Source organism: Pseudophryne corroboree, assembly GCF_028390025.1.
Source record: "Pseudophryne corroboree isolate aPseCor3 chromosome 7 unlocalized genomic scaffold, aPseCor3.hap2 SUPER_7_unloc_3, whole genome shotgun sequence".
NCBI lineage: Eukaryota > Metazoa > Chordata > Amphibia > Anura > Myobatrachidae > Pseudophryne > Pseudophryne corroboree.
In genome coordinates this window covers 1,199,734-1,319,246 of record NW_026967612.1, presented here as the reverse complement: position 1 = coordinate 1,319,246, position 119,513 = coordinate 1,199,734, and the positions used below count along the sequence as shown (strand labels likewise).

At 44.6% G+C, this 119,513-nt stretch overlaps 53 non-coding genes and 4 pseudogenes across 53 annotated transcripts; 36 read left to right on the top strand and 21 right to left on the bottom strand.

Moving 5' to 3' along the window:
- The first annotated feature begins 18,164 nt into the window (after positions 1–18,164).
- Positions 18,165–18,328, top strand: LOC134986511 (U1 spliceosomal RNA). The gene has a single exon (XR_010192379.1). It is a non-coding gene; the product is annotated as a U1 spliceosomal RNA (small nuclear RNA).
- Positions 18,329–18,480: 152 nt separating this feature from the next.
- Positions 18,481–18,643, top strand: LOC134986416 (U1 spliceosomal RNA). Its single transcript, XR_010192301.1, has one exon. It is a non-coding gene; the product is annotated as a U1 spliceosomal RNA (small nuclear RNA).
- A 674-nt stretch (positions 18,644–19,317) lies between these two features.
- On the top strand, positions 19,318–19,481 carry LOC134986420 (U1 spliceosomal RNA). The gene has a single exon (XR_010192305.1). It is a non-coding gene; the product is annotated as a U1 spliceosomal RNA (small nuclear RNA).
- A 152-nt stretch (positions 19,482–19,633) lies between these two features.
- Positions 19,634–19,796, top strand: LOC134986419 (U1 spliceosomal RNA). Its single transcript, XR_010192304.1, has one exon. It is a non-coding gene; the product is annotated as a U1 spliceosomal RNA (small nuclear RNA).
- Positions 19,797–20,470: 674 nt separating this feature from the next.
- Positions 20,471–20,634, top strand: LOC134986396 (U1 spliceosomal RNA). The gene has a single exon (XR_010192287.1). It is a non-coding gene; the product is annotated as a U1 spliceosomal RNA (small nuclear RNA).
- Positions 20,635–20,786: 152 nt separating this feature from the next.
- Positions 20,787–20,949, top strand: LOC134986418 (U1 spliceosomal RNA). Its single transcript, XR_010192303.1, has one exon. It is a non-coding gene; the product is annotated as a U1 spliceosomal RNA (small nuclear RNA).
- Positions 20,950–21,619: 670 nt separating this feature from the next.
- On the top strand, positions 21,620–21,783 carry LOC134986364 (U1 spliceosomal RNA). The gene has a single exon (XR_010192257.1). It is a non-coding gene; the product is annotated as a U1 spliceosomal RNA (small nuclear RNA).
- Positions 21,784–21,935: 152 nt separating this feature from the next.
- On the top strand, positions 21,936–22,098 carry LOC134986415 (U1 spliceosomal RNA). The gene has a single exon (XR_010192300.1). It is a non-coding gene; the product is annotated as a U1 spliceosomal RNA (small nuclear RNA).
- A 671-nt stretch (positions 22,099–22,769) lies between these two features.
- On the top strand, positions 22,770–22,933 carry LOC134986426 (U1 spliceosomal RNA). Its single transcript, XR_010192309.1, has one exon. It is a non-coding gene; the product is annotated as a U1 spliceosomal RNA (small nuclear RNA).
- A 152-nt stretch (positions 22,934–23,085) lies between these two features.
- Positions 23,086–23,248, top strand: LOC134986441 (U1 spliceosomal RNA). Its single transcript, XR_010192321.1, has one exon. It is a non-coding gene; the product is annotated as a U1 spliceosomal RNA (small nuclear RNA).
- Positions 23,249–23,918: 670 nt separating this feature from the next.
- Positions 23,919–24,082, top strand: LOC134986357 (U1 spliceosomal RNA). The gene has a single exon (XR_010192251.1). It is a non-coding gene; the product is annotated as a U1 spliceosomal RNA (small nuclear RNA).
- A 152-nt stretch (positions 24,083–24,234) lies between these two features.
- Positions 24,235–24,397, top strand: LOC134986478 (U1 spliceosomal RNA). The gene has a single exon (XR_010192349.1). It is a non-coding gene; the product is annotated as a U1 spliceosomal RNA (small nuclear RNA).
- A 671-nt stretch (positions 24,398–25,068) lies between these two features.
- On the top strand, positions 25,069–25,232 carry LOC134986383 (U1 spliceosomal RNA). Its single transcript, XR_010192275.1, has one exon. It is a non-coding gene; the product is annotated as a U1 spliceosomal RNA (small nuclear RNA).
- Positions 25,233–25,384: 152 nt separating this feature from the next.
- LOC134986461 (U1 spliceosomal RNA) lies at positions 25,385–25,547 on the top strand. The gene has a single exon (XR_010192334.1). It is a non-coding gene; the product is annotated as a U1 spliceosomal RNA (small nuclear RNA).
- A 671-nt stretch (positions 25,548–26,218) lies between these two features.
- Positions 26,219–26,382, top strand: LOC134986372 (U1 spliceosomal RNA). Its single transcript, XR_010192264.1, has one exon. It is a non-coding gene; the product is annotated as a U1 spliceosomal RNA (small nuclear RNA).
- A 152-nt stretch (positions 26,383–26,534) lies between these two features.
- Positions 26,535–26,697, top strand: LOC134986467 (U1 spliceosomal RNA). Its single transcript, XR_010192339.1, has one exon. It is a non-coding gene; the product is annotated as a U1 spliceosomal RNA (small nuclear RNA).
- An 8,223-nt stretch (positions 26,698–34,920) lies between these two features.
- On the top strand, positions 34,921–35,084 carry LOC134986501 (U1 spliceosomal RNA). Its single transcript, XR_010192369.1, has one exon. It is a non-coding gene; the product is annotated as a U1 spliceosomal RNA (small nuclear RNA).
- A 152-nt stretch (positions 35,085–35,236) lies between these two features.
- LOC134986456 (U1 spliceosomal RNA) lies at positions 35,237–35,399 on the top strand. Its single transcript, XR_010192331.1, has one exon. It is a non-coding gene; the product is annotated as a U1 spliceosomal RNA (small nuclear RNA).
- Positions 35,400–36,060: 661 nt separating this feature from the next.
- Positions 36,061–36,224, top strand: LOC134986499 (U1 spliceosomal RNA). Its single transcript, XR_010192367.1, has one exon. It is a non-coding gene; the product is annotated as a U1 spliceosomal RNA (small nuclear RNA).
- A 152-nt stretch (positions 36,225–36,376) lies between these two features.
- On the top strand, positions 36,377–36,539 carry LOC134986430 (U1 spliceosomal RNA). Its single transcript, XR_010192312.1, has one exon. It is a non-coding gene; the product is annotated as a U1 spliceosomal RNA (small nuclear RNA).
- Positions 36,540–37,209: 670 nt separating this feature from the next.
- Positions 37,210–37,373, top strand: LOC134986500 (U1 spliceosomal RNA). Its single transcript, XR_010192368.1, has one exon. It is a non-coding gene; the product is annotated as a U1 spliceosomal RNA (small nuclear RNA).
- A 152-nt stretch (positions 37,374–37,525) lies between these two features.
- Positions 37,526–37,667, top strand: LOC134986474 (U1 spliceosomal RNA; annotated as a pseudogene).
- Positions 37,668–38,359: 692 nt separating this feature from the next.
- Positions 38,360–38,523, top strand: LOC134986349 (U1 spliceosomal RNA). The gene has a single exon (XR_010192243.1). It is a non-coding gene; the product is annotated as a U1 spliceosomal RNA (small nuclear RNA).
- Positions 38,524–38,675: 152 nt separating this feature from the next.
- On the top strand, positions 38,676–38,817 carry LOC134986464 (U1 spliceosomal RNA; annotated as a pseudogene).
- A 695-nt stretch (positions 38,818–39,512) lies between these two features.
- On the top strand, positions 39,513–39,676 carry LOC134986371 (U1 spliceosomal RNA). The gene has a single exon (XR_010192263.1). It is a non-coding gene; the product is annotated as a U1 spliceosomal RNA (small nuclear RNA).
- Positions 39,677–39,828: 152 nt separating this feature from the next.
- Positions 39,829–39,991, top strand: LOC134986442 (U1 spliceosomal RNA). Its single transcript, XR_010192322.1, has one exon. It is a non-coding gene; the product is annotated as a U1 spliceosomal RNA (small nuclear RNA).
- A 2,075-nt stretch (positions 39,992–42,066) lies between these two features.
- LOC134986394 (U1 spliceosomal RNA) lies at positions 42,067–42,230 on the bottom strand. The gene has a single exon (XR_010192285.1). It is a non-coding gene; the product is annotated as a U1 spliceosomal RNA (small nuclear RNA).
- A 688-nt stretch (positions 42,231–42,918) lies between these two features.
- Positions 42,919–43,060, bottom strand: LOC134986486 (U1 spliceosomal RNA; annotated as a pseudogene).
- A 152-nt stretch (positions 43,061–43,212) lies between these two features.
- LOC134986384 (U1 spliceosomal RNA) lies at positions 43,213–43,376 on the bottom strand. Its single transcript, XR_010192276.1, has one exon. It is a non-coding gene; the product is annotated as a U1 spliceosomal RNA (small nuclear RNA).
- A 671-nt stretch (positions 43,377–44,047) lies between these two features.
- LOC134986471 (U1 spliceosomal RNA) lies at positions 44,048–44,210 on the bottom strand. The gene has a single exon (XR_010192342.1). It is a non-coding gene; the product is annotated as a U1 spliceosomal RNA (small nuclear RNA).
- A 152-nt stretch (positions 44,211–44,362) lies between these two features.
- Positions 44,363–44,526, bottom strand: LOC134986385 (U1 spliceosomal RNA). Its single transcript, XR_010192277.1, has one exon. It is a non-coding gene; the product is annotated as a U1 spliceosomal RNA (small nuclear RNA).
- Positions 44,527–45,197: 671 nt separating this feature from the next.
- On the bottom strand, positions 45,198–45,360 carry LOC134986397 (U1 spliceosomal RNA). Its single transcript, XR_010192288.1, has one exon. It is a non-coding gene; the product is annotated as a U1 spliceosomal RNA (small nuclear RNA).
- Positions 45,361–45,512: 152 nt separating this feature from the next.
- LOC134986354 (U1 spliceosomal RNA) lies at positions 45,513–45,676 on the bottom strand. The gene has a single exon (XR_010192248.1). It is a non-coding gene; the product is annotated as a U1 spliceosomal RNA (small nuclear RNA).
- Positions 45,677–46,347: 671 nt separating this feature from the next.
- On the bottom strand, positions 46,348–46,510 carry LOC134986449 (U1 spliceosomal RNA). The gene has a single exon (XR_010192325.1). It is a non-coding gene; the product is annotated as a U1 spliceosomal RNA (small nuclear RNA).
- Positions 46,511–46,662: 152 nt separating this feature from the next.
- On the bottom strand, positions 46,663–46,826 carry LOC134986339 (U1 spliceosomal RNA). Its single transcript, XR_010192234.1, has one exon. It is a non-coding gene; the product is annotated as a U1 spliceosomal RNA (small nuclear RNA).
- A 671-nt stretch (positions 46,827–47,497) lies between these two features.
- On the bottom strand, positions 47,498–47,660 carry LOC134986455 (U1 spliceosomal RNA). The gene has a single exon (XR_010192330.1). It is a non-coding gene; the product is annotated as a U1 spliceosomal RNA (small nuclear RNA).
- Positions 47,661–47,812: 152 nt separating this feature from the next.
- Positions 47,813–47,976, bottom strand: LOC134986380 (U1 spliceosomal RNA). The gene has a single exon (XR_010192273.1). It is a non-coding gene; the product is annotated as a U1 spliceosomal RNA (small nuclear RNA).
- A 1,079-nt stretch (positions 47,977–49,055) lies between these two features.
- On the top strand, positions 49,056–49,219 carry LOC134986514 (U1 spliceosomal RNA). Its single transcript, XR_010192383.1, has one exon. It is a non-coding gene; the product is annotated as a U1 spliceosomal RNA (small nuclear RNA).
- A 152-nt stretch (positions 49,220–49,371) lies between these two features.
- Positions 49,372–49,534, top strand: LOC134986445 (U1 spliceosomal RNA). Its single transcript, XR_010192324.1, has one exon. It is a non-coding gene; the product is annotated as a U1 spliceosomal RNA (small nuclear RNA).
- Positions 49,535–50,205: 671 nt separating this feature from the next.
- On the top strand, positions 50,206–50,369 carry LOC134986491 (U1 spliceosomal RNA). The gene has a single exon (XR_010192360.1). It is a non-coding gene; the product is annotated as a U1 spliceosomal RNA (small nuclear RNA).
- A 152-nt stretch (positions 50,370–50,521) lies between these two features.
- LOC134986413 (U1 spliceosomal RNA) lies at positions 50,522–50,684 on the top strand. The gene has a single exon (XR_010192299.1). It is a non-coding gene; the product is annotated as a U1 spliceosomal RNA (small nuclear RNA).
- A 443-nt stretch (positions 50,685–51,127) lies between these two features.
- Positions 51,128–51,291, top strand: LOC134986351 (U1 spliceosomal RNA). The gene has a single exon (XR_010192245.1). It is a non-coding gene; the product is annotated as a U1 spliceosomal RNA (small nuclear RNA).
- An 18,009-nt stretch (positions 51,292–69,300) lies between these two features.
- LOC134986473 (U1 spliceosomal RNA) lies at positions 69,301–69,463 on the bottom strand. Its single transcript, XR_010192344.1, has one exon. It is a non-coding gene; the product is annotated as a U1 spliceosomal RNA (small nuclear RNA).
- Positions 69,464–69,615: 152 nt separating this feature from the next.
- On the bottom strand, positions 69,616–69,779 carry LOC134986367 (U1 spliceosomal RNA). Its single transcript, XR_010192260.1, has one exon. It is a non-coding gene; the product is annotated as a U1 spliceosomal RNA (small nuclear RNA).
- Positions 69,780–70,471: 692 nt separating this feature from the next.
- Positions 70,472–70,613, bottom strand: LOC134986462 (U1 spliceosomal RNA; annotated as a pseudogene).
- A 152-nt stretch (positions 70,614–70,765) lies between these two features.
- LOC134986353 (U1 spliceosomal RNA) lies at positions 70,766–70,929 on the bottom strand. Its single transcript, XR_010192247.1, has one exon. It is a non-coding gene; the product is annotated as a U1 spliceosomal RNA (small nuclear RNA).
- A 670-nt stretch (positions 70,930–71,599) lies between these two features.
- Positions 71,600–71,762, bottom strand: LOC134986454 (U1 spliceosomal RNA). The gene has a single exon (XR_010192329.1). It is a non-coding gene; the product is annotated as a U1 spliceosomal RNA (small nuclear RNA).
- Positions 71,763–71,914: 152 nt separating this feature from the next.
- On the bottom strand, positions 71,915–72,078 carry LOC134986382 (U1 spliceosomal RNA). Its single transcript, XR_010192274.1, has one exon. It is a non-coding gene; the product is annotated as a U1 spliceosomal RNA (small nuclear RNA).
- Positions 72,079–72,748: 670 nt separating this feature from the next.
- LOC134986417 (U1 spliceosomal RNA) lies at positions 72,749–72,911 on the bottom strand. Its single transcript, XR_010192302.1, has one exon. It is a non-coding gene; the product is annotated as a U1 spliceosomal RNA (small nuclear RNA).
- A 152-nt stretch (positions 72,912–73,063) lies between these two features.
- LOC134986402 (U1 spliceosomal RNA) lies at positions 73,064–73,227 on the bottom strand. Its single transcript, XR_010192289.1, has one exon. It is a non-coding gene; the product is annotated as a U1 spliceosomal RNA (small nuclear RNA).
- A 675-nt stretch (positions 73,228–73,902) lies between these two features.
- Positions 73,903–74,065, bottom strand: LOC134986412 (U1 spliceosomal RNA). Its single transcript, XR_010192298.1, has one exon. It is a non-coding gene; the product is annotated as a U1 spliceosomal RNA (small nuclear RNA).
- A 152-nt stretch (positions 74,066–74,217) lies between these two features.
- Positions 74,218–74,381, bottom strand: LOC134986352 (U1 spliceosomal RNA). Its single transcript, XR_010192246.1, has one exon. It is a non-coding gene; the product is annotated as a U1 spliceosomal RNA (small nuclear RNA).
- A 16,815-nt stretch (positions 74,382–91,196) lies between these two features.
- On the top strand, positions 91,197–91,270 carry TRNAS-ACU (transfer RNA serine (anticodon ACU)). The gene has a single exon. It is a non-coding gene; the product is annotated as a tRNA-Ser (tRNA).
- Positions 91,271–93,535: 2,265 nt separating this feature from the next.
- On the top strand, positions 93,536–93,609 carry TRNAS-ACU (transfer RNA serine (anticodon ACU)). Its single transcript has one exon. It is a non-coding gene; the product is annotated as a tRNA-Ser (tRNA).
- Positions 93,610–99,365: 5,756 nt separating this feature from the next.
- On the top strand, positions 99,366–99,439 carry TRNAS-ACU (transfer RNA serine (anticodon ACU)). The gene has a single exon. It is a non-coding gene; the product is annotated as a tRNA-Ser (tRNA).
- Positions 99,440–105,195: 5,756 nt separating this feature from the next.
- Positions 105,196–105,269, top strand: TRNAS-ACU (transfer RNA serine (anticodon ACU)). The gene has a single exon. It is a non-coding gene; the product is annotated as a tRNA-Ser (tRNA).
- Positions 105,270–115,698: 10,429 nt separating this feature from the next.
- Positions 115,699–115,772, top strand: TRNAS-ACU (transfer RNA serine (anticodon ACU)). Its single transcript has one exon. It is a non-coding gene; the product is annotated as a tRNA-Ser (tRNA).
- Positions 115,773–119,513: the final 3,741 nt, after the last annotated feature.

Below are 119,513 nucleotides of genomic sequence, written 5' to 3'. Positions count from 1 at the left end.
ATGGGCGTGTGGCTGAAAACGCTACCGTTTCCGGAAAAAACGCAGGAGTGGCTGGAGAAACGGTGGGAGTGCCTGGGCGAACGCTGGGTGTGTTTGTGACGTCAACCAGGAACGACAAGCACTGAACTGATCGCACAGGCAGAGTAAGTCTGGAGCTACTCTGAAACTGCTAAGTAGTTAGTAATCGCAATATTGCGAATACATCGGTCGCAATTTTAAGAAGCTAAGATTCACTCCCAGTAGGCGGCGGCTTAGCGTGTGTAACTCTGCTAAATTCGCCTTGCGACCGATCAACTCGGAATGAGGGCCAGTGTGCCATCTGCAATGCACTTTACCTCTCAGTAATTCCTTTGTTATTTATTGAATTGAGTTACTATTTAATATTTATATATGCATTTATTATTTTGAATTGTCTTAATAATCTTTTGTTTTGTTACCTTGATTTGGCCTCTTAATTTATTTAATAGAAGTACAAAGTTGGATGTTGTAAGATTATTTGTTTTATCTTTCCATAGAATAAATATTTCACAGTGAATACAAATGACCACAGATACAGTATATACAGTTGGCAATTTTCACTTGAGATTTTTCTTTAGAGGAAACATGAAAGCATAGTATCTTAAATTCACAACTCTAACTATAATATTTATAAAAATTCCAGTATTCTTTAAAAGCCAGTTTTGTGCTGATAAATATCATTGTAAAGACCTTAAAGGCAGATTATATAAATAATTATATGTATTTTAATAAGACAAACAATAATGTCTGTTTATATATATATATATATTATAAGGGCACGGTCGTGCCCTTATATTAAGGCTGAATCGAACAAACGGAATTCTCCCATAGGGAACTTCTGAGATGGGGGCATGGTGTTTGAGGGGCTACACCTCAAAAGTGATTAGACGTACTGAGCTGAAATTTGGCATGGACGCGTAGAATCGTCACCCGGTGCTGCATGCCAAATTTCAGGGTAAAATAATAAAAAATGAGGAATTGGGAGTAACCTAAAGTTTCAACTGTCAGTTTTTTTCTGCGACTTCCTGTATGGCTTTTAGACATGGTTGTCCCATAGAGTGAATGAGATTTTTTTTGGGAAGGCATAACTCAGGATAGAGGACGAATTAAGACTTGGGGTTTGTTTTATTAGATAGAGTATGTCCCAGTGTAGTGCCTTTTGGGGTTGTGGTTTTTGAGAAAGTTATAGTTTTTTTTTAATTAAGTAAAATATGCCCCATTTTAAAGATAGGGCTTTTCAATTTGTTGCGCCTGCGCAGTGGCCGCCAGCAGGGGGTGAACATAGATGAGCTTGTCATTGGTGGCATAATGGCTCTAGTAGCCTCACGCGCTGTGTACTGGCAGTTGTGCACGAGGAGAGCGCTGGAAGCAGTGTCTCGTGCATGACGAGGACAGCTGCAGGCGGCGGGAGGACGAGAAGGAGGGAGCGTCTACAAGATCCGGAGGAGATCGCGGGACGTGAGCGACGGAGGGAGCCTTACTGGGGGAGGAGAACGACGGAGCAGTCACACGGAGAGAACCGGAGGAAGACGGGTCCCCTTCAGGAGTGTCAGCGGGAGGAGATAGCCGCAGCTCGGAGGAAGCCGGGTCCACTTACCTCAGCGGGAGCGTCGGCAGGATGTATACTATCATTTCTTATTTTTCTTCTACTTCTCCCGCCCTCCCTGCTGTGTCCGTCCATCCCCCCCCGCCCTCCCTGCTGTGTCCGTCCATCCCCCCCCCGCCCTCCCTGCTGTGTCCGTCCATCCCCCCCCCCGCCCTCCCTGCTGTGTCCGTCCATCCCCCCCCCCGCCCTCCCCCCCGCCCTCCCTGCTGTGTCCGTCCATCCCCCCCCACCCTCCCTGCTGTGTCCGTCCATCCCCCCCCGCCCTCCCTGCTGTGTCCGTCCATCCCCCCCCGCCCTCCCTGCTGTGTCCGTCCATCCCCCCCCCGCCCTCCCTGCTGTGTCCGTCCATCCCCCCCCCGCCCTCCCTGCTGTGTCCGTCCACCCCCCCCCGCCCTCCCTGCTGTGTCCGTCCATCCATCCCCCCCGCCCTCCCTGCTGTGTCCGTCCATCCCCCCCCGCCCTCCCTGCTGTGTCCGTCCATCCCCCCGCCGCCCTCCCTGCTGTGTCCGTCCATCCCCCCCCCGCCCTCCCTGCTGTGTCCGTCCATCCCCCCCCGCCCTCCCTGCTGTGTCAGTCCATCCCCCCCGCCCTCCCTGCTGTGTCCGTCCATCCCCCCCCCGCCCTCCCTGCTGTGTCCGTCCATCCCCCCCCGCCCTCCCTGCTGTGTCCGTCCATCCCCCCCCGCCCTCCCTGCTGTGTCCGTCCATCCCCCCCCGCCCTCCCTGCTGTGTCCGTCCATCCCCCCCGCCCTCCCTGCTGTGTCCGTCCATCCCCCCCCGCCCTCCCTGCTGTGTCCGTCCATCCCCCCCCGCCCTCCCTGCTGTGTCCGTCCATCCCCCCCCCGCCCTCCCTGCTGTGTCCGTCCATCCCCCCCCGCCCTCCCTGCTGTGTCAGTCCATCCCCCCCCCCGCCCTCCCTGCTGTGTCCGTCCATCCCCCCCCCGCCCTCCCTGCTGTGTCCGTCCATCCCCCCCCGCCCTCCCTGCTGTGTCCGTCCATCCCCCCCCGCCCTCCCTGCTGTGTCTGTCCATTCCCCCTCGCCCTCCCTGCTGTGTCTGTCCATTCCCCCCCGCCCTCCCTGCTGTGTCTGTCCATTCCCCCCCGCCCTCCCTGCTGTGTCTGTCCATTCCCCCCCGCCCTCCCTGCTGTGTCTGTCCATTCCCCCCCGCCCTCCCTGCTGTGTCTGTCCATTCCCCCCCGCCCTCCCTGCTGTGTCTGTCCATTCCCCCCCGCCCTCCCTGCTGTGTCTGTCCATTCCCCCCCGCCCTCCCTGCTGTGTCCGTCCATCCCCCACCCTCCCTGCTGTGTCCGTCCACCCCCCCCCCGCCCTCCCTGCTGTGTCCGTCCATCCCCCCCGCCCTCCCTGCTGTGTCCGTCCACCCCCCCGCCCTCCCTGCTGTGTCCGTCCACCCCCCCGCCCTCCCTGCTGTGTCCGTCCAACCCCCCGCCCTCCCTGCTGTGTCCGTCCATCCCCCCCGCCCTCCCTGCTGTTTCTGTCCATCTCCCCCCTGCCCTCCCTGCTGTGTCCGTCCATCCCCCCCCCGCCCTCCCTCCCTCCCTGCTGTGTCCGTCCACCCCCCCGCCCTCCCTGCTGTGTCCGTCCATCCCCCCCCGCACTCCCTGCTGTGTCTGTCCATCCCCCCCCGCACTCCCTGCTGTGTCCGTCCATCCCCCCCCGCCCTCCCTGCTGTGTCCGTCCATCCCCCCCCCCGCCGTCCCTTCTGTGTCCGTCCATCCCCCCCGCCCTCCCTGCTGTGTCCGTCCATCCCCCCCCGCCCTCCCTGCTGTGTCCGTCCATCCCCCCCCGCCCTCCCTGCTGTGTCCGTCCATCCCCCCCGCCCTCCCTGCTGTGTCCGTCCACCCCCCCCGCCCTCCCTGCTGTGTCCGTCCATCCCCCCGCCCTCCCTGCTGTGTCCGTCCACCCCCCCCCCCCGCCCTCCCTGCTGTGTCCGTCCATCCCCCCCGCCCTCCCTGCTGTGTCCGTCCATCCCCCCCCGCCCTCCCTGCTGTGTCCGTCCATCCCCCCCACCGCCCTCCCTGCTGTGTCCGTGCAACCCCCCCGCCCTCCCTGCTGTGTCCGTCCATCCCCCCCCCGCCCTCCCTGCTGTGTCCGTCCATCCCCCCCCCGCCCTCCCTGCTGTGTCCGTCCATCCCCCCCCCGCCCTCCCTGCTGTGTCCGTCCATCCCCCCCCCGCCCTCCCTGCTGTGTCCGTCCATCCCCCCCGCCCTCCCTGCTGTGTCCGTCCATCCCCCCCCGCTCTCCCTGCTGTGTCCGTCCATCCCCTCCCCCGCCCTCCCTGCTGTGTCCGTCCATTCCCCCCGCCTGCCCTGCTGTGTCAGTCCATCCCCCCCGCCCTCCCTGCCGTGTGTCCGTCCATCCCCCCCGCCCTCCCTGCCGTGTGTCCGTCCACCCCCCCTCCCCCCGCCCTCCCTGCCGTGTGTCCGTCCATCCCCCCCCGCCTTCCCCGCCGTGTGTCCGTCCATCCCCCCCCCGCCGTGTGTCCGTCCATCCCTCCCCGCCGTGTGTCCGTCCATCCCCCCCCCGCCCTCCCCGCCGTGTGTCCGTCCATCGTCCACCCCCCCCCCCCCGCCGTCCCCAGACGCAGCACCTGACACTCACACGGACCTGACACACATGCACACACTCTCACGCAGCACCTGACACACACAGACGCGCAGCGCCTGACACACACAGACACGCAGCGCCTGACACATACGCAGCGCCTGACACACACGCGGCGCCTGTCGCACTCGCAGCGCCTGTCGCACACGCAGCGCCTGTCGCACACGCAGCACCTGACGCACACGCAGCACCTGACACACACGCAGCACCTGACACACACACTCACACGTACCTGACACACACTCACACGCACCTGACACACACACGCAGCACCTGACACACACACGCAGCACCTGACACATGCACTCACACGCAGCACCTGACATACTCACACGCAGCACCTGACACACACACGCAGACACGCAGCACCTGACACACACACGCAGACACGCAGCACCTGACACACACACACGCAGCACCTGACACACACACACGCAGCACCTGACACACACACACGCAGCACCTGACACACACACACGCAGCACCTGACACACGCAGACACGCAGCACCTGACACACGCACACACGCAGCACCTGACACACGCACACACGCAGCACCTGACACACGCAGCACCTGACACATGCAGCACCTGACACACGCAGACACGCAGCACCTGACACACACACGCAGCTCCTGACACACACACGCAGCACCTGACACACACACGCAGCACCTGACACACACACACACACGCAGCACCTGACACACACACACGCAGCACCTGACACACACACACATGCAGCACCTGACACGCAGACATGCAGCGCCTGACACACACACGCAGACATGCAGCACCTGACACACACACGCAGACATGCAGCGCCTGACACACACGCAGACATGCAGCACCTGACAGACACACACACACAGACATGCAGCACCTGACACACCCACACACACAGATATGCAGCACCTGACAAACCCACACACATACAGACATGCAGCACCTGACACACACACACACACAGGCAGCACCTGACACACACACACACACACACAGACGCAGCACCTGACACTCACACGGACCTGACACACACGCAGCACCTGACACACAGACACGCAGCACCTGACACACACACACAGACGCGCAGCGCCTGACACACACAGACACGCAGCGCCTGACACACACAGACACGCAGCGCCTGACACACACAGACACGCAGCACCTGACACACACGCAGCGCCTGACAGACACGCTCACACGCACTCACACGCAGCGCCTGACACGCACACGCACTCACACGCAGCGCCTGACACGCACACGCACTCACACGCAGCGCCTGACATGCATACGCACTCACACGCAGCGCCTGACACTCACACGCAGCGCCTGACACTCACACGCAGCGCCTGACACGCACACGCACTGACACGCAGCGCCTGACACGCACACGCACTGACACGCAGCGCCTGACACGCACTCACACGCAGCGCCTGACACGCACACGCACTCACACGCAGCGCCTGACACGCAGACACGCAGCGCCTGACACAGACACGCAGCGCCTGACACACACACGCACATACTAGTGATGAGTGGGTTCGGTTAGTCGGAATCCGGACCCCCCGAACTTCACCCATTTTACACGAGGCAGGTTCGAACCTTCCCGCCTTGCTCGGCTAACCCGAGCGCGCCCGAACGTCATCATCCCGCTGTCGGATTCTCACGAGATTCGGATGTCTGCATTCGTGGAAAGGGGTCCCATGTGTAAACATGGGACGCCTTTCAGTCCGTATGGTCCCGGTGTACGGTTTGTTGTTTTGCCAAGTACGTGGATTTAATCTGGAACCTGGATCAGGTGAGTATAATTATCTTTTATTTTCAGGTACCCGTGGATTCTACTTGGAGAAGAGGACCGACTGCTTCGTGTCAACATAGGTAAGTATGTGTGTGTTGGCAGGTGTGAAATAAAGTTATACTTTCACGGTGTCTGTGTCCTGTTTTTATTTGGGTATTTTTTTTCCAGTAGAACTACAGGTACCAGCGGGCCCGTTTTTCTCCCGCATGCTGGTACTTGTGGTTCTCCAAGTACCAGCTTGCGGGGGAGGCTTGCTGGGACTTGTAGTACTACTGGAAAAAACAATATTCTTTCAATTTTCTCAAGGCTATCAGCCTCCCATCCGCAGCCCTTGGATGGGGGGGGACAGCCTCGAGCTTCACCCCTGGCCCTTGGGTGGCTGGGGGGGGGGACCCCTTGATTGAAGGGGTCCCCACTCCCCCAGTGTACCCCGGCCAGGGGTGACTAGTTGGATATTTAATGCCACGGCCGCAGGGCACTGTATAAAAGTGACCCCCGGCTGTGGCATTATCTGTCCAGCTAGTGGAGCCCGATGCTGGTGTAAAAAATACGGAGGACCCCTACTCTTTTTGTCCCCCGTATTTTTTGCACCAGCACCAGGCGCAGAGCCCGGTGCTGGTTTTAAAAATACGGGGGATCCCCTGACCGTTTTTCCCCCGGATTTTTAGAACCAGGACCGGCTCGAAGAGCCCGAGGCTGGTTATGCTTGGAGGGGGGACCCCACGCAATTTTTTTTTTCGGGTTTTTTACTTTCCATTTAAAAAATAATAATCTTTTAAAAAATATATAAATAATACTTGTGCCTCCAAAAAAGACAAACCAAGTACCTAATCCCTTCTAATTTAGATATGCTATTACCAAAAAAACAAAACTTTTATTTATTAGATTCCGCCTGCAAAGTGTGGCGGATTGAAAATGACGAATTTACTGTTTAAAAGCACTGTTGTCGAATTTACAAACTTCAATTGAATATACTTTTGTCGAATTGCTGCATTTGTACCATTGCAGAAAAGTCGAATTTGTCAAATGTCGAATTTTAAAAAGTCGAATTTTGAAAGCCTGTAAGAATAGGCCCCGCCCCCTTCTTCACATCAGCCGTCCCCTTCTACCCCTGTACCTTGCTCTCTCCTGTCTGTGCTCTCTCCCGTCTGTAGGACTAGGCCCCGCCCCCTTCTTACCCTCCAGTGACTGCTCTCTCCTGACAAGTGGACCAGGCCTGCCCCCTACACGCTGCTGGTGTCTTCATTGTTACTTGGTCTGGAGCTCCTTTGGGGAGAGAACTCACGTGAGCTCATTAAGAATGAGGAACTGGGATGTTTTAATTTTATTGTGAGTAGTGTAGTGTGGTGATGTAGTATGTTGTATGGGGGGTATAGTGTAATTATGAAGTGCAGCATATGGGAGGGCTATAGCATAGTGATGTAGTGTGGCATATCGGGGGTGGTAGCGCATAGGCGTGCGTACAGGGGGTGCCTGGTGCGCACAGGCACTCCCTAATGTCCAGCACCGCTGCACGCCACGCTTGCTGTAGCACAGTGATCGGTGTGTGATCGGTGGAGCCTAGCCTGCAGCTCATTTCCGTACCTCTCACCACCGCTACGCCCGCCCCCCCTCTGCCTGCTGCTAATACTATGCTGAGTGCATTCGTCGGCGGCCTCACTGGGGGGACTGGCGTCACCTTGCAATGTGACGTGGTGATGTCCGCCCATGCTCTCCTCCCGCCCACCTGTGCTTTCCTCCGGCTGCGGTCTCTCAGTCCTAGTGTGCCGCGGCCGCCACACCACTGGGGACTGGGAGCCGCCGGCAGACACATTCTGCTGAGACTTAATTGTCAGTGCGGGTTCCGGACGACAGGCGGCGGGTGGGAGGGCAGACGGGGAACAGGTGTCACAAGGAGTGTGTGGGTAACTAATTCACAATACTTCCGCTCAACGTGGCACTGCTGGTCCTTCATCTCCCATGTCTCTTCACCAGGTGGCGGGCGGCCCGGAAATTAAATGATGTGTTGTGCAGCAGTCAGTGTGAAGTGACTGTGAGTAACACTGGTGGTGCTGATGATGCTGCTGCAGAATCGGGAAGCAATTAATTCATAAATATAATGTACTTTATCAGTGTATTATACATACATAAACATGTACATACGTGTATTTGTGTATACATGTATATACATGAGTGTGTGTGTGTGTGTGTGTGTGTGTGTGTGTGTGTGTATATATATATATATATATATATATATATGTATATATGACTTGGGGTTTGTTTTATTAGATAGAGCATGTCCCAGTGAAGTGCCTTTTGGGGTTGTGGTTTTTCAGAAAGTTACAGGTTTTTTTTAATTAAGAGAAATATGCCCCATTATAGAGATCGGGCATTTCAATTTGTTGCGCCTGCACAGTGGCCGCCAGCAGGGGGTGTACTAGAGTGCCTTCACTTGAGAGCCGCAATATGGCCGCCTTCTCCCCGGTTATTCTGTAAATAGGAAAATAACCTCACAGGTTCACATAGGGCAGAGTTGCCACTACTAGTGCAGGGCTGTAACGTACAGTACTAAGGAAAAGCCATATACTAAAGCGGCACGGTGACCTCACCCTTCTCAGAGACACCAGGGCGCAGCACACTGTACGGGGTACACTTGGTACACACACCTGTTAGCTCAGGGCAGCACTATAGGACCCTCCTGTAATGCTGTGCTGGCGGCGTGTAGTGATCAGGGCACTGGGAGACTGGCTGGCTGGTCTCCGTCTCTGCTGCCTATAGAACTTCCACCTCTGTTATATATCAGGGCTGCTCTCCTGTGTGTTCTCTTCCTCTCCTACCTCACACTGGAACTGGCCGCCCAGAGAACGAGAGGGCAGCGGCTGACATCAGAGAGGGTGCAGCAATCTGTGTGGGCAGAGCCCCTCACAGCAAGGTGTCCTTATGCTGTGCCCCGTGTAATCACTGTGATCCATACAGACTCTCACCCTGGTATGCTCTCTATTTATTATTTTTTTTTTTACACTGCGGCATGCTCGAGGGAAGGGAACAGGCACCCCCCCACCCCACCGCCACTACTCCTCCGCCAGCATCACTGCCGAGCCGGTCAGTGTTCCGGCGGCAATGAGCAGTAGGCAGCCACCAGCAACAACAGCCAGGAAGCTGTTACTCCCGGCAGCAGTAGCGTCAAGCTGCAATTCAGCCAGCGGCACGATGATCCGGGAGACAGTGGCAGCACAGGGAAGCAGTACCCCCTCCAATCGCAGCACCAACCAGGAGACTGAGGCAGCAACCCACCCCCAGCAGCAGCACCACCCTGATGATAGGTGAGATGCATTTTGGTGTCACAAGAAGGTGGCCGGAGTAGTGGCTGGCTGTGGTCACACCCCGGGCAAAAGTGATAGTGATTTCAGTGTTCCCTTGCGCGGGGATTGGATGTGTAGATGTATGGAGGCTATGTTTGTATAGATGTGAGCGGCAGTGTGCGGATGTATGAGAGCGGCAGTGTGCGGATGTATGAGAGCGGCAATGTACGGCTGTATAACTGCGTCGGTGTGCGGCTGTAAGAGTGCGATGGTGTGCGGCTGTAAGAGTGCGATGGTGTGCGGCTGTAAGAGTGCGGCAGTGTGCGGATGTATGAGAGCGGGGTTGTACGGATGTATGAGAGCGGCAGTGTATGGATGTATGAGAGCAGCAGTGTACAGTAGTGTGAGAGCGGCAGTGTGCGGATGTATGAGAGTGGCGGTGTACGGATGTATGAGAGCGGCAGTGTATGGATGGCAGCGTCATAGGGAGGGATGTCGGAATGCTGTTATAGGGTTCCTAATACAAAATGGAATCCGTATAGTGGGCGGGGCTGGCACCATGGCACCACGTTGGGCTTGATGGGCAGGTAGTGCGGCAAGTACCCCCAAATTGGCGTCTGACGTCGCCCGCAGTCCACACTGTTGTGAGGAGTCAGAGTTAATTTTGACTGTGTAGTGTACTCACAGAGGACCTACCGCCCGTCCCCTCCTCGCATCTGAGCAGCAGCTCAAGCTCTTATTTTCTTTTTAATCAGGAGAGGCCGAGTGAACTGTGAGCAGGGGGGCAGAGCTACATGGGACCCAGAGGGGCTGCTGTGCTGTCAGAGAGGGAGAGGAAGAGAGAGATGAAGCTACTGCAGATCCCCAGCTGATTGTGAGGTGCCGGGTTGAAGGGTGATGTGATCACCCTTCTCCCTCGCTGCCGCTGGGGACCGCATCTAGGCTTCCTCCATCGAGGGCATGCGGCGCAGCAGTGGGCAGCGTGAATGAGTTTGTCTGACTCATTATACTGCTGCCTGTTGTGGACACCTCCGTCCGTACGGACTGGTGTACATGCCCAGCACAGAGGTGACAGTGTTGGTGGAAGTGCTGCCCAGCTCTGACCCTGCAGGCCTCCCTGATCTGGCTGCGGCCGCTGCTGCTGCGGCCTGAAACCCCTGCCGGTCCCCTCCATAGACTTCCGCCTGGCCAGCGCTGAGGTACTAGGGGTAGCCCAGCTGCGGGAAGGGTATGTCTCTGGCTTTCTCTCCGGCAGGGGAAGGTGACAGCGGCGGAGGAAGTGCTGCCCACCTCAGACACTACAGGCCTCCCCGATCCAGCTGCGGCCACAGCTGATGCTGCCAGAACCCCCTGCTGGTCTCCTTTGTTGACTGCCGCATGACCAGTGCTGAAGTACTGGGGGTAAGCCAGCTACGGGAAGAGTGTCTCTGCCTCGGGCTCTCTCTCTCTGGCAGGGGAAGGAAGGGCTGATTCTCTGGATCAACAGGGAGGGCTGGGCTGCAGGAACACAGCACTGGAAGAAACAGGAGGCCGAACTCATGACCAAAAAGTGAGCAGTGCAGTGATCAGCCCCCTGGTCTTTCCCTCTCTCTGGGTGCAGAGCTGTATTCTACAGAGAGAGCTGGGATGGGAAGAAGGGGAACGGCACTTGACATACACATACACGCGCAACACCTGACACACACACACACATACACGTGCGGCACCTGACACACACACACGTAGCATCAGACACAATAAAATAAACATGCAGCACCTGACCCACACATACACGCGCAACACCTGACACACACACATATACACGTGCGGCACCTGACACACGTAGCATCAGACACAATAAAATAAACATGCAGCACCTGACACATGCATATACACGCAGCACCTGACACATACATATACACGCACACCATCAGACACACACATACACATGCAGCACCTTACTCACACACATAGACACGTGTAGCACCTGACGCACACACATGTACACGTGCAGCACCTGACGCACACTCATGTACACACGCAGCAACTGACGCACACTCGTGTACACGCGCAGCACCTAATGCACACTCATGTACACATGCAGCACCCGACGCACACTCATGTACACGCGCAGCACCTAATGCACACTCATGTACACGTGCAGCACCTGACGCACACTCATGTACACGCGCAGCACCTGACACAGACATACGTATTCATGCACAGCACCAGACATACACTTGTACACACGCGGAGCACCTGATACTCACACACATATGCACCCGCAACACCTGACACACACACGTGCGGCAGCTGACGCATACACACGCACCATCAGACAAACACACACACACACACAGGAGCTGATACACAGGCAGCACCTGACACACACACACATACACGCGCAGCACCTGACACCACACACTCACACGTACAAGCAATGCATTTCACGCTTACCTCCAGCCTCAGTCACAGGCTGCTGCCGCCTACCCCCCTCCCTGCATCAGCTGCAAAGGCAGCAAAATATTTTGACTAAAGTCTCAAGGCCAATACACATTAAACGATGTCGCTCTGTGAGCGACATCGTCTAATGTTTCCCCCTCCCGGGCCGGCCGGCGGCCGACTGTACACACTGAGCGATATGACCGCTCATTTTGCTCAGTGACGTCACGCCCCCGCCAGCCCTGCATGAAGGTCGTGGACGACAGTCCACATCCTTCATGCATGACCTACCGACAGCGACGATTGTTGCCGACCCGCGGGGCCGCGCATCGTTCGTCGCTGGCGGCATACACACTTAACGATAAAACGAGCGACGTCGCTCAAGGAGGGGGAAAATGAGCGACGTTGCTCATTAAATCGTTAAGTGTGTATGGACCTTAAACAATTCGGTTTGGTTAATAAAATAATTTTGCACAGAACAGTGATGTTATACGAACATTTTCATTAAACATTTAAATAATCAAATGTTTATTCTTACAGTGAAATTTTACATTTCTGAATAAAAAAAATAAATTTAAAAAAAGCGATGAAATTCCATAGACAAAAAACCTTACGGTTTCACATGTCCCATTAAGGCTTCTTAGACATGATCGAAATTTCAGAAACCTGTTGTAACTCTTCCACTCAAACTCCAAAAAGCAATGAAATTCCGATCATTAAGGCTGACGCCTTAATGGACGTGTTCCTTGCGCAATACAGATATGGTATGCCATCACAGCCTGTGGGTAAGTGCAGATTCAGCACTCTCACAGAGTGAGATTGCTGTCACTCACACAATGGTGGAGCTGCTAATTCACAGATTTGTGTGCTCATTGGAATACACACATGCAGTCTATGCAACTGAAAGTCTGAGCGGAAGACAAAGCTGCTCAGATGAGGTAAGAGTGTTGTTGATTGGAGGGAGGAGAGCGGTGTGGATGGGGGAACAGAAGTGTGTGGATAGAGGGAACACTAAGCAGCACTGATGGGGGGGACAAAGAAACACAGGGGGTAATTCAGACCGCAGCAGCAGCAATCGCAGTCTGAATTAGTTTGTGAGGTGCGCACGTGCAATGGCCGCACTGCGCGTGCGTACCCCAGGAGCCCAGTGAGGTGCTATCAGCATTTCAATGGCTGCGATCACCCTGCCTGATTGATAGGCAGAGATGGTTGCGGGGAAGGAGGGGGGCGTGCAAACAGCGTTAGAATGCCATTGGCAGGGCATGGTCTGCACAACGGAGGCGTTTCCGGACCACTGGGGGGTGGGCTGTAGCGGTTATCCCCTGCCAAGAGCGCAGGATCCACGAAATTTACCTTCAGGATGTCAGCTACATGAATGGGGTAAGAGTGGTGTGGATAGGGGGTAGATTAAGCAGCAAGTATGGGAAGGGAGACAGAGCGGTGCAGATGGGTTGAAAACACTGGCATGGATGGGTAGAAAACTGATGCAGATGGGAGAGAAGATAGTGTGCCATGTACTGAAGGAGGCAGAGTGACGTTGAAGAAGGAAACACTGAGCAGCACAGAGAGAAGGAAACGGTGGTACAGACAAGGCACAGGTGGGGAAAGACAGATGGTACAGATAAGTTAGTACAGACTAGCACAGATGGGAGAACACAGCAGTAGGGATTGGGGAAGACAGGGCAGCATGGGGGTGTATAGGGGAAGTAAGTGTAGATGCATAGACCGTAGATAGGGTATTATAGTTTTAGCAATTAACCAAGATGTTTGAGGGAGCTAAATGTGTATACTAAGTGAGATGGATGTATGGAGTTAGAAGGATGTTGTAACAAGGTGGGATTGTTGTGGTGACCGAATGGGATGGTTGTGGGCACTGTGTGGGATGGGAGCACCACAAAACTGCTCAGACCTTCAGTTGCATAGACTGCATGTGTGTATTCCAATGAGCACACAAATCTGTGAATTAGCAGCTCCACCATTGTGTGAGTGACAGCAATCTCACTCTGTGAGAGTGCTGAATCTGCACTTACCCACAGGCTGTGATGGCATACCATATCTGTATTGCGCAAGGAACACGTCCATTAAGGCGTCAGCCTTAATGATCGGAATTTCATTGCTTTTTGGAGTTTGAGTGGAAGAGTTACAACAGGTTTCTGAAATTTCGATCATGTCTAAGAAGCCTTAATGGGACATGTGAAACCGTAAGGTTTTTTGTCTATGGAATATATATATATATATATATATATATATATATATAAAAAAACAACAACCTTGAGTTGGGCTTTTTTTGGGGCTTTTTAGGATTGGTTTGGGCTTGTTTTGGGCTTATTTTTCAGTCATCGGTTGCTTGTTTTCCATTTCAGAGTTGGCAACACTGGTGTAGGCTGGCCTGTGCTGTAGTTCTTGAACTGTACTATACCGACAGCATTTGTATTGTGTTTTGGCTGTGCTGCAACACAGTACTTATGTGTGTAATGTTTATGTATGTTTTTTTGCTTCTTTATGTCAATAAAGACTGCTTTTTCAATCCAATATCTGAAAACAATCAATGTTTATCTTTGATGGCAATAGAAGTGGTATGATATTTGCTGCTTTTGAAAGGCAATATCTGATATGTCCCCTATCTGGGAACCATATATTAAATGGCTTTTCAGAAAAGGAAGATGGTAGAAGAGCTTTCAGTACTTGTTGGACCGATGCACATTTCCTATTCTAGCCTCCAAAAACAGATTCAGTTGCATTTTCCAGTGTGTTTTAAATGCGCCTTTGCAAATGTCTTACATCGACAAACTTATTTAGTACTATTTTGCAAATAGGGTTACATTGTTGCAACATTGTGTTCCCTAATTGCTTGATTTTTTAAATGCAACAATTGATAAAGACACCTGATAACTGCTCTGTGGAGTCTTATTTTGCGTCTACTTCTTATCTTCATTTAATTCCCTACCTCTAATCAAGGCATTTTTAAATGCTGGGGGCTGCCAGGACGTGAGGCCTACCTAGACTTTAGATCTGAATTTGAATGTACTTGTGAACTAACTTAATTTCCTACTTCTAAATTCATTCCTAAATTCACTACTTACATGAATCCTGTAGTTGGGCATTTTGGGACTTCGATTGTGGGCATTGTTTTGTGTCCAGACCAGCAGCAGGTGGTGTGCATTTGCTGGAAAGGCATCGAAGACCTCCGATATGCTGCATCTCCTGATGTGTGTCTACTTCAAGTGGCTGTCAGCAAATGCCTGCTAGATACCCCATTCCAAGCTGATTGTGACTTCACGGAACATGCATCATAGAACAGGCATGCTAGAACATGGGTCTTCAACCTGCGACCCTCCAGCTGCTGTGGAACTACACATCCCAGCATGCCCTGCCTCAGTTTTAGCATACCTTAATAGCAAAACTGTGGCAGGGCATGCTGGGATGTGTAGTTTCACAGCAGCTGGAGGGCCACAGGATGAAGACCCATGTGCTAGAGCCAAGCCGCAGGTACATTGAATGCTAGCAAGCTGAATGTTTAAATCCTTTTTGTTCCGCAGCATTCCAATGCGGAAGATTCCATGGAACCAGAGATTATTCCATTGAGAAGGACATGCTGCCTGGATGACTGCACTGTGCAAATTAAGTCACGGAGCCAGTTGGCTTGTGGGTGGCTCTGGTGACTGGGTGGTTGGGTGGGCGGTGTGTCGGAGGTGGAGCACATGCAAATGAATGTGTATCATCCAGCTAGTGAGAGTGAAAACTCATGCAGGAGTGTGCCTGCTTGTCAGTGGGTTATGCACCTTGCCAGACGTCAAATCTACATGGAGCAGCTGGAGGGGACAAGAGCAGGTTTGCAAAATATAGATAGAAGAGCATATATGCTGGCGCATTCTCCATGATTGTGTCAGCTTATGTTTTGGTGCACTGCACTTTCCTCCACTAAGTTTTAGCTATTTTGGTTAAACGCAAGTGTAGTTGCTTCTCGCCCTTTTGGCTGTGATCTTGTATCGTGGTTGAAGAGTCTGCTGGAGGGATTGTTTTCTTCATTGGCGAGAGACTGAAGATATTCCAGGATGGAAGGCTTGGGAACACTATCCGTTTTTAAGTTGTGGAAGAGTTGAAAGACCGGATTGGACTACATTCTATAGTAAAGGATATCTTTGTATTTATTAATCCTCCCTTTATATGTGTCGGTCTTTCAATAAAGCTTCGGGCTTGTGATTCCCTCACCCTCTTACACTCCACACCCATAGCCTTATTAACTGTTGTATTATTGTATTGTTTAAATGTATAGTGCAGTTCATGATTTATAGTGTAGGCTGGCCTGTGCTGTAGTTCTTGAACTGTACTATACCGACAGCATTTGTATTGTGTTTTATCTGTGCTGCAACACAGTACTTATGTGTGTAATGTTTATGTATGTTTTTTTTCTTCTTTATGTCAATAAAGACTGCTTTTTCAATCCAATATCTGAAAACAATCAATGTTTATCTTTGATGGCAATAGAAGTGGTATGATATTTGCTGCTTTTGAAAGGCAATATCTGATATGTCCCCTATCTGGGAACCATATATTAAATGGCTTTTCAGAAAAGGGAGATGGTAGAAGAGCTTTCAGTACTTGTAGGACCGATGCACATTTCCTATTCTAGCCTCCAAAAACAGATTCAGTTGCATTTTCCAGCGTGTTTTGGATGCGCCTTTGCAAATGTCTTACATCGACAAACTTATTTAGTACTATTTTGCAAATAGGGTTACATTGTTGCAACATTGTGTTCCCTAATTGCTTGATTTTTTAAATGCAACAATTGATAAAGACACCTGATAACTGCTCTGTGGAGTCTTATTTTGTGTCTACTTTTTATCTACATTTAATTCTCTACCTCTTATCAAGGCATTTTTAAGTGCTGGGGGCTGCCAGGACGTGAGGCCTACCTAGACTTTAGATCTGAATTTGAATGTACTTGTGAACTAACTTCATTTCCTACTTCTAAATTCATTCCTAAATTCACTACTTACATGAATCCTGTAGTTGGGCATTTTGGGACTTCGATTGTGGGCATTGTTTTGTGTCCAGACCAGCAGCAGGTGGTGTGCATTTGCTGGAAAGGCATCGAAGACCTCCGATCTCCTGATGTGTGTCTCCCTCAAGTGGCTGTCAGCAAATGCCTGCTAGACACCCCATTCCAAGCTGATTGTGACATCACGGTACATGCATCATAGAACAGGCATGCTAGAACATGGGTCTTCAACCTGCGACCCTCCAGCTGCTGTGGAACTACACATCCCAGCATGCCCTGCCTCAGTTTTAGCATACCTTAATAGCAAAACTGTGGCAGGGCATGCTGGGATGTGTAGTTTCACAGCAGCTGGAGGGCCACAGGATGAAGACCCATGTGCTAAAGCCAAGCCGCAGGTACATTGAATGCTAGCAAGCTGAATATTTAAATCCTTTTTATTCCGCAGCATTCCAATGTGGAAGATTCCATGGAACCAGAGATCCTTCCATTGAGAAGGACATGCTGCCTGGATGACTACACTGTGCAAATTAAATCACGGAGCCAGTTGGCTTGTGGGTGGCTCTGGTCACTGGGTGGTTGGGTGGGTGGTGTGTCGGAGGTGGAGCACATGCAAATGATTGTGTATCATCCAGCTAGTGAGAGAGAAAACTCATGCAGGAGTGTGCCTGCTTGTCAGTGGGTTATGCACCTTTCCAGACGTCAAATCTACATGGAGCAGCTGGAGAGGACAAGAGCAGGTTTGCAAAATATAGACAGAAGAGCTCTCCAGCCTAGTTTGCTGTCTGTTTCCACTTCTCTTTTCTTGAGCCGCTCCCTTCTATGCCCTTGCGCACTATCCTGACTTCTCCCATCTGCTTACTTTGTGCCTTCCAACGCACAATGCGAACTACAGGTAGTGCTGCAGGGCCCACACCCTTTTACTTGCCATACAGAGCAGCTCTGGAGCTGTTACAGTGCCCAGCTTCTGCAAGAAATCAGCTTGAATGCTTCAGGGGCTGGGGCATAGCCAACATGAGCCCCACACCGAAGGAGGGTGGAGGTGTTTAATGCGAACTAGGGGTCATCCAAGCGCCGCAAAAGGCCGCCATGCCCTGCACGCCCCTTTTCTCTTTTCATATGCAGACGAGGGTTGAAGCCAAATTTGACCCACTGCTTGGATGACATCACCATATGCAAATCCATCTGCTGCAGGCCTTCCCCCAGGAATGCTTGCACTAGTTGTTGCATTTGGTTTGTTGTTTGGGGGTGCTTCAGTATTAGGCAGCCTTCTGCCCTCCCATGTTCATCTGAAAATATGTGTTCTCCCTGCAGTTGTTGTCCCCAGATGAGAGTTCCCTTGTGCTGCCTCAGTTGAATCTTCTTTACTTGACAGAGATGTGCCTGAGCAGCGGCCCTCCCCAGCCCTATCCCAAATCATACTTATTTTGCATAGGAGATACCATGGTCATGAAGATTGTTCTCCCAGGGTGAGGTTCATTCATTGCATTCTGGGTATGCTGACCCCTGTGATTTCCCCAAATGTGGGAAACTTGACTGCATTATTTGTGGTAGTGGGGGACTGTGTTTGTGCTTTCCTCTGGTCAGCTCTGGTAAAAGTCAGATTTCTTTATCTCAGATCTTCCTCTAGCCTTGTTCTTCTTTCGAGAGTTCCCTTGTGCTGCTTCAGTTGGATCTCCTTTACTTGACAGGGGGGTGCCCAAGCTGCGACCCTCCCCAGCTCTAGCCCAACTCCTACTTACCTGCCAGGTGAGATACTATGATCATGAAGGTGCTTCTCCCAGGGCAAGGCTCACCCATTGCACTCTGGGTGTGCTGCCCCTGTGATTTCCCCAAATGTGGGAAACTTGACTGCATAATTTGTGTTTCCACTGGTCGGCTTTCATATAATTCAGATCTCTTTGTCTCAGGTCTCTCTCCAGCCTAGTTTGCAGTCTGTTTCCACTTCTTTTTTTTTGAGCCCCTCCCTTCTATACCCTTGTGCACTATCCTGACTTCTCCTCCTGTCTGCTTACTTTGTGCCTTCCAATGCACAATGCAAACTACAGGTAGTGCTGCAGGGCCCACAAACTTTTACTTGCATTACAGAGCAGCTCTGGAGCTGTTACAGTGCCAAGCTGCTGCAAGAAATCAGCTTGAATGCTTCAGGGGCTGGGGCATTGCCAACATGAGCCCCACACCGAAGGAGGGTGGGGGTGTTTAATGCGAACTAAGGGTCATCCAAGCGCCGCAAAAGGCCGCCATTCCCTACATACCCCTTTTCTCTTTTCATATGCAGATGAGGGTTCCAGCCAACTTTGGCCCACTGCTTGGATGACATCACTGTATGCAAATCCGTCTTCTGCAGACCATCCCCCAGGAATGCTTGTACTAGTTGTTGCATTTGGTTTGTTGTTTGGGGGTGCTTCAGTATTAGGCAGCCTTCTGCCCTCCCATGTTCATCTGAAAATATGTGTTCTCCCTGCAGTTGTTGTCCCCAGATGAGAGTTCCCTTGTGCTGCCTCAGTTGAATCTCCTTTACTTGACAGAGATGTGCCTGAGCAGCGGCCCTCCCCAGCCCTATCCCAAATCATACTTATTTTGCATAGGAGATATCATGGTAATGAAGACTGTTATCCCAGGGTGAGGTTCATTCATTGCATTCTGGGTATTCTGACCCCTGTGATTTCCCCAAATGTGGGAAACTCGACATCATTATTTGTGGTAGTGGGGGACTGTGTTTGTGCTTTTCTCTGGTCAGCTCTGGTAAAAGTCAGATTTATTTGTCTCAGATCTTCATCTAGCCTTGTTCTTCTTTCGAGAGTTCCCTTGTGCTGATTCACTTGGATCTCCTTCACTTGACAGGGAAGTGCCCGAGCAGCGACCCTACCCAGCTCTAGCCCAACTCCTACTTACCTGCCAGGTGAGATACTATGATCATGAAGGTGCTTCTCCCAGGGCAAGGCTCACCCATTGCACTCTGGGTGTGCTGCTCTTGCGATTTCCCCAAATGTGGGAAACTTGACTGCATAATTTGTGTTTCCCCTGGTCGGCTCTCGTATAATTCAGATCTCTTTGTCTCAGGTCTCTCTCCAGCCTAGTTTGCTGTCTGTTTCCACTTCTCTTTTCTTGAGCCGCTCCCTTCTATACCCTTGTGCACTATCCTGACTTCTCCTCCTGTCTGCTTACTTTGTGCCTTCCAATGCACAATGCAAACTACAGGTAGTGCTGCAGGGCCCACAAACTTTTACTTGCATTACAGAGCAGCTCTGGAGCTGTTACAGTGCCAAGCTGCTGCAAGAAATCAGCTTGAATGCTTCAGGGGCTGGGGCATTGCCAACATGAGCCCCACACCGAAGGAGGGTGGGGGTGTTTAATGCGAACTAAGGGTCATCCAAGCGCCGCAAAAGGCCGCCATTCCCTACATACCCCTTTTCTCTTTTCATATGCAGATGAGGGTTCCAGCCAACTTTGGCCCACTGCTTGGATGACATCACTGTATGCAAATCCGTCTTCTGCAGACCATCCCCCAGGAATGCTTGTACTAGTTGTTGCATTTGGTTTGTTGTTTGGGGGTGCTTCAGTATTAGGCAGCCTTCTGCCCTCCCATGTTCATCTGAAAATATGTGTTCTCCCTGCAGTTGTTGTCCCCAGATGAGAGTTCCCTTGTGCTGCCTCAGTTGAATCTCCTTTACTTGACAGAGATGTGCCTGAGCAGCGGCCCTCCCCAGCCCTATCCCAAATCATACTTATTTTGCATAGGAGATATCATGGTAATGAAGACTGTTATCCCAGGGTGAGGTTCATTCATTGCATTCTGGGTATTCTGACCCCTGTGATTTCCCCAAATGTGGGAAACTCGACTTCATTATTTGTGGTAGTGGGGGACTGTGTTTGTGCTTTTCTCTGGTCAGCTCTGGTAAAAGTCAGATTTATTTGTCTCAGATCTTCATCTAGCCTTGTTCTTCTTTCGAGAGTTCCCTTGTGCTGATTCACTTGGATCTCCTTCACTTGACAGGGAAGTGCCCGAGCAGCGACCCTACCCAGCTCTAGCCCAACTCCTACTTACCTGCCAGGTGAGATACTATGATCATGAAGGTGCTTCTCCCAGGGCAAGGCTCACCCATTGCACTCTGGGTGTGCTGCTCTTGCGATTTCCCCAAATGTGGGAAACTTGACTGCATAATTTGTGTTTCCCCTGGTCGGCTCTCGTATAATTCAGATCTCTTTGTCTCAGGTCTCTCTCCAGCCTAGTTTGCTGTCTGTTTCCACTTCTCTTTTCTTGAGCCGCTCCCTTCTATGCCCTTGCGCACTATTATGACCTCTCCTGTCTGCTTACTTTGTGCCTTCCAACGTCAATGCAAACTACAGGTAGTGCTGCAGGGCCCTCACCCTTTTACATGCTTTACAGAGCAGCTCTGGAGCTGTTACAGTGCCCAGCTGCTGCAAGAAATCAGCTTGAATGCTTCTAGGGCTGGGGCATAGCCAACATGAGCCCCACACCGAAGGAGGGTGGAGGTGTTTAATGTGAATTAGGGGTCATCCAAGCGCCGCAAAAGGCCGCCATGCCCTGCACATCCCTTTTTTCTTTTCATATGCAGACGAGGGTTGAAGCCAACTTTGACCCACTGCTTGGATGACATCACCATATGCAAATCCATCTGCTGCAGGCCTTCCCCCAGGAATGCTTGCACTAGTTGTTGCATTTGGTTTGTTGTTTGGGGGTGCTTCAGTATTAGGCAGCCTTCTGCCCTCCCATGTTCATCTGAAAATATGTGTTCTCCCTGCAGTTGTTGTCCCCAGATGAGAGTTCCCTTGTGCTGCCTCAGTTGAATCTCCTTTACTTGACAGAGATGTGCCTGAGCAGCGGCCCTCCCCAGCTCTATCCCAAATCATACTTATTTTGCATAGGAGATACCATGGTCATGAAGATTGTTCTCCCAGGTTGAGGTTCATTCATTGCATTCTGGGTATGCTGACCCCTGTGATTTCCCCAAATGTGGGAAACTTGACTGCATTATTTGTGGTAGTGGGGGACTGTGTTTGTGCTTTCCTCTGGTCAGCTCTGGTAAAAGTCAGATTTCTTTGTCTCAGATCTTCCTCTAGCCTTGTTCTTCTTTCGAGAGTTCCCTTGTGCTGCCTCAGTTGGATCTCCTTTACTTGACAGGGGGGTGCCCAAGCAGCGACCCTCCCCAGCTCTAGCCCAACTCCTACTTACCTGCCAGGTGAGATACTATGATCATGAAGGTGCTTCTCCCAGGGCAAGGCTCACCCATTGCACTCTGGGTGTGCTGCCCCTGTGATTTCCCCAAATGTGGGAAACTTGACTGCATAATTTGTGTTTCCACTGGTCGGCTTTCATATAATTCAGATCTCTTTGTCTCAGGTCTCTCTCCAGCCTAGTTTGCAGTCTGTTTCCACTTCTTTTTTTTGAGCCCCTCCCTTCTATACCCTTGTGCACTATCCTGACTTCTCCTCCTGTCTGCTTACTTTGTGCCTTCCAATGCACAATGCAAACTACAGGTAGTGCTGCAGGGCCCACAAACTTTTACTTGCATTACAGAGCAGCTCTGGAGCTGTTACAGTGCCAAGCTGCTGCAAGAAATCAGCTTGAATGCTTCAGGGGCTGGGGCATTGCCAACATGAGCCCCACACCGAAGGAGGGTGGGGGTGTTTAATGCGAACTAAGGGTCATCCAAGCGCCGCAAAAGGCCGCCATTCCCTACATACCCCTTTTCTCTTTTCATATGCAGATGAGGGTTCCAGCCAACTTTGGCCCACTGCTTGGATGACATCACTGTATGCAAATCCGTCTTCTGCAGACCTTCCCCCAGGAATGCTTGTACTAGTTGTTGCATTTGGTTTGTTGTTTGGGGGTGCTTCAGTATTAGGCAGCCTTCTGCCCTCCCATGTTCATCTGAAAATGTGTTCTCCCTGCAGTTGTTGTCCCCAGATGAGAGTTCCCTTGTGCTGCCTCAGTTGAATCTCCTTTACTTGACAGAGATGTGCCTGAGCAGCGGCCCTCCCCAGCCCTATCCCAAATCATACTTATTTTGCATAGAAGATATCATGGTAATGAAGACTGTTATCCCAGGGTGAGGTTCATTCATTGCATTCTGGGTATTCTGACCCCTGTGATTTCCCCAAATGTGGGAAACTCGACTTCATTATTTGTGGTAGTGGGGGACTGTGTTTGTGCTTTTCTCTGGTCAGCTCTGGTAAAAGTCAGATTTCTTCGTCTTAGATCTTCCTCTAGCCTTGTTCTTCTTTCGAGAGTTCCCTTGTGCTGCCTCAGTTGGATCTCCTTCACTTGACAGGGGGGTGCCCGAGCTGCGACCCTCCCCAGCTCTAGCCCAACTCCTACTTACCTGCCAGGTGAGATACTATGATCATGTAGGTGCTTCTCCCAGGGCAAGGCTCACCCATTGCACTCTGGGTGTGCTGCCCCTGTGATTTCCCCAAATGTGGGAAACTTGACTGCATAATTTGTGTTTCCCCTGGTCGGCTCTCGTATAATTCAGATCTCTTTGTCTCAGGTCTCTCTCCAGCCTAGTTTGCTGTCTGTTTCCACTTCTCTTTTCTTGAGCCGCTCCCTTCTATGCCCTTGTGCACTAATCTGACCTCTCCTGTCTGCTTACTTTGTGCCTTCCAACGCACAATGCAAACTACAGGTAGTGCTGCAGGGCCCACACCCTTTTACATGCTTTACAGAGCAGCTCTGGAGCTGTTACAGTGCCCAGCTGCTGCAAGAAATCAGCTTGAATGCTTCAGGGGCTGGGGCATAGCCAACATGAGCCCCACACCGAAGGAGGGTGGAGATGTTTAATGCGAATTAGGGGTCATCCAAGCGCCGCAAAAGGCCGCCATTCCCTGCACATCCCTTTTTTCTTTTCATATGCAGATGAGGGTTGAAGCCAACTTTGACCCACTGCTTGGATGACATCACCATATGCAAATCCATCTGCTGCAGGCCTTCCCCAGGAATGCTTGCACTAGTTGTTGCATTTGGTTTGTTGTTTGGGGGTGCTTCAGTATTAGGCAGCCTTCTGCCCTCCCATGTTCATCTGAAAATATGTGTTCTCCCTGCAGTTGTTGTCCCAAGATGAGAGTTCCCTTGTGCTGCCTCAGTTGAATCGCCTTTACTTGACAGAGATGTGCCTGAGCAGCGGCCCTCCCCAGCCCTATCCCAAATCATACTTATTTTGCATAGGAGATACCATGGTCATGAAGATTGTTCTCCCAGGGTGAGGTTCATTCATTGCATTCTGGTTATGCTGACCCCTGTGATTTCCCCAAATGTTGGAAACTCGACTGCATTATTTGTGGTAGTGGGGGGCTGTGTTTGTGCTTTCCTCTGGTCAGCTCTGGTAAAAGTCAGATTTCTTTGTCTCAGATCTTCCTCTAGCCTTGTTCTTCTTTCGAGAGTTCCCTTGTGCTGCCTCAGTTGGATCTCCTTCACTTGACAGGGGGGTGCCCGAGCAGCGACCCTCCCCAGCTCTAGCCCAACTCCTACTTACCTGCCAGGTGAGATCCTATGATCATGTAGGTGCTTCTCCCAGGGCAAGGCTCACCCATCGCACTCTGGGTGTGCTGCCCCTATGATTTCCCCAAATGTGGGAAACTTGACTGCATAATTTGTGTTTCCCCTGGTCGGCTCTCGTATAATTCAGATGTCTTTGTCTCAGGTCTCTCTCTAACCTAGTTTGCTGTCTGTTTCCACTTCTCTTTTCTTGAGCCGCTCCCTTCTATGCCCTTGCGCACTATCCTGACTTCTCCCGTCTGCTTACTTTGTGCCTTCCAACGCACAATGCGAACTACAGGTAGTGCTGCAGGGCCCACACCCTTTTACTTGCCTTACAGAGCAGCTCTGGAGCTGTTACAGTGCCCAGCTGCTGCAAGAAATCAGCTTGAATGCTTCAGGGGCTGGGGCATAGCCAACATGAGCCCCACACCGAAGGAGGGTGGAGGTGTTTAATGCGGACTAGGGGTCATCCAAGCGCCGCAAAAGGCCGCCATGCCCTGCACGCCCCTCTTCTCTATTCATATGCAGATGAGTGTTGAAGCCAACTTTGACCCACTGCTTGGATGACATCACCATATGCAAATCCATCTGCTGCAGGCCTTCCCCCAGGAATGCTTGCACTAGTTGTTGCATTTGGTTTGTTGTTTGGGGGTGCTTCAGTATTAGGCAGCCTTCTGCCCTCCCATGTTCATCTGAAAATATGTGTTCTCCCTGCAGTTGTTGTCCCCCGATGAGAGTTCCCTTGTGCTGCCTCAGTTGAATCTCCTTTACTTGACAGAGATGTGCCTGAGCAGCGGCCCTCCCCAGCTCTATCCCAAATCATACTTATTTTGCATAGGAGATACCATGGTCAAGAAGATTGTTTTCCCAGGGTGAGGTTCATTCATTGCATTCTGGGTATGCTGACCCCTGTGATTTCCCCAAATGTGGGAAACCGGACTGCATTATTTGTGGTAGTGAGGGACTGTGTTTGTGCTTTCCTCTGGTCAGCTCTGGTAAAAGTCAGATTTCTTTGTCTCAGATCTTCCTCTAGCCTTGTTCTTCTTTCGAGAGTTCCCTTGTGCTGCCTCAGTTGGATCTCCTTCACTTGACAGGGGGGTGCCCGAGCAGCGACCCTCCCCAGCTCTAGCCCAGCTCCTACTTACCTGCCAGGTGAGATACTATGATCATGAAGGTGCTTCTCCCAGGGCAAGGCTCACCCATTGCACTCTGGGTGTGCTACTCCTGCGGTTTCCCCAAATGTTGGACACTTGACTGCATAATTTGTGTTTCACCTGGTCGGCTCTCGTATAATTCAGATCTCTTTGTCTCAGGTCTCTCTCCAGCCTAATTTGCAGTCTGTTTCCACTTCTCTTTTCTTGAGTTGCTCCCTTCTATGCCCTTGCGCACTATCCTGACTTCTCCCGTCTGCTTACTTTGTGCCTTCCAACACACAATGCAAACTACAGGTAGTGCTGCAGGGCCCACACCCTTTTACTTGCCTTACAGAGCAGCTCTGGAGCTGTTACAGTGCCCAGCTGCTGCAAGAAATCAGCTTGAATGCTTCAGGGGCTGGGGCATAGCCATCATGAACCCCACACCGAAGGAGGGTGGAGGTGTTTAATGCGAACTAGGGGTCATCCAAGCACCGCAAAAGGCCGCCATGCCCTGCATGCCAATTTTATCTTTTCATAAGCAGACGAGGGTTGAAGCCAACTTTGACCCACTGTTTGGATGACATCACCATATGCAAATCCATCTGCTGCAGGCCTTCCCCCAGGAATGCTTGCACTAGTTGTTGCATTTGGTTTGTTGTTTGGGGGTGCTTCAGTATTAGGCAGCCTTCTGCCCTCCCATGTTCATCTGAAAATATGTGTACCTCCTGCAGTTGTTGTCCCCAGATGAGAGTTCCCTTGTGCTGCCTCAGTTGAATCTCCTTTACTTGACAGAGATGTGCCTGAGCAGCGGCCCTCTCCAGCCCTATCCCAAATCATACTTATTTTGCATAGGAGATACCATGGTCATGAAGATTGTTCTCCCAGGGTGAGGTTCATTCATTGCATTCTGGGTATGCTGACCCCTGTTATTTTCCCAAATGTGGTAAACTTGACAGCATTATTTGTGGTAGTGGGGGACTGTGTTTGTGCTTTCCTCTGGTCAGCTCTGGTAAAAGTCAGATTTCTTTGTCTCAGATCTTCCTCTAGCCTTGTTCTTCTTTCGAGAGTTCCCTTGTGCTGCCTCAGTTGGATCTCCTTCACTTGACAGGGGGGTGCCCGAGCAGCGACCCTCCCCAGCTCTAGCCCAACTCCTACTTACCTGCTAGGTGAGATACTATGATCATGAAGGTGCTTCTCCCAGGGCAAGGCTCACCAATTGCACTCTGGGTGTGCTGCTCCTGCGATATCCCCAAATGTGGGAAACTTGACTGCATAATTTGTGTTTTCCCTGGTCGGCTCTCGTATAATTCAGATCTCTTTGTCTCATGTCTTTCTCCAGCCTAGTTTGCTGTCTGTTTACACTTCTCTTTTCTTGAGCCACTCCCTTCTATGCCCTTGCGCACTATCTTGACTTCTCCCGTCTGCTTACTTTGTGCCTTCCAACGCACAATGCGAACTACAGGTAGTGCTGCAGGGCCCACACCCTTTTAGTTGCCTTACAGGGCAGCTCTGGAGCTATAACAGTGCCCAGCTGCTGCAAGTAATCAGCTTGAATGCTTCAGGGGCTGGGGCATAGCCAACATGAGCCCCACACCGAAGTAGGGTGGAGGTGTTTAATGCGAACTAGGGGTCATCCAAGCGCCGCAAAAGGCCGCCATGCCCTGCACGCCCCTTTTCTCTTTTCATATGCAGACGAGGGTTGAAGCCAACTTTGACCCACTGCTTGGATGACATCACCATATGCAAATCCATCTGCTGCAGGCCTTCCCCCAGGAATGCTTGTACTAGTTGTTGCATTTGGTTTGTTGTTTGGGGGTGTTTCAGTATTAGGCAGCCTTCTGCCCTCCCATGTTCATCTGAAAATATGTGTTCTCCCTGCAGTTGTTGTCCCCAGATGAGAGTTCCCTTGTGCTGCCTCAGTTGAATCTCCTTTACTTGACAAGGGAGGCATTTTGGATTTTTTCTTTGGGTACCCTTACACCTGATGGTCTGAATGAGAGCATCGAACTGAACAACATTGGCAGTCTCTGAAGATTTTATCTATTGATTTACCTAATATATTATTTATTGAATATCCATTTATTGTATGTTTAATAAATAAACAAAATTATTAGAAGTAGCTATTTTGGAAACAGCTTTCCTTTTAGGATGAAACTGTATAATCCTGTTGTATGTGTTCCTTTAAAGTTCTTTAGTAAAATCCACTAGTAATGATGAACATCAGATTTCTTCCTCCATCCTCTTTTTACACTTTCTCTTGGTTCTATATATATATATATTTTTTTTTATTTTTATTTTTTTCCCCTCCTTCTCCCAAAAGGCCCCCCTCCCTCCCCCCCCTCCCTGTTTTAAATTTTAAAATCTTTAAATATTTAAATCTTCGAATCCTTAAATTGTCTGTTTAATATTTATTTTTTCTTCAATTCTTTTTGTTGTTTAAACAGCAATGTAGTTATTCCAGGGGTTAAAATAATGAAATATAGAAATAATATTAACAAAAATTAAAGGTAAAAATGAATTGATAGAATGATCCCATTAAAAGTAAATAAATAATATGGATGTTAAGCTGAGCGGGTTGGATTCAAACATGGGACTAGCTGCATAGAGTGCATTTGATGTTTCCCCTGCGCCACAAGAACTGCTTTAGTAGTGGCATGGATTTATGTTACCCTAAAAGGTTTTATATAAGTAAATGGGGATCCTTAGTGCTGAGTCTCTGAATTATGTATATGTGATTATAGATATGAGGTATTGATTGAAAGATTATAGGTTAATCTGTATATAGATTATATATTTTCTGTTATTTTTTAAACCACCTTGTTGCTTATTTTATTATTATTTTTAATCACCATGTTGCTTATTTTTATATTATGAAATGCCTTTATATGTGCAATTGCAATTAGAAAGTTGTTCCATATGTGAGTCATTACATGTATGCATCCAATTAGTACATGTATGTATCCAATCAACTAATTAGTAATGCTATTGGTCCGGTGCATTTTAAAAAGAGCCTGCTAGGCTGCTGATGTATCCTCTGACGAAACCGCTCTTGGATAACAGCGGAGAAACGCGTAAGAAAGGTGATTACCGGACACTCTGATTGCTGAGATATAAGCCCGTTCATGAACGAGCTACATCACGGCGGACGTCTGATGTAAAGACAGCGGTGAAGGGGAAAAAGCAATTTGAGACCGAGCAAAAGGAGGTCTCTACCCCACGGCAGGGAGAAATATCCCGACCGCGAGTGCCAATAAGATCCATCCACGGTTAACGGGGGTCGTAGCATACCGCTGTGTTTCACCAACCATCACAGCGCTCTCCCCCTGTTTTCTTTCATTACTCACGTGAGTTACATATGAACTTTAACTGCAGTAAATAATAAGAATTTACTTACCGATAATTCTATTTCTCATAGTCCGTAGTGGATGCTGGGGACTCCGTAAGGACCATGGGGAATAGCGGCTCCGCAGGAGACTGGGCACATCTAAAGAAAGCTTTAGGACTATGTGGTGTGCACTGGCTCCTCCCCCTATGACCCTCCTCCAAGCCTCAGTTAGGATACTTTGCCCGGACGAGCGTACACAATAAGGAAGGATTTTGAATCCCGGGTAAGACTCATACCAGCCACACCAATCACACCGTATAACTTGTGATCTGAACCCAGTTAACAGTATGATAACAGAGGAGCCTCTGAAAAGATGGCTCCCAACAATAATAACCCGATTTTTGTAACAATAACTATGTACAAGTATTGCAGACAATCCGCACTTGGGATGGGCGCCCAGCATCCACTACGGATTATGAGAAATAGAATTATCGGTAAGTAAATTCTTATTTTCTCTAACGTCCTAAGTGGATGCTGGGGACTCCGTAAGGACCATGGGGATTATACCAAAGCTCCCAAACGGGCGGGAGAGTGCGGATGACTCTGCAGCACCGAATGAGAGAACTCCAGGTCCTCCTCAGCCAGGGTATCAAATTTGTAGAATTTAGCAAACGTGTTTGCCCCTGACCAAGTAGCTGCTCGGCAAAGTTGTAAAGCCGAGACCCCTCGGGCAGCCGCCCAAGATGAGCCCACTTTCCTTGTGGAACGGGCTTTTACAGATTTTAGCTGTGGCAGGCCTGCCACAGAATGTGAAAGCTGAATTGTACTACAAATCCAACGAGCAATAGTCTGCTTAGAAGCAGGAGCACCCAGCTTGTTGGGTGCATACAGGATAAACAGCGAGTCAGATTTCCTGACTCCAGCCGTCCTGGAAACATATTTTCAGGGCCCTGACAACATCCAGCAACTTGGATTCCTCCAAGTCCCTAGTAGCCGCAGGCACCACAATAGGTTGGTTCAGGTGAAAACGCTGGAACCACCTTAGGGAGAAACTGAGGACGAGTCCTCAATTCCGCCCTGTCCGAATGGAAAATCAGATAAGGGCTTTTACAGGATAAAGCCGCCAATTCTGACACGCGCCTGGCCCAGGCCAAGGCCAACAGCATGACCACTTTCCATGTGAGATATTTTAACTCCACAGATTTAAGTGGTTCAAACCAATGTGACTTTTGGAACCCAAACTACATTGAGATCCCAAATTGCCACTGGAGGCACAAAAGGAGGCTGTATATGCAGTACCCCTTTTACAAACGTCTAAACTTCAGGGACTGAAGCTAGTTCTTTTTTGGAAGAAAATTGACAGGGCCGAAATCTGAACCTTAATGGACCCCAATTTCAGGCCCATAGACACTCCTGTTTGCAGGAAATGTAGGAATCGACCCAGTTGAATTTCCTCCGTCTGGCCTTACTGGCCTCGCACTACGCAACATATTTTCGCCAATTGCGGTGATAATGTTTTTGCGGTTACATCCTTCCTGGCTTTAGATCAGGATATGGATGACTTCATCCGGAATGCCTTTTTTCCTTCAGGATCCGGTGTTCAACCGGCATGCCGTCAAACGCAGCCGCGGTAAGTCTTGGAACAGACAGGGTCCTTGCTGGAGCAGGTCCCTTCTTAGAGGTAGAGGCCACGGATCCTCCGTGAGCATCTCTTGAAGTTCCGGTTACCAAGTCCTTCTTGGCCAATCCGGAGCCACGAATATAGTGCTTTCTCCTCTCCATCTTATCAATCTCAGTACCTTGGGTATGAGAGGCAGAGGAGGGAACACATACACTGACTGGTACACCCACAGTGTTACCAGAGCATCTACAACTATTGCCTGAGGGTCTCTTGACCTGGCGCAATACCTGTCGAGTTTTTTAATCATGTGGACGACTTCTGGGTGAAGTCCCCACTCTCCCGGGTGGAGGTCGTGCTGAGGAAGTCTGCTTCCCAGTTGTCCACTCCCGGAATGAATACTGTTGACAGTGCTATCACATGATTTTCCGCCCAGCGAAGAATCCCTGCAGCTTCTGCCATTGCCCTCCTGCTTCTTGTGCCACCCTGTCTATTTACGTGGGTGACTGCCATGATGTTGTCCGACTGGATCAACACCGGCTGACCTTGAAGCAGAGGTCTTGCTAAGCTTAGAGCATTGTAAATGGCCCTTAGCTTCAGGATATTTATGTGAAGTGATGTATCCAGGCTTGACCCTAAGCCCTGGATATTCCTTCCCTGTGTGACTGCTCACCAGCCTCGCAGGCTGGCATCCGTGGTCACCAGGACCCAGTCCTGAATGCCGAATCTGCGGCCCTCTAGAAGATGAGCACTCTGCAACCACCACAGGATGGATACCCTTGTCCTTGGTGACAGGGTTATCCGCTGATGCATCTGAAAATGCGACCCGGACCATTTGTCCAGTAGGTTCCACTGGAAAGTTCTTGCGTGGAATCTAACGAATGGGATTGCATCGTAGGAAGCCACCATTTTTACCCATAACCCTTGTGCATTGATGCACTGAGACTTGGTTCGGTTTTAGGAGGTTCCTGACTAGCTCGGATAACTCCCTGGCTTTCTCTTCCGGGAGAAACACCTTTTTTCTGGACTGTGTCCAGGAACATCCCTAGGAAACAGAAGACAAGTCGTCGGAACCAGCTGCGATTTTGGAATATTGAGAATCCAATCGTGCTGCCGCAACACTACCTGAGATAGTGCTACACCGACTTCCAACTGTTCCCTGGATCTTACCCTTATCAGGGAATCGTCCAAGTAAGGGATAACTAAAATTCCCTTCCTTCGAAGGGATATCATTTCGGCCATTACCTTGGTAAAGACCCGGGGTGCCGTGGACCATCCCTACGGCAGCGTCTGAACTGATAGTGACAGTTTTGTACCATAACCTGAGGTACCCTTGGTGAGAAGGGTAAATTTTGACATGAAGGTAAGCATCCTTGATGTCCCGAGACATCATGAAGTCCCCTTCTTCCAGGTTCGCAATCACTGCTCTGAGTGACTCAATCTTGAATTTGAACCTCTGTATGTAAGTGTTCAAAGATTTTAGATTTTAGATTTAGAATCGGTCTCACCGAGCCGTCTGGCTTCGGTACCACAATAGTGTGGAATAATACCCCGTTCCCTGTTGCAGGAGGGGTACCTTGATTATCACCTGCTGGGAATACAGCTTGTGAATGGCTTCCAAAACTGCCTCCCTGTCAGAGGGAGACGTCGGTAAAGCCGACTTTTGGAAACGGCGAGGGGGAGACGTCTCGAATTCCAATATGTACCCTTGAGATATTACCTGAAGGATCCAGGGGTCTACTTGCGAGTGAGCCCACTGCGCACTGAAATTCATTGAGAACGGGCCCCCACCGTGCCTGAGCTTGTAAGGCCCTAGCGTCATACTGAGGGCTTGGCAGAGGCGGGAAAGGGTTTCTGTTCCTGGGAACTGGCTAATCTCTTCAGCCTTTTTCCTCTCCCTCTGTCACGAGCAGAAAAGAGGAACCTTTTGTCCGCTTGCCAACAAAGGACTGCGCCTGATAATACGGCGTCTTATTTTGAGAGGCGACCTGGGGTACAAACGTGGATTTCCCAGTTGTTGCCGTGGCCACCAGGTCTAAAAGACCGACCCCAAATGTCCCCTTTCAAAGGCAATACTTCCAAATGCCGTTTGGAATCCGCATCACCTGACCATTTTACTGGTAGAATTGGACAACGCACTTATACTTGATGCCAGTCGGCAAATATTCCGCTGTGCATCATGCATATATAGAAATGCATCTTTTAAATGCTCTATAGACAATAATATACTATCCTTATCTAGGATATCAATATTTCCAGTCAGGGAATCCGACCATGCCAACCCAGCACTGCACCTCCAGGCTGAGGCGATTGCTGGTCGCAGTATAACACCAGTATGTGTGTGAATACATTTTTGGATACCCTCCTGCTTTCTATCAGCAGGATCCTTAAGGGCGGCCATCTCATGAGAGGGTAGAGCCCTTGTTCTTACAAGCGTGTGAGCGCCTTATCCCCCCTAGGGGGTGTTTCCCAACGCACCCTAACCTCTGGCGGGAAAGGGTATACAGCCAATACTTTTTAAGAAATTATCAATTGTTATCGGGGGGGAAACCCACGCATCATCACACACCTCATTTTATTTCTCAGATTCAGGAAAACTACAGGTAGTTTTTCCCTCACCGAACATAATACCCCTTTTTGGTGGTACTCGTATTATCAGAAATGTATAAAACATTTTCCATTGTCTCAATCATGTAACGTGTGGCCCTACTGGAAATCACGGTTGTCTCTTCACCGTCGACACAGGAGTCAGTATCCGTGTCGGCGTCTGTATCTGCCATCTGAGGTAACGGGCGCTTTAGAGCCCCTGACGGCCTATGAGACGTCTGGACAGGCACAAGCTGAGTAGCCGGCTGTCTCATGTCAACCACTGTTTTTTTGTTTTGTTTTTTTATACAGAGCTGACACTGTCACGTAATTTTCAACAGTACATCCACTCAGGTGTCGACCCCCTAGGTGGTGACATCACTGTTACAGACACTCTGCTCCGTCTCCACATCATTTTTCTCCTCATACATGTCGACACAAACGTACCGACACACAGCACACACACAGGGAATGCTCTGATAGAGGACAGGACCCCACTAGCCCTTTGGGGAGACAGAGGGAGAGTATGCCAGCACACACCAGAGCGCTATATATATATATACAGGGATAACCTTATATAAGTGTTTTTCCCCTTATAGCTGCTGTATGTTTTAATACTGCGCCTAATTAGTGCCCCCCTCTCTTTTTTTAACCCTTTCTGTAGTGTAGTGACTGCAGGGAAGAGCCAGGGAGCTTCCCTCCAACTGAGCTGTGAGGGAAAATGGCGCCAGTGTGCTGAGGAGATAGTCTTCGCCCCCTTTTCGGCGGCCTTATCTCCCGTTTTTCTGTATATTCTGGCAGGGGTCAAATGCATCCATATAGCCCAGGAGCTATATGTGATGTATTTTTTGCCATGTAAGGTATTTTTATCATGTTTTATTGCGTCTCAGGGCGCCCCCCCCAGCGCCCTGCACCCTCAGTGACCGGAGTATGAAGTGTGCTGAGAGCAATGGCGCACAGCTGTGCGCTACCTTATTGAAGACAGGAACGTCTTCTGCCGCCGATTTTTCCGGACCTCTTCGCTCTTCTGGCTCTGTAAGGGGGCCGGCGGCGAGGCTCTGGGACCCATCCAGGCTGGGCCTGTGATCGTCCCTCTGGAGCTAATGTCCAGTAGCCAAGAAGCCCAATCCACTCTGCACGCAGGTGAGTTCGCTTCTTCTCCCCTTAGTCCCTCGATGCAGTGAGCCTGTTGCCAGCAGGTCTCACTGATAATAACAAACCTAAACTAAAACTTTCACTAAGAAGCTCAGGAGAGCCCCTAGTGTGCACCCTTCTCGTCGGGCACAGAAATCTAACTGAGGCTTGGAGGAGGGTCATAGGGGGAGGAGCCAGTGCACACCACATAGTCCTAAAGCTTTCTTTAGATGTGCCCAGTCTCCTGCGGAGCCGCTATTCCCCTTGGTCCTTACGGAGTCCCCAGCATCCACTTAGGACGTTAGAGAAAAGAGGCGTTGGTTACAACTGTTGCTGTTCATCCACAAGAAGGAATTTAATGTATCAATTACAATTGGAAAGTAACGATTAAATTACAACAGCTGTATCCAGTAGGATTTTTTGGACCCTTTAATAAACATTCCGTTGTCATCAAGAGCAATATGAAATAGATCCTGATTACATTTAGATATGGATAGTGGTGCCTATATATGTTGACTCCATTGTATTTTATTGAATGTGGGTTTCTTCTGTCTATATATATTTTTTAAAAATAAAGAGCTTGTATATTTTATTTTTTGCGCTCCCTTGATAACAAGTGTGATTATCTTTAAAATTTGGTTTATTATTGGTAGAACAGTACTACCTATGGGAGCAGCATTTTATAATATATGGTGAAAATTAATAGATGTATAAAGATTAAATAAGCAACAAATTGGTGAAATAGATAAGTTTTGATAGGAGCGCTGGGTTCTATATATATATATTGACATTTGGTTATATATATGTATAGACTTTATAAATTCTTGACAGAGATGTGCCTGAGCAGCGGCCCTCCCCAGCCCTATCCCAAATCATACTTATTTTGCATAGGAGATACCATGGTCATGAAGATTGTTCTCCCAGGGTGAGGTTCATTCATTGCATTCTGGGTATGCTGACCCCTGTGATTTCCCCAAATGTGGGAAACTCGACTGCATTATTTGTGGTAGTGGGGGACTGTTTTTGTGCTTTCCTCTGGTCAGCTCTGGTAAAAGTCAGATTTATTTGTCTCAGATCTTCCTCTAGCCTTGTTCTTCTTTCGAGAGTTTCCATGTGCTGCCTCAGTTGGATCTCCTTCACTTGACAGGGGGGTGCCCGAGCAGCGACCCTCCCCAGCTCTAGCCCAACTCCTACTTACCTGCCAGGTGAGATACTATGATCATGAAGGTGCTTCTCCCAGGGCAAGGCTCACCCATTGCACTCTGGGTGTGCTGCTCCTGCGGTTTCCCCAAATGTTGGACACTTGACTGCATAATTTGTGTTTCCCCTGGTCGGCTCTCGTATAATTCAGATCTCTTTGTCTCAGGTCTCTCTCCAGCCTAGTTTGCTGTCTGTTTCCACTTCTCTTTTCTTGAGTTGCTCCCTTCTATGCCCTTGCGCACTATCCTGACTTCTCCTGTCTGCTTACTTTGTGCCTTCCAACGCACAATGCAAACTACAGGTAGTGCTGCAGGGCCCACACCCTTTTACTTGCCTTACAGAGCAGCTCTGGAGCTGTTACAGTGCCCAGCTGCTGCAAGAAATCAGCTTGAATGCTTCAGGGGCTGGGGCATAGCCCCACACCGAAGTAGGGTGGAGGTGTTTAATGCGAACTAGGGGTCATCCAAGCGCCGCAAAAGGCCGCCATGCCCTGCACGCCCCTTTTCTCTTTTCATATGCAGACGAGGGTTGAAGCCAACTTTGACCCACTGCTTGGATGACATCACCATATGCAAATCCATCTGCTGCAGGCCTTCCCCCAGGAATGCTTGCACTAGTTGTTGCATTTGGTTTGTTGTTTGGGGGTGCTTCAGTATTAGGCAGCCTTCTGCCCTCCCATGTTCATCTGAAAATATGTATTCTCCCTGCAGTTGTTGTCCCCAGATGAGAGTTCCCTTGTGCTGCCTCAGTTGAATCTCCTTTACTTGACAGAGATGTGCCTGAGCAGCGGCCCTCCCCAGCCCTATCCCAAGTCATACTTATTTTGCATAGGAGATACCATGGTCATGAAGATTGTTCTCCCAGGGTGAGGTTCATTCATTGCATTCTGGGTATGCTGACCCCTATGATTTCCCCAAATGTGGGAAACTCGACTGCATTATTTGTGGTAGTGGGGGACTGTGTTTGTGCTTTCCTCTGGTCAGCTCTGGTAAAAGTCAGATTTCTTTGTCTCAGATTTTCCTCTAGCCTTGTTCTTCTTTCGAGAGTTCCCTTGTGCTGCCTCAGTTGGATCTACTTCACTTGACAGGGGGGTGCCCGAGCAGCGACCCTCCCCAGCTCTATCCCAAATCCTACTTACCTGCCAGGTGAGATACTATGATCATGAAGGTGCTTCTCCCAGGGCAAGTCTCACCCATTGCACTCTGGGTGTGCTGCTCCTGCGATTTCCCCAAATGTGGGAAACTTGACTGCATAATTTGTGTTTCCCCTGGTCGGCTCTCGTATAATTCAGATCTCTTTGTCTCAGGTCTCTCTCCAGCCTAGTTTGCTGTCTATTTCCACTTCTTTTTTCTTGAGCCGCTCCCTTCTATGCCCTTGCGCACTATCCTGACTTCTCCCGTCTGCTTAATTTGTGCCTTCCAACGCACAATGCGAACTACAGGTAGTGCTGCAGGGCCCACGCCCTTTTACTTGCCTTACAGAGCAGCTCTGGAGCTGTTACAGTGCCTAGCTGCTGCAAGAAATCAGCTTGAATGCTTCAGGGGCTGGGGCATAGCCAACATGAGCCCCACACCGAAGGAGGGTGGAGGTGTTTAATGCGAACTAGGGGTCATCCAATCGCCGCAAAAGGCCGCCATGCCCTGCACGCCCCTTTTCTCTTTTCATATGCAGACGAGGGTTGAAGCCAACTTTGACCCACTGCTTGGATGACATCACCATATGCAAATCCATCTGCTGCAGCCTTCCCCCAGGAATGCTTGCACTAGTTGTTGCATTTGGTTTGTTGTTTGGGGGTGCTTCAGTATTAGGCAGCCTTCTGCCCTCCCATGTTCATCTGAAAATATGTGTTCTCCCTGCAGTTGTTGTCCCCAGATGAGAGTTCCCTTGTGCTGCCTCAGTTGAATCTTCTTTACTTGACAGAGATGTGCCTGAGCAGCGGCCCTCCCCAGCCCTATCCCAAATCATACTTATTTTGCATAGGAGATACCATGGTCATGAAGATTGTTCTCCCAGGGTGAGGTTCATTCATTGCATTCTGGGTATGCTGACCCCTGTGATTTCCCTAAATGTGGGAAACTCGACTGCATTATTTGTGGTAGTGGGGGACTGTGTTTGTGCTTTCCTCTGGTCAGCTCTGGTAAAAGTCAGATTTCTTTGTCTCAGATTTTCCTCTAGCCTTGTTCTTCTTTCGAGAGTTCCCTTGTGCTGCCTCAGTTGGATCTCCTTCACTTGACAGGGGGGTGCCCGAGCAGCGACCCTCCCCAGCTCTAGCCCAACTCCTACTTACCTGCCAGGTGAGATACTATGATCATGAAGTTGCTTCTCCCTGGGCAAGGATCACCCATTGCACTCTGGGTGTGCTGCCCCTGTGATTTCCCCAAATGTGGGAAACTTGACTGCGTAATTTGTGTTTCCCCTGGTCGGCTCTCATATAATTCAGATCTCTTTGTCTCAGGTCTCTCTCCAGCCTAGTTTGCTGTCTGTTTCCACTTCTTTTTTCTTGAGCCCCTCCCTTCTATACCCTTGCGCACTATCCTGACTTCTCCCGTCTGCTTACTTTTTGCCTTCCAACGCACAATGCGAACTACAGGTAGTGCTGCTGGTCCCACACCCTTTTATTTGCCTTACAGAGCAGCTCTGGAGCTGTTACAGTGCCCAGCTGCTGCAAGAAATCAGCTTGAATGCTTCAGGGGCTGGGGCATAGCCAACATGAGCCCCACACCGAAGGAGGGTGGAGGTGTTTAATGCGAGCTAGGGGTCATCCAAGCGCCGCAAAAGGCTGCCATGCCCTGCACGCCCCTTTTCTCTTTTCATATGCAGACGAGGGTTGAAGCCAACTTTGACCCACTGCTTGGATGACATCACCATATGCAAATCCATCTGCTGCAGGCCTTCCCCCAGGAATGCTTGCACTAGTTGTTGCATTTTGTTTGTTGTTTTGGGGTGCTTCAGTATTAGGTAGCCTTCGGCCCTCCCATGTTCATCTGAAAATATGTGTTCTCCCTGCAGTTGTTGTCCCCAGATGAGAGTTCCCTTGTGCTGCCTCAGTTGAATCTCCTTTACTTGACAGAGATGTGCCTGAGCAGCGGCCCTCCCCAGCCCTATCCCAAATCATACTTATTTTGCATAGGAGATACCATGGTCATGAAGATTGTTCTCCCAGGGTGAGGTTCATTCATTGCATTCTGGGTTTGCTGACCCCTGTGATTTCCACAAATGTGGGAAACTCGACTGCATTATTTGTGGTAGTGGGGGACTGTGTTTGTGCTTTCCTCTGGTCAGCTCTGGTAAAAGTCAGATTTCTTTGTCTCAGATTTTCCTCTAGCCTTGTTCTTCTTTCGAGAGTTCCCTTGTGCTGCCTCAGTTGGATCTCCTTCACTTGACAGGGGGCTGCCCGAGCAGCGACCCTCCCCAGCTCTAGCCCAACTCCTACTTACCTGCCAGGTGAGATACTATGATCATGAAGTTGCTTCTCCCAGGGCAAGGATCACCCATTGCACTCTGGGTGTGCTGCCCCTGTGATTTCCCCAAATGTGGGAAACTTGACTGCGTAATTTGTGTTTCCCCTGGTCGGCTCTCATATAATTCAGATCTCTTTGTCTCAGGTCTCTCTCCAGCCTAGTTTGCTGTCTGTTTCCACTTCTTTTTTCTTGAGCCCCTCCCTTCTATACCCTTGTGCACTATCCTGACTTCTCCTCCCGTCTGCTTACTTTGTGCCTTACAATGCACAATGCAAACTACAGGTAGTGCTGCAGGGCCCACACCCTTTTACTTGCCTTACAGAGCAGCTCTGGAGCTTTTACAGTGCCCAGCTGCTGCAAGAAATCAGCTTGAATGCTTCAGGGGCTGGGGCATGGCCAACATGAGCCCCACACAGAAGGAGGGTGGGGGTATTTAATGCAAACTAGGGGTCATACAAGCGCGGCAAAAGGCCGCCATGCCCTGCATACCCCTTTTCTCTTTTCATATGCAGATGAGGGTTCCAGCCAACTTTGGCCCACTGCTTGGATGACATCACCGTATGCAAATCCGTCTTCTGCAGACCTTCCCCCAGGAATGCTTGCACTAGTTGTTGCATTTGGTTTGTTGTTTGGGGGTGCTTCAGTATTAGGCAGCCTTCTGCCCTCCCATGTTCATCTGAAAATATGTGTTCTCCCTGCAGTTGTTGTCCCCAGATGAGAGTTCCCTTGTGCTGCCTCAGTTGAATCTCCTTTACTTGACAGAGATGTGCCTGAGCAGCGGCCCTCCCCAGCCCTATCCCAAATCATACTTATTTTGCATAGGAGATACCATGGTCATGAAGATTGTTCTCCCAGGGTGAGGTTCATTCATTGCATTCTGGGTATGCTGACCCCTGTGATTTCCCCAAATGTGGGAAACTTGACTGCATTATTTGTGGTAGTGAGGGACTGTGTTTGTGCTTTCCACTGGTCAGCTCTGGTAAAAGTCAGATTTCTTTGTCTCAGATCTTCCTCTAGCCTTGTTCTTCTTTCGAGAGTTCCCTTGTGCTGCCTCAGTTGGATCTCCTTCACTTGACAGGGGGGTGCCCGAGCAGCGACCCTCCCCAGCTCTAGCCCAACTCCTACTTACCTGCCATGTGAGATACTATGATCATGAAGGTGCTTCTCCCAGGGCAAGGCTCACCCATTGCACTCTGGGTGTGCTGCTCCTGCGATTTCCCCAAATGTGGGAAACTTGACTGCATAATTTGTGTTTCCCCTGGTCGGCTCTCGTATAATTCAGATCTCTTTGTCTCAGGTCTCTCTCCAGCCTAGTTTGCTGTCTGTTTCCACTTCTCTTTTCTTGAGCCGCTCCCTTCTATGCCCTTGCGCACTATCCCAGGATAATTATTGTAGCTCGTCTGCGGGTAACAGCTCTCAGATCCACTTCTAGAAAAAATGCAACAATGTAATTTGAGTGACAAACTGCAGAGATGAACCCTTTCTGTGACTGCTGCACAGGGATCACACAAACTCTATTCATAGGGCTGACTTCACTTAGGGGAGATGTTCTCGCCCCGCAAAGAAGTGCAAGTATATACCGCACTTACGGTACCATTGGATTTACAGATATTTTCTTGCAATACACTATGGGGGTCATTCTGAGTTGATTGCTCGCTAGCAGTTTTTAGCAGCCTTAAAACGGTGGAGTTAACATATCTCACGTGGAAGGTGGTCATGTTATTAGCCTTGGCTTCGGCTAGGCGAGTGTCGGAATTAGCGGCTTTGTCACATAAAAGCCCATATTTGGTGTTCCATGTGGATAGAGCGGAATTGCGGACCCATCCTCAATTCCTACCAAAAGTGGTCTCATCTTTTCATATGAACCAATCTATTGTGGTGCCTTTGGCTACGCGTGACTTGGAGGATTCCGAGTTACTTGATGTGGTCAGGGCTTTGAAAATTTACGTGGCCAGGACGGCTAGAGTCAGGAAAACTGAAGCGCTGTTTGTCCTGTATGCAACCAACAAGATTGGTGCCCCTGCTTCAAAGCAGGCTATTGCTCGCTGGATTTGTAACACGATTCAGCAAGCGCATTCTATGGCTGGATTGCAGTTACCGAAATCGGTCTAGGCCCATTCCACGAGGAAAGTGGGCTCTCCTTGGGCGGCTGCCCGAGGGGTCTCGGCACTACAGCTGTGTCGAGCTGCTACTTGGTCAGGTTCAAACACCTTTTCAAAATACTATAAGTTTGATACCCTGGCTGAGGAGGAACTCATGTTTGCTCAATCGGTGCTGCAGAGTCATCCGCACTCTCCCGCCCGTTTTGGAGCTTTGGTATAATCCCCATGGTCCTTACGGAGTCCCCAGCATCCTCTAGGACGTTAGAGAAAATAAGATTTTAAACCTACCGGTAAATCTTTTTCTCGTAGTCCGTAGAGGATGCTGGGCGCCCGTCCCAAGTGCGGACTACTTCTGCAATACTTGTATATAGTTATTGCTTCAATAAGGGTTATGTTATAGTTGCATCGGTCCTGCACTGATGCTACAGTATGTTGTTTTTTCGTACTCATAACTGGGTAGTTTATCACAAGTTATACGGTGTGATTGGTGTGGCTGGTATGAATCTTGCCCTGGATTAACAAAATCCTTTCCTCATACTGTCAGTCTCCTCTGGGCACAGTTTCTCTAACTGTGGCATAGAGGCGCATAGAGGGAGGAGCCAGTGCACACCCAGAACTAAAGTCTTTCTTAAAGTGCCCATGTCTCCTGCGGAGCCCGTCTATCCCCATGGTCCTTACGGAGTCCCCAGCACCCTCTACGGACTACGAGAAAAAGATTTACCGGTAGGTTTAAAATCTTATTTTCTACTTTATTCTTTTCTATCCTAGTTTATTACGACCAACTCTCATCCAAGGAGTTTGATATTCTACTACCTGCATGCAATTTAAATTGCTTAAATTGTTTATATGGTTGATTTGTCCTTCACAACCCATAATCTGCAACTTGGATGTACTTGTGTCATTGAAAATCTTATAATAAAAATGTTTATATATTGAAAAAAAAAGTTACAAGACATATGCATTCAATATTTGAAGAAACAAAATAAAATAAAGCTATGTATTGGGTTTCACTAACAAGCACATTGGAAGACTTGACTACTGTTAAAAGACATGCATTACATGGTATAGAGCCACAAACCACAATGTAGTAAAATAAAAACAAACTTACATGTGCTAGAGCTGGGGAGGGTCGCTGCTCGGGCAGCCCCCTGTCAAGTGAAGGAGATCCAACTGAGGCAGCACAAGGGAACTCTCGAAAGAAAAACAAGGCTAGAGGAAGATCTGAGACAAAGAAATCTGACTTTTACCAGAGCTGACCAGAGGAAAGCACAAACACAGTCACTCACTACCACAAATAATGCAGTCAAGTTTCCCACATTTGGGGAAATCACAGGGGTCAGCATACCCAGAATGCAATGAATGAACCTCACCCTGAGAGAACAATCTTCATGACCATGGTATCGCCTATGCAAAATAAGTATGATTTGGGCTGGGGAGGGCCGCTGCTCAGGCACATCTCTGTCAAGTAAAGGAGATTCAACTGAGGCAGCACAAGGGAACTCTCATCTGGGGACAACAACTGCAGGGAGAACACATATTTTCAGATGAACATGGGAGGGCAGAAGGCTGCCTTATACTGCAGCACCCCCAAACAACAAACCAAATGCAACAACTAGTGCAAGCATTCCTGGGGGAAGGCTGCAGCAGATGGATTTGCATATGGTGATGTCATCCAAGCAGTGGGTCAAAGTTGGCTTCAACCCTCGTCTGCATATGAAAAGAGAAAAGGGGTATGCAGGGCATGGCGGCCTTTTGCGGCGCTTGGATGACCCCTAGTTTGCATTAAATACCCCCACCCTCCTTCTGTGTGGGGCTCATGTTGGCCATGCCCCAGCCCCTGAAGCATTCAAGCTGATTTCTTGCAGCAGCTGGGCACTGTAACAGCTCCAGAGCTGCTCTGTAAGGCAAGTAAAAGGGTGTGGGCCCTGCAGCACTACCTGTAGTTTGCATTGTGCATTGTAAGGCACAAAGTAAGCAGATGGGAGGAGAAGTCAGGATAGTGCACAAGGGTATAGAAGGGAGGGGCTCAAGAAAAAAGAAGTGGAAACAGACAGCAAACTAGGCTGGAGAGAGACCTGAGACAAAGAGATCTGAATTATATGAGAGCCGACCAGGGGAAACACAAATTACGCAGTCAAGTTTCCCACATTTGGGGAAATCACAGGGGCAGCACACCCAGAGTGCAATGGGTGATCCTTGCCCAGGGAGAAGCACATTCATGATCATAGTATCTTACCTAGCAGGTAAGAAGGAGTTGGGCTAGAGCTGGGGAGGGTCGCTGCTCGGGCACCCCCCTGTCAAGTGAAGGAGATCCAACTGAGGCAGCACAAGGGAACTCTCGAAAGAAGAACAAGGCTAGAGGAAGATCTGAGACAAAGAAATCTGACTTTTACCAGAGCTGACCAGAGGAAAGCACAAACACAGTCCCCCACTACCACAAATAATGCTGTCAAGTTTACCACATTTGGGGAAATCACATGGGTCAGCATACCCAGAATGCAATGAATGAACCTCACCCTGGGAGAACAATCTTCATGACCATGGTATCTCCTATGCAAAATAAGTATGATTTGGGATAGGGCTGGGGAGGGCCGCTGCTCAGGCACATCTCTGTCAAGTAAAGGAGATTCAACTGAGGCAGCACAAGGGAACTCTCATCTGGGGACAACAACTGCAGGAGGTACACATATTTTCAGATGAACATGGGAGGGCAGAAGGCTGCCTAATACTGAAGCACCCCCAAACAACAAACCAAATGCTACAACTAGTGCAAGCATTCCTGGGGGAAGGCCTGCAGCAGATGGATTTGCATATGGTGATGTCATCCAAGCAGTGGGTCAAAGTTGGCTTCAACCCTCGTCTGCATATGAAAAGAGAAAATTGGCATGCAGGGCATGGCGGCCTTTTGCGGTGCTTGGATGACCCCTAGTTCGCATTAAACACCTCCACCCTCCTTCGGTGTGGGGCTCATGTTGGCTATGCCCCAGCCCCTGAAGCATTCAAGCTGATTTCTTGCAGCAGCTGGGCACTATAACAGCTCCAGAGCTGCTCTGTAAGGCAAGTAAAAGGGCGTGGGCCCTGCAGCACTACCTGTAGTTCGCATTGTGCGTTGGAAGGCACAAATTAAGCAGACGGGAGAAGTCAGGATAGTGCGCAAGGGCATAGAAGGGAGTGGCTCAAGAAAAGAGAAGTGGAAACAGACAACAAACTAGGCTGGAGAGAGACCTGAGACAAAGAGATCTGAATTATACGAGAGCCGACCAGGGGAAACACAAATTATGCAGTCAAGTGTCCAACATTTGGGGAAACCGCAGGAGCAGCACACCCAGAGTGCAATGGGTGAGCCTTGCCCTGGGAGAAGCAACTTCATGATCATAGTATCTCACCTGGCAGGTAAGTAGGAGTTGGGCTAGAGCTGGGGAGGGTCGCTGCTCGGGCACCCCCCTGTCAAGTGAAGGAGATCCAACTGAGGCAGCACAAGGGAACTCTCGAAAGAAGAACAAGGCTAGAGGAAGATCTGAGACAAAGAAATCTGACTTTTACCAGAGCTGACCAGAGGAAAGCACAAACACAGTCCCCAACTACCACAAATAATGCAGTCAAGTTTCCCACATTTGGGGAAATCACAGGGGTCAGCATACCCAGAATGCATTGACTGAATCTCACCCTGGGAGAACAATCTTCATGACCATGGTATCTCCTATGCAAAATAAGTATGATTTGGGATAGGGCTGGGGAGGGCCGCTGCTCAGGAACATCTCTGTCAAGTAAAGGAGATTCAACTGAGGCAGCACAAGGGAACTCTCAGCTTGGGACAACAACTCCAGGGAGAACACATATTTTCAGATGAACATGGGAGGGCAGAAGGTTGCCTAATACTGAAGCACCCCCAAACAACAAACCAAATGCAACAACTTGTGCAAGCATTCCTGGGGGAAGGCCTGCAGCAGATGGATTTGCATATGGTGATGTCATCCAAGCAGTGGGTCAAAGATGGCTTCAACCCTCGTCTGCATATGAAAAGAGAAAAGGGGCGTGCAGGGCATGGCAGCCTTTTGCGGCGCTTGGAAGACCCCTAGTTCGCATTAAACACCTCCACCCTCCTTCGGTGTGGGGCTCATATTGGCTATGCCCCAGCCCCTGAAGCATTCAAGCTGATTTCTTGCAGCAGCTGGGCACTGTAACAGCTCCAGAGCTGATCTGTAAGGCAAGTAAAAGGGTGTGGGCCCTGCAGCACTACCTGTAGTTCGCATTGTGCGTTGGAAGGCACAAATTAAGCAGACGGGAGAAGTCAGGATAGTGCGCAAGGGCATAGAAGGGAGTGGCTCAAGAAAAGAGAAGTGGAAACAGACAGCAAACTAGGCTGGAGAGAGACCTGAGACAAAGAGATCTGAATTATACGAGAGCCGACCAGGGGAAACACAAATTATGCAGTCAAGTTTCCCACATTTGGGGAAATCGCAGGAGCAGCACACCCAGAGTGCAATGGGTGAGCCTTGCCCTGGGAGAAGCACCTTCATGATCATAGTATCTCACCTGGCAGGTAAGTAAGATTTGGGATAGAGCTGGGGAGGGTCGCTGCTCGGGCACCCCCCTGTCAAGTGAAGGAGATCCAACCGAGGCAGCACAAGGAAACTCTCGAAAGAAGAACAAGGCTAGAGGAAGATCTGAGACAAATAAATCTGACTTTTACCAGAGCTGACCAGAGGAAAGAACAAACACAGTCCCCCACTACCACAAATAATGCAGTCGAGTTTCCCACATTTGGGGAAATCATAGGAGTCAGCATACCCAGAATGCAATGAATTAACCTCACCCTGGGAGAACAATCTTCATGACCATGGTATCTCCTATGCAAAATAAGTATGATTTGGGATAGGGCTGGGGAGGGCCGCTGCTCAGGCACATCTCTGTCAAGTAAAGGAGATTCAACTGAGGCAGCACAAGGGAACTCTCATCTGGGGACAACAACTGCAGGGAGAACACATATTTTCAGATGAACATGGTAGGGCAGAAGGCTGCCTAATACTGAAGCACCCCCAAACAACAAACCAAATGCAACAACTAGTGCAAGCATTCCTGGGGGAAGGCCTGCAGCAGATGGATTTGCATATGGTGATGTCATTCAAGCAGTGGGTCAAAGTTGGCTTCAACCCTCGTCTGCATATGAAAAGAGAAAAGGGGCGTGCAGGGCATGGCGGCCTTTTGCGGCGCTTGGATGACCCCTAGTTCGCATTAAACACCTCCACCCTCCTTCGATGTGGGGCTCATGTTGGCTATGCCCCAGCCCCTGAAGCATTCAAGCTGATTTCTTGCAGCAGCTGGGCACTGTAACAGCTCCAGAGCTGCTCTGTAAGGCAAGTAAAAGGGCGTGGGCCCTGCAGCACTACCTGTAGTTTGCATTGTGCGTTGGAAGGCACAAAGTAAGCAGACGGGAGAAGTCAGGATAGTGCGCAAGGGCATAGAAGGGAGCGGCTCAAGAAAAGAGAAGTGGAAACAGACAGCAAACTAGGCTGGAGAGAGACCTGAGACAAAGAGATCTGAATTATACGAGAGCCGACCAGGGGAAACACAAATTATGCAGTCAAGTTTCCCACATTTGGGGAAATCACAGGAGCAGCACACCCAGAGTGCAATGGGTGAGCCTTGCCCTGGGAGAAGCACCTTCATGATCATAGTATCTCACCTGGCAGATCAGTAGGAGTTGGGCTACAGCTGGGGAGGGTCGCTGCTCGGGCACCCCCCTGTCAAGTGAAGGAGATCCAACTGAGGCAGCACAAGGGAACTCTCGAAAGAAGAACAAGGCTAGAGGAAAATCTGAGACAAATAAATCTGACTTTTACCAGAGCTGACCAGAGGAAAGCACAAACACAGTCCCCCACTACCACAAATAATGCAGTCGAGTTTCCCACATTTGGGGAAATCACAGGGGTCAGCATACCCAGAATGCAATGAATGAACCTCACCCTGGGAGAACAATCTTCATGAAAATGGTATCTCCTATGCAAAATAAGTATGATTTGGGATAGGGCTGGGGAGGGCCGCTGCTCAGGCACATCTCTGTCAAGTAAAGGAGATTCAACTGAGGCAGCACAAGGGAACTCTCATCTGAGGACAACAACTGCAGGGAGAACACATATTTTCAGATGAACATGGTAGGGCAGAAGGCTGCCTAATACTGAAGCACCCCCAAACAACAAACCAAATGCAACAACTAGTGCAAGCATTCCCGGGGGAAGGCATGCAGCAGATGGATTTGCATATGGTGATGTCATCCAAGCAGTGGGTCAAAGTTGGCTTCAACCCTCGTCTGCATATGAAAAGAGAAAAGGGGCGTGAAGGGCATGGCGGCCTTTTGCGGCGCTTGGATGACCCCTAGTTCGCATTAAACACCTCCACCCTCCTTCGATGTGGGGCTCATGTTGGCTATGCCCCAGCCCCTGAAGCATTCAAGCTGATTTCTTGCAGCAGCTGGGCACTGTAACAGCTCCAGAGCTGCTCTGTAAGGCAAGTAAAAGGGCGTGGGCCCTGTAGCACTACCTGTAGTTTGCATTGTGCGTTGGAAGGCACAAAGTAAGCAGACGGGAGAAGTCAGGATAGTGCGCAAGGGCATAGAAGGGAGCGGCTCAAGAAAAGAGAAGTGGAAACAGACAGCAAACTAGGCTGGAGAGAGACCTGAGACAAAGAGATCTGAATTATACGAGAGCCGACCAGGGGAAACACAAATTATGCAGTCAAGTGTCCAACATTTGGGGAAACCGCAGGAGCAGCACACCCAGAGTGCAATGGGTGAGCCTTGCCCTGGGAGAAGCACCTTCATGATCATAGTATCTCACCTGGCAGGTAAGTAGGAGTTGGGCTAGAGCTGGGGAGGGTCGCTGCTCGGGCACCCCCCTGTCAAGTGAAGGAGATCCAACTGAGGCAGCACAAGGGAACTCTCGAAAGAAGAACAAGGCTAGAGGAAGATCTGAGACAAAGAAATCTGACTTTTACCAGAGCTGACCAGAGGAAAGCACAAACACAGTCCCTTACTACCACAAATAATGCAGTCCAGTTTCCCACATTTGGGGAAATCACAGGGATCAGCATACCCAGAATGCAATGAATGAACCTCACCCTGGGAGAACAATCTTCATGACCATGGTATCTCCTATGCAAAATAAGTATGATTTGGGATAGGGCTGGGGAGGGCCGCTGCTCAGGCACATCTCTGTCAAGAATTTATAAAGTCTATACATATATATAACCAAATGTCAATATATATATATAGAACCCAGCGCTCCTATCAAAACGTATCTATTTCACCAATTTGTTGCTTATATATTTGTTGCGCTCCCTTGATAACAAGTGTGATTATCTTTAAAATTTGGTTTATTATTGGTAGAACAGTACTACCTATGGGAGCAGCATTTTATAATATATGGTGAAAATTAATAGATGATCATGAAGGTGCTTCTCCCAGGGCAAGGCTCATCCATTGCACTCTGGGTGTGCTGCTCCTGCGATTTCCCCAAATGTGGGAAAGTTGACTGCATAATTTGTGTTTCCCCTGGTTGGCTCTCGTATAATTCAGATCTCTTTGTCTCAGGTCTCTCTCCAGCCTAGTTTGCTGTCTGTTTCCACTTCTCTTTTCTTGAGCCGCTCCCTTCTATGCCCTTGCGCACTATCTTGACTTCTCCCGTCTGCTTACTTTGTGCCTTCCAACGCACAATGTGAACTACAGGTAGTGCTGCAGGGCCCACACCCTTTTACTTGCCTTACAGAGCAGCTCTGGAGCTATTACAGTGCCCAGCTGCTGCAAGTAATCAGCTTGAATGCTTCAGGGGCTGGGGCATAGCCAACATGAGCCCAACACCGAAGTAGGGTGGAGGTGTTTAATGCGAACTAGGGGTCATCCAAGCGCCGCAAAAGGCCGCCATGCCCTGCACGCCCCTTTTCTCTTTTCATATGCAGACGAGGGTTGAAGCCAACTTTGACCCACTGCTTGGATGACATCACCATATGCAAATCCATCTGCTGCAGGCCTTCCCCCAGGAATGCTTGTACTAGTTGTTGCATTTGTTTTGTTGTTTGGGGGTGCTTCAGTATTAGGCAGCCTTCTGCCCTCCCATGTTCATCTGAAAATATGTGTTCTCCCTGCAGTTGTTGTCCCCAGATGAGAGTTCCCTTGTGCTGCCTCAGTTGAATCTCCTTTACTTGACAGAGATGTGCCTGAGCAGCGGCCCTCCCCAGCCCTATCCCAAATCATACTTATTTTGCATAGGAGATACCATGGTCATGAAGATTGTTCTCCCAGGGTGAGGTTCATACATTGCATTCTGGGTATGCTGACCCCTGTGATTTCCCCAAATGTGGGAAACTCGACTGCATTATTTGTGGTAGTGGGGGACTGTGTTTGTTCTTTCCTCTGGTCAGCTCTGGTAAAAGTCAGATTTATTTGTCTCAGATCTTCTTCTAGCCTTGTTCTTCTTTCGAGAGTTTCCTTGTGCTGCCTCGGTTGGATCTCCTTCACTTGACAGGGGGGTGCCCGAGCAGCGACCCTCCCCAGCTCTAGCCCAACTCCTACTTACCTGCCAGGTGAGATACTATGATCATGAAGGTGCTTCTCCCAGGGCAAGGCTCACCCATTGCACTCTGGGTGTGCTGCTCATGTGATTTCCCCAAATGTGGGAAACTTGACTGCATAATTTGTGTTTCCCCTGGTCGGCTCTCGTATAATTCAGATCTCTTTGTCTCAGGTCTCTCTCCAGCCTAGTTTGCTGTCTGTTTCCACTTCTCTTTTCTTGAGCCGCTCCCTTCTATGCCCTTGCGCACTATCCTGACTTCTCCCGTCTGCTTAATTTGTGCCTTCCAACGCACAATGCGAACTACAGGTAGTGCTGCAGGGCCCACACCCTTTTACTTGCCTTACAGAGCAGCTCTGGAGCTGTTACAGTGCCCAGCTGCTGCAAGAAATCAGCTTGAATGCTTCAGGGGCTGGGGCATAGCCAACATGAGCCCCACACCGAAGGAGGGTGGAGGTGTTTAATGCGAACTAGTGGTCTTCCAAGCGCCGCAAAAGGCCGCCATGCCCTGCACGCCCCTTTTCTCTTTTCATATGCAGACGAGGGTTGAAGCCAACTTTGACTCACTGCTTGGATGACATCACCATATGCAAATCCATCTGCTGCAGGCCTTCCCCCAGGAATGCTTGCACTAGTTGTTGCATTTGGTTTGTTGTTTGGGGGTGCTTCAGTATTAGGCAGCCTTCTGCCCTCCCATGTTCATCTGAAAATATGTGTTCTCCCTGGAGTTGTTGTCCCCAGATGAGAGTTCCCTTGTGCTGCCTCAGTTGAATCTCCTTTACTTGACAGAGATGTGCCTGAGCAGCGGCCCTCCCCAGCCCTATCCCAAATCATACTTATTTTGCATAGGAGATACCATGGTCATGAAGATTGTTCTCCCAGGGTGAGGTTCATTCATTGCATTCTGGGTATGCTGACCCCTGTGATTTCCCCAAATGTGGGAAACTCGACTGCATTATTTGTGGTAGTGGGGGACTGTGTTTGTGCTTTCCTCTGGTCAGCTCTGGTAAAAGTCAGATTTATTTGTCTCAGATTTTCCTCTAGCCTTGTTCTTCTTTCGAGAGTTCCCTTGTGCTGCCTCAGTTGGATCTCCTTCACTTGACAGGGGGGTGCCCGAGCAGCGACCCTCCCCAGCTCTAGCCCAACTCCTACTTACCTGCCAGGTGAGATACTATGATCATGAAGGTGCTTCTCCCAGGGCAAGGCTCACCCATTGCACTCTGGGTGTGCTGCTCCTGTGATTTCCCCAAATGTGGGAAACTTGACTGCATAATTTGTGTTTCCCCTGGTCGGCTCTCGTATAATTCAGATCTCTTTGTCTCAGGTCTCTCCCCAGCCTAGTTTGCTGTCTGTTTCCACTTCTCTTTTCTTGAGCTGCTCCCTTCTATGCCCTTGCGCACTATCCTGACTTCTCCCGTCTGCTTACTTTGTGCCTTCCAACGCACAATGCAAACTACAGGTAGTGCTGCAGGGCCCACGCCCTTTTACTTGCCTTACAGAGTAGCTCTGGAGCTGTTACAGTGCCCAGCTGCTGCAAGAAATCAGCTTGAATGCTTCAGGGGCTGGGGCATAGCCAACATGAGCCCCACACCGAAGGAGGGTGGAGGTGCTTAATGCGAGCTAGGGGTCATCCAAGCGCCGCAAAAGGCCGCCATGCCCTGCACGCCCCTTTTCTCTTTTCATATGCAGACGAATCTCCTTTACTTGACAGAGATATGCCTGAGCAGCGGCCCTCCCCAGCCCTATCCCAAATCATACTTATTTTGCATAGGAGATACCATGGTCATGAAGATTTTTCTCCCAGGGTGAGGTTCATTCATTGCATTCTGGGTATGCTGACCCCTGTGATTTCCCCAAATGTGGGAAACTTGACTGCATTATTTGTGGTAGTGGGGGACTGTGTTTGTGCTTTCCTCTGGTCAGCTCTGGTAAAAGTCAAATTTCTTTGTCTCAGATCTTCCTCTAGCCTTGTTCCTCTTTCGAGAGTTCCCTTGTGCTGCCTCAGTTGGATCTCCTTCACTTGACAGGGGGGTGCCCGAGCAGCGACCCTCCCCAGCTCTAGCCCAACTCCTACTTACCTGCCAGGTGAGATACTATGATCATGAAGGTGCTTCTCCCAGGGCAAGGCTCACCCATTGCACTCTGGGTGTGCTGCTCCTGCGGTATGCCTGAGCAGCGGCCCTCCCCAGCCTATGCAAAATAAGTATGATTTGGGATAGGGCTGGGGAGGGCCGCTGCTCAGGCACATCTCTGTCAAGAATTTATAAAGTCTATACATATATATAACCAAATGTCAATATATATATATATAGAACCCAGCGCTCCTATCAAAACTTATCTATTTCACCAATTTGTTGCTTATTTAATCTTTATACATCTATTAATTTTCACCATATATTATAAAATGCTGCTCCCATAGGTAGTACTGTTCTACCAATAATAAACCAAATTTTAAAGATAATCACATTTGTTATAAAGGGAGCGCAAAAAATAAAATATACAAGCTCCTTATTTTTAAAAAATATATATAGACAGAAGAAACCCACATTCAATAAAATACAATGGAGTCAACATATATAGGCACCACTATCCATATCTAAATGTAATCAGGATCTATTTCATATTGCCCTTGATGACAACGGAATGTTTATTAAAGTGTCCAAAAAATCCTCCTGGATACAGCTGTTGTAATTTATTCGTTACTTTCCAATTGTAATTGATACATTAAATTCCTTCTTGTGGATGAACAGCAACAGTTGTAACCAACGCCTCTTATTTACTGCAGTTAAAGTTCATATGTAACTCACGTGAGTAATGAAAGAAAACAGGGGGAGAGCGCTGTGATGGTTGGTGAAACACAGCGGTATGCTACGACCCCCGTTAACCTTGGCTGGATCATATTGGCACTCGCGGTCGGGATATTTCTCCCTGCCGTGGGGTAGAGACCTCCTTTTGCTCGGTCTCAAATTGCTTTTTCCCCTTCACCGCTGTCTTTACATCAGACGTCCGCCGTGATGTAGCTCGTTCATGAACGGGCTTATATCTCAGCAATCAGAGTGTCCTGTAATCACCTTTCTTACGCGTTTCTCCGCTGTTATCCAAGAGCGGTTTCGTCAGAGGATACATCAGCAGCCTAGCAGGCTCTTTTTAAAATGCACCGGACCAATAGTATTACTAATTAGTTGATTGGATACATACATGTACTAATTGGATGCATACATGTAATGACTCACATATGGAACAACTTTCTAATTGCAATTGCACATATAAAGGCATTTCATAATATAAAAATAAGCAACATGGTGATTAAAAATAATAATAAAATAAGCAACAAGGTGGTTTAAAAAATAACAGAAAATATATAATCTATATACAGATTAACCTATAATCTTTCAATCAATACCTCATATCTATAATCACATATACATAATTCAGAGACTCAGCACTAAGGATCCCCATTTACTTATATAAAACTGTCAAAGTCAGAAAAATATCACTATGCACACTGCCATATCTGCACCTCATGCGAGCTCCCGCTGCGCGTGCAAGAGCTCTCCCGTGCGTGCGCATACTCGCAGTCGCGTGCACCCGCAGGCGCACGATATGCGGATTTACGGTAGAGTTTGTATGCGTCTAGCGGGCGACTCAATCGATATATATTTTAACCATATAATGTATTTTGTAGATTATGGTCCCTTTGATAGAATCTGAAAGTTTAGTTAATATAGCATGTTCATGGACAGAGAGATCCCTCTTTGTTTGATACGAAGGGTCAGACATGAGTCATACAGTGGTGTTTAGTATCCATCGGAAGAGTATTTAATTAGCAATATTCCGGTGTTGGTTTGAAGCAGATTAATCGCTCGTGCGAATAGTTATGGACATAAGAAGTTTATGTACTTTTACTATTATTTGCACTTACTTATCCATGCGGCGGGAAACCTAGTTTCCCACCCACCTGAGCAGTTGGAAATAGTCACAGCCCACCTGTATGAATCAACCTATAACCTTTTGTTATAATGCGAAGACGAATTCCTGTGTCCAATGAACAATGAGATTGTAGGGACCATTGAATTGTATTGTGTGTGTGGGGCATAAATAGACAAGCCGATCATATCCAGCTCTCACTCTTCAACGGTTCTCATTGCTGATAATCGGGAGCTGGATATCCAGAGGCGCATGCGATCGTTCCCCTTGGGCGTAAGTTTTTCTCCGCAATCATATTGTCTTTATTGGTATTGTGGGCCATATCTCTCTCTCTCTCTCCTCTCCTCTTTCTCTCATTTTTTTCCTTAAACGTACTTGTATTGTATTGTATTTCCTGTGTAGTTATCTGGTTAGTTAGTCTATGTTATATTGGTAGTGTATGACTTGTATTGTATTATTCTTTTGCAAGTATAACATTCATATAAGGCGTTAGACCCTAAGCCCGGCATTTGTGTATTTCTTAGGGTGTTAAGTATTCTCTGGTCTGTCGGAGACGCTCGAACAGCTTTAAGTTAATAAGGTAACATTGTGTTGCATCTACACCCCACCATTACACTAAGGTTTTTCCTGTATAATACATTGTTCATGGTTTACATGCAAAGGTTTAACATTGTGAGCGTCTGCGCCGCTGGTGATCTCCTCGTGGTCCCGAGCGTACGCTACGCTAAGCGATTGTTACGCAACGTGCGTACCCTTACGGTACTCCAGACGTCAATAGCGTACAGTGTTCTTAGGCCTCTTAAAGGGTTTTAAGTAAGATAAATATTTAGCTTTATCAATTGGCAGCTCGTCCGTCCTTCACATATCTGCACTAGGTAATTTCAGCAGACATTATCCATCAGCAAAGGGCGGGAGGTCATATTCCTCGTAGTGCTGTCTGGATAAGCGTCTGCTTCGCTTAGTAAAGGGTGCTGAGGGAATCCGGAACCGGAGGTAAGAACAACACGCTAGTGTCTTTTAAAACTGTTTATTTCTGTCTTGCGTACGCACGCACATATCTGCATTTCTTTTCATTTTCGTGTATTTTCATATATCACTCTTCTGTTTGCCATTTTATAATTGATAAACGTGCTAAGAGAGATTTGCCGCTATTTCATAGTTAAAGAGTAAAAGTAATACATTAAGGTGTAAATTGAAAAGCACGCACGCAGCTCTACCTAAAGATACAAGGAGAGATTGGTGTGGTGTTCGGTAGATGATCGAGGATCATCTACATTGATAAACGTGTAAAATTGTGTTACGGTGGATATTTGCTTTGTGTACACGTGTCTCTAACAAAGGGTGAGACTCGCGTACGCAACTCAAAGGCCGACGCACGCAGCGTATATTACGCAACGGAGCGTCCGGGTACGCCCACGTAACTCAAATCACACGCTAGTGTTATTGTAACAGGCGAAAAGGTGGCAACGCGATAAATAGCGCAAATCTATTTTAGTGTCCGAAATTTAGATTAACAGATCCTTCTCCAAATTTACAACACATCTGGTCTAAAGGAAAGAAAATTTCTGCGCAGAAATAGAAATAGAAACAAAAGTGTACATGTGGTGAGTGAGTGTTTGCATATATAAGTTTATACAATTTTTTGAGGTTGAACCACAAGAAGTCGAGTTCTCGCAGGGTACATACATGTAAGTGACGTGCATGGTGGCAAGGGAGGCATCCTTTGTTAAACATAAAATCTGAGCATTAGAGTATAGCAGACCAGGAGGTCTATTGTAGCACAGACCAGGAGGTCCGGAATTGACCAGGAGGTCCAGGTACAGCAGACAAGGAAGTCCGCTATAAATAGAGAAAAGAGCACAACCCAGGGGGTTGGTGCAGAACCCATATAGGCCATTAAAGCTCATGCTGAAGGAATTCGCAGCCGCAATTTTCGATTCCACTGGTCGCTCTGCACATAAGATTAGTTGCTTATGTGCAGACTGATTGTACCGCACGTAATTGTGTGCATTAGTTAATCTGACCAGTACCATTTGTGTACGAAACGGGTCATAAACACTATTTGTACATTCTGACGTGATTTGTGTAATTTTTTATTTTCTGAAGGGAAGTTCGCTGGTCACTCAGGAATTATCCAACAACCAACAGTTACTGGAAAGGGTTAATGCTCTGCGGATCACACTCACATGTTCCAGTAAACGAAGGTTCATAGGGGCCCTGGGTCGAGTACGCCAGCACTAGGGCAGTGTGTAGGTCGTATTGGTCGGCGTGGGCGAGTGAGTGAGGTACTCGGTAAACCGCCACCGTCAGCCTATCTTGAACATTTTGGTTTTTGTAAGGGTTCGCTGAAGACCCTGATTGAAGGTCAGAGGTGGTGAAAGCAACACCTACAGGTATGGGGGCCAATTGTTCAGGTAGGGGGCGATCAACCTCGGTTCGGGTTGATTCAGTAAACCGACCAATCGGGTCGGCAAGGTACGTAAAGTGTGAAAAATACGGTTCACACACAGAGGTTTTATGTGATGAATGGGAGAGAATGACGGTACATGACGGGGAGAAGTTCCCAAGAGTAGGCAGCTTTAGCCCAGAAGTGTTACAAAATCTAAGGAGGAGGATATGTCTCATTAAATCAACAAAGAGACGGATTAAACATTATGATTATTTGCAGTTATGGCAACAGGAGGGTGAAATACAGAGAGGATTGGCTCAGGCGGCAAGATCTAACCCTATCAGGAAACTGATAGCCACGGCACCGCCGCCACCATACATATCAGGAGAGAAATCGGTTGCGGAGAATGACGCATTAGGGTGTAACAAACAAACACTTAGCAACTGTGTAAATGTTAATAAGTTAACCAATGCAAGTATTAACCCGTGCAAGTTGTACCCTGTTTTGAACTTTCCCCAGGAGTGTGATCAAGAGGACGAATCGGCAACAATATCGGCGCTCTCTCTAGCAGCCACCATATCAGAAACAACAGTAGGCACGGCCCAACCCTTAAGATTAGTAACAAAGGCCCCTAGCGGAGGGACAGGTGAGGTCGTATCAACAGGTAAGTACGGCACCATACACTATGCTGAAACCATTTCACCACAGGCTGTAGAATCTACACAGAATGATGTTATTAAACTTGCTCCCGTTAGGGTAATAGCAGTTCCAAATGGGAAAACGGACACTACAGGAGTCACTCCTATCAGGAACATTGCCATGTACAGCCCGTTTTCCCGAATGGAATTAAGAACCATAGTGTCTGAATTCCCTGACCCTAGGAAAGACTTAGTTGCTAGCCAGAAATACATCAGTGACCTAGGGAACACTTTAGAGCCCAATAACAAAGACTGGCAGGTATTGCTGAGGGCTTGTTTACCCTCCAATGTCGACTCAGCTCAATTTTTAGCTGACTGTGGATTGGATCAGGATGTACCTCTTACAGATGTGTACAACAAAGACAATGTAAAAAGGATAAGTTTACAGTTAAAGGAGTATTTTCCAGCTGTAGTTAAATGGAACAAGATTTTCTCCATTAAACAAAAGGAGTCAGAAACAGCTGCAGAGTATTTTCACAGGGCATTACTAGATATGGCAAAATACACAGGCATAGAAGACATTAAAACAAACATAAACCATCGAGAAGTAGCAGTATCTGTACTAATGGATGGTTTAAAAGAGGCATTAAAGACAAGGGTACAGACCACGCAACCATGTTGGCGAGGTCTGTCGGTGGCTACTTTGAGAGAGGCAGCTGTGGATCACGATCGGAATATCACCAGACACAGGGAATTACAAGGTGATAAGTTAATGGCCGTAAGTATACAGGCCCTGACCACAAGGCAGCCTTTGTATAAATCACCAAACCCTGTGGGTAAGTCGAATGTGGTAACCTGTTATTTCTGTCATAGAGAGGGACACTTTGCACGAGACTGTAAATCGAGAAACATACAAAAGTCTTTTCAACCCCCTAGACAACGACACGACATACGACATTGGGAGCAGGGTCCGCAGAAACGGAGTTATGAGCCACATGCAGGGGAAACAAAAAGATACCCCCCGAACAGAGACTGGCAAGCCTCTGGCAGTTCCCAGTTAACCCCTTCACAAGTAGTTGCTGCCAGCGGGATTCAGGGAGGTCACCATACCCAATAGGGGTGTGGCCATACCTGTAATCTGCAGCCAGTAAAATTGATTGCAAGTCTTGGTAGTGAACCCGAAATTGCAATTGATGTAGCTGGTAAAACATTAAACTTTCTTGTAGATACGGGGGCGGCCAAATCAGTGATAAATTCGACAGTGGGCATGAGAACCACTGGTAAGACAATTCCAGCCATGGGAGTAACGGGAGTAGTCCAGCATTACCCTGCTAGCAAACCAGCCGAGATTACAATAGGGCCTTTACATACCAAGCATTCCTTTTTGCTGGCTGCATCGGCACCGACAAATCTCTTGGGAAGAGACTTATTGTGTAAAATGGGGTGCGTCATTTATTGTACTCCTGAAGGTGTATTCTTGGACATACCTGAGAATCACGCTCAGGAAGTGCGAGACATGTTAGACTCCCCATCAAAATTAATGTCACATACCATTATGACAAATAGGACTCCATCCCAAGTAGAAGAAATGCCATCCCAGATACCAGAGTCACTGTGGACTAAAGACGGACAAGACACTAGATTGATGGCAAACGTAGCTCCAGTAGTTGTGCAAGTAAAAGATGGTAGGATAGCTCCAAAAATCCCACAATACCCTCTGAAGCCAGAGGTGGAGTTAGGAGTATACCCAGTAATAGAGCGCTTGCTACAACAGGGCATCCTGGTAAGAACATCCAGCACAGCCAATAGTCCCATCTTCCCTGTGAAAAAGAGTGGGGGGAGGGGTTACCGGCTAGTGCAGGATTTAAGGGGGATTAACAAAATAGTTGAGAGTCAGTTCCCCGTAGTGCCAAATCCAGCTGTCATCCTTATGCAAATCCCTCCCACTGCGAAATTTTTCACTGTTATTGACCTCTGCTCCGCTTTCTTTTCGGTACCTCTGCACCCTGACAGCCAATATTTGTTTGCATTTACATACAGAGGAGTCCAATACACATGGACTCGATTACCACAAGGTTTCATAGACAGTCCAAGTATATTTTCCCAGGCTTTGCATGATTGTTTACAGTCTTTCCAACCAGAGAGTGGATCAATATTGATACAGTACGTGGGTGATTTACTACTGTGTTCAGATTCATTGGAAGCATCCCTGAAGGATACGAAACAGCTCCTGTTTCATCTTTCAGACACAGGACACAAGGTTTCCAAAGACAAGTTGCAATTATGCCAAACTAAAGTAAAATATTTGGGACACTGTCTAACACAAGGACTGAGACACCTGACCGCTGATAGAATTCAAGCAATTAGAGACATGACTCTGACTCAAACCCAGCAACAGATCAGAACGTTTTTAGGAATGTGTGGGTATTGCCGTAACTGGATCCCAGGATTTTCCATTCTAGCATTACCTTTGCAGGAGATGGTCTCCTCAAACAAGCCTGATCGGATTTCGCACACAGACGAGTCCGAGATGGCATTTGAGAGACTTAAACAGTGCCTAACGCAGGCACCAGCATTAGGTATGCCAGACTATGGGAAACCCTTTGAGCTGTACGGAACAGAAAGTGCTGGTTGCGCAGCAGGCGTCCTAACCCAAAAGCACGGTGATGCCAGCAGGCCGGTAGCATACTACAGCGCTCAGCTAGATACGGTAGCGCGATCCCTCCCCACATGCTTGCGAAGCGTTGCTGCGATAGCATTGCTAGTAACGAAAAGCGAAGATGTAGTGCTAGGTCACAACCTCACAATTCATACACCACATGCAGTGTCAGCCTTGCTAAATTCTGCCCAAACCAGACACGTCTCATCAGCGCGGTTTACAAGATGGGAATTGGCACTAATGGCCCCCGTAAACATCACCATAAGGAGATGCAGTGCATTAAATCCTGCAACATATCTCCCAGGTGTGCCTGGACAGGCACAAAGGGTGGAGGATGAGAGTGGTGGGGAAGGAGAATTTAATACAAAGGAGGACACACATGATTGTATGGAATATTTGACCCAAAATTTTACCGCAAGGCCTGACATCAGTGACAACCCACTGGAAGATGTAGATCTTACCTTCTACACGGATGGTAGTTGTCACAGACAGTCGGACTCGGGAGACTTGTGTACTGGATACGCAGTCGTAGATGATCAAGGCACCATAGAAGCAGAACCACTAGGCCCACCTCACTCAGCCCAGGTTGCTGAACTGGTCGCCCTAACCAGAGCATGTGAATTGGCTAAGGGCAAATCAGCCAATATCTACACCGACTCTAGATACGCATTTGGGGTAGTCCATGATTTCGGAGCCCTATGGCGCCTCAGAAATTTCATGACGGCAGCTGGTACACCGGTAGCGCATGCAGCTCACATCAAAAGGCTTCTAGCAGCGATACAGGAACCCGACAGAGTGGCTGTTATCAAGTGTAAAGCACACACATATAGCCAGGACCCAGTATCACTTGGTAACAGCCGAGCAGATGAAGCTGCTAAGTTAGCAGCTGGTACCCCCAGACAGACAGACAGACACCACACAACTGATGGTATTTAATACCATCAACACACAGAAGTTGTGTGAGATGCAAAATTTGTGTTCCACACAGGAAAAGGCAGTCTGGAAGGCAAAAGGATATGGCCAGGAGTCCTCAGGACTCTGGACGGATGGACAGGGTAAACCAGTGGCCCCCAGAGCATATCTTCCATGTTTAGCTGAGGCAGCACACGGGCTGACTCATCTGGGCAAGGAGGGAATGTGCAAGTTGGTAAGAGCATATTGGTGCGCCCCAGGATTTTCATCTCATGCAGGTAAGAGAGCAATGTCATGCCTTACCTGTTTGAGGAAGAACATCGGAAAGGCAATACCAACAGAACCATCTCATATCCCACCTACAGGCGGCCCTTTTCAGGTAATACAGATTGACTTTATTCAATTACCCCCTTGTCGAAATTTGAAATATGTACTTGTTTGTATAGATGTATTCTCAAATTGGGTTGAAGCATTTCCTGCGGCCACAAATACCACTATGTTTACTGCTAAGAAAATTGTGCAGGAATTTGTGTGTAGATATGGTATCCCTAGAATAATCGAAAGTGATAGGGGTACCCATTTTACAGGTGATGTCTTTCAAGGAATGTGTAAGTTGATGGGAATTGATAGTAAGCTGCACACTCCATACCGTCCACAGGCGAGTGCGAAGGTGGAAAGAGTGAACAGCACTATTAAAAATAAACTGAGCAAAGTTATGGCAGAAACAGGATTGGCATGGCCAGAAGCTTTACCCATAGTACTGTACAGCATCAGAACCACTCCCAGGTCCCCTCTTAATCTGTCTCCCTTTGAAATCTTGTTTGGTCGACAACCGCATGTTATGATTAACCCTCAGGATGATTTGAAGTGTAACAATGAAGTGACTGTAAAGTACCTGATTAACATGAGTAAACAGCTAAGGAATCAAAATGATAATTTGAAGTTATTGATTCCTGATTTACCAGATAGTAATTGTCATGACATTGAACCTGGGGATTATGTAATGATACGGAATTTTCTACGCTCAGGTTGCCTTATTGACAGATGGTCAGACCAAGTCTTATTGACTAGCACTACAGCATTGAAGGTTGTCCAGAGAGAGACTTGGGTTCATTCGTCCCATTGTAAGAAGGTTGCTGATCCAGAGAGGTCCCGTGATAAGGAACAGACGGTAGAGGAAGTTGTATCACTGGAGTGTCTGTTCCAGGAGGACTGAGGCGGCACCTGAGCATTGAAAATCACAAGATCAAAAGCAGTTGTCGATTCCCTGTTCCCTTTTATTGTTTTTCTCCACTTCCCATCCCCTCTCCCTCAAATTATTTTTTCCCCCTTCTCATTCTTCTTCGTTTCCTCCTATAAGATGGACTTGCCCCAAGAGACTGTGATCCGGATTTTCCTGTTGACCATGATGTTGACCAGAGCAGTCTGTTCCGGCGAGAGTACCATGGAGGTCGAGAAAGGTTCTGGAATGGGTTCTGATGACAAAGATGGAGGCGTAGTTTTCCAAGAACAACTTAACCAACAAGTAAAGGCGAGTATCAGAAAACGATCCGATAGCATTGACAATAGAAGGAATTGTGAAGGATTGTTAGCTGAAGAAAACTGTATCTGTAGGCTCTGTGACAATGTAGTTGAGGATGGGTGCATCAAGAAATGCCAATCCAGTTTTAATATCCACATGGACCGGCAGCCCTTGAGTGACTATCACTCCTTAGTGGGTAGTGTGTTAAATCAAACAGATTGTTGGGTATGCTCTCAAGTACCTCAAGGTCATAGCAAATCAGGACTAGTACCATTTCCTTTAATGGTAGGGGAGGTACTTGAGCTAAAGGGTGGGGGACCGGTGGACAGGAGGTTTAATATCTCCAGTCCTCCTAGTTTGAAGCTCCACCAATATCATGTGGATAGATCCCTAATATGTTTTAACATTTCCAATCCCCGAAAGTCGGGAAATTGGGAAGTGTCATGGAGTAACCAAACCATGACCTTTTCATATAGAGCAGATAGAATGCCGACAGATACAGAGCTTATACGCCACATAGCCAGTAGAGAAAAATCTTTCCGATATAGGTATACCCTAGGAAGTAGGATTACGAGAGTTGGAGAGGTATCACCAGGATACTGTGCACATATCGTACAAGCTGATACGTGTACTAGACAGATGGGAGAATTAGGGTTAGGAGATTTCACATGGAAGATGTGTAATATGGTTATGTCCTACTCCGTCCCATATGTTCTCCCCGATAATGCATATTTCATATGCGGGAGGAAGGCGTATAAGTGGCTTGCCCCAAACTCTGAAGGATTGTGTTATATTGGAAAAGTACTGCCTGAAGTAATGACTGTATCACATGCCAAAATGAAAGATATACACCGTGTTGCCCAAGCTCCTTATACTCACACCCACTACGAGCACGTAGTTAAACGGCACCTGATAGAAAGAACAGAGCATCCGGCCTCTGACATGATCCATGAATCCACCGGGATTCAGGTTCTACTCGCGTTAGACATCACTTGCACCGCCAGAGGAGTGTTGAATTATAAATACATATCTGCGCTTGCAAATTTGTTAGACAATATCACAGAAATGTATGATGACACTTTTAGGTATACTGGAAGAGAGCTTCAAGCTTATAAAACAGAACTGGTCCAGCATAGAATGGTTCTTAATTATCTCACAGCAGTAACAGGTGGATATTGTGTCACACTGGCAACGCAGTACGGCGTGAAATGCTGCACATATATAACGAATAGTACCGAGGATCCGATCGAGGTCATAGACCAAAAGATGGACGATATTCTCCAATTAAAGTGGGAATTTCGCAGGAGACATAATCTCACCCTTGCTGCTGTGGGTAATGAGCTGACTGGTTGGGTGTCATGGTTGAACCCGTGAAATTGGTTCTCTGGTTTAGGAGAATGGGCTCAAGGAGTCATAATGGATGTAGGGAAGTTTCTTCTATGTATCTTAGGTGTTGTCATAACGATTGGCTTGACATTTAGATGCGGTCAGGCTTTAATGAAGTGCAAACGTAGTACCAGGGTAATGAGTCTAAGGAGTGAGGAAATTGTAATTCCAATGGATTTGATTTATGACCCAACTGTAGAAACAATGATGTGATGAAAATGCGATTATACGGTCCGTTTCTTTCACCTGTTTTTCCGGTTTTTCCAAGGTAAAAAGACCCACTTTTTGACGAGGAATTTGATGACCCTGTATACAGACAACTGATGGATTAAAGAAGAAGTTTTGACAACCTTATACACAGATATTTGATGAACTATGCCATAGACCCCCAGTTTCCCTAGAAATTTTAAAATTACGCTAGCCCAACACTTTTGTAAGTCTATGGACATTGACAAAGCTTTTTGCCCACACCTTTTGACAAAAGCCCAAAGAAGACTGCATTCAACAGACACCGAACAAGACTTCAACCGACAAATGTTCATTAACCTGACATAGAATACCACTGCATTTACCATAATTGTGTCTTATCTTCATCTCTACAACCTTCAGGTAATTACACACATAGGGGTAAATTTACTAAGGTCCCGATTTTGACCAAGATGCCGTTTTTTTATCAAAGTGTCATCTCGGTAATTTACTAAGCAATAATCACGGCAGTGATGAGGGCATTCGTAATTTTTTGGAAGTCCAACAAAAAAATACAAATGAATACACCATTGGTCAAAACGCGGCTGTTTAAGTATGAATCTCGGTAATTTACTAAGAAGTGCAAAGCAAAAAAAAAACAAACACTGCCGTGAAAAATTACAACTCGTACAAAAGTGCTAAAAAAAAACAGACCTGCTTTTTTAATCCGTGATTGTATAGGCATGCACGGATCCATGAGATCCGTGCATGTATATCAGTGGGAAGGGGTTGGAAAGTGGTTATTTTCTTAAAAAAAATTGCGTGGGGTCCCCCCTCCTAAGCATAACCAGCCTCGGGCTCTTTGAGCCGATCCTGGTTGCAGAAATATGGGGAAAAAATTGACAGGGGTTCCCCCATATTTAAGCAACCAGCATCGGGCTCTGCGCCTGGTCCTGGTTCCAAAAATATGGGGGACAAAAAGAGTAGGGGTCCCCCGTATTTTTAAAACCAGCACCGGGCTCCACTAGCTGGACAGATAATGCCACAGCCGGGGGTCACTTTGATATAGTGCCCTGCGGCCGTGGCATCAAAAATCCAACTAGTCACCCCTGGCCGGGGTACCCTGGGGGAGTGGGGACCCCTTCAATCAAGGGGTCCCCCCCCCAGCCACCCAAGGGCCAGGGGTGAAGCCCGAGGCTGTCCCCCCCATCCAATGGGCTGCAGATGGGGGGGCTGATAGCCTTTTGTGATAATGAAAATATATTGTTTTTAGTAGCAGTACTACAAGGCCCAGCAAGCCTTCCCCGCATGCTGGTACTTGGAGAACCACAAGTACCAGCATGCGGCGGAAAAACGGGCCCGCTGGTACCTGTAGTACTACTACTAAAAAAATACCCCAAAAAAGACAAGACACACACACCGTGAAAGTAAAGATTTATTACATACATGCACACAAACATACATACATACTTACCTTATGTTCACACGAGGGTCTGTCCTCTTCTCCAGTAGAATCCAAGGGGTACCTGTTGAATAAATTCTACTCACCAGATCCCGGGTTCCAGGGTCCTCGGGGCAACCATTTGTAATCCAGGTACTTGCATAAAATAACAAAACGGAAAGCCGAGCCACGAACTGAAAGGGGCCCCATGTTTTCACATGGGACTCCTTTCCCCGAATGCCAGAAACCCACTCTGACTTCTGTCTAAGTGGGTTTCTTCAGCCAATCAGGGAGCGCCACGTTGTCGCACCCTCCTGATCGGCTGTGTGCTCCTGTACTGAGTGACAGGCGGCACACGGCAGTGTTACAATGTAGCGCCTATGCGCTCCATTGTAACCAATGGTGGGAACTTTCTGCTCAGCGGTGACGTCACTTTAGGTCAACCGCAGGGCAGAAAGTTCCCACCATTGGTTACAATGTAGCGCATAGGCGCTACATTGTAACACTGCCGTGTGCCGCCTGTCACTCAGTACAGGAGCACACAGCCGATCAGGAGGGTGCTACAACGTGGCGCTCCCTGATTGGCTGAAGAAACCCACTTAGACAGAAGTCAGAGTGGGTTTCTGGCATTCGGGGAAAGGAGTCCCATGTGAAAACATGGGGCCCCTTTCAGTTCGTGGCTCGGCTTTCCGTTTTGTTATTTTATGCAAGTACCTGGATTACAAATGGTTGCCCCGAGGACCCTGGGACCCGGGATCTGGTGAGTAGAATTTATTCAACAGGTTCCCCTTGGATTCTACTGGAGAAGAGGACAGACCCTCGTGTGAACATAAGGTAAGTATGTATGTATGTTTGTGTGCATGTATGTAATAAATCTTTACTTTCACGGTGTGTGTGTCTTGTCTTTTTTTGGGTATTTTTTTTAGTAGTAGTACTACAGGTACCAGCGGGCCCGTTTTTCCGCCGCATGCTGGTACTTGTGGTTCTCCAAGTACCAGCATGCGGGGGAGGCTTGCTGGGCCTTGTAGTACTGCTACTAAAAACAATATCTTTTCATTATCACAAAAGGCTATCAGCCCCCCCATCCGCAGCCCATTGGATGGGGGGGGACAGCCTCGGGCTTCACCCCTGGCCCTTGGGTGGCTGGGGGGGGGACCCCTTGATTGAAGGGGTCCCCATTCCCCCAGGGTACCCCGGCCAGGGGTGACTAGTTGGATTTTTGATGCCACGGCCGCAGGGCACTATATCAAAGTGACCCCCGGCTGTGGCATTATCTGTCCAGCTAGTGGAGCCCGGTGCTGGTTTTAAAAATACGGGGGACCCCTACTCTTTTTGTCCCCCGTATTTTTGGAACCAGGACCAGGCGCAGAGCCCGATGCTGGTTGCTTAAATATGGGGGAACCCCTGTCAATTTTTTCCCCATATTTCTGCAACCAGGATCGGCTCAAAGAGCCCGAGGCTGGTTATGCTTAGGAGAGGGGACCCCACGCAATTTTTTTTTTGGATTTTACAGTGTTTAATTAAAAAAAAAAAAAAAAAAATGAACCCCAGCACGGATCACACAGATCCGGCCGAGATTCATTGTAAAAAAGTCGGCAGTGTTTTGCTAATCACTGCCGTAAAAATAAAAAAATAAAACACGAATGACATCGACATCGGAACAAAAGAAAAACCCGAATACGACAGCTTAGTAAATCCGTCGTAACAAATTTAAAAAGTTGCAGTTTTACACTTTCGATGTCATTCGTGATTGAACTTTGACCTGAAACGGGAAAACACGAATCTTAGTAAATTTACCCCATAGTCGATAGGGAATACCCGCACAGATATCAGCATTCACATATTCCCCCATTCATGTATCATCACCAAAAATGTGCTCCCCCATTTTGTTACAACCACAGCCGAAAAGAGCTCGGTAAAGTTTGACAGCCCATCCACAGACCCGTACCACGGGATAAGAAGGAATTCAAATGTATACTTCGCAATACCTCGAAGCTTGATTTAAAACACGTACGGCACGATAATACATGACCCCCCAAACATGGATTCATACACACATGCTTCTGCTATCTCAATAGGTCATACCCTTTTCCTACCTTCTCCTCTCCTCCCTTACCCAATCATAGAAATGTATTTACACTTGATATATATTTTTCTCGTTTTGAAATGTTTTAGGAAGTGGCAGTTATTGTTGACTGCCAAAGGGTGGACTGTCAAAGTCAGAAAAATATCACTATGCACACTGCCATATCTGCACCTCATGCGAGCTCCCGCTGCGCGTGCAAGAGCTCTCCCGTGCGTGCGCATACTCGCAGTCGCGTGCACCCGCAGGCGCACGATATGCGGATTTACGGTAGAGTTTGTATGCGTCTAGCGGGCGACTCAATCGATATATATTTTAACCATATAATGTATTTTGTAGATTATGGTCCCTTTGATAGAATCTGAAAGTTTAGTTAATATAGCATGTTCATGGACAGAGAGATCCCTCTTTGTTTGATACGAAGGGTCAGACATGAGTCATACAGTGGTGTTTAGTATCCATCGGAAGAGTATTTAATTAGCAATATTCCGGTGTTGGTTTGAAGCAGATTAATCGCTCGTGCGAATAGTTATGGACATAAGAAGTTTATGTACTTTTACTATTATTTGCACTTACTTATCCATGCGGCGGGAAACCTAGTTTCCCACCCACCTGAGCAGTTGGAAATAGTCACAGCCCACCTGTATGAATCAACCTATAACCTTTTGTTATAATGCGAAGACGAATTCCTGTGTCCAATGAACAATGAGATTGTAGGGACCATTGAATTGTATTGTGTGTGTGGGGCATAAATAGACAAGCCGATCATATCCAGCTCTCACTCTTCAACGGTTCTCATTGCTGATAATCGGGAGCTGGATATCCAGAGGCGCATGCGATCGTTCCCCTTGTGCGTAAGTTTTTCTCCGCAATCATATTGTCTTTATTGGTATTGTGGGCCATATCTCTCTCTCTCTCTCCTCTCCTCTTTCTCTCATTTTTTTCCTTAAACGTACTTGTATTGTATTGTATTTCCTGTGTAGTTATCTGGTTAGTTAGTCTATGTTATATTGGTAGTGTATGACTTGTATTGTATTATTCTTTTGCAAGTATAACATTCATATAAGGCGTTAGACCCTAAGCCCGGCATTTGTGTATTTCTTATGGTGTTAAGTATTCTCAGGTCTGTCGGAGACGCTCGAACAGCTTTAAGTTAATAAGGTTACATTGTGTTGCATCTACACCCCACTATTACACTAAGGTTTTTCCTGTATAATACATTGTTCATGGTTTACATGTAAAGGTTTAACATTGTGAGCGTCTGCGCCGCTGGTGATCTTCTCGTGGTCCCGAGCGTACGCTACGCTAAGCGATTGCTACGCAACGTGCATACCCTTACGGTACTCCAGACGTCAATAGCGTACAGTGTTCTTAGGCCTCTTAAAGGGTTTTAAGTAAGATAAATATTTAGCTTTATCAAAACCTTTTAGGGTAACATAAATCCATGCCACTACTAAAGCATTTCTTGTGGCGCAGGGGAAACATAAAATGCACTCTATGCAGCTAGTCCCATGTTCGAATCCAACCCGCTCAGCTTAACATCCATATTATTTATTTACTTTTAATGGGATCATTCTATCAATTCATTTTTACCTTTAATTTTTGTTAATATTATTTCTATATTTCATTATTTTAACCCCTGGAATAATTACATTGCTGTTTAAACAACAAAAAGAATTGAAGAAAAAATAAATATTAAACAGACAATTTAAGGATTCGAAGATTTAAATATTTAAAGATTTTAAAATTTAAAACAGGGAGGGGGGGAGGGAGGGGGGCCTTTTGGGAGAAGGAGGGGGGGAAAAATAAAAATAGAAAAAAATATATATATATAGAACCAAGAGAAAGTGTAAAAAGAGGATGGAGGAAGAAATCTGATGTTCATCATTACTAGTGGATTTTACTAAAGAACTTTAAAGGAACACACACAACAGGATTATACAGTTTCATCCTAAGAGGAAAGCTGTTTCCAAAATAGCTACTTCTAATAATTTTGTTTATTTATTAAACATACAATAAATGGATATTCAATAAATAATATATTAGGTAAATCAATAGATAAAATCTTCAGAGACTGCCAATGTTGTTCAGTTCGATGCTCTCATTCAGACCATCAGGTGTAAGGGTACCCAAAGAAAAAATCCAAAATGCCTCCCTTGTCAAGTAAAGGAGATTCAACTGAGGCAGCACAAGGGAACTCTCATCTGGGGACAACAACTGCAGGGAGAACACATATTTTCAGATGAACATGGGAGGGCAGAAGGCTGCCTAATACTGAAGCACCCCCAAACAACAAACCAAATGCAACAACTAGTACAAGCATTCCTGGGGGAAGGCCTGCAGCAGATGGATTTGCATATGGTGATGTCATCCAAGCAGTGGGTCAAAGTTGGCTTCAACCCTCGTCTGCATATGAAAAGAGAAAAGGGGCGTGCAGGGCATGGCGGCCTTTTGCGGCGCTTGGATGACCCCTAATTCACATTAAACACCTCCACCCTCCTTCGGTGTGGGGCTCATGTTGGCTATGCCCCAGCCCCTGAAGCATTCAAGCTGATTACTTGCAGCAGCTAGGCACTGTAATAGCTCCAGAGCTGCTCTGTAAGGCAACTAAAAGGGTGTGGGCCCTGCAGCACTACCTGTAGTTCGCATTGTGCGTTGGAAGGCACAAAGTAAGCAGACGGGAGAAGTCAAGATAGTGCGCAAGGGCATAGAAGGGAGTGGCTCAAGAAAAGAGAAGTGTAAACAGACAGCAAACTAGGCTGGAGAGAGACATGAGACAAAGAGATCTGAATTATACGAGAGCCGACCAGGGGAAACACAAATTATGCAGTCAAGTTTCCCACATTTGGGGATATCGCAGGAGCAGCACACCCAGAGTGCAATTGGTGAGCCTTGCCCTGGGAGAAGCACCTTCATGATCATAGTATCTCACCTAGCAGGTAAGTAGGAGTTGGGCTAGAGCTGGGGAGGGTCGCTGCTCGGGCACCCCCCTGTCAAGTGAAGGAGATCCAACTGAGGCAGCACAAGGGAACTCTCGAAAGAAGAACAAGGCTAGAGGAAGATCTGAGACAAAGAAATCTGACTTTTACCAGAGCTGACCAGAGGAAAGCACAAACACAGTCCCCCACTACCACAAATAATGCTGTCAAGTTTACCACATTTGGGGAAATAACAGGGGTCAGCATATCCAGAATGCAATGAATGAACCTCACCCTGGGAGAACAATCTTCATGACCATGGTATCTCCTATGCAAAATAAGTATGATTTGGGATAGGGCTGGAGAGGGCCGCTGCTCAGGCACATCTCTGTCAAGTAAAGGAGATTCAACTGAGGCAGCACAAGGGAACTCTCATCTGGGGACAACAACTGCAGGAGGTACACATATTTTCAGATGAACATGGGAGGGCAGAAGGCTGCCTAATACTGAAGCACCCCCAAACAACAAACCAAATGCAACAACTAGTGCAAGCATTCCTGGGGGAAGGCCTGCAGCAGATGGATTTGCATATGGTGATGTCATCCAAGCAGTGGGTCAAAGTTGGCTTCAACACTCATCTGCATATGAATAGAGAAGAGGGGCGTGCAGGGCATGGCGGCCTTTTGCGGCGCTTGGATGACCCCTAGTTCGCATTAAACACCCCCACCCTCCTTCGGTGTGGGGCTCATGTTTGCTATGCCCCAGCCCCTAAAGCATTCAAGCTGATTTCTTGCAGCAGCTGGGCACTGTAACAGCTCCAGAGCTGCTCTGTAAGGCAAGTAAAAGGGTGTGGGCACTACAGCACTACCTGTAGTTCGCATTGTGCGTTGGAAGGCACAAAGTAAGCAGACGGGAGAAGTCAGGATAGTGCGCAAGGGCATAGAAGGGAGCGGCTCAAGAAAAGAGAAGTGGAAACAGACAGCAAACTAGGCTGGAGAGAGACCTGAGACAAAGACATCTGAATTATATGAGAGCCGACCAGGGGAAACACAAATTATGCAGTCAAGTTTCCCACATTTGGGGAAATCACAGGGGCAGCACACCCAGAGTGCGATGGGTGAGCCTTGCCCTGGGAGAAGCACCTACATGATCATAGTATCTCACCTGGCAGGTAAGTAGGAGTTGGGCTAGAACTGGGGAGGGTCGCTGCTCGGGCACCCCCCTGTCAAGTGAAGGACATCCAACTGAGGCAGCACAAGGGAACTCTCGAAAGAAGAACAAGGCTAGAGGAAGATCTGAGACAAAGAAATCTGACTTTTACCAGAGCTGACCAGAGGAAAGCACAAACACAGCCCCCCACTACCACAAATAATGCAGTCGAGTTTCCAACATTTGGGGAAATCACAGGGGTCAGCATACCCAGAATGCAATGAATGAACCTCACCCTGGGAGAACAATCTTCATGACCATGGTATCTCCTATGCAAAATAAGTATGATTTGGGATAGGGCTGGGGAGGGCCGCTGCTCATGCACATCTCTGTCAAGTAAAGGCGATTCAACTGAGGCAGCACAAGGGAACTCTCATCTTGGGACAACAACTGCAGGGAGAACACATATTTTCAGATGAACATGGGAGGGCAGAAGGCTGCCTAATACTGAAGCACCCCCAAACAACAAACCAAATGCAACAACTAGTGCAAGCATTCCTGGGGAAGGCCTGCAGCAGATGGATTTGCATATGGTGATGTCATCCAAGCAGTGGGTCAAAGTTGGCTTCAACCCTCGTCTGCATATGAAAAGAAAAAAGGGATGTGCAGGGAATGGCGGCCTTTTGCGGCGCTTGGATGACCCCTAATTCGCATTAAACATCTCCACCCTCCTTCGGTGTGGGGCTCATGTTGGCTATGCCCCAGCCCCTGAAGCATTCAAGCTGATTTCTTGCAGCAGCTGGGCACTGTAACAGCTCCAGAGCTGCTCTGTAAAGCATGTAAAAGGGCGTGGGCCCTGCAGCACTACCTGTAATTTGCATTGTGCGTTGGAAGGCACAAAGTAAGCAGACAGGAGAGGTCAGAATAGTGCGCAAGGGCATAGAAGGGAGCGGCTCAAGAAAAGAGAAGTGGAAACAGACAGCAAACTAGGCTGGAGAGAGACCTGAGACAAAGAGATCTGAATTATACGAGAGCCGACCAGGGGAAACACAAATTATGCAGTCAAGTTTCCCACATTTGGGGAAATCACAGGGGCAGCACACCCAGAGTGCAATGGGTGAGCCTTGCTCTGGGAGAAGCACCTACATGATCATAGTATCTCACCTGGCAGGTAAGTAGGAGTTGGGCTAGAGCTGGGGAGGGTCGCTGCTCGGGCACCCCCCTGTCAAGTGAAGGAGATCCAACTGAGGCAGCACAAGGGAACTCTCGAAAGAAGAACAAGGCTAGAGGAAGATCTGAGACAAAGAAATCTGACTTTTACCAGAGCTGACCAGAGGAAAGCACAAACACAGTCCCCCACTACCACAAATAATGCCGTCAAGTTTCCCACATTTGGGGAAATCACAGGGGTCAGCATACCCAGAATGCAATGAATGAACCTCAACCTGGGAGAACAATCTTCATGACCATGGTATCTCCTATGCAAAATAAGTATGATTTGGGATAGAGCTGGGGAGGGCCGCTGCTCAGGCACATCTCTGTCAAGTAAAGAAGATTCAACTGAGGCAGCACAAGGGAACTCTCATCTGGGGACAACAACTGCAGGGAGAACACATATTTTCAGATGAACATGGGAGGGCAGAAGGCTGCCTAATACTGAAGCACCCCCAAACAACAAACCAAATGCAACAACTAGTGCAAGCATTCCTGGGGGAAGGCCTGCAGCAGATGGATTTGCATATGGTGATGTCATCCAAGCAGTGGGTCAAAGTTGGCTTCAACCCTCGTCTGCATATGAAAAGAAAAAAGGGATGTGCAGGGCATGGCGGCCTTTTGCGGCGCTTGGATGACCCCTAATTCACATTAAACACCTCCACCCTCCTTCGGTGTGGGGCTCATGTTGGCTATGCCCCAGCCCCTGAAGCATTCAAGCTGATTTCTTGCAGCAGCTGGGCACTGTAACAGCTCCAGAGCTGCTCTGTAAAGCATGTAAAAGGGTGTGGGCCCTGCAGCACTACCTGTAGTTTGCATTGACGTTGGAAGGCACAAAGTAAGCAGACAGGAGAGGTCATAATAGTGCGCAAGGGCATAGAAGGGAGCGGCTCAAGAAAAGAGAAGTGGAAACAGACAGCAAACTAGGCTGGAGAGAGACCTGAGACAAAGAGATCTGAATTATACGAGAGCCGACCAGGGGAAACACAAATTATGCAGTCAAGTTTTCCACATTTGGGGAAATCGCAAGAGCAGCACACCCAGAGTGCAATGGGTGAGCCTTGCCCTGGGAGAAGCACCTTCATGATCATAGTATCTCACCTGGCAGGTAAGTAGGAGTTGGGCTAGAGCTGGGTAGGGTCGCTGCTCGGGCACTTCCCTGTCAAGTGAAGGAGATCCAACTGAGTCAGCACAAGGGAACTCTCGAAAATAGAACAAGGCTAGAGGAAGATCTGAGACAAATAAATCTGACTTTTACCAGAGCTGACCAGAGGAAAGCACAAACACAGTCCCCCACTACCACAAATAATGAAGTCGAGTTTCCCACATTTGGGGAAATCACAGGGGTCAGCATACCCAGAATGCAATGAATGAACCTCACTCTGGGATAACAGTCTTCATTACCATGATATCTCCTATGCAAAATAAGTATGCTTTGGGATAGGGCTGGGGAGGGCCGCTGCTCAGGCACATCTCTGTCAAGTAAAGGAGATTCAACTGAGGCAGCACAAGGGAACTCTCATCTGGGGACAACAACTGCAGGGAGAACACATATTTTCAGATGAACATGGGAGGGCAGAAGGCTGCCTAATACTGAAGCACCCCCAAACAACAAACCAAATGCAACAACTAGTACAAGCATTCCTGGGGGAAGGTCTGCAGAAGACGGATTTGCATACAGTGATGTCATCCAAGCAGTGGGCCAAAGTTGGCTGGAACCCTCATCTGCATATGAAAAGAGAAAAGGGGTATGCAGGGAATGGCGGCCATTTGCGGCGCTTGGATGACCCTTAGTTCGCATTAAACACCCCCACCCTCCTTCGGTGTGGGGCTCATGTTGGCAATGCCCCAGCCCCTGAAGCATTCAAGCTGATTTCTTGCAGCAGCTTGGCACTGTAACAGCTCCAGAGCTGCTCTGTAATGCAAGTAAAAGTTTGTGGGCCCTGCAGCACTACCTGTAGTTTGCATTGTGCATTGGAAGGCACAAAGTAAGCAGACAGGAGGAGAAGTCAGGATAGTGCACAAGGGTATAGAAGGGAGGGGCTCAAAAAAAAAAGAAGTGGAAACAGACTGCAAACTAGGCTGGAGAGAGACCTGAGACAAAGAGATCTGAATTATATGAAAGCCGACCAGTGGAATCACAAATTATGCAGTCAAGTTTCCCACATTTGGGGAAATCACAGGGGCAGCACACCCAGAGTGCAATGGGTGAGCCTTGCCCTGGGAGAAGCACCTTCATGATCATAGTATCTCACCTGGCAGGTAAGTAGGAGTTGGGCTAGAGCTGGGGAGGGTCGCTGCTTGGGCACCCCCCTGTCAAGTAAAGGAGATCCAACTGAGGCAGCACAAGGGAACTCTCGAAAGAAGAACAAGGCTAGAGGAAGATCTGAGACAAAGAAATCTGACTTTTACCAGAGCTGACCAGAGGAAAGCACAAACACAGTCCCCCACTACCACAAATAATGCAGTCAAGTTTCCCACATTTGGGGAAATCACAGGGGTCAGCATACCCAGAATGCAATGAATGAACCTCACCCTGGGAGAGCAATCTTCATGACCATGGTATCTCCTATGCAAAATAAGTATGATTTGGGATAGGGCTGGGGAGGGCCGCTGCTCAGGCACATCTCTGTCAAGTAAAGAAGATTCAACTGAGGCAGCACAAGGGAACTCTCATCTGGGGACAACAACTGCAGGGAGAACACATATTTTCAGATGAACATGGGAGGGCAGAAGGCTGCCTAATACTGAAGCACCCCCAAACAACAAACCAAATGCAACAACTAGTGCAAGCATTCCTGGGGGAAGGCCTGCAGCAGATGGATTTGCATATGGTGATGTCATCCAAGCAGTGGGTCAAAGTTGGCTTCAACCCTCGTCTGCATATGAAAAGAGAAAAGGGGCGTGCAGGGCATGGCGGCCTTTTGCGGCGCTTGGATGACCCCTAGTTCGCATTAAACACCTCCACCCTCCTTCGGTGTGGGGCTCATGTTGGCTATGCCCCAGCCCCTGAAGCATTCAAGCTGATTTCTTGCAGAAGCTGGGCACTGTAACAGCTCCAGAGCTGCTCTGTATGGCAAGTAAAAGGGTGTGGGCCCTGCAGCACTACCTGTAGTTCGCATTGTGCGTTGGAAGGCACAAAGTAAGCAGATGGGAGAAGTCAGGATAGTGCGCAAGGGCATATAAGGGAGCGGCTCAAGAAAAGAGAAGTGGAAACAGACAGCAAACTAGGCTGGAGAGCTCTTCTGTCTATATTTTGCAAACCTGCTCTTGTCCTCTCCAGCTGCTCCATGTAGATTTGACGTCTGGAAAGGTGCATAACCCACTGACAAGCAGGCACACTCCTGCATGAGTTTTCTCTCTCACTAGCTGGATGATACACAATCATTTGCATGTGCTCCACCTCCGACACACCACCCACCCAACCACCCAGTGAACCGGAGCCACCCACAAGCCAACTGGCTCCGTGATTTAATTTGCACAGTGTAGTCATCCAGGCAGCATGTCCTTCTCAATGGAAGGATCTCTGTTTCCATGGAATCTTCCACATTGGAATGCTGCGGAACAAAAAGGATTTAAATATTCAGCTTGCTAGCATTCAATGTACCTGCGGCTTGGCTTTAGCACATTGGTCTTCATCCTGTGGCCCTCCAGCTGCTGTGAAACTACACATCCCAGCATGCCCTGCCACATTTTTGCTATTAAGGTATGCTAAAACTGAGGCAGGGCATGCTGGGATGTGTAGTTCCACAGCAGCTGGAGGGTCGCAGGTTGAAGACCCATGTTCTAGCATGCCTGTTCTATGATGCATGTACCGTGATGTCACAATCAGCTTGGAATGGGGTGTCTAGCAGGCATTTGCTGACAGACACTTGAGGGAGACACACATCAGGAGATGCAGCATATCGGAGGTCTTCGATGCCTTTCCAGCAAATGCACACCACCTGCTGCTGGTCTGGACACAAAACAATGCCCACAATCGAAGTCCCAAAATGCCCAACTACAGGATTCATGTAAGTAGTGAATTTAGGAATGAATTTAGAAGTAGGAAATTAAGTTAGTTCACAAGTACATTCAAATTCAGATCTAAAGTCTAGGTAGGCCTCACGTCCTGGCAGCCCCCAGCACTTAAAAATGCCTTGATTAGAGGTAGAGAATTAAATGTAGATAAAAAGTAGACACAAAATAAGACTCCACAGAGCAGTTATCAGGTGTCTTTATCAATTGTTGCATTTAAAAAATCAAGCAATTAGGGAACACAATGTTGCAACAATGTAACCCTATTTGCAAAATAGTACTAAATAAGTTTGTCGATGTAAGACATTTGCAAAGGCGCATCCAAAACACGCTGGAAAATGCAACTGAATCTGTTTTTGGAGGCTAGAATAGGAAATGTGCATCGGTCCTACAAGTACTGAAAGCTCTTCTACCATCTCCCTTTTCTGAAAAGCCATTTAATATATGATTCCCAGATAGGGGACATATCAGATATTGCCTTTCAAAAGCAGCAAATATCATACCACTTCTATTGCCATCAAAGATAAACATTGATTGTTTTCAGATATTGGATTGAAAAAGCAGTCTTTATTGACATAAAGAAGCAAAAAAACATACATAAACATTACACACATAAGTACTGTGTTGCAGCACAGATAAAACACAATACAAATGCTGTCGGTATAGTACAGTTCAAGAACTACAGCACAGGCCAGCCTACACTATAAATCATGAACTGCACTATACATTTAAACTATACAATAATACAACAGTTAATAAGGCTATGTGTGTGGAGTGTAAGAGGGTGAGGGAATCACAAGACCGAAGCTTTATTGTAACACAGTCACATATAAGGGGAGGGGCAATAAATAGAAAGGTATCCTTTACTATAGAATGTAGTCCAATCCGACCTCTGTGCTCTTCCACAACTGAAAAACGGATAGTGTTCCCAAGCATTCCATCCTGGAATATTTTTGGTCTTTCGCCAATGAAGAAAACAATCCCTCCCTCCAGCAGACCCTTCAACCACGATACAAGATTACAGCCAAAAGGCCGAGAAGCAACTACACTTGAGCTTAACAAAAATGGCTAAAACTTAGTGGAGGAAAGTGCAGTGCACCAAAACATAAGCTGACACAATCATGGAGAATGTGCCAGCATATATGCTCTTCTATCTATATTTTGAAAACCTGCTCTTGTCCCCTCCAGCTGCTCTATGTAGATTTGACGTCTGGCAAGGTGCATAACCCACTGACAAGCAGGCACACTCCTGCATGAGTTTTCTCTCTCACTAGCTGGATGATACACAATCATTTGCATGTGCTCCACCTCCGACACACCACCCACCCAACCACCCAGTCACCAGAGCCACCCACAAACCAACTGGCTCCGTGATTTAATTTGCACAGTGTAGTCATCCAGGCAGCATGTCCTTCTCAATGGAAGGATCTCTGGTTCCATGGAATCTTCCACATTGGAATGCTGCGGAACAAAAAGGATTTAAATATTCAGCTTGCTAGCATTCAATGTACCTGCGGCTTGGCTCTAGCACATGGGTCTTCATCCTGTGGCCCTCCAGCTGCTGTGAAACTACTCATCCCAGCATGCCCTGCCACAGTTTTGCTATTAAGGTATGCTAAAACTGAGGCAGGGCATGCTGGGATGTGTAGTTCCACAGCAGCTGGAGGGTCGCAGGTTGAAGACCCATGTTCTAGCATGCCTGTTCTATGATGCATGTACCGTGATGTCACAATCAGCTTGGAATGGGGTGTCTAGCAGGCATTTGCTGACAGACACTTGAGGGAGACACACATCAGGAGATGCAGCATATCGGAGGTCTTCGATGCCTTTCCAGCAAATGCACACCACCTGCTGCTGGTCTGGACACAAAACAATGCCCACAATCGAAGTCCCAAAATGCCCAACTACAGGATTCATGTAAGTAGTGAATTTAGGAATGAATTTAGAAGTAGGAAATTAAGTTAGTTCACAAGTACATTCAAATTCAGATCTAAAGTCTAGGTAGGCCTCACGTCCTGGCAGCCACCAGCATTTAAAAATGCCTTGATTAGAGGTAGAGAATTAAATGTAGATAAGAAGTAGACACAAAATAAGACTCCACAGAGCAGTTATCAGGTGTCTTTATCAATTGTTGCATTTAAAAAATCAAGCAATTAGGGAACACAATGTTGCAACAATGTAACCCTATTTGCAAAATAGTACTAAATAAGTTTGTCGATGTAAGACATTTGCAAAGGCGCATCCAAAACACGCTGGAAAATGCAACTGAATCTGTTTTTGAAGGCTAGAATAGGAAATGAGCATCGGTCCTACAAGTACTGAAAGCTCTTCTCCCATCTCCCTTTTCTGAAAAGCCATTTAATATATGGTTCCCAGATAGGGGACATATCAGATATTGCCTTTCAAAAGCAGCAAATATCATACCACTTCTATTGCCATCAAAGATAAACATTGATTGTTTTCAGATATTGGATTGAAAAAGCAGTCTTTATTGACATAAAGAAGCAAAAAAACATACATAAACATTACACACATAAGTACCGTGTTGCAGCACAGCCAAAACACAATACAAATGCTGTCGGTATAGTACAGTTCAAGAACTACAGCACAGGCCAGCCTACACTATAAATCATGAACTGCACTATACATTTAAACAATACAATAATACAACAGTTAATAAGGCTATGGGTGTGGAGTGTAAGAGGGTGAGGGAATCACAAGCCCGAAGCTTTATTGAAAGACAGACACATATAAAGGGAGGATTAATAAATACAAAGATATCCTTTACTATAGAATGTAGTCCAATCCGGTCTTTCAACTCTTCCACAACTGAAAAACGGATAGTGTTCCCAAGCCTTCCATCCTGGAATATCTTCAGTCTCTCGCCAATGAAGAAAACAATCCCTCCAGCAGACCCTTCAACCACGATACAAGATCACAGCAAAAAGGGCGAGAAGCCACTACACTTGCGTTTAACCAAAATGGCTAAAACTTAGTGAAGGAAAGTGCAGTGCACCAAAACATAAGCTGACACAATCATGGAGAATGCGCCAGCATATATGCTCTTCTATCTATATTTTGCAAACCTGCTCTTGTCCCCTCCAGCTGCTCCATGGAGATTTGACGCCTGGCAAGGTGCATAACCCACTGACAAGCAGGCACACTCCTGCATGAGTTTTCACTCTCACTAGCTGGATGATACACATTCATTTGCATGTGCTCCACCTCCGACACACCGCCCACCCAAATACCCAGTCACCAGAGCCACCCACAAGCCAACTGGCTCCGTGACTTAATTTGCACAGTGCAGTCATCCAGGCAGCATGTCCTTCTCAATGGAATAATCTCTGGTTCCATGGAATCTTCCACATTGGAATGCTGCGGAACAAAAAGGATTTAAACATTCAGCTTGCTAGCATTCAATGTACCTGCGGCTTGGCTCTAGCACATGGGTCTTCATCCTGTGGCCCTCCAGCTGCTGTGAAACTACACATCCCAGCATGCCCTGCCACAGTTTTGCTATTAAGGTATGCTAAAACTGAGGCAGGGCATGCTGGTATATGTAGTTCCACAGCAGCTGGAGGGTCGCAGGTTGAAGACCCATATTCTAGCATGCCTGTTCTATGATGCATGTTCCGTGATGTCACAATCAGCTTGGAATGGGGTGTCTAGCATGCATTTGCTGACAGCCACTTGAGGGAGACACACATCAGGAGATGCAGCATATCGGAGGTCTTCGATGCCTTTCCAGCAAATGCACACCACCAGCTGCTGGTCTGGACACAAAACAATGCCCACAATTGAAGGCTCAAAATGCCCAACTACAGGATTAATGTAAGTAGTGAATTTAGGAATGAATTTAGAAGTAGGAAATTAAGTTAGTTCACAAGTACATTCAAATTCAGATCTAAAGTCTAGGTAGGCCTCACGTCCTGGCAGCCCCCAGCATTTAAAAATGCCTTGATTAGAGGTAGGGAATTAAATGTAGATAAGAAGTAGACACAAAATAAGACTCCACAGAGCAATTATCAGGTGTCTTTATCAATTGTTGCATTTAAAAAAAATCAAGCAATTAGGGAACACAATGTTGCGACAATGTAACCCTATTTGCAAAATAGTACTAAATAAGTTTGTCGATGTAAGACATTTGCAAAGGCGCAAACAAAACACGCTGGAAAATGCAACTGAATCTGTTTTTGGAGGTTAGAATAGATGCAGGATCAAGTAGCTCAATGGGTAGGGTATTTGATTAGAATTCAACAGGTTATAGGTTTGAATCCTGGGTATGATAGTTTGAGGTGTTATTTAATAAAGTATGTTTATATATTAGTCACACATGGCTTACTTGTACAAATGGCATGTCACCAGTTAGTGCTGACTGCTGATATGCCATTTGCACAAACACGCCATGTGTGACTGTATATGCATTTAAGGAGGGCACCCCGGCAATACCACAAACCATTGAGTGTCAAGTATACTAGATATATCTTCATATCTCATGTGCTTTCTCTGAGAGCAATCTTGTTATGCCCCTTCCCCACAAGGCATGCGCCTTTTGTCCATATTGCAAAAATGGGGAGGGGGGGGCATATAATTATCTGTCACAGGGCACCAAAAAGTCTAGTTATGGCTCTGGTATGCATTATGTAATCTGGCAGACCATATCTCCAACACTGGCTGGTTGGAATAGAAATCCGGTTATCTATGTGAGCAAATGACCATCAACGATTTACTCTCAAACACTAGAAAATGGACAAAAATGGTCCCCTAAACAAATTGGTTAAATTTTGGGTTTAACTAATTTGTGTAATGACCATTTTTGACCACTTTTCTAGTGTTTGGGAGCAAATGGTTAATTGACATTTGCTCCTATACATTACCAGATTTTCATTCCATCCATCCAGACTGGATAGATAGCCTGACAGATAATTGTGTAGTGTACGCCCAGGATAACTGTCAGTTGTGCTTTCTTTTATGACGGCACATAAATGGGTGGGCAGATCCAGAGCAAGCACTGCCCACTCATGCATAGTTGTCAACTGATGTGAAGTTCCAGGGGGCAATCTCAGTTATAAAGAAAAGTATCTGGAAATTGTCCCTAGTTTAAAAAAAAAATAAAAAAAATTGATCAACTCCATTTATTTAGTATGATATCCCAGGTGATAGGATGCCGGCAGTCAGAACAACATACTTTATTAAATAACACATCTCAAACTACCATACCCAGGATTCAAACCTATAACCTGTTGAATTCTAATCAAACACCCTACCTATTGAGCTATTTGATCCTGCATAAAAATTGTGAACATTATATGAAGCTATTGGTACTTTGAAAAAAAAAGTATTACAACGCAGCAGATCCATGCAGTTTGCAGCCACACACTACATGTATCTGCTCAGCCACAATGCTGATTATTTCTTCACAAAGTACAAGGTGAGCTCCAAACAGAATTCTCTAGCTTAGAATTATGCCAAACCTAGAAGTCGGGCCCCCCACCCTGGGATCCCCCAGAGGGAGGCCTGCACCGTCATGCGGCAGGCTTGTCCGTTTTGGAAGCAGGCTGATGGGCAGCCCAGGCTTGCTTCAGTCTGGGCTTGGCAGGTCTGGAAGCATGAGCTTGCTTTGGGTATGCCTGACCTTGGGTACGCTTTACCTTGAGGATGAAAGGGCCAAGGGAAAGTACTTTTAGCCTTCTGCGTGGTAGGAGTCATACTAGGTAGGCAAGCTGTTTTAGCAGTAGCCAGATCAGCTACAATCTTATTGAGGTCTTCTCCAAAGAGAGTGTCTCCCTTGAAAGGAAGCACCTCCAGGGTTTTCTTGGAATCCATATCCACCGACCAGGATCTCAACCAGCTGTATAAAGTATTACCTTGGAACTGGCTCTCCACTCCCCATTATCTGGTTATCATGGCTTCCTCCGCCAGTGTCCAGACTCGCTTGCTGAAGCTCGGCCACTTCTTCCTAGCAGCAGGCTCCTGGATCACTGGGCAGCAGAGGTGCTTGGGAGCCGGAAGGGGGCGGAGCAATCAGGCAGGCAGTTGCAGTGCTGCCCAGCTATCTGTGGTGTGAGAAGAAGCAGGGGCACCCCACCGCTGGCAGTGCTGCAGCTAGCGGTGGTGGCAGCGGCGAGGCTGCTGGGCTGGGTCTTGAAAAAGGTGGAAAGAAGGGTGTTATGGCATGGAATGTACAAACTGCGAGACCCTGCTGGTAGCGCCTTTGTCTATTTAGTAGGAAGGGCACGTAACAGCCGGAGGGCAATGGAGGAAGCCCCTTTAGGGCTGGAGCCCGGCGGCAACTGACTCCGTTGTCTCTGGCAGTTCCGCCCCTGGACTAGAGGAATGGTCAAGAACATGGCAACATTTAATGCCAAAAAATGCAAAATCATACACGTCTCAAAAATACAAAGGCTAACTATAATATTAAGGGCATTATAATGGCAAGAGGAAAGCTATCTAAGTATTACTATTTCAGGTGAGCAATGTAACAAAGCAATAGGAAAGGCAAGTCAGATGCTTGTTTGCATAGGTAAAGAACCAGTAGCAGAAAAAAGTAATACAGGTTGAGTATCCCATATCCAAATATTCCGAAATACGGAATATTCCGAAATACGGACTTTTTTTAGTGAGACTGAGATAGTGAAACCTTTGTTTTTTGATGGCTCAGTGTACACAAACTTTGTTTAATACTCAAAGTTATTAAAAATATTGTATTAAATGAACTTCAGACTGTGTGTATAAGGTGTATATGACACATAAATGAATTCTGTGAATGTACACACACTTTGTTTAATGCACAAAGTTATAAAAAATATTGGCTAAAATGACCTTCAGGCTGTGTGTATATGGTATATATGAAACATAAATGCATTCTGTGCTTAGATTTAGGTCCCATCACCATAATATCTCGTTATGGTATGCAATTATTCCAAAATACAGAAAAATCCGATATCCAAAATTCCTCTGGTCCCAAGCATTTTGGATAAGGGATACTCAACCTGTAATGCCACTGTATAGGTCCTTGGTACAGCCACATTTAGAATCCTGTGTTCAGTTCCAGAAGCCATATCTCAAGCGCCTTGAGTCCTGTTGGAGAAAGAGCACTATATAAATAAATAGTATCAAAATTTGTTTCACGGCACCCCTAGGCCAAAGTTTTTTTTATTGAGAAATTCAGAAAAAAATATAAAATTAAGTAAATTGTGTTTATAGCATGTCATCCTCAGGTTCAGTTATGTTGTGAGGGAATGGTTTTGCCAATTTAATAAAGTATAAATAATTTTAATTGGTCCTGGACCACCAAACTATGCTACCAGTGCAAGAACCCCAGTTTGGAAACTACTGCCATAAAATAAACCTTTTTTGTTTTTTTTAAACTACATGTAATACACCTTAGATCTCAGTTCCTAAAAGGTTTTAAACCCTTGCATACAGTAAACTACACATATTTAAAAATCCTACACCGGGCACAAGTGCTCACGGGCCAATTTCATGGCAGTCTCGGATAGGAGGGCATTGTGGATTCACCAAGGGAATGCTGATGCTGACTCCAAGAAGCCTCTTCAAGATCGCAGGAGCAGAGTCCTCTGCTTCTGCCAAATCCACTGCATGACGCTGGGGCTCTCTTGCAGGAGCCCACACCAGTGGGGGGCACCAGGGGCGGAACTACTGGCAGGGCAGGCAGTGCATTGCACTGGGGCCCCGCCGCACTCAAGGGCCCACAGCCGCCGGCATTACAATGAGTCACAATGACTCATTGTATCATGCCGCAGCCGCACACCAGCGCTCCCGTCGGGTCTGCGTCCTGCGACTCCCGCCGCCCGCCCGCCCGTCGTAACGAACAGATCAGGCCAGGGCACTACGGGCAGCAGCCGCAGCACCAGACACGCTGCCGCCTCTGTAATACACGAAGAGGGAGGAGGGTCGCTTGGAGATGAGAGGAGCAGCGGCACGGGGGGGGGGGGAGGAGGAGGAGGGAGGTGAAGGAAGGAGCCGCAGCAGCGCTTTGTTACTGGTGGAGGCGCTGCTGCTGCTGCCCCTCTGCTTCACTATAGGCTGTCTACCGAGAACAGCCTATAGTGAAGCAGAGGGGCAGCAGCAGCAGCGCCTCCACCAATAACACAGCGCTGCTGCGGCTCCCTCCTCTACCTCCCTCCTCCTCCTTCTCTACTGCCCGGGAATCGTCAAGCTGCACGAGGAGCCTGAGCCAGCGGAGAGGGTAAGTATAATTCTTCTTTCTTTCTTTCTTTCTTTCTTTCTTTCTTTCTTTCTTTCTTTCTTTCTTTCTTTCTTTCTTTCTTCTCTTTCTTTCTTGGGACTGCCTGCCGCTATGTGTAAAAAGGGGGAATCTGCCTGCCGCTATGTGTAAAAAGGGGGAATCTGCCTGCCGCTATGTGTAAAAAGGGGGAATCTGCCTGCCGCTATGTGTAAAAAGGGGGAATCCGCCTGCAGCTATGTGTAAAAGGGGGGAATCTGCCTGCCGCAATGTGTTAAAAGGGAGAATCTGCCTGCAGCTATGTGTAAAAAGGGGGACTGCCTGCCGCAATGTGTAAAAAGGGGGAATCTGCCTGCCGCTATGTGTAAAAAGGGGGAATCTGCCTGCAGCTATGTGTAAAAAGGGGGACTGCCTGCCGCAATGTGTAAAAAGGGGGAATCTGCCTGCCGCAATGTGTAAAAAGGGGGAAGCTGCTTGCCGCAATGTGTAAAAAGGGGGAATCTGCTTGCCGCAATGTGTAACAAGGGGGAATCTGCCTGCCGTAATGTGTAACAAGGGGGATGCTGTCTGCCGTAATGTGTAACAAGGGCACGCTGTCTGCCAAAATGTGTAACAAGGGCAAGCTGTCTGCTGTAATGTGTAACAAGGGCAAGCTGTCTGCTGTAATGTGTAAAAAGTGTACGATGTCTGCCATTATGTGTAACAAGGGCAGGCTGACTGCTGTTATGTGAAAAAAGTGTACGCTGTCTGCCGCTATGTTTAACAAGGGCAGGCTGTCTGCCGTTATGTGAAAAAAATGTACGCTGTCTGCCGCTATGTGTAACAAGGGCACGCTGTCTGCCGTTGTGTAAAAAAGGGGGATGCTGTCTGCCGTAATGTGTAAAAAGGGGACGCTGTCTGCTGTAATGTGTAAAAAGAGGACGCTGTCCGCCGTAAGGTGTAAAAGGGTCTCTACCTGGTGTAGTGGTGCTACTGTGGGGCGTAATTTGAATAATGGAGACTACTGTGCACCGTTTTATGAATTGGTATTATTTTGTGGCCACACCCCTTAACCACGAAGCCACGCCACTATGTTTTTTTGCACGCGCCTACGGCGCGCACTGCCCCTGTTTTGCATGCAGGGGTGGGGCTCCAATGCCGTTTCTTGCACACACTGCTAAAATGTCTAGTTACGGCACTGTTGCTAGGTATCCACTTCCCTGAGCAGGCCCCCCTCACCAGATCCTCTCCAGGGGTGAGGGGGTGGACTTGGATGGGATGGGATGGAGGGGGGCCCAAGCCATTTTGTCGCACATGGGCCCACTGCTCGCTAGTTCCGCCACTGGGGGGCACGTCTAAAACTCTTCAGTCAGTTCTGGATTCATTCGGACCTGGACTCGTGGGTTTTACAAATAGTGTCCCAAGGGTACAAACTGGGGTTTCAAGAAGTTCCCCCTCACCGATTGTTCAAATCAGCCTTAGTCAGCAGGGAGAAGGTTTTTATTCAAGCCTCTTCGTGGTCCCGAAGCCGGACGGCTCAGTCAGACCAATCTTAAATCTGAAATCCCTTAATTTCTACCTAAAGAAATTAAATTTCAAGATGGAATCTCTCAGGGTAGTGATCTCCAGTCCGGGGGATAAAGGAGATTTCATGGTTTTGGTAGACATAAAGGATGCCTACTTACATGTTCCCATTTAGCCACTGCATCAAGCTACCTGAGGTTTGCAATTCATGATTGTCATTACCAATTTCAGACGTTGCCGTTTGGTCTGTCCACGGCTCCGAGGATTTTCACCAGGGTGATGGCGGAAATGATGGTTCTCCTTCGCAAGCAAGGAGTCACAATTATCCCGTACTTGGATGATCTCCTGATAAAGGCGAGATCCAGGGACCAGTTGGTGCAAAACATTGCACTCTCCCTGACAGTTCTTCAACAACATGGTTGGCTCCTAAACTTGCCAAAATCGCAGTTGGTCCTAATGACGCGGTTGTTGCTTTTGGGAGTGATACTGGACACAGAAGAGGTTTTCTTCTAGTGGAATGGCTCTGGAGATCCAGAGTCTGGTCAAACAAATTCTGAAACCAGCAAGAGTGTTAATCCATCAATGCATTCGGTTGCTGGGGAAGATGGTTGCGGCCTACGAGGCCATTCAGTTTGGCAGGCTCCATGCCAGAGTGTTCCAGTGGGACCTGTTGGACAAGTGGTCCGGATCCCACCTACACATGCACCGGAGGATAATCCTGTCTTCCAAGACCAGAATCTCACTCCATTGGTGGCTGCACAGTTCTCACCACCTAGAGGGGCGATGGTTTGGGATCCAGGACGGGATCCTAGGGACCACGGATGCAACCCTCCGAGGCTGGGGAGCAGTCACACAGGGGGAAAACATCCAAGGAAGATGGTCAAGTCAGGAAAGTTGTCTCCACATAAATGTTCTGGAGTTAAGGGCCATTTAATAACTGCAGACACAGTACGCACTGGGACGGGTGCCCAGCATCCTCTACGGACTAAGAGAAAAGGATTTACCAGTAGGTATTAAAATCCTATTTTCTCTAAAGTCCTAGAGGATGCTGGGGACTCCGTAAGGACCATGGGGATAGATGGGCTCCGCAGGAGACATGGGCACTTTAAGAAAGACTTTAGTTCTGGGTGTGCACTGGCTCCTCCCTCTATGCCCCTCCTCCAGATCTCAGTTTGATACTGTGCCCAGTGGAGACTGGGTGCTTTTCAGGAGCTCTCCTGAGCTTTCTGACAGAAAGTATTTTGTTAGGTTTTTAATTTTCAGGGAGCACTGCTGGCAACAGACTCCCTCATCGAGGGACTGAGGGGAGAGAAGCAGCCCTACTCTCTGAGTTGCAAGGTCCTGCTTCTTAGGCTACTGGACACCATTAGCTCCAGAGGGATTGGTACGCAGGATCTCACCCTCGCCGTCCGTCCCAGAGCCGCGCCTCCGTCCCCCTCGCAGAGCCGGAAGATAGAAGCCGGGTGAGTATGAGAAGAAAAGAAGACTTCAGAGGCGGCAGAAAAACTTCATGATCTTCACTGAGGTAAAACACAGCACTGCAGCTGTGTGCCTTTGCTCCCATACACCTCACATACTCCGGTCACTGTATGGGTGCAGGGCGCAGGGGGGGCGCCCTGGGCAGCAATATAAACCTCTTTCGCAAAAATATAACATATATACAGCTGGGCACTGTATATATGTATGAGCCCCCACCAATTTTACAGTTTAAGCGGGACAGAAGCCCGCCTCCGAGGGGGCGGGGCTTCTCCCTCAGCACTCACCAGCGCCATTTTTTCTCCACAGCACCGCTGAGAGGAAGCTCCCCGGACTCTACCCTGCTTATACCATGTTAGACAAGAGGGTTGAAAAGAGGGGGGGGCACATAATTCGCAAATTACATACAGCAGCACTACTGGGCAAACATTAAGTTACTGTTTTATTCCTGGGTTATATAGCGCTGGGGTGTGTGCTGGCATACTCCCTCTCTGTCTCTCCAAAGGGCCTTGTGGGAAAACTGTCTTCAGAAAAAGCATTCCCTGTGTGTGTGGTGTGTCGGTACACGTGTGTCGACATGTCTGAGGAAGAAGGCTATATTAGAGAGGAGCGGGAGCAAATGAATGTGGTGTCTCCGCCGACAGCTGATTGGATGGATATGTGGAATGTTTTAAATGCTAGTGTAAACTCATTGCACAAAAGATTAGACAAGGCAGAAGCTTTGGGACAGTCAGGGTCTCAACCCATGCCTGATCCTATGTTGCAGGGACTGTCATGGTCTCATAAGCGCCCACTATACCAGTTTGTTGACACAGATACCGACACGGATTCTGACTCCAGTGTCGATTACGATGATGCAAAGTTACAGCCAAAATTGGCAAAATCCATTCGATTTATGATTATGGCAATAAAAGATGTTTTGCACATCACAGAGTAACCCCCTGTCGCTGACAAGAGGGTACATATGTACAAGGGAAAGAAGCCTGAGGTAACCTTTCCCCCCTCACACGAGCTGAACGAGTTATGTGAAAAAGCTTGGAAATCTCCAGATAAAAGACTGCAGATTTCCAAAAGGATTCTTATGGCGTATCCTTTCCCATCAACGGATAGGTTACGATGGGAATCCTCCCGTGGATAACACGCTTATCCAAGAAGGTAGCCCTCCCGTCCCAGGATACGGCTACCCTCAAAGAGTGTGCTGACCGCAAACAGGAGATTACCCTAATGTGAAAACAAGGTGATATCTAATTAGCACACAGGTAAGGAATTAAGAAAACCTTTATTTAAGGGTGAAGATGTTTCTCACAAAATCGTTGCCCCAATGCATCATTGAAATTCAAGCTGGAAAGATGATTTTAATATATCACTTGTACATTTTGTATTGCTCTTCTGGTGACAATGTAGTTTGTTTTTGTCAATTACCATTTTAATAATAGGGTAAAGAAAATTAAGTGGATTTTTTAAAGAAAACAATACTTTCAATATACTATTAAAACAAATTAAAATGGTAAAAGTTATTGTACTTTAAGTAAAAATAAAAGAGCTAAAATATCAATCCCAGTTTTGGATTACTTTAATTAACAAAAAAAAATGCATATAGCAGAGGATAGTTTCAATCTGCCTACCGCTGGGTTATGGGCCCAGCATGCTTCCATTGCTGTACTCTGCTGCACATGTAAGTGCAAGAGATCCTGAAGCACTCACTCATCATGGGAAAGTACCAATGTGTTTCTTCGTTGGTTGATGGAAGAAACATCTTACAAAAACTCTCCAGATTATTGACTTTTTAAAGTTTTTCTAGGAAACGTTTTAGATGAATGCTTATTTGCCTTTGTCAGTATGGACTTTTGCAAAGTGTCTCTGTGGCGCAATCAGTTAGTGTGCACGGCTATTAACCAAAAGGTTGGTGGTTCAATCCCACCCAGGGACGTAATTGACCTTGTTATCAGATTTTGGTGATCTTTAAGTAGACAAGTCAAAATTTCAAACCCCCTGTTCTGGTGTAGGGTACCTGGCCTTCTCTGATGTAATCAGAGTTAGATTTGATTCAGTGATTTTATAAAAACAGCTAGGAAGCACAATTTAGCAAGTGGGTTGCAGAGAAAAAGAAATATGCTGGCAAAAAAAATCCAATTGAGTGATTAAACAGCTCTTAATTTTCTGGCTTTATTTTTATGCTAACAAATTTGTTCTCTGAAAAGTGTCCACAAAGCCAAGTCTCTGATTAACACCTTTGTAAGGATGGTTTTTAACCTATTACTAAATTAAACTTGCTTCATTGGAAAGGCAGCAAGATGCATCCTCATTTCAATGTCTACTGAAATAATACAGGTTGACACCAGGAAACATTAACGCCACTGCATCCTTGCTGCTTTCTCATGTGGAAGTCTGTTTAATGTGAAAACAAGGTGATATCTAATTAGCACACAGGTAAGGAATTAAGAAAATCTTTATTTAAGGGTGAAAATGTTTCTCACAAAATCGTTGCCCCAATGCATCATTGAAATTCAAGCTGGAAAGATGATTTTAATATATCACTTGTACATTTTGTATTGCTCTTCTGGTGACAATGTAGTTTGTTTTTGTCAATTACCATTTTAATAATAGGGTAAAGAAAATTAAGTGGATTTTTAAAAGAAAACAATACTTTCAATATAGTATTAAAACAAATTAAAATGGTAAAAGTTATTGTACTTTAATGAAAAATAAAAGAGTAAAAATATCAATCCCAGTTTTGGATTACTTTAATTAACAAAAAAAATGCATATAGCAGAGGATATTTTTAATCTGCCTACCTCTGGGTTATGGGCCCAGCATGCTTCCATTGCAGTACTCTGCTGCACATGTAAGTGCAAGAGATCCTGAAGCACTCACTCATCATGGGAAAGTACCAATGTGTTTCTTCGTTGGTGGATGGAAGAAACATCTTACAAAAACTCTCCAGATTATTGACTTTTTAAAGTTTTTCTAGGAAACGTTTTAGATGAATGCTTATTAGCCTTTGTCAGTATGTACTTTTGCAAAGTGTCTCTGTGGCGCAATCAGTTAGTGTGTACGGCTATAAACCAAAAGGTTGGTGGTTCAATCCCACCCAGGGACGTAATTGACATTGTTATCAGATTTTGGTGATCTTTAAGTAGACAAGTCAAAATTTCAAACCCCCTCTTATGGTGTAGGGTACCTGGCCTTCTCTGATGTAATCAGAGTTAGATTTGATTCAGTGATTTTATAAAAACAGCTAGGAAGCACAATTTAGCAGTGGGTTGCAGAGAAAAAGAAATATGCTGGCAAAAAAAATCTAATTGAGTGATTCAACAGCTCTTAATTTTCTGGCTTTATTTTTATGCTAACAAATTTGTTCTCTGAAAAGTGTCCACAAAGCCAAGTCTCTGATTAACACATTTGTAGGGATGGTTTTTCACCTATTACTAAATTAAACTTGCTTCATTGGAAAGGCAGCAAGATGCATCCTCATTTCAATGTCTACTGAAATAATACAGGTTGACACAAGGAAACATTAACGCCACTGCATCCTTGCTGCTTTCTCATGTAGAAGTCTGTTTAATGTGAAAACAAGGTGATATCTAATTAGCACACAGGTAAGGAATTAAGAAAATCTTTATTTAAGGGTGAAGATGTTTCTCACAAAATCGTTGCCCCAATGCATCATTGAAATTCAAGCTGGAAAGATGATTTTAATATATCACTTGTACATTTTGTATTGCTCTTCTGGTGACAATGTAGTTTGTTTTTGTCAATTACCCTTTTAATAATAGGGTAAAGAAAATTAAGTGGATTTTTTAAAGAAAACTATACTGTCAATATACTATTCAAACAAATTAAAATGGTAAAAGTTATTGTACTTTAAGTAAAAATAAAAGAGCAAAAATATCAATCCCAGTTTTGATTACTTAAATTAAAAAAAAATGCATAGAGCAAAGGATAGTTTCAATCTGCCTACCTCTGGGTTAGGGGCCCAGCATGCTTCCATTGCAGTACTCTGCTGCACATGTAAGTGCAAGAGATCCTGAAGCACTCAGTCATCATGGGAAAGTACCAATGTGTTTCTTCGTTGGTTGATGGAAGAAACATCTTACAAAAACTCTCCAGATTATTGACTTTTTAAAGTTTTTCTAGGAAACGTTCTAGATGTATGCTTATTAGCCTTTGTCAGTATGTACTTTTTACAAAGTGTCTCTGTGGCGCAATCGGTTAGTGTGTCTGGCTACTAACCAAAAGGTTGGTGGTTCAATCCCACCCAGGGACGTAATTGACCTTGTTATCAGATTTTGGTGATCTTTAAGTAGACAAGTCAAAATTTCAAACCCCTTGTTATGGTGTAGGGTACCTGGCCTTCTCTGATGTAATCAGAGTTAGATTTGATTCAGTGATTTTATAAAAACAGCTAGGAAGCACAATTTAGCAGTGGGTTGCAGAGAAAAAGAAATATGCTGGCAAAAAAATTCCAATTGAGTGATTAAACAGCTCTTCATTTTCTGGCTTTATTTTTATGCTAACAAATTTGTTCTCTGAAAAGTGTCCACAAAGCCAAGTCTCTGATTAACACCTTTGTAGGGATGGTTTTTCACCTATTACTAAATTAAACTTGCTTCATTGGAAAGGCAGCAAGATGCATCCTCATTTCAATTTCTACTGAAATAATACTGGTTGATACCAGGAAACATTAACGCCACTGCATCCTTGCTGCTTTCTCATGTGGAAGTCTGTTTAATGTGAAAACAAGGTGATATCTAATTAGCACACAGGTAAGGAATTAAGAAAATCTTTATTTAAGGGTGAAGATGTTTCTCACAAAATCGTTGCCCCAATGCATCATTGAAATTAAAGCTGGAAAGATGATTTTAATATATCACTTGTACATTTTGTATTGCTCTTCTGGTGACAATGTAGTTTGTTTTTGTCAATTACCCTTTTAATAATAGGGTAAAGAAAATTAAGTGGATTTTTTAAAGAAAACTATACTGTCAATATACTATTAAAACAAATTAAAATGGTAAAAGTTATTGTACTTTAAGTAAAAATAAAAGAGCCAAAATATCAATCCCAGTTTTGGATTACTTTAATTAACAAAAAAAAAATGCATATAGCAGAGGATAGTTTCAATCTGCCTACCGCTGGGTTATGGGCCCAGCATGCTTCCATTGCTGTACTCTGCTGCACATGTAAGTGCAAGAGATCCTGAAGCACTCACTCATCATGGGAAAGTACCAATGTGTTTCTTCATTGGTTGATGGAAGAAACATCTTACAAAAACTCTCCAGATTATTGACTTTTTAAAGTTTTTCTAGGAAACGTTTTAGATGAATGCTTATTAGCCTTTGTCAGTATGGACTTTTGCAAAGTGTCTCTGTGGCGCAATCAGTTAGTGTGCACGGCTATTAACCAAAAGGTTGGTGGTTCAATCCCACCCAGGGACGTAATTGACCTTGTTATCAGATTTTGGTGATCTTTAAGTAGACAAGTCAAAATTTCAAACCCCCTGTTCTGGTGTAGGGTACCTGGCCTTCTCTGATGTAATCAGAGTTAGATTTGATTCAGTGATTTTATAAAAACAGCTAGGAAGCACAATTTAGCAGTGGGTTGCAGAGAAAAAGAAATATGCTGGCAAAAAAATCCAATTGAGTGATTAAACAGCTCTTAATTTTCTGGCTTTATTTTTATGCTAACAAATTTGTTCTCTGAAAAGTGTCCACAAAGCCAAGTCTCTGATTAACACCTTTGTAGGGATGGTTTTTCACCTATTACTAAACTAAATTTGCTTCATTGGAAAGGCAGCAAGATGCATCCTCATTTCAATGTCTACTGAAATAATACGGGTTGACACCAGGAAACATTAACGCCACTGCATCCTTGCTGCGTTCTCATGTGGAAGTCTGTTTAATGTGAAAACAAGGTGATATCTAATTAGCACACAGGTAAGGAATTAAGAAAATCTTTATTTAAGGGTGAAGATGTTTCTCACAAAATCGTTGCCCCAATGCATCATTGAAATTCAAGCTGGAAAGATGATTTTAATATATCACTTGTACATTTTGTATTGCTCTTCTGGTGACAATGTAGTTTGTTTTTGTCAATTACCCTTTTAATAATAGGGTAAAGAAAATTAAGTGGATTTTTTAAAGAAAACTATACTGTCAATATACTATTAAAACAAATTAAAATGGTAAAAGTTATTGTACTTTAAGTAAAAATAAAAGAGCAAAAATATCAATCCCAGTTTTGATTACTTAAATTAAAAAAAAAAATGCATAGAGCAAAGGATAGTTTCAATCTGCCTACCTCTGGGTTAGGGGCCCAGCATGCTTCCATTGCAGTACTCTGCTGCACATGTAAGTGCAAGAGATCCTGAAGCACTCAGTCATCATGGGAAAGTACCAATGTGTTTCTTCGTTGGTTGATGGAAGAAACATCTTACAAAAACTCTCAAGATTATTGACTTTTTAAAGTTTTTCTAGGAAACGTTCTAGATGTATGCTTATTAGCCTTTGTCAGTATGTACTTTTTACAAAGTGTCTCTGTGGCGCAATCGGTTAGTGTGTCTGGCTACTAACCAAAAGGTTGGTGGTTCAATCCCACCCAGGGACGTAATTGACCTTGTTATCAGATTTTGGTGATCTTTAAGTAGACAAGTCAAAATTTCAAACCCCCTCTTATGGTGTAGGGTACCTGGCCTTCTCTGATGTAATCAGATTTAGATTTGATTCAGTGATTTTATAAAAACAGCTAGGAAGCACAATTTAGCAGTGGGTTGCAGAGAAAAAGAAATATGCTGGCAAAAAAATCCAATTGAGTGATTAAACAGCTCTTCATTTTCTGGCTTTATTTTTATGCTAACAAATTTGTTCTCTGAAAAGTGTCCACAAAGCCAAGTCTCTGATTAACACCTTTGTAAGGATGGTTTTTCACCTATTACTAAATTAAACTTGCTTCATTGGAAAGGCAGCAAGATGCATCCTCATTTCAATGTCTACTGAAATAATACAGGTTGACACCAGGAAACATTAACGCCCCTGCATCCTTGCTGCTTTCTCATGTGGAAGTCTGTTTAATGTGAAAACAAGGTGATATCTAATTAGCACACAGGTAAGGAATTAAGAAAATCTTTATTTAAGGGTGAAAATGTTTCTCACAAAATCGTTGCCCCAATGCATCATTGAAATTCAAGCTGGAAAGATGATTTTAATATATCACTTGTACATTTTGTATTGCTCTTCTGGTGACAATGTAGTTTGTTTTTGTCAATAACCATTTTAATAATAGGGTAAAGAAAATTAAGTGGATTTTTGAAAGAAAACAATACTATCAATATACTATTAAAACAAATTAAAATGGTAGAAGTTATTGTACTGTAAGTAAAAATAAAAGAGCCAACATATCAATCCCAGTTTTGGATTACTTTAATTAACAAAAAAAAATGCATATAGCAGAGGATAGTTTCAATCTGCCTACCTCTGGGTTATGTGCCCAGCATGCTTCCATTGCTGTACTCTGCTGCACATGTAAGTGCAATAGATCCTAAAGCACTCACTCATCATGGGAAAGTACCAATGTGTTTCTTCGTTGGTTGATGGAAGAAACATCTTACAAAAACTCTCCAGATTATTGACTTTTTAAAGTTTTTCTAGGAAACGTTTTAGATGAATGCTTATTAGCCTTTGTCAGTATGTACTTTTACAAAGTGTCTCTGTGGCGCAATCAGTTAGTGTGTATGGCTATTAACCAAAAGGTTGGTGGTTCAATCCCACCCAGGGACGTAATTGACCTTGTTATCAGATTTTGGTGATCTTTAAGTAGACAAGTCAAAATTTCAAACCCCCTCTTATGGTGTAGGGTACCTGGCCTTCTCTGATGTAATCAGAGTTAGATTTGATTCAGTGATTTTATAAAAACAGCTAGGAAGCACAATTTAGCAGTGGGTTGCAGAGAAAAAGAAATATGCTGGCAAAAAAAATCCAATTGAGTGATTAAACAGCTCTTCATTTTCTGGCTTTATTTTTATGCTAACAAATTTGTTCTCTGAAAAGTGTCCACAAAGCCAAGTCTCTGATTAACACCTTTGTAAGGATGGTTTTTCACCTATTACTAAATTAAACTTGCTTCATTGGAAAGGCAGCAAGATGCATCCTCATTTCAATGTCTACTGAAATAATACAGGTTGACACCAGGAAACATTAACGCCACTGCATCCTTGCTGCTTTCTCATGTAGAAGTCTGTTTAATGTGAAAACAAGGTGATATCTAATTAGCACACAGGTAAGGAATTAAGAAAATCTATATTTAAGGGTGAAGATGTTTCTCACAAAATCGTTGCCCCAATGCATCATTGAAATTCAAGCTGGAAAGATGATTTTAATATATCACTTGTACATTTTGTATTGCTCTTCTGGTGACAATGTAGTTTGTTTTTGTCAATTACCCTTTTAATAATAGGGTAAAGAAAATTAAGTGGATTTTTGAAAGAAAACTATACTGTCAATATACTATTAAAACAAATTAAAATGGTAAAAGTTATTGTACTTTAAGTAAAAATAAAAGAGCAAAAATATCAATCCCAGTTTTGATTACTTTAACAAAAAAAATGCATATAGCAGAGGATAGTTTCAATCTGCCTACCTCTGGGTAATGGGCCCAGCATGCTTCCATTGCAGTACTCTGCTGCACATGTAAGTGCAATAGATCCTGAAGCACTCACTCATCATGGGAAAGTACCAATGTGTTTCTTCGTTGGTTGATGGAAGAAACATCTTACAAAAACTCTCCAGATTATTGACTTTTTAAAGTTTTTCTAGGAAACGTTTTAGATGAATGCTTATTAGCCTTTGTCAGTATGTACTTTTGCAAAGTGTCTCTGTGGCGCAATCAGTTAGTGTGTATGGCTTTTAACCAAAAGGTTGGTGGTTCAATCCCACCCAGGGACGTAATTGACCTTGTTATCAGATTTTGGTGATCTTTAAGTAGACAAGTCAAAATTTCAAACCCCCTCTTATGGTGTAGGGTACCTGGCCTTCTCTGATGTAATCAGAGTTAGATTTGATTCAGTGATTTTATAAAAACAGCTAGGAAGCACAATTTAGCAGTGGGTTGCAGAGAAAAAGAAATATGCTGGCAAAAAAATCCAATTGAGTGATTAAACAGCTCTTCATTTTCTGGCTTTATTTTTATGCTAACAAATTTGTTCTCTGAAAAGTGTCCACAAAGCCAAGTCTCTGATGAACACCTTTGTAAGGATGGTTTTTCACCTATTACTAAATTAAACTTGCTTCATTGGAAAGGCAGCAAGATGCATCCTCATTTCAATGTCTACTGAAATAATACAGGTTGACACCAGGAAACATTAACGCCAATGCATCCTTGCTGCTTTCTCATGTGGAAGTCTGTTTAATGTGAAAACAAGGTGATATCTAATTAGCACACAGGTAAGGAATTAAGAAAATCTTTATTTAAGGGTGAAGATGTTTCTCACAAAATCGTTGCCCCAATGCATCATTGAAATTCAAGCTGGAAAGATGATTTTAATATATCACTTGTACATTTTGTATTGCTCTTCTGGTGACAATGTAGTTTGTTTTTGTCAATTACCATTTTAATAATAGGGTAAAGAAAATTAAGTGGATTTTTGAAAGAAAAAAATACTGTCAATATACTATTAAAACAAATTAAAATGGTAAAAGTCATTGTACTTTAAGTAAACATAAAATAGCTAACATATCAATCCCAGTTTTGGATTACTTTAACAAAAAAAATGCATATAGCAGAGGATAGTTTCAATCGGCCTACCTCTGGGTAATGGGCCCAGCATGCTTCCATTGCAGTACTCTGCTGCACATGTAAGTGCAAGAGATCCTGAAGCACTCACTCATCATGGGAAAGTACCAATGTGTTTCTTCGTTGGTTGATTTAAGAAAATTCTTACAAAAACTCTCCAGATTATTGACTTTTTAAAGTTTTTCTAGGAAACGTTCTAGATGAATGCTTATTAGCCTTTGTCAGTATGTACTTTTCGCAAAGTGTCTCTGTGGCTCAATCGGTTAGTGTGTCTGGCTACTAACCAAAAGGTTTGTGGTTCAATCCCACCCAGGGACGTAATTGACCTTGTGATCAGGTTTTGGTGATATTTAAGTAGACAAGTCAAAATTTCAAACCCCCTCTTATGGTGTAGGGTACCTGGCCTTCTCTGATGTAATCAGAGTTAGATTTGATTCAGTGATTTTATAAAAAACAGCTAGGAAGCACAATTTAGCAATGGGTTGCAGAGAAAAAAATATGCTGGTAGAAAAATCCAATTGAGTGATTAAACAGCTCTTCGTTTTCTGCCTTTATTTTTATGCTAACAAATTTGTTCTCTAAAAAGTGTCCACAAAGCCAAGTCTCTGATTAACACCTTTGTAGGGATGGTTTTTTCACCTATAACTAAATTAAACTTGCTCCATTGGAAAGGCAGCAAGATGCATCCTCATTTCAATGTCTACTGAAATAATACAGGTTGACACCAGGAAACATTAACGCCACTGCATCCTTGCTGCTTTCTCATGTAGAAGTCTGTTTAATGTGAAAACAAGGTGATATCTAATTAGCACACAGGTAAGGAATTAAGAAAATCTTTATTTAAGGGTGAAGATGTTTCTCACAAAATCGTTGCCCCAATGCATCATTGAAATTCAAGCTGGAAAGATGATTTTAATATATCACTTGTACATTTTGTATTGCTCTTCTGGTGACAATGCAGTTTGTTTTTGTCAATTACCCTTTTAATAATAGGGTAAAGAAAATTAAGTGGATTTTTTAAAGAAAACTATACTGTCAATATACTATTAAAACAAATTAAAATGGTAAAAGTTATTGTACTTTAAGTAAAAATAAAAGAGCAAAAATATCAATCCCAGTTTTGATTACTTAAATTAACAAAAAAAATGCATATAGCAGAGGATAGTTTCAATCTGCCTACCTCTGGGTAATGGGCCCAGCATGCTTCCATTGCAGTACTCTGCTGCACATGTAAGTGCAAGAGATCCTGAAGCACTCACTCATCATGGGAAAGTACCAATGTGTTTCTTCATTGGTTGATGGAAGAAACATCTTACAAAAACTCTCCAGATTATTGACTTTTTAAAGTTTTTCTAGGAAACGTTCTAGATGTATGCTTATTATCCTTTGTCAGTATGTACTTTTTGCAAAGTGTTTCTGTGGCGCAATCGGTTAGTGTGTCCGGCTACTAACCAAAAGGTTGGTGGTTCAATCCCAACCAGGGACGTAATTGACCTTGTTATCAGATTTTGGTGATCTTTAAGTAGACAAGTCAAAATTTCAAACCCCCTGTTCTGGTGTAGGGTACCTGGCCTTCTCTGATGTAATCAGAGTTAGATTTGATTCAGTGATTTTATAAAAAACAGCTAGGAAGCACAATTTAGCAATGGGTTGCAGAGAAAAAAATATGCTGGTAGAAAAATCCAATTGAGTGATTAAACAGCTCTTCATTTTCTGCCTTTATTTTTATGCTAACAAATTTGTTCTCTAAAAAGTGTCCACAAAGCCAAGTCTCTGATTAACACCTTTGTAGGGATGGTTTTTCACCTATAACTAAATTAAACTTGCTTCATTGGAAAGGCAGCAAGATGCATCCTCATTTCAATGTCTACTGAAATAATACAGGTTGACACCAGGAAACATTAACGCCAATGCATCCTTGCTGCTTTCTCATGTGGAAGTCTGTTTAATGTGAAAACAAGGTGATATCTAATTAGCACACAGGTAAGGAATTAAGAAAATCTTTATTTAAGGGTGAAGATGTTTCTCACAAAATCGTTGCCCCAATGCATCATTGAAATTCAAGCTGGAAAGATGATTTTAATATATCACTTGTACATTTTGTATTGCTCTTCTGGTGACAATGTAGTTTGTTTTTGTCAATTACCATTTTAATAATAGGGTAAAGAAAATTAAGTGGATTTTTGAAAGAAAACTATACTGTCAATATACTATTAAAACAAATTAAAATGGTAAAAGTCATTGTACTTTAAGTAAACATAAAATAGCTAACATATCAATCCCAGTTTTGGATTACTTTAACAATAAAAATGCATATAGCAGAGGATAGTTTCAATCTGCCTACCTCTGGGTAATGGGCCCAGCATGCTTCCATTGCAGTACTCTGCTGCACATGTAAGTGCAAGAGATCCTGAAGCACTCACTCATCATGGGAAAGTACCAATGTGTTTCTTCGTTGGTTGATTTAAGAAAATTCTTACAAAAACTCTCCAGATTATTGACTTTTTAAAGTTTTTCTAGGAAACGTTCTAGATGAATGCTTATTAGCCTTTGTCAGTATGTACTTTTTGCAAAGTGTCTCTGTGGCGCAATCGGTTAGTGTGTCTGGCTACTACCCAAAAGGTTGGTGGTTCAATTCCACCCAGGGACATAATTGACCTTGTGATCAGGTTTTGGTGATATTTAAGTAGACAAGTCAAAATTTCAAACTCCTCTTATGGTGTAGGGTACCTGGCCTTCTCTGATGTAATCAGAGTTAGATTTGATTCAGTGATTTTATAAAAAACAGCTAGGAAGCACAATTTAGCAATGGGTTGCAGAGAAAAAAATATGCTGGTAGAAAAATCCAATTGAGTGATTAAACAGCTCTTCATTTTCTGCCTTTATTTTTATGCTAACAAATTTGTTCTCTAAAAAGTGTCCACAAAGCCAAGTCTCTGATTAACACCTTTGTAGGGATGGTTTTTCACCTATAACTAAATTAAACTTGCTTCATTGGAAAGGCAGCAAGATGCATCCTCATTTCAATGTCTACTGAAATAATACAGGTTGACACCAGGAAACATTAACGCCACTGCATCCTTGCTGCTTTCTCATGTAGAAGTCTGTTTAATGTGAAAACAAGGTGACATCTAATTAGCACACAGGTAAGGAATTAAGAAAATCTTTATTTAAGGGTGAAGATGTTTCTCACAAAATCGTTGGCCCCAATGCATCATTGAAATTCAAGCTGGAAAGATGATTTTAATATATCACTTGTACATTTTGTATTGCTCTTCTGGTGACAATGTAGTTTGTTTTTGTCAATTACCCTTTTAATAATAGGGTAAAGAAAATTAAGTGGATTTTTTAAAGAAAACTATACTGTCAATATACTATTAAAACAAATTAAAATGGTAAAAGTTATTGTACTTTAAGTAAAAATAAAAGAGCAAAAATACCAATCCCAGTTTTGATTACTTAAATTAACAAAAAAAAAATGCATATAGCAAAGGATAGTTTCAATCTGCCTACCTCTGGGTTATGGGCCCAGCATGCTTCCATTGCAGTACTCTGCTGCACATGTAAGTGCAAGAGATCCTGAAGCACTCACTCATCATGGGAAAGTACCAATGTGTTTCTTCGTTGGTTGATGGAAGAAACATCTTACAAAAACTCTCCAGATTATTGACTTTTTAAAGTTTTTCTAGGAAACGTTCTAGATGTATGCTTATTAGCCTTTGTCAGTATGAACTTTTTGCAAAGTGTCTCTGTGGCGCAATCGGTTAGTGTGTCCGACTACTAACCAAAAGGTTGGTGGTTCAATCCCACCCAGGGACGTAATTGACCTTGTTATCAGATTTTGGTGATCTTTAAGTAGACAAGTCAAAATTTCAAACCCCTTGTTATGGTGTAGGGTACCTGGCCTTCTCTGATGTAATCAGAGTTAGATTTGATTCATTGATTTTATAAAAACAGCTAGGAAGCACAATTTAGCAGTGGGTTGCAGAGAAAAAGAAATATGCTGGCAAAAAAAATCCAATTGAGTGATTAAACAGCTCTTCATTTTCTGCCTTTATTTTTATGCTAACAAATTTGTTCTCTGAAAAGTGTCCACAAAGCCAAGTCTCTGATTAACACATTTGTAGGGATGGTTTTTCACCTATTACTAAATTAAACTTGCTTCATTGGAAAGGCAGCAAGATGCATCCTCATTTCAATGTCTACTGAAATAATACAGGTTGACACCAGGAAACATTAACGCCACTGCATCCTTGCTGCTTTCTCATGTAGAAGTCTGTTTAATGTGAAAACAAGGTGATATCTAATTAGCACACAGGTAAGGAATTAAGAAAATCTATATTTAAGGGTGAAGATGTTTCTCACAAAATCGTTGCCCCAATGCATCATTGAAATTCAAGCTGGAAAGATGATTTTAATATATCACTTGTACATTTTGTATTGCTCTTCTGGTGACAATGTAGTTTGTTTTTGTCAATTACCCTTTTAATAATAGGGTAAAGAAAATTAAGTGGATTTTTTAAAGAAAACTATACTGTCAATATACTATTAAAACAAATTAAAATGGTAAAAGTTATTGTACTTTAAGTAAAAATAAAAGAGCAAAAATATCAATCCCAGTTTTGATTACTTTAACAAAAAAAATGCATATAGCAGAGGATAGTTTCAATCTGCCTACCTCTGGGTAATGGGCCCAGCATGCTTCCATTGCAGTACTCTGCTGCACATGTAAGTGCAATAGATCCTGAAGCACTCACTCATCATGGGAAAGTACCAATGTGTTTCTTCGTTGGTTGATGGAAGAAACATCTTACAAAAACTCTCCAGATTATTGACTTTTTAAAGTTTTTCTAGGAAACGTTTTAGATGAATGCTTATTAGCCTTTGTCAGTATGTACTTTTGCAAAGTGTCTCTGTGGCGCAATCAGTTAGTGTGTATGGCTTTTAACCAAAAGGTTGGTGGTTCAATCCCACCCAGGGACGTAATTGACCTTGTTATCAGATTTTGGTGATCTTTAAGTAGACAAGTCAAAATTTCAAACCCCCTCTTATGGTGTAGGGTACCTGGCCTTCTCTGATGTAATCAGAGTTAGATTTGATTCAGTGATTTTATAAAAACAGCTAGGAAGCACAATTTAGCAGTGGGTTGCAGAGAAAAAGAAATATGCTGGCAAAAAAATCCAATTGAGTGATTAAACAGCTCTTCATTTTCTGGCTTTATTTTTATGCTAACAAATTTGTTCTCTGAAAAGTGTCCACAAAGCCAAGTCTCTGATGAACACCTTTGTAAGGATGGTTTTTCACCTATTACTAAATTAAACTTGCTTCATTGGAAAGGCAGCAAGATGCATCCTCATTTCAATGTCTACTGAAATAATACAGGTTGACACCAGGAAACATTAACGCCAATGCATCCTTGCTGCTTTCTCATGTGGAAGTCTGTTTAATGTGAAAACAAGGTGATATCTAATTAGCACACAGGTAAGGAATTAAGAAAATCTTTATTTAAGGGTGAAGATGTTTCTCACAAAATCGTTGCCCCAATGCATCATTGAAATTCAAGCTGGAAAGATGATTTTAATATATCACTTGTACATTTTGTATTGCTCTTCTGGTGACAATGTAGTTTGTTTTTGTCAATTACCATTTTAATAATAGGGTAAAGAAAATTAAGTGGATTTTTGAAAGAAAAAAATACTGTCAATATACTATTAAAACAAATTAAAATGGTAAAAGTCATTGTACTTTAAGTAAACATAAAATAGCTAACATATCAATCCCAGTTTTGGATTACTTTAACAAAAAAAATGCATATAGCAGAGGATAGTTTCAATCGGCCTACCTCTGGGTAATGGGCCCAGCATGCTTCCATTGCAGTACTCTGCTGCACATGTAAGTGCAAGAGATCCTGAAGCACTCACTCATCATGGGAAAGTACCAATGTGTTTCTTCGTTGGTTGATTTAAGAAAATTCTTACAAAAACTCTCCAGATTATTGACTTTTTAAAGTTTTTCTAGGAAACGTTCTAGATGAATGCTTATTAGCCTTTGTCAGTATGTACTTTTCGCAAAGTGTCTCTGTGGCTCAATCGGTTAGTGTGTCTGGCTACTAACCAAAAGGTTTGTGGTTCAATCCCACCCAGGGACATAATTGACCTTGTGATCAGGTTTTGGTGATATTTAAGTAGACAAGTCAAAATTTCAAACCCCCTCTTATGGTGTAGGGTACCTGGCCTTCTCTGATGTAATCAGAGTTAGATTTGATTCAGTGATTTTATAAAAAACAGCTAGGAAGCACAATTTAGCAATGGGTTGCAGAGAAAAAAATATGCTGGTAGAAAAATCCAATTGAGTGATTAAACAGCTCTTCGTTTTCTGCCTTTATTTTTATGCTAACAAATTTGTTCTCTAAAAAGTGTCCACAAAGCCAAGTCTCTGATTAACACCTTTGTAGGGATGGTTTTTTCACCTATAACTAAATTAAACTTGCTCCATTGGAAAGGCAGCAAGATGCATCCTCATTTCAATGTCTACTGAAATAATACAGGTTGACACCAGGAAACATTAACGCCACTGCATCCTTGCTGCTTTCTCATGTAGAAGTCTGTTTAATGTGAAAACAAGGTGATATCTAATTAGCACACAGGTAAGGAATTAAGAAAATCTTTATTTAAGGGTGAAGATGTTTCTCACAAAATCGTTGCCCCAATGCATCATTGAAATTCAAGCTGGAAAGATGATTTTAATATATCACTTGTACATTTTGTATTGCTCTTCTGGTGACAATGCAGTTTGTTTTTGTCAATTACCCTTTTAATAATAGGGTAAAGAAAATTAAGTGGATTTTTTAAAGAAAACTATACTGTCAATATACTATTAAAACAAATTAAAATGGTAAAAGTTATTGTACTTTAAGTAAAAATAAAAGAGCAAAAATATCAATCCCAGTTTTGATTACTTAAATTAACAAAAAAAATGCATATAGCAGAGGATAGTTTCAATCTGCCTACCTCTGGGTAATGGGCCCAGCATGCTTCCATTGCAGTACTCTGCTGCACATGTAAGTGCAAGAGATCCTGAAGCACTCACTCATCATGGGAAAGTACCAATGTGTTTCTTCATTGGTTGATGGAAGAAACATCTTACAAAAACTCTCCAGATTATTGACTTTTTAAAGTTTTTCTAGGAAACGTTCTAGATGTATGCTTATTATCCTTTGTCAGTATGTACTTTTTGCAAAGTGTTTCTGTGGCGCAATCGGTTAGTGTGTCCGGCTACTAACCAAAAGGTTGGTGGTTCAATCCCAACCAGGGACGTAATTGACCTTGTTATCAGATTTTGGTGATCTTTAAGTAGACAAGTCAAAATTTCAAACCCCCTGTTCTGGTGTAGGGTACCTGGCCTTCTCTGATGTAATCAGAGTTAGATTTGATTCAGTGATTTTATAAAAAACAGCTAGGAAGCACAATTTAGCAATGGGTTGCAGAGAAAAAAATATGCTGGTAGAAAAATCCAATTGAGTGATTAAACAGCTCTTCATTTTCTGCCTTTATTTTTATGCTAACAAATTTGTTCTCTAAAAAGTGTCCACAAAGCCAAGTCTCTGATTAACACCTTTGTAGGGATGGTTTTTCACCTATAACTAAATTAAACTTGCTTCATTGGAAAGGCAGCAAGATGCATCCTCATTTCAATGTCTACTGAAATAATACAGGTTGACACCAGGAAACATTAACGCCAATGCATCCTTGCTGCTTTCTCATGTGGAAGTCTGTTTAATGTGAAAACAAGGTGATATCTAATTAGCACACAGGTAAGGAATTAAGAAAATCTTTATTTAAGGGTGAAGATGTTTCTCACAAAATCGTTGCCCCAATGCATCATTGAAATTCAAGCTGGAAAGATGATTTTAATATATCACTTGTACATTTTGTATTGCTCTTCTGGTGACAATGTAGTTTGTTTTTGTCAATTACCATTTTAATAATAGGGTAAAGAAAATTAAGTGGATTTTTGAAAGAAAACTATACTGTCAATATACTATTAAAACAAATTAAAATGGTAAAAGTCATTGTACTTTAAGTAAACATAAAATAGCTAACATATCAATCCCAGTTTTGGATTACTTTAACAATAAAAATGCATATAGCAGAGGATAGTTTCAATCTGCCTACCTCTGGGTAATGGGCCCAGCATGCTTCCATTGCAGTACTCTGCTGCACATGTAAGTGCAAGAGATCCTGAAGCACTCACTCATCATGGGAAAGTACCAATGTGTTTCTTCGTTGGTTGATTTAAGAAAATTCTTACAAAAACTCTCCAGATTATTGACTTTTTAAAGTTTTTCTAGGAAACGTTCTAGATGAATGCTTATTAGCCTTTGTCAGTATGTACTTTTTGCAAAGTGTCTCTGTGGCGCAATCGGTTAGTGTGTCTGGCTACTACCCAAAAGGTTGGTGGTTCAATCCCACCCAGGGACATAATTGACCTTGTGATCAGGTTTTGGTGATATTTAAGTAGACAAGTCAAAATTTCAAACTCCTCTTATGGTGTAGGGTACCTGGCCTTCTCTGATGTAATCAGAGTTAGATTTGATTCAGTGATTTTATAAAAAACAGCTAGGAAGCACAATTTAGCAATGGGTTGCAGAGAAAAAAATATGCTGGTAGAAAAATCCAATTGAGTGATTAAACAGCTCTTCATTTTCTGCCTTTATTTTTATGCTAACAAATTTGTTCTCTAAAAAGTGTCCACAAAGCCAAGTCTCTGATTAACACCTTTGTAGGGATGGTTTTTCACCTATAACTAAATTAAACTTGCTTCATTGGAAAGGCAGCAAGATGCATCCTCATTTCAATGTCTACTGAAATAATACAGGTTGACACCAGGAAACATTAACGCCACTGCATCCTTGCTGCTTTCTCATGTAGAAGTCTGTTTAATGTGAAAACAAGGTGACATCTAATTAGCACACAGGTAAGGAATTAAGAAAATCTTTATTTAAGGGTGAAGATGTTTCTCACAAAATCGTTGGCCCCAATGCATCATTGAAATTCAAGCTGGAAAGATGATTTTAATATATCACTTGTACATTTTGTATTGCTCTTCTGGTGACAATGTAGTTTGTTTTTGTCAATTACCCTTTTAATAATAGGGTAAAGAAAATTAAGTGGATTTTTTAAAGAAAACTATACTGTCAATATACTATTAAAACAAATTAAAATGGTAAAAGTTATTGTACTTTAAGTAAAAATAAAAGAGCAAAAATACCAATCCCAGTTTTGATTACTTAAATTAACAAAAAAAAAAATGCATATAGCAAAGGATAGTTTCAATCTGCCTACCTCTGGGTTATGGGCCCAGCATGCTTCCATTGCAGTACTCTGCTGCACATGTAAGTGCAAGAGATCCTGAAGCACTCACTCATCATGGGAAAGTACCAATGTGTTTCTTCGTTGGTTGATGGAAGAAACATCTTACAAAAACTCTCCAGATTATTGACTTTTTAAAGTTTTTATAGGAAACGTTCTAGATGTATGCTTATTAGCCTTTGTCAGTATGAACTTTTTGCAAAGTGTCTCTGTGGCGCAATCGGTTAGTGTGTCCGACTACTAACCAAAAGGTTGGTGGTTCAATCCCACCCAGGGACGTAATTGACCTTGTTATCAGATTTTGGTGATCTTTAAGTAGACAAGTCAAAATTTCAAACCCCTTGTTATGGTGTAGGGTACCTGGCCTTCTCTGATGTAATCAGAGTTAGATTTGATTCATTGATTTTATAAAAACAGCTAGGAAGCACAATTTAGCAGTGGGTTGCAGAGAAAAAGAAATATGCTGGCAAAAAAAATCCAATTGAGTGATTAAACAGCTCTTCATTTTCTGCCTTTATTTTTATGCTAACAAATTTGTTCTCTGAAAAGTGTCCACAAAGCCAAGTCTCTGATTAACACATTTGTAGGGATGGTTTTTCACCTATTACTAAATTAAACTTGCTTCATTGGAAAGGCAGCAAGATGCATCCTCATTTCAATGTCTACTGAAATAATACAGGTTGACACCAGGAAACATTAACGCCACTGCATCCTTGCTGCTTTCTCATGTAGAAGTCTGTTTAATGTGAAAACAAGGTGATATCTAATTAGCACACAGGTAAGGAATTAAGAAAATCTATATTTAAGGGTGAAGATGTTTCTCACAAAATCGTTGCCCCAATGCATCATTGAAATTCAAGCTGGAAAGATGATTTTAATATATCACTTGTACATTTTGTATTGCTCTTCTGGTGACAATGCAGTTTGTTTTTGTCAATTACCCTTTTAATAATAGGGTAAAGAAAATTAAGTGGATTTTTTAAAGAAAACTATACTGTCAATATACTATTAAAACAAATTAAAATGGTAAAAGTTATTGTACTTTAAGTAAAAATAAAAGAGCAAAAATATCAATCCCAGTTTTGATTACTTTAACAAAAAAAATGCATATAGCAGAGGATAGTTTCAATCTGCCTACCTCTGAGTAATGGGCTCAGCATGCTTCCATTGCAGTACTCTGCTGCACATGTAAGTGCAATAGATCCTGAAGCACTCACTCATCATGGGAAAGTACCAATGTGTTTCTTCGTTGGTTGATGGAAGAAACATCTTACAAAAACTCTCCAGATTATTGACTTTTTAAAGTTTTTCTAGGAAACGTTTTAGATGAATGCTTATTAGCCTTTGTCAGTATGTACTTTTGCAAAGTGTCTCTGTGGCGCAATCAGTTAGTGTGTATGGCTATTAACCAAAAGGTTGGTGGTTCAATCCCACCCGGGGACGTAATTGACCTTGTTATCAGATTTTGGTGATCTTTAAGAAGACAAGTCAAAATTTCAATCCCCCTCTTATGGTGTAGGGTACCTGGCCTTCTCTGATGTAATTAGATTTGATTCAGTGATTTTATAAAAACAGCTAGGAAGCACAATTTAGCAGTGGGTTGCAGAGAAAAAGAAATATGCTGGCAAAAAAATCCAATTGAGTGATTAAACAGCTCTTCATTTTCTGGCTTTATTTTTATGCTAACAAATTTGTTCTCTGAAAAGTGTCCACAAAGCCAAGTCTCTGATGAACACCTTTGTAAGGATGGTTTTTCACCTATTACTAAATTAAACTTGCTTCATTGGAAAGGCAGCAAGATGCATCCTCATTTCAATGTCTACTGAAATAATACAGGTTGACACCAGGAAACATTAACGCCAATGCATCCTTGCTGCTTTCTCATGTGGAAGTCTGTTTAATGTGAAAACAAGGTGATATCTAATTAGCACACAGGTAAGGAATTAAGAAAATCTTTATTTAAGGGTGAAGATGTTTCTCACAAAATCGTTGCCCCAATGCATCATTGAAATTCAAGCTGGAAAGATGATTTTAATATATCACTTGTACATTTTGTATTGCTCTTCTGGTGACAATGTAGTTTGTTTTTGTCAATTACCCTTTTAATAATAGGGTAAAGAAAATTAAGTGGATTTTTTAAAATAAAACTATACTGTCAATATACTATTAAAACAAATTAAAATGGTAAAAGTTATTTTACTTTAAGTAAAAATAAAAGAGCAAAAATATCAATCCCAGTTTTGATTACTTAAATTAACAAAAAAAAATGCATATAGCAAAGGATAGTTTCAATCTGCCTACCTCTGGGTTATGGGCCCAGCATGCTTCCATTGCAGTACTCTGCTGCACATGTAAGTGCAAGAGATCCTGAAGCACTCACTCATCATGGGAAAGTACCAATGTGTTTCTTCGTTGGTTGATGGAAGAAACATCTTACAAAAACTCTCCAGATTATTGACTTTTTAAAGTTTTTCTAGGAAACGTTTTAGATGAATGCTTATTAGCCTTTGTCAGTATGTACTTTTGAAAAGTGTCTCTGTGGCGCAATCAGTTAGTGTGTATGGCTATTAACCAAAAGGTTGGTGGTTCAATCCCACCGAGGGACGTAATTGACCTTGTTATCAGATTTTGGTGATCTTTAAGTAGACAAGTCAAAATTTCAAACCCCCTCTTATGGTGTAGGGTACCTGGCCTTCTCTGATGTAATCAGAGTTAGATTTGATTCAGTGATTTTATAAAAACATCTAGGAAGCACAATTTAGCAGTGGGTTGCAGAGAAAAAGAAATATGCTGGCAAAAAAATCCAATTGAGTGATTGAACAGCTCTTCATTTTCTGGCTGTATTTTTATGCTAACAAATTTGTTCTCTGAAAAGTGTCCACAAAGCCAAGTCTCTGATTAACACCTTTGTAAGGATGGTTTTTCACCTATTACTAAATTAAACTTGCTTCATTGGAAAGGCAGCAAGATGCATCCTCATTTCAATGTCTACTGAAATAATACAGGTTGACACCAGGAAACATTAACGCCACTGCATCCTTGCTGCTTTCTCATGTGGAAGTCTGTTTAATGTGAAAACAAGGTGATATCTAATTAGCACACAGGTAAGGAATTAAGAAAATCTTTATTTAAGGGTGAAAATGTTTCTCACAAAATCGTTGCCCCAATGCATCATTGAAATTCAAGCTGGAAAGATGATTTTAATATATCACTTGTACATTTTGTATTGCTCTTCTGGTGACAATGTAGTTTGTTTTTGTCAATTACCATTTTAATAATAGGGTAAAGAAAATTAATGGATTTTTAAAAGAAAACAATACTTTCAATATGCTATTAAAACAAATTAAAATGGTAAAAGTTATTGTACTTTAATGAAAAATAAAAGAGCAAAAATATCAATCCCAGTTTTGGAATACTTTAATTAACAAAAAAAATGCATATAGCAGAGGATAGTTTTAATCTGCCTACCTCTGGGTTATGGGCCCAGCATGCTTCCATTGCAGTACTCTGCTGCACATGTAAGTGCAAGAGATCCTGAAGCACTCACTCATCATGGGAAAGTACCAATGTGTTTCTTCGTTGGTGGATGGAAGAAACATCTTACAAAAACTCTCCAGATTATTGACTTTTTAAAGTTTTTCTAGGAAACGTTTTAGATGAATGCTTATTAGCCTTTGTCAGTATGTACTTTTGCAAAGTGTCTCTGTGGCGCAATCAGTTAGTGTGTACGGCTATAAACCAAATGGTTGGAGGTTCAATCCCACCCAGGGACGTAATTGAACTTGTTATCAGATTTTGGTGATCTTTAAGTTGACAAGTCAAAATTTCAAATCCCCTCTTATGGTGTAGGGTACCTGGCCTTCTCTGATGTAATCAGAGTTAGATTTGATTCAGTGATTTTATAAAAACAGCTAGGAAGCACAATTTAGCAGTGGGTTGCAGAGAAAAAGAAATATGCTGGCAAAAAAATCCAATTGAGTGATTAAACAGCTCTTCATTTTCTGGCTTTATTTTTATGCTAACAAATTTGTTCTCTGAAAAGTGTCCACAAAGCCAAGTCTCTGATTAACACCTTTGTAAGGATGGTTTTTCACCTATTACTAAATTAAACTTGCTTCATTGGAAAGGCAGCAAGATGCATCCTCATTTCAATGTCTACTGAAATAATACAGGTTGACACCAGGAAACATTAACGCCACTGCATCCTTGCTGCTTTCTCATGTGGAAGTCTGTTTAATGTGAAAACAAGGTGATATCTAATTAGCACACAGGTAAGGAATTAAGAAAATCTTTATTTAAGGGTGAAAATGTTTCTCACAAAATCGTTGCCCCAATGCATCATTGAAATTCAAGCTGGAAAGATGATTTTAATATATCACTTGTACATTTTGTATTGCTCTTCTGGTGACAATGTAGTTTGTTTTTGTCAATTACCATTTTAATAATAGGGTAAAGAAAATTAATGGATTTTTAAAAGAAAACAATACTTTCAATATACTATTAAAACAAATTAAAATGGTAAAAGTTATTGTACTTTAATGAAAAATAAAAGAGCAAAAATATCAATCCCAGTTTTGATTACTTAAATTAACAAAAAAAAATGCATATAGCAAAGGATAGTTTCAATCTGCCTACCTCTGGGTTATGGGCCCAGCATGCTTCCATTGCAGTACTCTGCTGCACATGTAAGTGCAAGAGATCCTGAAGCACTCACTCATCATGGGAAAGTACCAATGTGTTTCTTCGTTGGTTGATGGAAGAAACATCTTACAAAAACTCTCCAGATTATTGACTTTTTAAAGTTTTTCTAGGAAACGTTCTAGATGTATGCTTATTAGCCTTTGTCAGTATGTACTTTTTGCAAAGTGTCTCTGTGGCGCAATCGGTTAGTGTGTCCGACTACTTACCAAAAGGTTGGTGGTTCAATCCCACCCAGGGATGTAATTGACCTTGTTATCAGATTTTGGTGATCTTTAAGTAGACAAGTCAAAATTTCAAACCCCCTGTTATGGTGTAGGGTACCTGGCCTTCTCTGATGTAATCAGAGTTAGATTTGATTAATTGATTTTATAAAAACAGCTATGAAGCACAATTTAGCAGTGGGTTGCAGAGAAAAAGAAATATGCTGGCAAAAAAAATCCAATTGAGTGATTAAACAGCTCTTCATTTTCTGGCTTTATTTTTATGCTAACAAATTTGTTCTCTGAAAAGTGTCCACAAAGCCAAGTCTCTGATTAACACCTTTGTAGGGATGGTTTTTCACCTATTACTAAATTAAACTTGCTTCATTGGAAAGGCAGCAAGATGCATCCTCATTTCAATGTCTACTGAAATAATACAGGTTGACACCAGGAAACATTAACGCCACTGCATCCTTGCTGCTTTCTCATGTAGAAGTCTGTTTAATGTGAAAACAAGGTGATATCTAATTAGCACACAGGTAAGGAATTAAGAAAATCTTTATTTAAGGGTGAAGATGTTTCTCACAAAATCGTTGCCCCAATGCATCATTGAAATTCAAGCTGGAAAGATGATTTTAATATATCACTTGTACATTTTGTATTGCTCTTCTGGTGACAATGTAGTTTGTTTTTGTCAATTACCCTTTTAATAATAGGGTAAAGAAAATTAAGTGGATTTTTTAAAGAAAACTATACTGTCAATATACTATTAAAACAAATTAAAATGGTAAAAGTTATTGTACTTTAAGTAAAAATAAAAGAGCAAAAATATCAATCCCAGTTTTGATTACTTTAATTAACAAAAAAAATGCATATAGCAGAGGATAGTTTCAATCTGCCTACCTCTGGGTAATGGGCCCAGCATGCTTCCATTGCAGTACTCTGCTGCACATGTAAGTGCAAGAGATCCTGAAGCACTCACTCATCATGGGAAAGTACCAATGTGTTTCTTCGTTGGTTGATGGAAGAAACATCTTACAAAAACTCTCCAGATTATTGACTTTTTAAAGTTTTTCTAGGAAACGTTCTAGATGTATGCTTATTAGCCTTTGTCAGTATGTACTTTTTGCAAAGTGTCTCTGTGGCGCAATTGGTTAGTGTGTCCGACTACTAACCAAAAGGTTGGTGGTTCAATCCCACCCAGGGACGTAATTGACCTTGTTTTCAGATTTTGGTGATCTTTAAGTAGACAAGTCAAAATTTCAAACCCCCTGTTATGGTGTAGGGTACCTGGCCTTCTCTGATGTAATCAGAGTTGGATTTGATTCATTGATTTTATAAAAACAGCTAGGAAGCACAATTTAGCAGTGGGTTGCAGAGAAAAAGAAATATGCTGGCAAAAAAAATCCAATTGAGTGATTAAACAGCTCTTCATTTTCTGGCTTTATTTTTATGCTAACAAATTTGTTCTCTGAAAAGTGTCCACAAAGCCAAGTCTCTGATTAACACCTTTGTAGGGATGGTTTTTCACCTATTACTAAATTAAACTTGCTTCATTGGAAAGGCAGCAAGATGCATCCTCATTTCAATGTCTACTGAAATAATACAGGTTGACACCAGGAAACATTAACGCCACTGCATCCTTGCTGCTTTCTCATGTAGAAGTCTGTTTAATGTGAAAACAAGGTGATATCTAATTAGCACACAGGTAAGGAATTAAGAAAATCTTTATTTAAGGGTGAAGATGTTTCTCACAAAATCGTTGCCCCAATGCATCATTGAAATTCAAGCTGGAAAGATGATTTTAATATATCACTTGTACATTTTGTATTGCTCTTCTGGTGACAATGCAGTTTGTTTTTGTCAATTACCCTTTTAATAATAGGGTAAAGAAAATTAAGTGGATTTTTTAAAGAAAACTATACTGTCAATATACTATTAAAACAAATTAAAATGGTAAAAGTTATTGTACTTTAAGTAAAAATAAAAGAGCAAAAATATCAATCCCAGTTTTGATTACTTTAATTAACAAAAAAAATGCATATAGCAGAGGATAGTTTCAATCTGCCTACCTCTGGGTAATGGGCCCAGCATGCTTCCATTGCAGTACTCTGCTGCACATGTAAGTGCAAGAGATCCTGAAGCACTCACTCATCATGGGAAAGTACCAATGTGTTTCTTCGTTGGTTGATTTAAGAAAATTCTTACAAAAACTCTCCAGATTATTGACTTTTTAAAGTTTTTCTAGGAAACGTTCTAGATGAATGCTTATTAGCCTTTGTCAGTATGTACTTTTTGCAAAGTGTCTCTGTGGCTCAATCGGTTAGTGTGTCTGGCTACTAACCAAAAGGTTTGTGGTTCAATCCCACCCAGGGACATAATTGACCTTGTGATCAGGTTTTGGTGATATTTAAGTAGACAAGTCAAAATTTCAAACCCCCTCTTATGGTGTAGGGTACCTGGCCTTCTCTGATGTAATCAGAGTTAGATTTGATTCAGTGATTTTATAAAAAACAGCTAGGAAGCACCATTTAGCAATGGGTTGCAGAGAAAAAAATATGCTGGTAGAAAAATCCAATTGAGTGATTAAACAGCTCTTCGTTTTCTGCCTTTATTTTTATGCTAACAAATTTGTTCTCTAAAAAGTGTCCACAAAGCCAAGTCTCTGATTAACACCTTTGTAGGGATGGTTTTTCACCTATAACTAAATTAAACTTGCTCCATTGGAAAGGCAGCAAGATGCATCCTCATTTCAATGTCTACTGAAATAATACAGGTTGACACCAGGAAACATTAACGCCACTGCATCCTTGCTGCTTTCTCATGTAGAAGTCTGTTTAATGTGAAAACAAGGTGATATCTAATTAGCACACAGGTAAGGAATTAAGAAAATCTTTATTTAAGGGTGAAGATGTTTCTCACAAAATCGTTGCCCCAATGCATCATTGAAATTCAAGCTGGAAAGATGATTTTAATATATCACTTGTACATTTTGTATTGCTCTTCTGGTGACAATGCAGTTTGTTTTTGTCAATTACCCTTTTAATAATAGGGTAAAGAAAATTAAGTGGATTTTTTAAAGAAAACTATACTGTCAATATACTATTAAAACAAATTAAAATGGTAAAAGTTATTGTACTTTAAGTAAAAATAAAAGAGCAAAAATATCAATCCCAGTTTTGATTACTTTAATTAACAAAAAAAATGCATATAGCAGAGGATAGTTTCAATCTGCCTACCTCTGGGTAATGGGCCCAGCATGCTTCCATTGCAGTACTCTGCTGCACATGTAAGTGCAAGAGATCCTGAAGCACTCACTCATCATGGGAAAGTACCAATGTGTTTCTTCATTGGTTGATGGAAGAAACATCTTACAAAAACTCTCCAGATTATTGACTTTTTAAAGTTTTTCTAGGAAACGTTCTAGATGTATGCTTATTAGCCTTTGTCAGTATGTACTTTTTGCAAAGTGTTTCTGTGGCGCAATCGGTTAGTGTGTCCGGCTACTAACCAAAAGGTTGGTGGTTCAATCCCAACCAGGGACGTAATTGACCTTGTTATCAGATTTTGGTGATCTTTAAGTAGACAAGTCAAAATTTCAAACCCCCTGTTCTGGTGTAGGGTACCTGGCCTTCTCTGATGTAATCAGAGTTAGATTTGATTCAGTGATTTTATAAAAACAGCTAGGAAGCACAATTTAGCAGTGGGTTGCAGAGAAAAAGAAATATGCTGGCAAAAAAAATCTAATTGAGTGATTCAACAGCTCTTAATTTTCTGGCTTTATTTTTATGCTAACAAATTTGTTCTCTGAAAAGTGTCCACAAAGCCAAGTCTCTGATTAACACCTTTGTAAGGATGGTTTTTAACCTATTACTAAATTAAACTTGCTTCATTGGAAAGGCAGCAAGATGCATCCTCATTTCAATGTCTACTGAAATAATACAGGTTGACACCAGGAAACATTAACGCCAATGCATCCTTGCTGCTTTCTCATGTGGAAGTCTGTTTAATGTGAAAACAAGGTGATATCTAATTAGCACACAGGTAAGGAATTAAGAAAATCTTTATTTAAGGGTGAAGATGTTTCTCACAAAATCGTTGCCCCAATGCATCATTGAAATTCAAGCTGGAAAGATGATTTTAATATATCACTTGTACATTTTGTATTGCTCTTCTGGTGACAATGTAGTTTGTTTTTGTCAATTACCATTTTAATAATAGGGTAAAGAAAATTAAGTGGATTTTTGAAAGAAAACTATACTGTCAATATACTATTAAAACAAATTAAAATGGTAAAAGTCATTGTACTTTAAGTAAACATAAAATAGCTAACATATCAATCCCAGTTTTGGATTACTTTAACAAAAAAAATGCATATAGCAGAGGATAGTTTCAATCTGCCTACCTCTGGGTAATGGGCCCAGCATGCTTCCATTGCAGTACTCTGCTGCACATGTAAGTGCAAGAGATCCTGAAGCACTCACTCATCATGGGAAAGTACCAATGTGTTTCTTCGTTGGTTGATTAAAGAAAATTCTTACAAAAACTCTCCAGATTATTGACTTTTTAAAGTTTTTCTAGGAAACGTTCTAGATGAATGCTTATTAGCCTTTGTCAGTATGTACTTTTTGCAAAGTGTCTCTGTGGCGCAATCGGTTAGTGTGTCTGGCTACTACCCAAAAGGTTGGTGGTTCAATCCCACCCAGGGACGTAATTGACCTTGTTATCAGATTTTGGTGATCTTTAAGTAGACAAGTCAAAATTTCAAACCCCTTGTTATGGTGTAGGGTACCTGGCCTTCTCTGATGTAATCAGAGTTAGATTTGATTCATTGATTTTATAAAAACAGCTAGGAAGCACAATTTAGCAGTGGGTTGCAGAGAAAAAGAAATATGCTGGCAAAAAAAATCCAATTGAGTGATTAAACAGCTCTTCATTTTCTGCCTTTATTTTTATGCTAACAAATTTGTTCTCTGAAAAGTGTCCACAAAGCCAAGTCTCTGATTAACACATTTGTAGGGATGGTTTTTCACCTATTACTAAATTAAACTTGCTTCATTGGAAAGGCAGCAAGATGCATCCTCATTTCAATGTCTACTGAAATAATACAGGTTGACACCAGGAAACATTAACGCCACTGCATCCTTGCTGCTTTCTCATGTAGAAGTCTGTTTAATGTGAAAACAAGGTGATATCTAATTAGCACACAGGTAAGGAATTAAGAAAATCTATATTTAAGGGTGAAGATGTTTCTCACAAAATCGTTGCCCCAATGCATCATTGAAATTCAAGCTGGAAAGATGATTTTAATATATCACTTGTACATTTTGTATTGCTCTTCTGGTGACAATGCAGTTTGTTTTTGTCAATTACCCTTTTAATAATAGGGTAAAGAAAATTAAGTGGATTTTTTAAAGAAAACTATACTGTCAATATACTATTAAAACAAATTAAAATGGTAAAAGTTATTGTACTTTAAGTAAAAATAAAAGAGCAAAAATATCAATCCCAGTTTTGATTACTTTAACAAAAAAAATGCATATAGCAGAGGATAGTTTCAATCTGCCTACCTCTGGGTAATGGGCCCAGCATGCTTCCATTGCAGTACTCTGCTGCACATGTAAGTGCAATAGATCCTGAAGCACTCACTCATCATGGGAAAGTACCAATGTGTTTCTTCGTTGGTTGATGGAAGAAACATCTTACAAAAACTCTCCAGATTATTGACTTTTTAAAGTTTTTCTAGGAAACGTTTTAGATGAATGCTTATTAGCCTTTGTCAGTATGTACTTTTGCAAAGTGTCTCTGTGGCGCAATCAGTTAGTGTGTATGGCTATTAACCAAAAGGTTGGTGGTTCAATCCCACCCAGGGACGTAATTGACCTTGTTATCAGATTTTGGTGATCTTTAAGAAGACAAGTCAAAATTTCAAACCCCCTCTTATGGTGTAGGGTACCTGGCCTTCTCTGATGTAATTAGATTTGATTCAGTGATTTTATAAAAACAGCTAGGAAGCACAATTTAGCAGTGGGTTGCAGAGAAAAAGAAATATGCTGGCAAAAAAATCCAATTGAGTGATTAAACAGCTCTTCATTTTCTGGCTTTATTTTTATGCTAACAAATTTGTTCTCTGAAAAGTGTCCACAAAGCCAAGTCTCTGATGAACACCTTTGTAAGGATGGTTTTTCACCTATTACTAAATTAAACTTGCTTCATTGGAAAGGCAGCAAGATGCATCCTCATTTCAATGTCTACTGAAATAATACAGGTTGACACCAGGAAACATTAACGCCAATGCATCCTTGCTGCTTTCTCATGTGGAAGTCTGTTTAATGTGAAAACAAGGTGATATCTAATTAGCACACAGGTAAGGAATTAAGAAAATCTTTATTTAAGGGTGAAGATGTTTCTCACAAAATCGTTGCCCCAATGCATCATTGAAATTCAAGCTGGAAAGATGATTTTAATATATCACTTGTACATTTTGTATTGCTCTTCTGGTGACAATGTAGTTTGTTTTTGTCAATTACCATTTTAATAATAGGGTAAAGAAAATTAAGTGGATTTTTGAAAGAAAACAATACTGTCAATATACTATTAAAACAAATTAAAATGGTAAAAGTCATTGTACTTTAAGTAAACATAAAATAGCTAACATATCAATCCCAGTTTTGGATTACTTTAACAAAAAAAATGCATATAGCAGAGGATAGTTTCAATCTGCCTACCTCTGGGTAATGGGCCCAGCATGCTTCCATTGCAGTACTCTGCTGCACATGTAAGTGCAAGAGATCCTGAAGCACTCACTCATCATGGGAAAGTACCAATGTGTTTCTTCGTTGGTTGATTTAAGAAAATTCTTACAAAAACTCTCCAGATTATTGACTTTTTAAAGTTTTTCTAGGAAACGTTCTAGATGAATGCTTATTAGCCTTTGTCAGTATGTACTATTTGCAAAGTGTCTCTGTGGCTCAATCGGTTAGTGTGTCTGGCTACTAACCAAAAGGTTTGTGGTTCAATCCCACCCAGGGATATAATTGACCTTGTGATCAGGTTTTGGTGATATTTAAGTAGACAAGTCGAAATTTCAAACCCCATCTTATGGTGTAGGGTACCTGGCCTTCTCTGATGTAATCAGAGTTAGATTTGATTCAGTGATTTTATAAAAAACAGCTAGGAAGCACAATTTAGCAATGGGTTGCAGAGAAAAAAATATGCTGGTAGAAAAATCCAATTGAGTGATTAAACAGCTCTTCATTTTCTGCCTTTATTTTTATGCTAACAAATTTGTTCTCTAAAAAGTGTCCACAAAGCCAAGTCTCTGATTAACACCTTTGTAGGGATGGTTTTTCACCTATAACTAAATTAAACTTGCTCCATTGGAAAGGCAGCAAGATGCATCCTCATTTCAATGTCTACTGAAATAATACAGGTTGACACCAGGAAACATTAACGCCACTGCATCCTTGCTGCTTTCTCATGTAGAAGTCTGTTTAATGTGAAAACAAGGTGACATCTAATTAGCACACAGGTAAGGAATTAAGAAAATCTTTATTTAAGGGTAAAGATGTTTCTCACAAAATCGTTGCCCCAATGCATCATTGAAATTTAAGCTGGAAAGATGATTTTAATATATCACTTGTACATTTTGTATTGCTCTTCTGGTGACAATGTAGTTTGTTTTTGTCAATTACCCTTTTAATAATAGGGTAAAGAAAATTAAGTGGATTTTTTAAAGAAAACTATACTGTCAATATACTATTAAAACAAATTAAAATGGTAAAAGTTATTGTACTTTAAGTAAAAATAAAAGAGCAAAAATATCAATCCCAGTTTTGATTACTTAAATTAACAAAAAAAAAAATGCATATAGCAAAGGATAGTTTCAATCTGCCTACCTCTGGGTTATGGGCCCAGCATGCTTCCATTGCAGTACTCTGCTGCACATGTAAGTGCAAGAGATCCTGAAGCACTCACTCATCATGGGAAAGTACCAATGTGTTTCTTCGTTGGTTGATGGAAGAAACATCTTACAAAAACTCTCCAGATTATTGACTTTTTAAAGTTTTTCTAGGAAACGTTCTAGATGTATGCTTATTAGCCTTTGTCAGTATGTACTTTTTGCAAAGTGTCTCTGTGGCGCAATCGGTTAGTGTGTCCGACTACTAACCAAAAGGTTGGTGGTTCAATCCCACCCAGGGACGTAATTGACCTTGTTTTCAGATTTTGGTGATCTTTAAGTAGACAAGTCAAAATTTCAAACCCCCTGTTATGGTGTAGGGTACCTGGCCTTCTCTGATGTAATCAGAGTTAGATTTGATTCATTGATTTTATAAAAACAGCTAGGAAGCACAATTTAGCAGTGGGTTGCAGAGAAAAAGAAATATGCTGGCAAAAAAAATCCAATTGAGTGATTAAACAGCTCTTCATTTTCTGGCTTTATTTTTATGCT